Below are 140905 nucleotides of genomic sequence, written 5' to 3'. Positions count from 1 at the left end.
AGAATGTTAGGGACCCTTCTCCATATCATAGTTACACCTTCTGGAAACATGGCCTCCAAGGGGCAGGGAAAGAGAGAGCAGGCACACTAGCTCCTAACTCCATTGGCCTGGAAGCCACACACTTCACTCTGCTCACTGCCCATTGGCCACATGACCCACACGTTACTGCAAGGGAAGCTGGGAAATGAAGAGGAAGCTGTAGATACGTGTGACTGTTAACATCTTGGCCACACCCAGCCTCTAGCCCAGTGCCTGGCACATCTATCACAGCCATTGGAGAAATAATTGATGAATGTATTTATAAGCTTTAATTTTCATGCATAAACTCTTCTGAAACTGTGACTTGTTTTCTACCCAACACTTTGGTAATTCTTGAGGATTTGCCATTCTCCTGAGCTGAGGGCAGTTCTGAAATAAGTCTCCAGGTGTGATTTTCTAAGTCATGACTGCAGATTTAGTGTGAGTTCCTGCATGCCTGAACTCATGAATGAATCAACAAAAAGTGCTCTTGGTATTTTCCCCTGCAACTTTAAGTTCAGTGTATTAAACCATCACATCAGGACAGAACTATACGTCTGGGAGTCATTAGGATTCTAACGGGTTGGATCTCTCAGAGCCCTGGAACTATAAAGCCTTTAATCTGAGGAAGTCGCTGAGTAAAATACCTTTATTCCACAGCCTAAAATTTTCTGTTTTGCTCCAACTTCTTTCCTTTGCTCCTTAAATTTGGTTTTAGTAAAGGCCCTAGCCAGAAACCAGCTGATTATCTTGATTTTGTCTACCACGCTGCAATCAGTCTGAGCAGCGAATCTCTCAGTGTATCTTTCCAGATGAATTTTCCCATGAATGCTAGGAACACCAACTTGATCTTATGATTTATTTGAAATTATTATTATTTCACCCTTTTAAAGTGTACTGATGGGCTTTAGCATATTAGTTGTGCACACATGATCATTTGAAATCTCCATGTCCCTTTAGTTTTTTGGGTTAGTCGCATCCTGTGATGGGCTGTGAGTCATTACGGTAAGTTTAATATACTTGGTGTGTGGGTACACACATTCATACACACACACATATGCACAGGAGTTTAGTGCCTGACATTCTAAGCACCTTGGAAATTACGTCTACTCTGCATTTGTAACTAGGGGAGAAGGCTGGCTGCTCAATATGGGCAGCAAGGAAGTGTGTAATGGAAGAAAAGGAGCAGCGACATATTGTCCTCCTAGATGCGCTATGTCTGGTCTTGATGTCAAGAAGTTTAGCAAGTGGTAAGAGCCAATTCCAGAATTCCCCTGCTTCCTAGGTCTAGCTAATGGCTGACTTTACATCCTTTCCTGCTGGCAACTGGAGGAACACGTGCATCACAGACATGAACTGAGCAGCATTTATAAGGCTGGGCCACTTTATGGGCAAAGGACCTGAAGAGACATTTTTCCAAGGAAGACATACTGATGGCCAACAGGTGCATGAAAAGACGCTCAACATAACTAATCATCAGGGAATGCAAATCAACACCACAATGAGATATCACTTCACACCTGTTAAATGGCTATCGTCAAAAAGATAAGACATAAATGTTGGTGACGGTGTGGAGAAAAGGGAATGCTCATGCACTGTTGGTAGAAATGTAAATTGGTGTGGCCGCTTTGGAAAACAGTATGGAGGTTCCTCCAACAACTAAAAATAGAGCTACCATATGATCCAGCAATTCCACTGTTGAGTGCATTTCTAAGGAAATGAAATCAGTATCTCAAAAGGATATCTGTGCTCCCATGTCCATTGCAGCAGTATGCACAATAACCAAGATATGGAAACAACCTAAGTGAGTGTTGACAGGTAAATGATAAAGAAAATGGAATATATGTGAATGTATAGATAAACCTGTAACCAACTTACATGAGAGAGAAATTTTGTCATTAAGTCACTGCAATTGTGGAGGTTGTTTGTTGCTGAAGCATAACCTAATCTATTCTGACTAATACAGTATGACATTGATAATTTTCTGGAGCCACCTCATGCTACAGCTTGGTTCTTCTTGTCACTATAGAATTCCTGTTATTAAAAATGTCATTTTAATTAAAATAATAAACCTCTTATTTACCTGGAAGTTGTCAGGGTTATTACTTTGGCTTTCAGCAAACCAAAAATAGGAATAATGATTCCTTATGTTTGATGTAAGACTAGACCCTAAGCCTTATTAATTCATTCATGGACGTATGATTTCAACTTTTACATTTTAAGATAAAACCTCTCAAAATTATTGTACCTGCAGGTGAGATGGTTCTATTTTCCTGTGTGATGGCTTCTTAGGTAATTAATTCTTTTTCCATAGACTCTCAGGCACATCACACTTGGGGTTAGATGGCCTCTATAAAAGTTGTATAGGATCTATTTTAACAACTCCCCAAGTGAGGCTGATTGTAAAGTGTCTGGACCATGAACAAATATTTGGGAACAGCTAATGTAGGTGATATGTCTGGAAAAGTGAAGTGAGGGCTGGCTCAAATGTCAAATGGTTGATTCCTGATTTATGCTCCAATCTGTCGACCTTCCATCTCCCTCCGTGACAACTCTTCTTCCTTTCTGCCTTCCCTATTCCTGTGAACAAGGCCACTGACATTCATCAGCTCACCCCTACACAGTTCTTATGTGTACGTCATAGTATGTTAATCATTGGCCCAAGCTGACTCTTGAGAAACACTCTAAGTTACGTAGCTGCCATTGCTCCATCAGTTTTCTCAACTATTTTACAAGTACCAAGTCAGAGCCTTGCAAACCGACATCCACATCTGGACATCTGCTTGTGAACAGTGGACACTGCTTTCTAGCAGTGACGACCCTTGGCTGAATCTTCCTGAAGGTATTAGCCTCCCAGTTGCAGTCTGAGCCGTGGCGGTTAAGTAACTCAGTTTGTAGATGTGCACAGAAAACACATCATGGCTGGAACTGAGCTGCACTGGTTGATAAATAACCAAGACAGACTTCTCAAGGTCGACCAGCAAAATCTATGTCTCAAACACAAGTGAGGCTTGAAGAGCACTGCAGTGCTTAGATCCCAGCAGCCAGGGACCTTACTCAGTGACTCTGGGTAACAACTGTCATGAAGTAACTGCAAACAGTGTTTGACTCCAAGTCCTGCCCTGAGGAATGGCTGGAATTCCAAAGATCCCTACTCAGTGGCTGACCTTCTATCTTTCCGTTGGCAGTGAGCTAGGTGATTGGCACATTGTTCCTGGAAGCTATGAACCCCCTAGTGAGAATCAATGCCTCTCTTCTCTGCTTTAAGTTATGGTGATGCCTCTTTGGCATGCTCTCATGTCCTGGTCTAATGCTACCTCTTTCGTGTTTCCTCATCTAGAAGAGATCACACCAGTCTCTGAAATCTTAGTAGTTTCATTCTGAGTTGTTTTATGAGTAACCTGAGTTCAGGGACTAGATGAGATACCAATCCCTTAGCAGATTACCAACATTAGCCCCACCTCTTCCAGGGACCTCGGGTCCCTGTTCTGTGTGTTTGCACCCTGGGTCCCTGGATGCCAACCCCTTCCCCATGGGATGAGATTGGTTCCCTATTTAGCTGAGCAGGCTCACTCTTCCTACAAGGCGCCTCCATTTTCTGAGGGAATGATGGCCAGAAGAGACCAGAGTGAAATTACTCAAAACTTTTCCAGTATGTCTTGTGTGTTCCAATGTTGTGTTGCACACATTGAGCTCCCAACTCCACTTCCCATCACCCCACGGAGAGAACAGAGATTCCCTTTGTCTCATATCACAAACCACATTATCATTACATAAGGGAAAGGATGACTTCAGGAACCTGCTTATTCACCTTTGTGCATCCCAGGGTACCTGCTGCAGAGTTTGGCAGGAAGATGTCATGTTTGTTAGCCGAGGGGCATGATCAAGTGGAGAGGGAAACATTGATGGCGCAGGAGTGAGAGGAGAGAATTGCTGGAGCGTGGTCCTTGGATTGGTTAAGGAGTTGGGTCTGGTACACAAGTAGAGGTGTTGGCCTTGGCTGGGAGCATGGATACTTCATCCACAGTTATACTATGGGGAAGGAAGAGTTTAAGGACATATCTGTAAGAAAGTAGAAGAGTGTTGAGCTGGAATCTTGTAGAAGTTCTCTTTTGATTGTTTCAATTTTCTCAATGCAGCAAGAAATAAAGTCATCAGCCTAGAACCACAATGGGGAGATTGTTTTAGAAATCTTAGGAGAGAGGTGAAAGTATGAAATAGTCACAGGAAATGGGAAAGAATGGATTAGAGATACATAGTGTAATTTCTGAGTGGTGTTAAGGGTCCCTTGTGTTTATAGAGTGTAAAGTGGAGGAATGGCCAGTCGCTATGACCATGTGTGTTTTTTTCCATCTCCTTCAGTTGTACAGCTGCACACAAGAAGTAGACGAAGGGCAGGATTTGATTTTGCTAGTATGGCAAAGAGAGAAAGGAGTGTGTTAGTTGAGTGATTATAATGAAGATCACACAGTCATTGGTAAATACGAGATGAAGAGCATGGCCATGGGAGTGTGTGTCTTAGACAGAAGGGAGGGAAACATCATTGTAGGAGAAGAGAAGGTCCAGGGACTGGAAAGTTCAGCTTATGCGGATATTGAAATTGTCAAGAATTTAAAAAGGAGGAGTGTTGGAGTGACAATGAACCAGTAGTTAAAAAATATGTAAGAAAGATAAACAGATAAGATAAATGTTATGTCATGAAGGAAATTAACAAGGGACTAAAATGGACAGTAAGGGTGTGTATGGGAATCCACTTTTGGTCAGGTGTTCAGGGAATCATTTATGAAACAGTGAAATCGAGTCAATACCTATGGGATAAAGACTGAAGGTGAAATAAGCAAAGGACAGGGTAGCAAGTGTAAAGGCCCTGAGGCAGGACAGAGGTTATGCCAGGACTTACAGGAAAACTTTTGTGGCTGGAGCATAATTGCAAGTGGGAATATGGTGGGAGATACTTGTTGGAGAGACGAAAAGCAGAGAATAGCAGTACACATTGTGAACCCCATACTCCAATATGGATTTCTTTAAACTCACCAAAAAAAGCCTAACAAGCGCTGGGCCTTCTTTTTCATGGTAGGCGGTTCAGGGTGCAGCAACTTGTCTTTGCCTTGGAGAGGGTATCGTGACATGGGCCAGACCACTGAGAGCCCAGAGGCTCCTATGTGGTGGCAGGCCTCTGACTGCCTGTAGTATGCATATGTATTACTCAGGCAGCTAAAATACTTGCTATTTCCTGCTCATTGGATGCAGTCAGCATGGTGTCATCAATGTTATGAATCAGGGTGATTATGTTTACAGTACTCCAGAGTCATTCTCCGACATCCATTTGACTTCTGCACAGGCCAAACTGGGGAGGAACTGGGTCTGGAGTCAGAAAACAAGCATCCCAGTTGAGCTCTGACACTCGTTCCATGGGTAACCTTAGCAGGGTGCTTCCCCAGACTGGACTTCAGTGTAGAATTGGGTGAGTCTTCAGTGGTGACTCCCACTTTGCCTACATGGAAGAGCATCCCCTGCTGGAGGGATGAGGGAAACAGAAAGGAAATATTGCAGGAATTTGGCTGGGCAGGGACCAAGGTATCTGGATAAGACAAGGAAAGGGCCTGAGAGACAGCCTGCACCTACCCTTGGTCACCCGTTTCATTTGGATGGTGACAAAAGCTTTCCAATAGAGATCAACGCAGGAACTCTTCTGAGTCAGAAATGAGTTCAAGTCTCAGCTCCAAACACTAACAAACTCGGAGATCTTGTTGAGTTTTGAAACCTCCCTGGACCTCATTTTTCTCCTTGGGAAAATGAGATGACAATAATACTTACCTCTTAGGGTTGTGTGAGGGTTAACCAGGAGATCACGCAGGTAAAACATCTAGCGGGGCGCAAATTGTCAACTCTTAACACATGGTGACTATGGTGGTTGTGGTCTCCCTGCCTCCCACTTAACCTTCCTTTCAATCCATCCCCCACCCTGAGGTCAGAGATCTTTCGAGAATGGGTACTGCTCATTTACCACTACCACTGTCACCCCACCACTTCAAATCTCCAATGATTTCATTTAGTCAGAAGAATCAAGTCCAAAATTCTCAGCGTCAGCAGCCTTGCTGGCAGGACTTCTGGTTCTGACCGTGATGGAGGAGCTGGCATTACATTTACCCTTCCCCCCATAACAAAAGCACGATAAACATCTATGTAGAAAAAGAAGCAACTAATCACTGCAGGTCTACAATCTTTATAACCCTAAGAGATGGGAGGCAAACGACACGAGCCCACAGTCACTCCAGTTTTCTCCCCAACACTATTTTCCAAATTATTATGCAGGAAACAGCCCAAGGAGTGATGGTTTCCCTCCATGGACAACACAGAAATTTGGATCAAGGGTTGCCAGGTTGGCTGGGGCTTTTGGCTCAGAGTTAATATTGCACAAATTCAAGTAAAAATGCAGAAACTTTGCCCTTGAATAGGTCCATTCCCCCTCATCCTCACACACATCATGCTGTTATAGTCATTGTAATATAGTCATTATATGTCATCCATTATATTCTACCTACACCAACCCCTACAAGAAAATGTTAGAATTTTAGCTTTAAATAGGCATAGCTATTTTGAAGAAATTCAGAGGAAAAAATAAGTTCTTCTGTTACCTATTTATTTACAAGTTTAGAAGATTTGTTCCTGAAGATCCAGTTTCCCTCGGGTATCATCCTGAAGAATTCCCTGTAGTTTCTGGTGGCAATGAACTCTTTTAGTTTTTCTTTATCTGCAAATTTCATCATTTTGCCTTTATTCTTGAAGGATGTTTTCTCTCTATCTACAATTCTGGGTCAACGATCCTTTTCTTTTAAAGGTTGTCTTAAAATCCTTTCCACTGTCTTCTTGCCTCCCTGGTTCTGATGAGATGTCTGTGAAAATTCATGTTGTCATGATGTATCATTTTGTTTCTGGCCACTTTCAAGGTTTTCTCTCTAATTTTGGTCTTCAGCAGTTGGACTGTTATGTGCCTAGGCATGATTTATTTATTTTTGATTCTTACTCATCCCATTTGAAGTTCATGGAGATTCTTGACTCTGTACATTCATGACTTCCACCAAATTTTGGAAATTTGGGCCACTATATATTTTCTGTTCTATTCTCTCTCTTTCTCATGCTTCTGGTACTCTAATTTTTGATATCTTAAATCTTTTGATATTGTAACAAAGGTTCTTAAGACTCTGATCATTTTAAAAATCTCTTTTCTTTCTCTTCATCAGATTGGATAATTTTTACTGATATATTTATTTTCAAGTTATATATGGCTTATTCCTCTGTCATTTCCGTTCTGCTATTAAGGTCATTTGGTGAATTTTAATTTTAGATAGTGCATTTTTCAGTACAAAAATTTTCATTTTGTTACTTCTTACTCTCTCTCTCTTTCCTGAAATTTCCTATTTTTCATTCCAATTGTCATTTTCCTCTGTGAGCATCATTATACTAGCTGCTTTAAAGTCATTGGCTCTTTGTGTTTTGAGTAATTTTGGATTGTATCCCAGACATCGTGAATGTTATGGTGTGAAGACATTGGATTTTGTTATAGTTCTCTGAGAAGTGTTGTGGTTTTGTTTTAGTAGGCAGTTAACTTTGTCAGACCTATGATACCATAGGTGAATCTCACATATATAATATTGAGTGAAAGAAGCTTGACACAAAATGTTATGTATTGTGTTATTCCATTTATATAATGTTCAAAGCTGGTCTAAGTAATCTGTGCTTGGAAGTCAGGATGCTTGTTAGCTTTGAGGGAGAATTAATGATTTGAATGGAGCACAATGGGGTGGGGTGGGAGTATCTGGAGTGCTGGTCATATTCCATTTCTTTTTAAACAGATTTATTGAGATAAAATGGACATATAGTAGCTGTATATCTTGAAAGTATACAATTTGATAAGTTTTGACATATGTTTTTGACTCATGAAATCATAACCACAATCAATAAATATGAACATAACCCACCCCTCCAATGGTCCTGGTGTAACTCCACTTCCATCCCTGTCTTCTACATGCCCAGGTAGTAACTGACTTGTCCTCCATCACTACAGATTAATTTGCATCTGCTAGGATTTTTATAAATGGAATTGTACATGATGTACTCTTTTTTGCCTGATTTCTTTCATTCAGCATCTGTGTATCTTCTTTGGTGAAATGCCTGTTCAAATTCTTTTGCCCATATTTTTAATTGAGATTTTTGTTTTGTTTTGTTTTCTCATTTTTCAGTGTTGAGAGTTCTTATATGTTCAGGAGAAAAGTCCTTTATAGATATGTGATTTATAAATATTTTCCCCAAATGGCATCTTTTCTTTCATTCTGTTATTTTCCCCAAATGGCATCTTGTCTTTCATTCTGTTAACAGTATTGTTCAAGGAGAGAAGTTCTTAATTTTGATGAACTTCCATTGAATTCATTTATTCTCTTATGGACTGTGCTTTTGGGGTCGTATCAAAAAAATTTTTACCTGATCCAAGGGTACAAAGTTTTTCTATGTTTTCTCTTGGAAGTTAGTGGTTTAAAGTTTTAGATTTAATTCTATAATACATTTGAGTTAATTTTTGTATAAAGTGTAGATATAGATCAAAGGTTTATTTTTGTCAAATTGTTTCAGCACCGTTACTTGAAAAAAAATCCTTTTGACCATTGACTTGCCATTGTAATTTTGCCAAAACTCAATTGAACTTATATTTGTGGGTCTATTTCTACACTTTCTATTCTGCTCCTTTGATCTATTTGTTTATATTTGTGCTCTGTGCTCACACCACATTGTAGTTTTACAATGTCTTGAAATCAGGTAATAGAAGCTTTCCAACTTTGTTCTTTTTTTTTCAGTTGTTTTATCTATCCAAGTTCCTATGCTTTTCCATACGAATTTTAGAATAAGCTTTTCAGTTTATTCATTAAAGCATGGTGGCATTTTTTTTTGCAATTGCATTGATTCTATAAATCAATTTGGTGGAATTGACATCATAACAATGATGAGTCTTCTGATATAATATATGCAGTCCCTTCTGCGACAGAAAGAAATAGAATGACATGAAAAGACATGAATCACAGTGTGGGTTTCCTGAGTGGCTTCAAGCATGTCACTTCCCCACTCTGAGCCTGTTTCCTTTTCTATAACTGAGCGAGAATGATGCTCTGGGTGATCAAGGCAGATAATGATAGAACAGCTGGCAGCATTTCAAGGATAATAAAGCACTTTTTACATACTGAGCGTTATTGTTATACACCTTGTGGGTTTGTCAAAATGAATGTCCAGTATAGAGGACATATTTGGGTATATTTTATCCTCGTCTTCCTCATCATTACCATCACAGAAACTATCACCATCACCCAGTGCTAAGCCTTCCAGGCGGGTTTCCACGTACTAATGAAGTCAGCCATTAGTCTCATTTTGTGATCACCCTAATTTGATGTTCATTAAATGACATTCACAACATCTCCTCTCTCATTTGAAATGTTCACTGTAGTTCCAGTCTAATTCATAAGTCTTTCAATTTCCTTTTACATGCTGTCTATTTTTCTGACTGGTTCTACGGACTCTGGTTTCTATTTTCTTCCACCTTCCCTGGTCATGTCTCTTTTACTAACCTGATGATTCATTTTTAGCTGCCACGTGGTCTGGCCCCAATGCTAGTTTTCTCTTCACTACCGTGGGTTTTGTGCCATCTAGTGGTTACTGGGACCGGGGGTTCTACGAACAAGAGGTTCTGGCCACTGCCTGTGACCAAGCCCTGGCCGGGTCCTAGCACCTGTCTCAGCATGGATTCTCTCTCCTTGTACACCTCAGCCGGCACCAGCTGCAGCTGTGAAATCAACTTGCTCCAGGCGCTGACTTCGGAAGATCTGGTAAAACATTCTCGGTTCCCTCTCCATCACCATCTGGGCTTAGGACTCAGATCCCACATGTGCCAAGACTCATCCCTATTCTACTTACATTGAGTGGAATACTGTTATATTAGGATTTAAATTTACCATTTTCTAGGTGCTTTCTATTTTTTTTTCTATTCAACAGTCCTTTTTCTCTCCTTTCTTGCCCTATTTATGATTAATATTTTAATTATTTCACTATTCCTTGCTCCATTGGAAGATAAACACTTTTATTATTCTCTTAGTGCTTATCCTACAAAGTGAGCATGCATTCTTTGATTTATCAAGGTACAATGCTAACTAGCACGTTGACCCTCCTCCTGGATAAGATGAGGACTTTAGGACACCTTAATTTCACATACTTCTCTCCTAACACACAAGCTGTTGTTGTCCATTTTAGATTCCATATAAATATTATGCAATTATGTTATGACTGTTGTATAGCGTCAACTTTAGGTATACCTGCATGTTCTTCCTTTAGACTTTCCCTTAGTGAGGTCTGCTGTTGGCAAATTCTCTCAGCTTTTTCTCATCTGAAAACATTTGATTTCACCTTCATCCTAGAAGGATATTTTTAGGTTGTAGAATTCTAACTTTCTTCACTGGCAGTTATTTTCATTTCCTACTTTATCTATTCCCATTGTCTTCTGATCTTGCTTAGTTGTCCTTGAAACATCAGAGGTCACTCTCCTGCTCTTTTGAAGATAATGCATCCCCACCACCTGGGCTGCTTGAAAAAGTATCTGTCTTTGATTTTTTGCAGTTAAAAATGATGCTGCACCTCTGTTTTAATTTCTTTTCTTTTTAAAAGTATTAATTTGCCTTGGGATTTATTAGGTATCCTGAATTTTGAAAGTGATGTCTTTCATCAGTTCTGGAAAGTTCTTAGCCATTATTAAAACTTGCTTCTGCCCATTCTCTCTTTTCTGTCTTTTTGGAGATTTCAGTTATGTGTGTCTTAGAATTTCTCATGTTACTATTCATGTCCACTGAACCCTCTTAGTATCTTTCATCCTTTGATATCTTCATCCCGTATTCTGGAGGGTTTTTTCTGAGCTATTTCCAGTTCACTTACTTCTCTCCTTTTTTCAGTGTGATGAAATTAATTTAGTATTTTCTGCCAAGATTGAATACATAGTGAAAATGGGAATAAAGTAGTATCTCCTATAATCTCAAGTGAAAAGTATCAAAGTCTGCTAGTTAAACTTTCTTTAGATCATCCTCTCAAGCCCCTGTCTGAAAAAGAGCAGGGATGCTTTTACAAGGCGATGTTTGTGGAAGGATCTAGGATTCATTAGGTGAATTTGTGCTTAGCTGGCCAGGTCATATACTGTATTACTCATATTTTAAAACTGGTTCTTCCACAGAAAATTTTTTTTTGAAATATCATACTACCTCCAAATATTCACAGGAAAAAAATGACTTTCTCCTGTCACCACGATGGTGAGTTTTTTCCCAGCAGGGGACAAGGCTTTCTGCTTTTGCAACATGATTCTTTATGTGATCTGCATGATGATTCATACCTAACTTCTAGTTTTAAATAAAGAAGGGAGTTTGTGTGTTTTGGCAAATGTTTCCAATTCCTGAATATTTTACATGTTTTATTATCCAAAATTTTCTCTTTTGTCCATGATTTAGTCAGATTGTGTTCTTGAAAACTTACCACAGTTCCATGGTTATTATGTGATAAATAATCATAGTGTATATTGTCCAGAGCTTTCTTCCAAAACTGTAACCATAGCAGCCCAGTCATTTGCTCAGAGAATGTGCCTTAGGCCAAATCAGCTTTGTGTTAAGGCTTGTCTTAGTTCATTCGGACTGCTGTAAGTACCATAGACTGGGTGGCTTATAAACAACAGAAATTTATTTCTTATAGTCTGGAGGCTGGAAGTTCAAGATTAGGGTGCCAGCATGGTTAGGCTCTGGAGAGAGCTCTCTTTAAGATGGCAGACTTCTCATGTCTTCACATGGTGGAAAGAGGGCAAGAGAGCTCTCTGGGTCTCTTTTATAAGGGCACTAATCCCATTCATGAGGGCTCCACCCTCATTACCTGATCACCTCCCTAAAACCCTACCTCCTAAGTATCATTTTGGGGGTTTGGGTTTCAACATATTAATTTTGGGGAGACATATTCCATCCATGGCAAAGGCCCTTGGTGCCACAATAAGGCTTTGGTATCCTGCAGGTGAGAGTAATAGGGAGCATAAATATCCTTCATCATCACATTTTTTCTCTCTTTTTCCTACTATGCTGTAAGTTCTATCATGAAAGGGGATTTATTACATTTACTGAGTACCCATGGGTTTAGAACATTGCCTGGAACATATTAGGCATTTAAAAAGTATTTGTTCCTAGTAAATAACATTTGCTGACCAACTATGTGACACTCTTTTGCTGTCAAACTCACCCATCGAGTTCTCAATTTATTTTCAGTTCTAGAATTTATTTCTCCCAAATCTGCAGTGTCACTTTTTATATTTTCTAGTTCCCTATGAAATTTAAAAGGATTATTTTAATCTTCAGAAACATAGTTGGTTTGTTTTTTGTTTGGTAATTCTGGACTTCTTTTCTTGCCTGTTACTTATATTTATTTTTGTGTATGTTGTATTATCTCTTCATATTTCAGCTTAGTTATCTTTGATTCTGTGTGTTACATTGTATTTGAAGGAATAATCTAGGATAATGGTATCTTCCCCAAGACAGGATTTTTTTGTTTCGACCAGGTGTCCGGGATTTGATCCAGATGTAATTTCAAGACCTAAGTTGCATTAAGGTGATCCCAGATCACAGGTACTCCCGACTCCTGCTGAGGTTGTCAAAAATGCCGAAATGTGATCTTTCCATTTGCTGGCTTCCTCTTCTTCTCGTTCCCCTCCCCCATCACCACCAGGATAACACTCTATCTTTCCTTGTCTTGCTGTCCTGGAGCAGTGACTTCCTCTTCTGTCACAGAGCCCCACTCCTGCTCCTCTGCCTCTGTGCAGAGGCCCAATCTTCAGGCCTAGCCCAGAGCTCATTCTCAGCAGAGACTGAAGGAATTTGTTTGCCCCTGGATAGACCGAAAATGTCATGGCGACCTCAAGAGGTGGTGCTCTAACTACCTTACCATGGGAGAGACCCTATAGCTAGCTCTAGGGAGTAAACACTTGGGCAACCTCGTAGTCATGGAGCTGCCTAAATCTGGAATAAATCGCACTCAAGACATACTCATTTAATTGACTCTTTGCCACGCTTTCCTAGAAGAGGATTTAGCAAACACCACTCTGGTTTGTAATCTTCCTGCAAAAGTGACAGTGGCAAGACTTGAAGCATCTGATGGCCTTTATTTCTGAAAGACTCATAGGAACAACCACTCAAGCACAAGACCTTTGGCTCTCCATGGAAGGAATGTCGGGGATTCTCCTAGTCTGTCAAATCCAACCTACTTTCAGTGCCCTTGCTAGAATCTGCCTGTCTTCTCCTTGGTGTCTAGTAGCGTCTGAATTTTTCTACTTGGTTTTCCATTCAATTTCAAGTTCTACCCTATTTGGTATTTGTTTTCCTATTGAAAATAGCTCAAACCAGGCATGGAAGCCAGAAGTGAAAATGTCACAAATCACAGATAAGGGAACACAGGTGCTTTTGTGACTTTCTCTGCCAAGGTAGGGCTGTGTTTCTGGTTTACGTCTTTGGAGATGCAGCAACTTCCAGGCAATGTTTCTCACTCAAGTGCAGCACAGTTTACTTTTATTTAACTAACACTTATGGGAACTATACTCAATATTTAAAAAATATTTATTTAAAATAATAAATAAATATTTTATTAGTCTTAGTTGCAGCACACGAGATCTAGTTCCCTGACCAGGGATCAAACCCCGGCCCCCTGCATTGGGAACGCGGAGTCTTAACCACTGGACCACCAGGGAAGTCCCAATATTTTGTAATAACCTATAAGGGAAAGGATTCTGAAAAAGAACACACACATATATATATATATATAAATACATATATAACTGAATCACTTTGCTGTACACCTGAAACTAACACAACATTGTAAATCAACTATACTTCAATTTAAAAAAAATCCTAACACTTATATAGCACTTACTATGTGCCAGGCACTTTAACTGCATTATTCCCTCGTTGAGGGAGCAGTGAGTCGTAGATGAATTTAGGAGAAAAGTCCAGGGCACAGTTGTCTCCGTTTGCTGAAAGCCAGATGCAGCAGATGAAGGAAGCTTTGTATGGTCAAGGTGCTGACTTGGGAATCAAGGTTGTGGAGGTCAGACCACGAGGCTGGTGCCTCTAAGGTGGCTGCAGGACACTGAGCTGGGAACTCTCCCGACTTGCATAGGGGATGCTTGCAAAGCCACATCGCATGTCAGGTTCGCGTGTCAGGATTCTGGGTGGGGTCCTAGGAATGGGGAGTCAAGAAAAGCCTCCAGTCCAGCTCAGAGACCTGGTCGCGCCATCCAAGGGACCCAGGATCTGGGAAGGAAGAAGGGGCTGGGTGGGAGGTGAAGAGCCTTCAGGAAAATCCAGTTTCAGCCTTGGATCAATAGGACCAAAGCTATTTTGGGGTACAAATACTGGGAACATTATTTTAGAACCTCTTTTCGCAAATTCTGTAAGTTAAAATAGCATTCCAGGACATTGTTTTCTATTTTTATTTTATTTTATTTTGTTTTATTTTATTTTATTTTATTTTTATTGAAGTATAGTTGATTTACAACATTGTACCAACAGGACATTGCCTAGGAATAAAACATAATATTCAAATTAAAAAAACGTAATTTATATACAGTATCAAACTTCTTGAAAATTGTAAGTAATAAATTTTATCTGAGAGTTTGAAGTCAGTGGGCAACTTTCCTTTTCTCCTGGGTCTGATATGAGGCCAGCCAATTACACTGTGGACATAAGGATGGGGAAATGCCAGGAGAAGAAGAAGCAGCGCCTTGTTATCTATTAGTATCTAGCTTCAAGCACCTAACTGGCAAATCTACCAGCCATTCTCACCAATGTTCCAGAAACAGCTTTGGTCCTGCTGACCTTCCCTGACTGTTCAGCATGCAGGGAGCCTGCTTTCTCTTGCTGCCTGTGAATCTGGGCTCAGGAAAGACAAGCTAGTCAGGTTTTTAGGCCCCGTCAAGTGTTGTCTTAGATTACATTCTAAAGGCAAACGAACACTGCTGGTGGGTTATCAGTAGATGGAGGGACAATCATTGGAAAGGGATATCATTTTGGTTGGCTGGCAGGTTTTTGCTTTAGATTTAGTTTTCTTTTGTTTTAACAATAGAGTCTGTCCACGTGTTTTACTTTGCTAGGGCTGCCATACAAAATGCCACAGAATAGGTGGCTTAAACAACAGAAATTTATTTTTCGTAGTTCTAGAAGCTGGAAGTCCAAGATCAAGGTGCCAGCAGGGTTGGTTTCCTCTGAGGCCTGAGTCCTTGGCTTGCAGACGGCTACCTTCTTACTGTGTCCTCACATGGTCTTTCCTCTGCGCATGTGCACCCCTGGTGTCTCTTTATGTGTACAAATTTCCTCTTCTTATAAGGACACTAGTCATATTGGATTAGGGCTCACTTTAAGGGCCTTATTTTAACTTAATTACCTCTTCAAAGGCCCTATCTCCAAATACAGTCACGTTCTGCGGTACTGGGGGTTAGGATTTTAACACATTAATTTGGGGGGACACAATTCAGACCATCACACCATGTTTCTGATTTATTGGACGACTGTTCTATGATGATGCTTTTTGAATTTCCTTGCACAGTTATCAGTACATTGCCTCTCACCTCCACATTCACCTTCCAATCCAAGCTCTGTGACAACGGGATCATGAGCATGATTCCTGTAGGCGTTTCTCCTTTGCAGTGTTAAGCTTTCTCAGTAGGGGGCGCTGGAGAGGCACTGCAGGAGGAAGAGGGCTTCTACCCGGCCTCCTCCGGCAGCTGCCCCTGCAGGTCGTGGTGTTGGTGGGAGGTCAGTGGGAGGACCACAGTGTGGGTGTGAGACCATCCAGTGATGCTTTGTCCCAGAACACGCCAGGAATGGGCAATCCTTCAGCCACCTCCCAGCCGGAGCCCAGCACGGTGGTTGCCACCAGTCGCTCCACACCAACTCCAGGCCTCCCGTCCACACTGGTGCCCTCACTGCCTCTGCTTGCCTTCCCCTCTGGAGTTGTGTCTCCTGTGGCCCTCCTGATGCTGCGGTCCGCCCGACACGGACGCCACGTGACCTCCTGTCTGCACCAGCGCCTGCAATCCCGCTGCATGCCTGCACAACCAGCCACCGACGGTGGCCTGTCTGCGCCTTGGAGGGGCTGCTTCCTGCTTTCCCAGTGACTGCAGACCAGCTCTGGCCTGGGCAAACCAGTGACCTTCTCTGACACCCGTGGGATGCACAGGCACCTTCTCCCCTTGGGGCGGGGACCCTCCCTTCCAAGTTTGTCCTTCCTTGGGTATTCTCTGTCAGTCCTACAGAATCTTCTAGAGTTCATGTACATCTTATAGTTACTCTTTTATAATGGCTTCATAATTCTTTATATTAAATTGCCCTGTTTAAATCACAAGGTGGTTTCTGTCTCCTCACTGGACCCAGATTGACCAGAAATCAACACGTAATTAGCACTTACAATGGTCCATGAAGTTTACATATGCTATTTCACTTAATGCACTTAATTTCACTCAGTGTGGTGTAGGATAGTGGATGAAAGCATGGACTTGGGTACCAAGTAGGTGTGTATGACAATTCTAGCTCCGCCACTTACCATCTCTGTCATGTTTGGGTAGAGGATGCTGTGATGCCCCACCCAGATCTCCCTTCAGGACCCAGGTTCTCATGCATTCAGCTGCCAACAATGTCGGCTGCTAACAGCTCATGGCTCTGTTTTGCCCTGAAATTCAGTTTCTACTGAAGGAAGCTACCACGCCCAAAGTGACAACCCCTCTGGGGAGACATCCACACCAGTGGCTGGTTGATATGGGGCTACCAACGCCTGGTCTCCCATGCCTTTATTAAGCCCATCTCCATATCGGAGTGTCCTGTGATCTGAGGTTGCTGTTGCAAGCGCATCGAAGATCCCCCTCTGTCCAAACCTGCTTCCCTTGCTCCCTCACAGGGATGGTTCCTGAGAGCATTCCCCAGTAAAACTCCTGCATGCACATTTCAGAGTCTCAGAGTGTTTTTCAGGAACCCGAATGGAAACAGGAAGTTATTGGACTCCTCTGAGCTTCTGTTCTTTCACTTATAAAAGAGAGATGATAATTGCAAATACATCAGAAATAACTGTGGGGATTAAATGAGATAATGCATGCAAATTGTGTGGCAAATTACTTGACACACACTTAGCACTCAAAGGAACTCGTTTTTAAGATCATTAATAAAATGAACACATGATTATCCCCATTTCATACATGGGGAAACTGAGGTTGGGAAAGTTTAAGTAACTTTCCAAAGTCACATAGTAAAGAACGATGACCTAGAGGGGTGGGATAGGGAGGATGGGAGGGAGGCTCAAGAGGGAGGGGATATGGGGACGTGTGTATGCATATGGCTGATGCGCTTTGTTGTGCAACAGAAACTAACACAGTATTGTGAAGCAAAAAAAAAAAAAAAAAAAAAAGAGTGGAGCTGCGATTTCAGCCTATATATAGTCTTTTTCTGCTACCACTTTACGTTGTCTCTGGTTCTTTGGAGCTAACGTGTAAGTTTTGATAGAAGTTTTGATTAGAATAAAAAGTTTGTGGAGGAAGTTGAGAGGGGCAGGTAGAAGGTTGTCTTGGAGGCTTATGGAAAATGTGTGACCATCAGCTTCAAAGAGGCAGAAAGGGGACCCAGGGAACAGATCTGTGCAAAGTCTTGTATGGGAATTGTATGAAAGAACGATAAAACACTGGAATTAAATAAAACACCCCAAGCAATTGTTTGGACTGCCATTCATAATGCAGAAAGGGAAAAGTCGAAGCTATGTTCCTCCCAGAAGCTTTAATGGTTTTCAGAGTTATTTTTAACTACTGGCCAAGTTCTTAGAACTGGAGGAAAAAGCTGTTTGACGTTTGGCTCTTTACACAATTTGCACAATCCACAGGCGGTTTTACTTTTCCTTTTTCCACTCCGGGATAATGGAAATAGCAATTCTCTTTGTAAAGGATTCTCCTGAGCACCTCTGGTTGAGAGTAGAAGAAATATAAAATGAAAAGAAAAATGAATAGGAAGCCCTTGCTGTAGGATTGGGAACCAGCAGGAAACAGCAGGCAAAGAGACAACATTTAAAACATCGGTGTGTCAGTTGTCAACATCCACTCCTCTGGGCGTTATTGTCCCCAAGACACTTCCTGTGGGCTGAGATCTCACTATTGGTTTGGGACAGTGCAAGATCCAAGAGGGAATCTGTGAAAACCTCTTGCTCTTTCACCTCTGCCTGCTCTGTCCTGGACCCCACAGACCACTTAAAGAAAGCAAACTTCACATAGATGGAGCACGTGAGTGGAAACATCATTAGCTGCCCCAAGACACAGCCTAGAAGCAGGAGAGGCTGGACAGTGCAATGGAGTGCAGATCGGCATCCTCCAGCTGGGAGAGAAGGACATTCTCTCAGGCTGAATCAGGGGGACTTAGAGACTACTAGAGTTCATGTGATAGGTAACAGAAAGGAACTTCTAACCAGGAGCTGTCGTGTGCACCAAGTCACACTTGTTTACAGATGCAGTTGGATCATGGCCTCTACAGGTAAAGAATTAGAAGCTTTGGGCAGGGAGAGTAAAAATCCAGTTTTAGAGAACTTTCCACCCAAGGCCACCTTTGGCTAAGGATAAGTGCTAAACTGTCACCCCATCCTGCTTGCAGATCCAAATTTCAAGATTCTCCCTTCCATCTCTGGCCCTGAGTGGAATAAATCATTTTGAGGAAACAGAATAATCATTTTATGCAAATGACCTGTGTTACAGTGCTAGAAAAGCCAAGAGAAAAAACCTGAAAATTATTAGACACGATTAACACATTCAAAATATTCATTAAGGTGGTCAGTTAAGACATGAGTCTGTAGTTTTCATATATATGGTAGAAAAGGCAGCCAGCAAATGGAAGGAAAAATCTTACGCACAAGAGTAACAAGATGTGTAATACACTGGTGAATGACAGTAACAAGAGATGTGCCGGATCTTTAGGAAAAAAGAAAAAGGAAAACTTGGTAAGGGCCACATACAGATGAGTAAGAGGAGAGATTCATCTTGTTCTTTGATGGCAAGACTCTACAATTTATAAGAGATTCATCTTGTTCTTTGATGGCAAGACTCTACAATTTATAAGACTCCTCTACAATTTATAAGACTCTGACAAAAGGATCCCAAAATTCATCTAGAAGACTCATTTTTTTAAAAAGTCCTGGAAAAATCTTTAAAAAAATAAGAATAATGTGGAGAACTTGTTCCATACAATGATACTACAGTATTAACACACGAAGTACCGGGTACAAAAACGCAGACAGTTCACTCCAGCTGAGAGAGAATCAAGAAATAGATTCATGTGTATAGGAGAATTTGATTTACAAAAGATCACAATTCAAATCAACTCTGGCTACCCAGATACAACTATTTGGGGAAGATAACCTGAAAAAAAAGGCTTCAATATCCTATAATTTGTATCTCCTTTGAGTGAACAATTTTAATTGCACAGATATATTCCAAGGATATGCATCTTTTTGTTCTTAAAATTAAAAAAAACCTTAAAACCTGTTAAAAGAGAATTTTAAACTAAAAACTTATGTATGGCACACCTAAAAATGCAGTATTATGCAGTCATTAAAATAATATGTTGTTATGTCCAAATAAAATTTTAAAAGCAGTATGTATGGTAGGATCTCATTTTGGGGGGTGTGTGTGTGTGTGTGTGTGTGTGTGTGTGCCTATTTATTTTAGCAATGTATATATTATAAGAAAAGAATATGGCAAAGGCTAATAAGACTCATTCTGGGTGGTGGGTGACTAAATTTTATTTTTCATACTACATCCATGGATCTTATGAAGTGCACACAGTGATCATGTGTGGCTCAGGGAAGTAAACATTAATAATAAAGGAAGCTCGTGCAGGGGAGACTCAAAACCCTCATTGCTAGAGTAGGTCAGTCTAGTTTGCTGAATCATGCAATTAATGACATCACCGTGTGTCCTACTTGTCCAGCCATGGGACGTATATGCTAAGGGGAAGCACTCTCAGGGAGCAGCAGCGTCTTGGCAGACAGTGAAGAATCTGAACCCCCGTTTAATTTCCTATTTGTCTCACCTGAAAGCTGAGCTTCAACTTCAAAGCCCATTTGTTCAGATTGTCTTGTGTAGTTCAGCCAAGGCGGACATCGTGGCATCTTCTTGACCTTTCTTGCTGATTGCAGGCATCAGTCATTTGAACAATGCTTCTGTGCCTCTTAAAATCAGAGCAGGAAGAATTGCGCTAATACAAAGACCAACTGGAGCTGGATTCCAGGAAGAAAAAAAAATAAGTGTTTTTATGCCCACAAACCTCTATGCTCTCCCTTGCCACTAAACGCTATGCAGCTGATACATTTCCTTTTGCTTCAAAAGCCAAGAACTTATATCTAAATTCAGTGTACATGTATAGACAATATAAATGATAGACAACTTCTATTTCTGCATTTTTTCATACTTTTAAAATGGGCTTTTTTGCATTTTTTTAAAATCTTGAGTTATGTTCTTTCATATTATTTAGTTCCATAAATAGCTTGAAATCCTTTTGGAAGAAATTTAGATTTGGGAGCCCTTCCCAGGGAGGCTGAGAACAGAAACTGACCTTCAGAGATACGTATAGTCGGCCTGGCTTGTAAGGAGGCACAGTGACGGTTACAGAGCCAGTGCCGCAAGATCGAAACTCAGTTCCACAGCAGTAGTAGGGGGTGTCCTCCTAGCGACAACACTGGCAGGTGCAGTGGGGTCTGTCTGATCTTCTCTCACTTGTAAGGCCATGAAAGGGAGCACTCTTAGCCCTGAAGACTCAGGCCTCAGCCTCCAGGGGTGTTGAAGCCAGAGGACAGGGAGCCTGCAGTGGGTGCAGGCATCTGAGCCAAGGATGGTGTCTCTTCTAGCACATGGAGGGCTGCAGGCACTGACAGTGAGGACCAGTGGTGGTGGCTATGGTTGCAGTGGGGATGTTCACTCCATCACTCAGTGACAGGGAGCCCTTTGTGTTATGAAGTTCCTACTGCTCGCTGCTCAACAGGCCAATAAATTGAGCCACTAGTTGTTGAGATAAGGAATAGCAACTTTATTTGGAAAGCCAGCAGATGGAGAAGATGGTGGACTCATGTCCCAAAGAACCATCTTCCTCAAGTTAGAATTAGGCTTCTTTTATACTAAAAGGGGAGAGCATGTGGCTGGTTGTTGCAATCTTCTTGGTGTAGGAATCCTTTGTTCTTGTAGCTGTGCATTTAGGTCTTGTCACAATGTTCCTATAAGCCTCCAACAAGACAAATATTATTCTCTGTTCTGCAACTTTTTATCTCTATATGAGTGGAAAAGGGTTATACCTTTAAGGATCAGAGCCTTGAGAATGGGGTATCATTGTTTATATTTCAGGCTGTAGGCAACATTCTTTTACAAAGCCGCAGAGCCAGCATGACTAAGCACAGGCAACAAGAGTTAGAGCTAAGGAATAGATCCAGTATGGAGTCAGGTTTGTTCTTCTCTGTTACATTTGTTCTTCTCTGTTGTTATATTTGTTCTTATCTGTAACAATCTCTGGCTCCAGGGCTTCTGATACTTCATCAGTGCCCCAGACACTCATGGACGATCTGCCAATTCATTCAGCCTACTCTGACTCGACAGACCCATACCCCTGTGGTCCAGCCTCTGCCTACCAGGTGCAGAGAGTTATCCAGGGGTGTATGCACAGGTGTCCAAGTGCAGAGATGAACAGCTGGGAACTTGTTGCTGAAACTTGGCCTCCGTTCACCAGTGCCTAATAGAAACATGGAGACAGAGTTTGGGGTGAAGTAGAAAAGAGTAGCTCTTATTATTTTGCCAGGCAAAGGGGGCCACAGTTGGCTCATGCCCTCAAGACTGTGTCCTGCCCTGGAGGGGGTAGTGAGGAGTCACAGTGTTCAAGGAGCAGGGCATGATCAGCTTGTGGATGTTCTTCTGACTGTTTGGTGGTGAGGTAACGGGGAGTCAGCATCATCAACCTTCTGTTTCCAGCCAGTCTGGGGTCTATGCTCTTAAGGTCAGCAGTTTTCATCTGGTGGGAATGTGTCTCGGGCCTTTATCTCTATCTTTCAGGGAACTGTGAGTTTGGTGATTCTGCTATGTGGCGGACTTATAGTCTAAATTGTTACCAGTTCCCCAGCCCAACAGCTATTCTTCGTTTTTACATTTTCTCATTTCCCAGTCATTAACTCTTGAGTCAGCCTTTTACTTCAAAAGACAAGGACACAGGGGCTCGTACACGGTTTCTAGTTCTCCTCCCAGGGAAGTCTCACTCTGGTCTTACCTGTCTTTCAATCAGAGGGTTTATCTGTGGCCTGCCTCTCAACCCCCATAATATCTCACACCAGTGCCTGTCACAATGCCCAGTGGTGATAGTTGCTGTTCTTGGTTTTTTTCTTCTTTCTTGTATAAATAGTATAAATAATGTTGCCTAATATTCTATGCTGGAAGGGCACCCTGGTCTTAGCCCAACTTTGCCCCTAAAAAACTGGGTGACCTTGGGCAGGACAACAACCTCTTTAGGCCTCAGGAGCTTCCTAAGAAAAGGAAAATAAAAAAGAAAGAAGAAAGAACAATAGATAACATCATGCAGACCACAGAGCACTTTTCCTTAAAGTGGGTCACACAGAACACCAAATCTGTGGGATGTTAGTAAGTGCTATGAGACAAAAATATTTCTGTGATCAAATGACCTTGATAAACACTGGATTAAATGAAGCAAGGTGATCTGGCATTGAGACAGAGCCCAAGCAGGAGAGAAGGTGAGAGAGAGAGGTTATCCTGTCTGATGACTCTGCAGTTTCCACTTTTCTGCAAATGCTTATATGGCTTGCAGAGGGTTCTTTGATGGCCCTATATCCTTACAATGGATACCTCTCTTCTCATACCAGCCTGAGTAGTTTTCTGCTCCCTAGGCCCAAACAATCACCAACAAATCCCTTCACCAGTGCTGAAAATGAGAAGAGCCATTCTCTCGCCCATCTCTCTGCCACTGTGTCTCTCTGTGCATGTGCTCCCTTCACTTCTAAACAACATCCTCTGCTTCTCCATTTCACAAGTGGCCTTTAAAGGCTGACCCACGACCTTTCAGCTCTGGCGTCACAGTACTTTCACAAATTGCCAGGAAAGGTCTTGATTGGCCCAGCTCATCTTTTTGAGCTCGGCCACAACTCATGGGCAGTCAAACAATGGATGGGTTACCCTTGAATCAAGTCCCATCCCTCACTCAGCTGGCCCTGTTTAAGGGCCTTCAGGGACGGCAGATTCCTTGAGATGGGGACATGAGCAGGTACCTCAAAACCTGCCACTTCAGTCCTTGGGGAGGGGGTGGGGAGGACCTAGAGAACTTGGGCACTCAGGCACCACAACTCATCATATTGTCTTCTTGGTCTGGAATTCCCAAGGTCCATCCCCACGCCCATTCTCCCCTTTGTATCAGTTACCTATACTTCATAACAAACCACTCCAGAAGTTAGCTCATAAATCTTTAGGTCAGCTGAGCAGTTCTGGCCCGGACCAGCCTTGGCTGATCTTGGCTGGGCTTGCTCAGCATCTGTGGTCAGCTGGCAGGTCAGCTGTGCCAATGGTTTAGGATGGCCTCACTCACGGTTTTGCAAGAGATTGGATGTCAGCCATGGTGATGGAGGATCCTGAGCCATGTGTCTCTTATCCTTCAGCAGGCCAGCCTGGATTTGCTCACATGCAAGGGTCTGGAGCTGGCTCTGCCTCACAGATGTCTCTTCTGAGTTCTCTTTTAACCCAATTCACTGCTCTTTCTGCACTGATGCCCAAGCCAGCCTGCCCTACAGCTTGATTGACCTTTCTTTTCTTCTGACCCCCCCTCACAAATATTGACCATTTACACCCCTCCCTGGGTTGCCAGATTTAGCCAATAAAAATATGACAATATTAATTTGAATATTGTATAAACAACAACCACCTTTTTTTTTTTTTTTAAAGTATAAATGTGTCCCAAACATAGCATGGGATATACTTAAACTAAAAGTTTACTTGTTGAAATTTAAGTTTAATTGGGTGTTCTTATTTTGTCTGGCAACTCTTCCCTCCCACAAGTCCTCCTTGGCCCAGCCTCAAGGGAGAGGAGAGGGTGCTGGGCTGCTTCTAGGATGCATCAGTGATCCTCTATAACCAGCAGGGGGCAGGGCTAGCCTTCGATAATAGGGCAGTGGGTATGGGATCAACATCTTTTCTTCTCATTCTCTCTCTCCTCGTAAATGGTGGCTGATAAAATGTAGGCTGAGGGTACCCAATATTTGAGAGATCCCAATTACTTTGAGAATCATTTCCCTCTCAAACATGAAGCTGATCAAGGCATCACCATAGATACACAAGATTTGGTGTTGCCTCATTAATCTTACTCTATTTGGTGCTGAAGTCCATGGACTTCTGGGCCCAGGCTATCCTGATATTATTTAAACATTTAGCAACCTGGATGCTTTATAGGTATTTCAAACTGTTGACCCACAAGCTGAATTCAGGATTTGGATTTGGGCCCATGGGTGCAGACCCAATCTTATGTCCGGCCCTCTCTCCACATAGGAGAAGGCTCCGCTATGACACTCACTTTCTAACATCTCTGTATAACTACAGTAGTCAGTCCAGGCCAGAGCCCTTCAGGCAGGCTTTCAAGAGGGTCATCTTTTCCTCTAACTTTGGGGGGAGGGCTTTCTTTCTTGAATGGACCCCCTCCCCCATCACACTTGCAGCATGAGGCATTGGGGCAAACGTATCCCCTCTCGGTCTGCTCTTTGAGTACATTCTCATCCCACACTCCCTCATCCCTCCATCTACCACAGGCTTTCTATCTTAAACCATCTTAATGTTAGGATTCCAGATTTGGGTTTGGGCTTTGGAGGAAACAGTTCTTGTGGGTCTGAGGCAGATGTCACTGGGTCCAGCTCAGCTGACCAGGGTTTTGTGGATGATATTGGTTCAAAGCCATTGCCAACAGTAAAACAAACCTTGGATTTCCATTTGCCTTTTGCATCTTGTTCAAACATCACTATCAGGAAACTCTCGGAGAGGTGGGACTGTGAATTGGATTGGACCATGGGCGTTTCCAGATCCCTGCCCTTTTACAATTTTAATAGCACACTGGTTTCTAACACATTAGTGAACAAAATAAATACAAACCCTCTTCTACAATGTTGAGAGATCCAGAGAAGAGGTGACAAGATTTCTCATTACCAAGGGTCTTCTCACCCAGTGGAGTTGCCATTGGATATTGCAGATGAGTGTGGGGTGGTGTGGTCAAGGTTCCCTAGAGACAAAAGAATTTGAAAAAGAATAGCCACATGTATATGTATAACTGAATCACTTTGTTGTACACCTGAAACGAACACCATATTGTTAATAAACTATATGCCAATATAAAATAAAAAGTCAAAAAAATTTAAAACCAGTAAAAAAAAAAATGAAAAAAATGAAAAAAATGCCTAGATACAATTGGGTCTATTATATGTTTTATGTACTGGTTCATTGATCTGTCTCTTTTGGCATCAGCGCTATTTTGCTTTAATTAATAAAATAAGATCAAGTTAAAAATCAATCAGTCAATCAGTAAATAGTCTGTATATAACACTGCTACTGTGTTTTTGGCAAATACAAGTTTATTACTATTCTTTTCCATAAAGGATTGCATTTTATTCTTGTTTATTATTACACAATGGTTTTTTCTAAAAAAAAAAAAAAAATTCCCTAGAGAGAACCAATAAGAGAGATTATCTCTATGTATGTATGTATGTATGTATGTCTCTATCTATCTATCTATCTATCTACCATCTTTATTTATTGGAATTGGCTCAAGAGACTATGGAGGCTGGCAAGTCCTAAATCTGCAGAGCTGATGTCCTAGTGTGAGGGCCATCAGGCAAGTGAATTCTCCCTTCCTCAGGGGAGGGTCAGTTTTTTGTTCTATTCAGGCCATCAATGAATTGAATGAGGCCCACTCACATTATGGAGGACAATCTGCTTTACTTAGTTTATTGATTTAAATGTTAATCTCACCCAGAAAACACACAAACACTCAGAATAATGTCTGGACACCAAATGTCTGGGCACTCCACAGACCAGCCAAGTTGACACCTAATATGAGGTTAATGCAGTGGGCATGGAATCATAGCATGGGCTCCTCTTTGTAAGAATACATCTGGGGCTTCCCTGGTGGCGCAGTGGTTGAGAATCTGCCTGCCAATGCAGGGGACACGGGTTCGAGCCCTGGTCTGGGAAGATCCCACATGCCGCGGAGCAACTGGGCCCGTGAGCCACAACTACTGAGCCTGCGCGCCTGGAGCCTGTGCTCCGCAACAAGAGAGGCCGCGACAGTGAGAGGCCCATGCCCCGCGATGAAGAGTGGCCCCCGCTCGCCGCAACTAGAGAAAGCCCTCGCACAGAAACGAAGACCCAACACAGCCAAAAATAAATAAATAAATAAATAAATTAATTAAAAATAATTAAGAATACATCTGGCTTCTGACTATGGGAGAGAGTCTAATATCAGACTCATCCTTCCTCAAAAAAACTATAAATGCTGAATAAAATAAAAAATATAGATGGTTAAAGGTACTGGAGAACAATGGAGAAGGATGAGATAAGGATGGGGAGAAGATTCCAGAGAGAAAGGAAATGTGTTATAGTGAAGCTAACGTTTGCTGCTGCCTTTTCCCTCTGGGACTTTTGCTGATTTGCAATCTGGGGCACAGAGGTGGGCAGGACACAGTGGCCTAGAGTCACTAGGCTGGGGAAACAAAAATGGGAGTTCAGAAGCAACAAGAAGTTAGGACTCGAGGGACCAAGTTCCTAGAGAATAGAGAACCACAAGGAAGTGAATCCAATGTTCTGCATACAATTTCCCTTCAAAGAATTTCCTGACTCCTGCGTGGTGAATGTGTGGGATGAGATGCTGAATAATCATGAGAAAGTCACCGGCTAAAATAACAGAGATTTTAATAGGCTCATAGTACTCAGGAAACAAAAATTGGTGTATGAACATGTGAAGGGGCCAGGACTCTGGAAAACAGCCCACACTTTCAGTGGATACCTCCTCACTGCTACATTATGGGGGAGGCCAAATAAACCAGACCTCAAAAGAGACTGAAACCCAGTCTGTACTCTATCTGCCTGAGAGAAGAAAATCAAATCTCCTCTTGAGGAAGAAAATAGTCACAGCTACATAATTTTTGATATACATTGTTTGGCATCTAATAAAAAAGGACCAGGCATAACAAATAACAGAAAAAATAACCAAAAATGATAAGTAGAGAATAAATACTCACAGGTATCTAGATATTGGAGTCAAAACACAGACTTTAACCATGATTATTCTGTATAATAAAATAGAAAATTTCACAGAGAAGTGGAATCCATAAAAAGAATCAAAATTCTAGTACTAAAAAATTAAAATGTCTGCAATTAAGAATAAAATAGCAGAGGTATTTAATAGCAGATCAAACAGCAAAAGAGAGCAGAAGTGAGAGATGGGCAAGTAGAAAATATCCAGATTAAGCTCAGAGAGGAAAAAGAATAGAAAATGCAGAAAAGCACATAAGAGACATATGGGACATGACTGGAACATCTAATATATGCATAACTCTGGTCCCAGAAAAAGAAAAAAATTGGAATAGAAGCAATTTTTAAAGAGACAGTTTCTGAGAATTTTTCAAAACAGACATCAAATTGCATTTTCAAGACGTTATATGAACCCCAAGCAGGATTAATACATGAAAAACTGTACCTAGGGACATCATTTTAAAACAGTTGAAAGACCAAAAAAAATGAGAGGAGAGAGAGAATGTAAAGTAGCCAGAGGGGGAAAAATTCATTACCTTCAAAGGATTATAAAAATTATAGATAACTTTTCGACCAAAAATGTGAAAGTCAAATATAATGGAATGACATATTTCCAGCACTGAAAGAAAACAGCTGCCTACTTAAAGTTCCATACCCAGTAAAATTATCCTTCAAGAATGAAAGCAAAACAAAGGTGTTTTTATCTGAATCTGTCTGGTTCCTTGAACAGGAAAACAGAGGTACTGCAAGTAGTTTTTGTAATAAAGCGTTTTATTATAGGAACTGGGGATCCCATGAGTGTGGGTGGATTGGGGCAGGTATGAAGTTCTGGAAGGCTGCAGCTGGGGGAACAGAGAAAGTCACCAACTACTTTAGTCTGAACTACTGGAGTGGACAGGATGGCGAACAAACATTGAAAGCAAAACAAATTAAAACAAGCTAACAAGGACTTCTGAAAAACAAAGCTGGAGGGCTTGACTTAATATCAGGACTTACAGAGCTGCGATAATTAAGATGGTGTAGTACTGACGCAAGAAAAGACAAATAGTTCAACAGAAGAGTAAATAGGAGTCTAGAAAACACCCTCTCATACTTGGACAACTTTAAAGCTCTCAGCTCTGTTCCTGGCTGGAATGAAGGGAGAAGAACATTTATGCCCATTTTCGTGGACTCTGTGATACTCATGGAAACTTGAGGCAGGGTGACTGTGGCTTTAATGCTATTTTCCCCACAGGGTCCTGTGTATTCGTGTAGGTTGTACCTGGCCAGGGGCTTAGTTCCAACATTCAAAGCCTATTTACCTGCAACCCAGGGGCGAAATAAGTGTAGCTGGGACTCTATGGCATGGCAGAAATCATTCAAGACCCACCAAAGAGAACACCACAAGATCTTAAAAAACATACATTTTAGGTAGCTGTTGACTTACCTTGAAAATGATCAGGTTCTTCACGAACTTAGGTTACCAGGGAAGAAGTGTTGGTGGGGGGGATAGATTGGGAGTTTGGGATTGACATGTATACACTGCTATACCTAAAATAGATAACCAATAAGGACCTACTGTATAGCACAGGGAACTCTGCTCAATATTCTGTAATAACCAAAATGGGAAAAGAATTCGAAAAGGAATAGATACATGTATATGTATAACTGAATCACTTTGCTGTACACCTGAAACTAACACTACATTTTTAATCAATTATACTCCAATATAAAATGAAAATTAAAAAAAGAAAATGATCGGGTTCTTCTAGATGGTTAAAAGTTCAGTTCGAAGTATAAATACATATGGAATCTCCACTTGGGGAGAAATTTACTCAATTCACAGATGACTGAAAGTGACAGCTTAAGATGGGAAGGAAGAACCAACCCAGTGAATGATCACTAACAATAATGTTTCTAGAGAAAACCTGCAGGCTGTCATCCATGTGTGCCTCTGCAGTCTCAGCCCTGATCCCTGGGCCAGCGGCTCCCTCTGGGCGCCACAGTGCTGTCACAGTGAATGTCCCTGTCACAGCAAATGTCCCTGCAGCAAGAGCAGTCTTGCCCTCCAGATGGAATCTTTCATGCCCGGGCAAAGTCCCTGAAGGCTCTCCACCTACACCTTTGGGTTCTGAGGATGTGCTACCTATATGGTTTCACTGGGAGGGTTCGCATCTGGCACCTGGACCAGTGGCCACTTGGGGGATTTGGACATTCCCTAGAGCTGAGCTACGCTCCATGAGAATAAAGGACAGCCTTGAGGGCTGCGGCAGCCAAAAGTATAGGGTGGAGATAAGCAAATGTTCATTGAGCACCTACTGTTTACCAGGTGCTTAATGCTTCACACTCATGACCTCATTTGATTTTCACAATTCTGTAACATAGGTTTTATGTTTTCCATTCTTCAGAAGAGACTGAGGCACAGAGGGATCAAGCGTCATGTCCAAGGTTGGCTGACCAGTGGGAGGTGGCAAGAATTCACTAGTGTCCGGAAGTCTGCCTCAACGCTGGCATCCAAAGCCTCCAACCCTTTACCTCCGAATCCCTCTCCAGCATGACCTTCCACTGTGACCCTACATGAACTTTCTGTTGCTGCAAAACTGGTTTTCTCTTCTTAGAACACACATTTTTCTTTCTTTTCCCCGGTGGCTTTTGCCCATATTGTGTCTCTTCCACCCTCTCCGGGACTATCTTACCCTCTTTCCCTTTATTTAAGGCTTCCCTGGTTTTCAAGACCCAACTCGAGTCTTGCCTCCTTTGGGTGGGCGTGGGGGAGTTCTACCACTTGCGATTTTTGGTACAGCTTCTTCCTAGACATGTACCACGCACAGCCACCCTCTAGGTCTCGACACTGACTTCACTGTGGGGACGTATTGTCACATGTATGGTACATACATGCAGCTAAGTTGGCATTTCTGAGTTTCCCCACCACTTCCAGATTGATGCCTTTTTAAGACTGGGGGACACACTTGTGGGAGTGGGACTTCTGACCTCTAAACAATGCATCATTCCCTCTGAACAGTGCCCCCGAATTCATCCCACTGACCAAGATTGTGCCTTAAGCCCACTGTCTCACCAGGCCATGTCAACCCTTCCACTTTCTTTGATCTGGGGGTTGTCCTTGGGCATTTGACCTCCGTTTCTGGATTGGCCCATTATTGCATTGGCTTATCCTCACATCCCCTTCTTTTCATAGAAGATGTCTTAGAGCCCCTGCCCCGGCTTCAATCTCCCCTCAAGGTGAACTAACTCCTGACATCGAGGCAATGACGTTTCAGGACGACCTCACTTTGCTGCATAGCCAAGATCGGCCACCATGAAGTGAGAGACTCGCTTATTCCTCCTGATATCCTTTGTGCCTTTTCCTAGGACCCAAAAGACACTCAGGAAAGATCAGCAGTGGTGGCAGCAGTGGTGGAAGTCTCTGAGGAGGACATAATCGGAGGCTGTTCTCACCTCCAAATTTCTAACCACAATTGACACTGGATTGGAGGAAATTGTAGAGTGAATGACTGACCGCTGTTCTGCGTGCTCACCACCCCCCACCCATTGTAAGCATCGCCCCTCACTGTTCACAAAACCCAAGGCCAACTTTATTAGCATCTTTGCACACTGATTAAATGGTCCTCAGAGCAGCCCTGAGATGCAGGCTGGTGCTGGCTTTCCTGTTTTTTAGGGAGGGGACAGGACACCCCCTGGCCTCCTACCACTGTCACCCCACAGCTGGGTTGACGACTTTTCCCAGGAAGAGTAGGCTCTGGGTGGTCACCTCCCAAAGGAGCACCAGGAAAGGTCGGTTGAAATGGGCGTGTGGGGCCGACGTCGCGTTCAGAGACTGGGGCTGGGAGAGGAGGCCGGAGGCCACACCTGCCTCTGTTCCCCTCTCACTCACGTCCACTGCCGCCTTGTGTGACACCTAGAAGGAGAGAAGAGGGGCAGAGACAGCATTGGGGCAGGGCATTTCCAGGGGCCGATGCCACCTCGTGCGGCACGAGGGAGATGGAGGTGGAGTCACCCTGCTCAGGTCCCGCCTTCCCAGGCAGCACTCCAACCTTTATTTCATTTCCTGCCCCATCCCGGTTTCTCCGCCTCCATCATTTCCTGGGGAGTCACCCTGACCGTGCTGTTTGTTCTTTGAAGGGGAGACAGATGGGCCTGAACAGGGCTGAGGGCTACCTGAGCATGCACCAGGCTGCAAAAACCCAACAGCGACTTTTAGGAGCACTTCCCAAGCACCTGGGTGCACGTGGCACAGACCCAAGTGTCATTTTCTGCTACGAGCTGCATTTGCCCTCTCTCAGCCTCAGTTTTCTCATCTTTAAAATAGCTTGCTCATCTAATTGACTTTACTTATTTATTTATTTTTTATTAGAGTATAGTTGCTTTACAATATTGTGTTAGTTTATACCATACAGCAAAGTGAATCAGCCATATGTATACATATATCCCAATTAGATTAGGAGCTCCAAAACAAAAAGCACTCACATTTTAGAGACATGATGAAAGGTACTCCCATCTTAAAAAATATTTGCATTTTAGAATGTTGAAATTGATGGATCAAGGTCCTGATTTGATAGGGCAAGTATGATTATAAATTAAAGAAACTTTTAAAAAATGGTTCTGACGAGCCTAGGGGCAGGACAGGAATAAAGACACAGACGTAGAGAATGGACTTGAGGACACGGGGAGGGGGAAGGGTAAGCTGGGACGAAGTAAGAGAGTGGCATGGACATATATACACTACCAAACGTGAAATAGATAGCTAGTGGGAAGCAGCTGCATAGCACAGGGAGATCAGCTCAGTGCCTTGTGACCACTTAGAGGGGTGGGATGGGGAGGGTGGGAGGGAGACGCAAAAGGGAGGAGATATGGGGATGTATGTATATGTATAGCTGATTCACTTTGTTACACAGCAGAAACTAACACACCATTGTAAAGCAATTATACTCCAATAAAGATGTTAAAAAATAAAATTAAAAAAAAAGAACCTTTTTCTAAGAAACATGAAAAGAAAAATGGATTGCTCAGCCTGAGTCAACGGTTTTCAAAATGAGCTCAGTGAAACCAGGTTGTCTGATGTGCCGAGCCCTCCACTGGGCTCCGTGAAAAGAATTCTGTTTTTTTAAAACCTCATTTTCACACCACTCCTTAGGAAGGATTCTGAGGCTTTAACTAAAAAATGTTGAAAAACATTGGTGTTGACCATCTCTTACATTTCCAAAAAAGTCTATGAAGAGATAAATCTGACATCTGAGGTCACTGTGGAAGAAATTCTGTAAAAAACTAAATTATTTCTTTTCCTTTTTGTTCACCTTCTCCACAGTGGGTGCACGCGCGCATACACACACACACACACACACACACACACACACACACACACACAAGACCACATCCTTGTTCCTTGGTTTCACATTCCAAATCTCAGCTGGTCTTTCCCAAATAAAAGAGAGTAAACTTTCCTTATGAAATTTCTAATAAAGACTCAACTGATAATGACTCTATCTTAGGAAGATGATGGAAGTACAGAGAAGGGTCGTTTTTTGCCTTCCCTCCTGTGGAAAATTGCATTATTCTTCTCAAGTGTGAACTCTCCCTTCCTGTAGGATGTCATCAACCCTCGCCCATGCCCTGTGGCTTACAGGACCTCCTGCAGGAGAACATGAGCCCACCCCATTGATGGTGGTCTTGACCGTGGGACTTGCTTTAGCCAATGACTTGTGAGTGGCCTTGACAGAGACCACACGTGAGGAGAAGTGTTAAGAGACATAGCACATTATCTCTGCTTTTTTCCCACTGCTATAAGAAGGGTATGTCCCAAATAGGAGCTTCTCCTTTGACCTACATTCTAGAAGGAAGAAAACATGAGAAGTAGATCTGTAGCCAGATGGTAGTGACACACCTCTGACATGTCATATGGCCAGGTAATAAATCTCTGTGATGATAAGGCACTGAGATTTGGGGATCATTTTTTATTGCAGCAAACTGATGGATATACTTCCTGTTCATGCCCACTACTCTCTACAACTAAAACAAAGGCAGATAGAGTCTCACCACCTGCCCTCGGAGGAAGTTTAAGGGATAAAAACAAGGCTAGTCCCACACCTGGGGAAACTCTGGCTCTGTGGATGACCCTGAATGTGTGTCTACTCTATTCAAGACTCCGTCCCTGCTTTGAAGAATATAAAGGTCTAGAAGAAGGGGGTGGGGATGGAAAGGGAGATGCTTGTGAAAAGAAGTCTTAAAGATTGTGATATTAAAAAGCCAGAATAGAAAAAAGGGGGAACTTGACTTTCAAATGCACCTCATGTCAGAGGAGAAAAGGCACCCCGCCTCTGACAACACACGTCCACGCTTACCACCTTACCCTGGAGATAGTTCTGTTGAGCTGCCCAGTGATTCCTGAGAAGTCAGCTTCTAAGTTGAATAAGCCGGTGAGACCAATATGGGGGAGTATCTCTTCCAGGTTATATGTTCCAGAAATGGAAAACCTTGGCAAATGCAAATCCAGCAGGCTGAGGAGAGAATCAGACGGAGAAGCGCTGCTGTCTCATTATCTGTGCTGCTTTTGACCTGTCTGGGGGCAGCCTGAGCTTTGGGAAGGAGATGTGCTTCTCAGAGTGTGGGAACCAGTCTTCTCATGACACTACCTGCTATGCCAGGACATTCCACAACCCAGAGCTTCCTTCTCTTCAGACCTCACAGAGAGTCTGTGTCTGGATCTGAGAAGACTCCTGGCATAGCCATAGGTCTTCATCTTTGTCACATTTCTGGAGGGCTTTCTAGGTGCCAGACATTGGATTACAAGGCTTCACTGATTGAAGCCATGTAATAACCATGGAAGTTAAGTACTGTTAACATTATCCCACTTCCATATCCAATTCATCAGCAAGCTCTGTTGGCTCAGATTCTGAACTATATCCTAAATCCATCTACTGACAACCCCCTAATAGAAGGTACACCATTTCTCACCTGTCTGAGCTTCACGGCCTGTTGAAGATCTGATGAGAGATCCTGCATGTACAGTGTGGGCACAAATCAATGGAATAACTCTCCCTCCTGTTATTGTCATGCCTTTGCCATCAGATTGCCATATTCCTTGTGTTACATTCACGAGTTTCTTGTGACCCATAGAAAAGCTGTCCCTTTCTTCCTGGGATTATTCTCCTCTGGAATTATTGTCTGACAGTTGCCATGACACCTGCAAGCTTGCTTAGTTAATAGCCAGCTTGCAAACTTCTGCCTCGAATGAATTCAGATTAGAGATGCTAATTCAGGTTGGAGTATCTTTACTGGTTTAACTCCTGGGCCAATATGAGGGTCCAGGTGTCTAACTGAAGTGGAAGGTAGTAGGAAGTCAGGGGTTGAATGGTGAAAAAAAGGAAACAAATGTGGACAACAGAAAACAGGGCTTACTTGACATAATTTTTTCACAGGTAGAACTTGGAGAGTAGGCCCTACCATGGGGGGGCTTTTAGTACAGTCTAGCTGAGGGGTGTCTGTTAGAGAGCCCAACACAGAGTAGGTGTTCAATCAGTGTAAATGAAGAAATGGAGTTACCAAGAAGCATGATTCCTCTGAAAAAACTAACCTTTCTCACAGCTGAATGGAGGGAAACCTGGCAGCCTGAATTTTCCATGTCTGAAAGCCCATTCAAATGCTGCCATGATATTATAACTCTCTGGCACAAGAAATGGTATCAGGGAGCATCTGAGGTTTAGAAAAATAACTTGGATTGGTTTTGATTTTTGAAGGTCTAAGTGGGAGGTCAAAAGAGACCCTTCCTAAGGGAAAACCTACTGGTCTAGAAGATCCTATAGTATTTCCTCTTGTGATGGGGGAAGGGGCAGGTTCACTCCAAGGGAGCTTAGGAATATGGGGCTGGAATCAGAAACTGACCAGAGCTATGTAGATTCATAGACAACAGGAATAATACTTTAAATCCTGGCTTCTGTTCTTGACCTGTATCTCTTTCATTTGGTACTTGAATCTCTACCCCAAAACAAAACATGCTTTCTCTATCCTTGATACCTCAATGTCACTGGGGAGCTGAGAGAAGGCTCCCGTGGACATGCAGGTGACTGATGCCTACCAGTTGGTGATGGTGGATTAAAGATGGCCATCAAGATGTTTAGTCTATATGCCCCCCATCCCTTGAATCTGGTGGGTTCTGTGAATGATCTGACCAATAGAATATGGCAGAAATGACACTGGCAAATTTCCGAGCCCAGGCCTTAAGAGAGCGGGAGCCTTCACTTCCTGCCTTTTAGAACGCTCCTTCTTGGAGCCCTGAGCTGTCATATAACAATATCAACTGTGCTGAGCTGCTGTGCAGAAGCCCAAGCTAGCCTCATGGACATGCTGCATGGAGAGAGAGAGAGGTGCCTGCTTGGCCCTTAGCTCAGCCAGCCGGCCAGCCCAGCCTCCCGACATCTGAGTGGAGGCGTCTTCCATGTTCCACCCCTGGCCACCATCTGACTCCATCCTTGAGAGCCCCAAGTGAGAACCACCCAGCTGAGCCCAGTCCACCAAAGAATTGAGAGAGATGCCAGATGGGTTTTTTTTCAAGCCATTCCATTTTGGGGTGGTTTGCTATCCAGCAAGAGGTAATTAGAACTTGAGGCCAGATTTCATCCCAGAGTGCCCCATAAAGGAAGATACACTTCAAGAATGGGTAGCTGGAGTATGGGGTCTAGGGAAACCAGAAAAGGCTAAAACCACTGTGAGAAAAACCACAGACCAAAAAGCAAGTGAGATGGAAGGGGGTAGGTAGAGATTCACCCAAACTGGCAATCGGCATTCTGATTTTTACAGTGTTCTTCTTGGTATTTAATTTTTTAAAGAAATGTTTTCATTAAAACAGAGGCACTCTTAAGAAATACCCACTGTTCTGTGGGGGTCATAATTATTCTTAATAATTGTCCTTGATCTGATTTGTTGCCTACACTTAACTACCTTCTGGTAGTAAATTATTATTTGGAGAAAAAGAGAAGAGCAAAGGCAGAAAGATGTCTGGAAGGGGATAAGAATGATTAATGCCTGGTGAGCACTTCTCCTGCACCAGGTACCACTTTCATATTCTATACATATTAACTCGATTAATCCTCCAACCAACCAATGTGGTGGTTATTATGGCCCCATTTTACATGTGAGGAAATTCAAGGCCCGAAGAGCAAGAATTGCCCAAGACCACACAGTTGGTTAACTGGTAGGGCAGTGAGCCAAGCCAGGGCTTAGGGTCTTGCAACTGGAGTTGATCAAGGCCTGCTCGAGTTCTTGAACAACGTCCTTGCACTCTGGCACTTACCTGGGGAGGAGCAGTTGATCCCATTTCCTCAGGGTCTCTGGCTGCAGGGCTTCCTCCACCTGAGCCATCTTTCCCGGGTCAGGGAGGATCAGCAGGGCCAGGGCGTTTCCGCTGTATTCCATCTGGAGGACGGTGCAGGCTACCTCCTGGTCATAGAGGAACCTGTGCATTTCCTTTTGGTGCATCATGGGGATGCGGAGAGAGGTCCTCTCATCCACAAAGAAGCTCTCTTGCTTTTGGGTCTGGTAGCAATTAAAAGGATGCTTCCACTTGGCTTAGGACACAAAACCCATAAAACCATGAGAACACACTCTAAGAGAGCACGTCTAGGCAGACATGCACTAAGCCACACTGGTTAGAGATGCAGAATCTGTCACAGTCTTGTCCCCGTGTGTAGTATCTCATCTCTTTCTACTTATAATCTCCACTGACAACCACCTCCTGACTTGACCTCCTGAAAGCACCGATCTTGGTGACAGGGAGTGGGGGCTGGCTCATCCTGTCCCTCATGCCCACTTCCAAGTGACCAAGTATTGCTGATTCTGTCTCCAAAGCCACACCTTTATTTGAGGCCACCGTCTTACTTTGAACCATCTCACTAACCTAACTTGTCTCTGTTCTTCCACTCTTATTCTCCTCCAACCATTTCCCAAATTGTAGCCCGACTGAACTTTCTACAACAGGTATGTCACTGCACTGCTTCGAACTTTTTGGTGATTTTGGGATCCTAAGATAAAGTCTAGGGTTCTCAACACAGCCCCTGATTACTTTTTTTATTACAACTCTCAGCACTCCCACCTAGGCGTTCCACTATTGTGTTCTATGCTCCAGTCCAACTAAATTTGTTTGTTTCTTGAAAGTCAATGGTAGCTCTTTTCCTTGGACTTTTCCTCACCTTTGGAGAATCAAAGATGGTTCAGACTCAGACCCTAATGGTTGAACCCATGGATGTGAGGGATACACACCAACCCTAAGATAGCGGTTGACTCTGGGGAGGGATGGAAGGAGGAAAATGGGACCAAGGAATGATTAAAAAGGAATTGAACTGTAACTGCAATATTACATTTTTAAAAAAAATAAAAATCTGAAGTAAATAGTAAAAATGTTAATATTTGCTAATTCTTGGTGGGGGGGAGTGCATGGTGGATTCTATATCGTTCTCTGCATATTTCTGTAGGTTTGAAATAGGCTATAATATAAAAAATAAAATATTTCTCTAAAAAATGAAATATTAATAGAAAAGTGAGATTGAGTGCCAGTGGTATTAAAAATCAGGATAAAAGTAGAATAGAAAAAACATGGCAAGAGAAATCAAATATTGATAAATTAAGAAGTAGTCCTATAAGAACACTACTTAAATATACAGAGGTAACTTTCAGAAGAAACAGCTACAGGCTTCTAGACAGGTGCCTTTTAGGGGCAGGGCTGGAGATGGAGGAGCCGGAGCCAGCCCTCACCTTTGAAGAACATGTAATTCAAGAGAACCATGAGCGTGTCTTGGGTGAACTCCTCCAGGCAGTCCACGACCTGCCCGTACGTTTGCTTCCTCACGTAGTCATTTATCTGCCTCCTAGTCGTATTGGAGTCCGTGAAATTGACCGAAAAAGCGAAAGCCCGGTACAGCTCCCTGATGTTGTCCAAAAAGTGCTGCTGAGGCTTCAGCTGTTTGTCCAGGAACAGGGAGTTGCCTACTTTCAGTTCAAGTTTGGGGCTGGGCAGGTCAAGGGTGTGGATGAGGCTCTGGAAGCCCCGGTGGATGTCAGCTTCTGGGGTCTCCGTGAGGTTGAAGCCGAGGCCTTCCAGGATCTGAGCTGGAGTTTCAGCTTGTGCCCCCAGAGAGAGCAGGGCCAGGGTGCTGGAGATGCTCACCGGGGAGAAGAAGATGTTTCCTGGGGTTTCTGCTGCCAGCTGCTTATACAGACGCAAAGCGAAGTTGGTAATGGTGGGTGTGATTTTGCGGTAGGCGGGGAGGGCTTCCGAGAGCTGACCACGGGGAGCTTCAGGGACCCCCAGGCTCTTATCTCCGCGGGCAGGAAAGGGCTGACAGTAGACAGAGGCCAGGATCCCCGCTCCCAGCAGCCACTGCCACGCTGGCCCCATCCTCTAAAAACAAGATGGTGAACACGTCATTCTCCTTCATAAATAGCTTCACAGTGCTTCACGTTTACACGGTAAAACTCCCATCCAAACTGGATCCCACAGAGGTGCGGGGCATTGTAGAGCAGGGATTCCCCAACCCCTGGGCCGCACAGCAAGAGGGGAGCGGTGGACAAGCAAGCAAAGCTTCATCTGCCGCTCCCCATTGCCTGCATTACCGCCTGGACCATAGCTCCGCAACTCCGTCCATGGAAAAATTGTCTTCCATGAAACCGGTACCTGGTGCCAAAAAGTTTGGGGACCGCTGCTATGGAGGGTGAGGCGGGGATGAGCCAGCGGGCTCCAGACGTTTTCCCCCAGGCTAGAGTCAGAGCAGCGGCCTCTTGTCTGCTTTACATATTGACTTGCCTATAAGATTTTGCTGAGAAAAGGACTCTGGGCTATTAAAAAAAGAACTTCCGTGGTCTTTTCTGCCTGCCTTCCTCCCTGCATCTATCTTTCCTCCCTCTCTTCCTTCCTTCCTTCCTTCCTTCTTTACTTCCTTCCTTCCTTCTTTTTCTTTTATCTTTCTCCTTTCCAGTCATTCTTTCAATCACTCATTAACTTTCAAAGACTGGGGCAACCCTCAGTACTATGGAACAAATGGTCAGGACACTGTGACATGAGTGATGTTGGGCTTCCCCTGCACCTAGGTGTTGCCAGTAACTAGAATCTTGCTGACTGGAGGGGAGAGGACGATGTGTGGCACTCCTGGGCCAGGCTCTCCCAGAAAGAGGAGTGCCCTCTACTTTTCTGGTCTCCATTCACTGGAGTGTGGATGTGACGATCAGCCTTGGGGACCTTGCGGGTGGGCACAGCTCATGAGGATGAGGGGTGGCAAAGCCGCAGGATGGATGGAGCCTGAGGGTGGGGGAGAGACGAGAAAGATCTACTCTGTCTCCATCAGACCTGCTATTTCGAGTACCTCTTGTCACATGCAAGGGCTGAAACCTGTATCTTAGTTGATGGAGGGTTTAAGGAAAGATAGCTGTTAAATTGTATCCCCCGTCCCACAAATTCATATGTTGAAGTCCTAATCTCCAGCATGTCAGAATGTGATCTTGTTTGGAAATAGTGCCATTGAGATGTAACTAGTTAACATGAGGTTAATATGGGCCCTAATCTAATATGACTGGTGTTTTTATAAAAAGGGGAAATTGGACACAGACATACACACAGGCAGAAGGAGATGTAAAGATGAAGGCAGAAATCAATCAGGGTGAAGCTCTACAAGCCAAGGAACACCAAAGATTGCCAGCAAACCCCCAGAAGCAAAGAGAGAGGCCTGGAACAGACTGTCCCTCAGAGCCTTGGAAGGAACCAGCCCTGCCAACGCCTTGATCTTGGAATTCTAGTCCTCAGAACTGTGAGAATCAGTTTCTGTTGTTTAAGCTGGGTGGAAGTTTGTGGAAGTTTGTTATGGCAGCCCTAGGAAACAAATGCAATAACTCCTGTGCTTTAAGTTATAAAATGTGCCAGAAGAGCCTTCGTGCCACCTGAGCGGGTCAAAGTGCTTCAGGGTTGGGAGCGAAGCTGCAGCTCGAGGTGAAGCTGCAGTGTAGACAATGCGCTTGTCACACACACATCCCCACGTGCACACACTCGAACCCCCCCATCCCCCACCTTGCTGTCCTCCGTAAGGAGTCTTGTCCCCTCGCTCCCTTCAAAACTGACCCTTCTGTTGTCCCATGCCACAGCGGCTGCCCACAGCTTACTACCCCATCCTTGTTGTTCATCTGTCCTGATAAATTTTGTGTCTGAATCAGCACCTTTAATACCTTTTGCCCAAACCAATGATCTCTGGGTCGCTTACATATTTTTGTAGATGATTTATAGCGCCTGGTGCTCTAAATACCCAACCAAACCCCCAAGGCCAGTTGTCAGGGGGGATGAATCTAGCCGCATTATCGATTACGTTGAAACACGTTTGCTGGTCAAAGTACTGCAGGCAGTTTCTCAATGCCACGTCCTAACCCCTCCAGCACAGCTTGCTGTAGGCCCGCTTAATTTCTGTTCATATTGGGAAGCAGAACAATTTAAAAATTGGTCTGCTCCTGGGGAAAATTAAAAGTACAGCTGTAATAAAACTATTTCCAGTTTATTCTTTTTATCCCAATGAACTCACGACCATTTTCTTCTTACTGAACCCCCAGGATACCCAAACTTGCAGAGGATCTATTTCCCAGAGGACTGAATTGTAAGTCAGGGGGTCCGGGTTTGAATCAAGGCTCTGCAGTTAAATCACTGGGTGATACTATGGAAAGGAAGCTCTCTGAACTGCAGTGTGTTATTTGCAAGATGCAAATGACAATGCTTACCTCCTGGGGGTGGGGTTGCTTGTGGATTATAAGACGTAATATCATGTATATAGCACGTGGCACATAGGAAGTATGCAGTGTTAATTTTCACTCCTTTCTACTGAGGCTGGATATAGTTACATCCAATTTATTCCTTTATTCCTTTTCCAGAAAGATCCCAGAGGAAAATTAAGAACTCCATGAATTAATTATAATATCCCTATTTATTATTTCTTTTATGGTGGGGATATTAGCTATATTGTATCATTGGTTCCCAGCCAGATTTGTTCTCAAATGCAGGGGGAGGGATGTGTGTGAAGGGGGGATAGTATTTGGATCATCTCAAAGTCTGGAGAAGGAGGTGCTGTTATTGGAGCTTAATGGGAGAGAGAAAACTCTCGAAATGCTAAAATAGTCACAGGCAAAGAAGAAGGGTCCATCCCAAATGCTAGCAGTGCCCCAGTGGAGAAAAACTTGCTTAATTTCTTTAAACTGAATCCTTATGAGAACCTTAAGACCTTGGTAATATTATCCCTGGAGAGAAACACCTATTAAGGAGAGAAACACCTATTAAGGAGAGAAACACCTATTAAGTGGCAGGGGTATGATTCAAATTCCAGACCAGGCCCCTGAATCATCACTCTTTCATATAACAGAGTTTCCAGTAAAGTTGCTGCAACAATTTTATCATTTTGTTTTGGGTTGTATTGTTCCGTTTTCTTGTCTAACTTCGAGGAATACTGGGAGTTTCTTTCTCAAAAAATTTAAAGGCCAAGTTATCCATAAAATGTTATTTAAAACCTGAAGTTCCTACTTCAGGCCTTAGAAGGAGTACATCATCATGTTTTTCCTTTAGGGGACTCAGTTCTCCCATTTATTCTGCCAAAGTGAGAGAGAGAGAGAGCTGCCACCCCCGCCTTCATTTCAGACGCAAGCGTGGTACTCACAGCAAGGTCCCTGGGCTGGGGGCCCCAGGTCTTCAGCACTGCAGCACCTCCTACCCACAGGAAAATAGTGTTTGAAGATCATGGCAGCCTAGTCAATATTTGTCAGGTCAATTCCTGGAACCGGTATGAAAACAGGAAGTGACCTTTTCTTCAAAGTTTCTGCCCTGCCGGCCTGTCCTACAAAGTGACTTGTGATTCTGGACCCAGCTTGGTTTGAGGATATTCTCATGTTGGAGATGGCAGCAGGGGGTGGTGACGCGTTGGCTGCTGGTCCATTACCTGCGTTTTGTGTGTTCCAGGTAGTTTTCTTTATGACTCACTCTCACAATAGTAATGTGAGATGTTAACTAAACCTACTGTGGTGATCATTTCACAGTATCTGTAAATCGTACCATCATGCTGTATACCTTTAACTTATACAGTGATGGATGTCAATTATTTCTCAATAAAACTGGGAAAAAAAAGAATGAGAGAGGCATGATTCTCTCTACTTTACAAATGGGAAGCTGAGGCCCCGTGAGGTCAATAACTCGTTTGCTCGCTAAGTGGGTGGTGGGACCATCCTCAGAAGACAGATCTGACCCCCCAGCTGAGGCCTTCACTACAACACTAAACCATTCCAGTATTTTACTGATGCTTTAAATGAATGTGATCCATGTACAGGAAAAAAAAGACTGGAAGGAAATTCAGAGAATAGAGCAAAATTTTCTCTCCCGCCATATCAAAAGCTTTGTAAAGTGGGATCATTGATTTTTGTTTACCTAAGATCTAGAACCAAGCGTGGAACTAAATGAATTTTTTTAAAAAATTAATTAATTAATTTTTGGCTGTGTTGGGTCTTCGTTTCTGTGTGAGGGCTTTTCTCTAGTTGCGGCAAGCAGAGGCCACTTTTCATCGCGGTGCACGGGCCTCTCACTATCGCAGCCTCTCTTGTTGTGGAGCACAGGCTCCAGACGCGCAGGCTCAGTAGTTGTGGCTCACGGGCCTAGTTGCTCCGCGACATGTGGGATCTTCCCAGATCAGAGCTCGAACCCGTGTCCCCTGCACTGGCAGGCAGATTCTCAACCACTGTGCCACCAGGGAAGCCCATGAATAATTTTTTATGAGTGAGTCTTTTGGTGATGGAATTGGGTAACTTTTATGTTCTTTGTAGATTTTTGTCTTCTCTTAATTTCTCAAAAAAGAGCATGTATTTTATTTATAACAAAAAACAATAAAACATTGTTAAAAAGTAGAATTATTTAATTGTACACATAAAGCAAAATAAAAGCTCATTCAGGTTGGCACAGTGGTTCCAATCAAAAGCCACTTTTAAGACATAAAGGCTCCTAGGATACTGAACCTGATGCTATGATAGGGTGGGGCTGGAGGTGCCTCTGGCCTGTCGGGTGTGTTAAAGCCCCAGATGGAGAGCAGAAGGTACTCACAGTAGGACCCATCTGCTGTGTGCTGGAAAGGTGAAAGCCAAGGACACTGTGGCCAGGCACTGATGGGGTCTGCTACACCCACTGATGTTTGAGACCCTACCCCTGGGTCTAGAACAGTGCTGAGAACTTTCTGGGTGTTTTATAAAGGCACATTTGCAGTATGAATAAACAAAAAAATTGAAGTACACGGCCAGAGTTCCTTTCTCACCTAAGAGGAATCCAGTACACTCTTGGCTTGCACGTAAATTACTTGGCTCTTTACGATCATGTGTCACATGCTAGGGAAGAAGAAACAATCCCGGGAGACTCACATTTTGGAATCTATTACAGACCCCGCCACAGTAGAGACCCTCACAGAGCTGTGGTGGGGATGAAACGTTTGTACATGGGCAACGTTTATGCAGTGCCTGGCCCAGAGCAAGAGAGAGAGAGAGAGAGAGAGAGAGAGAGAGAGAGAGAGAGAGAGAGAGAGAGAGGGATTTTAAGGAATTGGTTCATGCACGTGATTATGGAGGATGGCAAGTCCAAAATCTGCAGAGTAGCCTATCAGCCTGGAGACCCAAGAAGAGTGGACATTGCAGGTCAAGTCCGAAGGCTGCCTGGTGGTAGAATTCCTTCTTGCTCAGGGGAGGTCAGTCTTTGTTCTATTAAGGCCTTCAACTTATGGAAGGCAGTCTGTTTTACCCAAAGTCCACCAATTTCAATGTTAATCATCCCCCAAAACACCTTCACCAAAACATCCAGAAGAATGTTCGACCACATATGTGGGCACTGTGGCCCAGGCAAGTTGACACATAAAATTAACTCTCACACATGTCATGTGTTAGTAGGAAAGAGGATTGAGCACCACCTCCTTGGGTTGCTTGGTTTCCTTCCTGGAGTGCAAACCTTTGACCTTGGTGCACAGACACCTCACCTGTGTGTCCAATCTCAGAGTCAAAGGGCAGGAAAATGTGCCCTTACACACATGAAAGTAAACTCCTCTCACCATCAACCTTGGAATCACACCAGCTCACTGCTGCAGTCATAAAAAAAGCCTACCCTGGCCTCTAGTGAAGGCACCACATTTGTGGCACCAAAGTTTGTGAGATGGCACAGCTCGCCATGAGCTTGGGCAGATGGGTTTGGTTAAGTCTGCAGAGTTGACCTGGGTGCCTACTGCTTCTCAGTCGTTTCCCGGGCTTTTTCCTATGTGTGTCAATAATCTTCTTGTTTCACGTGTCACTGCCTACCTCCCTTTAGCAAGTGGGACACTGGACCCTCAATATCCTCCATGGATACCCTCTACTAAATGGGTCCAGGCCCCCAACATCCTCACGAGCACCTTCCCCCTCTGCTTCTGCCGTAGATCTGCTTGGAGATAAGCCATACACAAGCATGGATCTCTAGCCCTTCCTCCCTCTGGTTATGCTGTTGACTCACTTCCTGCACATTTTCTAGAACAATCCACTTTACTGTTAGCTTCCTTATTGAGCTACTTCTCCAAGCTGCTCTTGCGGCCCATCCCCAGGCCTCTCCTCTCTTGGAGCTTGGGTTGTAAGTGGTGATGCAAGTGACATGCTTTTTTCTTGGGCGTTTGAGCATCCTTGTTAAAGGAATGAAAGTTCTAGCCCTGAAGTGACTCCTTTGGTAGTGGACGGATTTCCTTCAGGGTCACATCATTCCCAGAAAAGAACACTTGAGTTGTGTCCTAAACCCCACCACAGAGGGACTTCTGTGGTTTGGGGTGACCAGCCCTCTCTCATCCAGTCCAAGGCTCCTGGGTCTAATTGTGACCCCCAGGTAGCTCTGGCTTGGTCATGTCATCGCATGGCTCTGCAGTCAGTCCCGCCTCCCCCATTTTTGGCCTCCAATCTCATTCTTGGCCTTGTGTTTTCAGCACTGAGCCTGGGCTCTCTACCAGAAGAGTTTTATTTCACCCTCTGTCCTAGTCTGCTCCAGTTGCTGCTCTGAACTAGCCCACCCAGGCAAGGTCCCGCCTCTTGGGTATCACTCTTGGGTCAGCCTGTTTGGCCAATGTCTTTGCCAGCTGTGCCCATGGCCTCTGGATCTGACTTCCCTTGTCAAATGTCTGGTTTCCATCAGACTCCATGATCCCTCCCATATGTCCAAGGCAAGTCATGGCCAGCCAGCTAGTTCCCAAGTCCCAGTCTCTCAAACACACACACACACACACACACACACACACACACACACACACACACACAATCCTGTTTTCCCCTCATCAATTTTACTTCCTTTCCAGTAGGGGGCAATAATAACTCCCTCATAGAAGGTTGTTGTAAAGATGAAAAGAGACTAGAGCATGGGGCAGAGAAGATGCTGCCAACATATCTGGGATCCTCTGCTTCTCCGGGTATTCCCATTTCCCCTTGGAGCTGGGTGAACACATGGAAGCCCACCGAGGTGTCTGTGGGTACTGACCCTCTTCCCAGCCTCCTCTCTGCTGTGGGACCTGCCTCTGCCCCGGGGCTGTATGGGGCAGTTAGTACAGATCCTCTGTACAGATGAGACGACAGGCTCTGACTGCCAGCTGGACAGGAAGCAAGGCTGATGAGACCACCACCGACGGAAACAGCTCCCCTGCACCTGCTCACCCCCTTCAGAACTGCTTCCCTGCCTATGTCAGCCTTCTTCCAGGACAGAAGGCGCCCCAGCCAAATGTCTCTGGCAGGCCCCTAACCTGCTTCTTATCCTGCTCTGTTCTTGGACAGAAGACCAGCAATGACCCTCCCCACTCCATTCCCAGACCACACTTCTCAGTCTCAGCATTTTGACACAGGGTGGTGAGTTGTATTCATTTTATTCATGACCAGCTAAGTTCCTGCGCAGCACAGCCTGGCCCCTCTACTCAGTTTTGGGGTTTAAGACTTTGCCCACAAAGAGGTCTCTTTGAGTCATCTGATCCTCCACAAACAGCAAGAAGGGTCTATTGAACTTCACGACCACAGGGACCTCCTTCGTGTCCACGGGGACCTTCCACACGTCCGCGTCCTTGGCTGCATCCGTGATTAAGCCATGCTCGCTCACCTCTATCTCAGCTTGATGCACGGCCTGGGAGAGACAGTTTCCCTCTCAGCTCTGGGAGTGAACTCACCTGGCTGGCCGGAGAACAAGTCGGGGCGGTGTGCCCAACAATCTCCTGTGGTCAAGATCAGGGAGGCAGCTTCCCTCCATGGCCGATGGCAGGTGGAGGAAAGCTGACTTCCATTCCTAGAAAACCACCCTCAGCTCCCAGCAGCTGGGTTCACCACTGAAGGCCAGATGTCCCCAAGTGGGGTTGATACTAGGGTTGGTAATTGTTGAGTTCTGACTTTTTCAGCGCGGGGCAGGCGACTCAAGGTGTTAACATGTTTAAAAGGGAGGAAAGGGGAATAAAACACAGAGGAAGGCTGGGTGGTCTGTAGGCTTAGAAAAAAATCCCATAGAACGACTGAGAGATAGTCATTTCCAGCACTTTCAAGAAGGATGTGATAAAAACTACTAGGGGGCTAGTTGTTCTTGTCTCCATCCACGCAAGGACAATTTAACCTCCGTGCGAAAGTGCTTGTGCCAGAACATGCATGTTGGCCTCCCTGATCTGCAAGAGGCCCTGCTGGGGGACTTGGCCATGACATTGCTTGCATTACTGGTGATGGATTCAACATCTCTCAAACCCAGCCCAACAACCAGCACTCAGTGCACACCTGCCGGGTGGGTTCTGTTTGAATTGGACACGGTAAGTAGTGCTTACACCCACTGGGCCACGGGAAGCACAGCATCCTCTCGGGGTCCCAACCCTGGGAATTCCATCCAATGTCTGTGAGTGACAGGTTCATGATCTCCCAATTAAAGAACAGGACCCCTGCCCTGTCCCGACCCCCAAGGTCATTGGGAGACTCGAGCAAGAGAAACCATGAAAAAGTGCTTTGTAATTTGTCAGGTGCTGTATTACGGGGAGGGATTGTGCTTGCTATTTATGTCCTGGGCAAAGTCCTCAAAGTATCCTGGCCCCTATGGCGGTCACAAAGCAGCCAGCCAGTTAGTGACCTTGGTGGAGTCATTGGAGGGCAGCCCCTGTGCCCACCAGGATGGGTAAAATTATCTCATAAATAAATGTTCCCCGGCATCTGGATGTCTAACTGGCATCTGAAGTTTAGAGAGCCAGTCTCTGTCTGCTCCCCCAAACCACTCCTCCTCCATCTTTCCTGCCTCAGGCATTGGCTCCATCGTTTCCCAGGCTCCAGCTTACAAACCCGGCTCTTCCCTCCCTGCTCCCCTGCTCTGTCTTCAAAAGGCACACAGAGCCTTCTCACCACAGCTAACCCTCCCTCGGAGGCCCCGTCCATCCTCCATTACCTCTCACCTGGGTTACCCGCCAAACTTCCTAATGGGTGCCCCTCTTCCTCCAGGGCCATTGCCTGTTCTCCGCACGGCAAGAAGTGGTCTTTTGTAAAACATATGTCAGCTCATGTCAGCCTCGGTGGTCTCCCATGTCAGTCAGAATAAACCCCCGTCCTGTCCAGGGCCTGGGACACCTACATGACCTGCCCCTGCCTGACTTCTGCCCTCACCTCCTACCAGGCTCCGTCTTACTCAGCACTGTAACTGCCTGGGCCTTCTTGGGGTTCCTCAAAAATTTCAAGTTCACATTCCCTTAGGATACACTTGCTCTCTGGTCTGGAACACACGTCCCCAGGTATGTGCCCCATTCTCTCTCCTGCCCTTCATTCAGACCTTGGCATAAAGGCCAACCCAGTCCTTCTCAAGCCTGCTCACTCCACCCCAGTGTGCTGTTCCCAGTTTCTCTGCTTTCCTTTCTTCACAGGAAGTATCACTGGTGGACATAATACATATCTGTCTGTTGGCGTGCTCACTGGCTACCCCGTCAATAGAATGGAACGGCTATGAGAGTAAGATGTTGTCTGGCTGGCTCACCACTTCACCCCCAGTGCCTCCAGTGTTTGATGCAATTACTTTTGAGTGAGTGAATGACGAAGGAACCCCCAAAGCCCAGGGACCCAGTCAGATAAGAGCTATAACTGCTGTATAAAAAAAAGCTTTTCAATCAGGACTGTGGTGGATAAAACAGAGACTCTAGAATTTGCCCCACTCACCTCCAAAATAGATAGAGAAGCCTTCTTTGTGATGCTCTGGGTGACCGCTGTTGTAGTAGGCATATCTTTGATGTCAATCTTGGGAAGCAGATGTTTTAAGTTTATCTTGGAGGAGATCTTGAACTTGGGCAAAACTAAGTGCACCAATCTGTTGAGAATGAAAATGACAAGGAAGCTGAACAATGTCCCTCTCCTGGGGTCTAGGGGAAGCACTTTGCCTTAGGCTGAAAGACCTCTTCCAAGTGAAAAGGTAACAGAAGTGTTTGTTCTGAAGTGCTGGCTTGGGGGGAGATTAAAGGTGCTGGGGTATGAGCTGCAATGTTGAATTTCCAAGCAAACCACTTACTCAAAATATACCTTGCTATTCAAATGATTCCCTTCACAGGCTCTCTATGCAAGAGAAGATGAGGGTCAGACCAAGAGCATCCAGCCCTGAGTCCCTCCAACCCTTCTTCTGGAAGCAGGGGTTTAAATTGGGCAGTGACCCTAAATGTGGTGAGGGAGATGGAGGGCATGAGGTCCCCGTGCTGCAGGTAGAGCAGAGGGAGTTTTCACAGGAGAGGAAGCTCCAGCCTGGATGATAAGCTTTCGAACAGAGAGGAGGACTCTTCCCTCTATAGATCAGCAACTCTATGACTAAGGGAGAGTATCAGAATGCGTAGCGCCAGCCCTCCCACCCAACATTTTTGGTTGCTCACCAACCAATCCATTTTAGACTATGTCAGTGCGGTGTTGAGCTTCTGATTGGCTAGCAACCCGTTCAGTTGGGTCTCTCTACTGCTGTACCCGCTCTGTCCCAACCAGGATCACTGTGGTAGGCACAACCGTGGCAGAAGATGGCAGACCCCCTCTGCTGTGGCCCTCAACTGTAGGAGTAAATGCTGTTGAGAGATTTCTTCCCAATCTACACATTTATTGCCTGAAGACTGTCCCCTCACCCCTGCCGCTCAGATCAGTGGGCCATTGAAAATCATGATTTCACTATTTAATTTATCCACATTTGATAGGACCTTGGTGAATATCATACCCAAGCTGGGTTAGTTCAATGCTCCCTTCCAGGAATATGTAGCGGGAATCAAAAGATACTCAGTTTAGTGTGGGGTGGAGCACCTGATTGAATGAAAGAGAGCCATGCCTGTCTACAGTGGTCTCAGCTTGCAATTTACCTCCTTAGGCTCCTTCCCTGACCGTCATAACTAATTAAGAGCCCTAATTAATACTCCACAACTGAATTCGCTGATGTCACCCTACTCATTATCTCCTTAGCTTTTACTACAATTCGAAATTGTGTATTTGTTAGTTGACTTTCTACCTCTTTCACCAGACTGAAAATTCCACGGTAGTAGGGGAATGTTTGGCTAACCATTATATTCCCAGCACCAAGCAGTTTCTGGCATACAGTAGGTGCTCAGAAAATAGTTTTTGGGTGAGTGGATCGCGGGCTAACGTGTGTGTGAAAAGCTGGTTTGCTGAGCTAGAGAGGTTAGAAGCAAGGACTAGTGACACCAAGAGAGATGGGGTTCTGGGTGCCCTTGCTGTCCCTTGTTCCAATCCCTCATGAGACCTGGCTGTGTTTATTCCCTGGGGTTCAGTGAAATTCCCATGTATCTTTCCAATAAATTCCTCTCTTTACCCATCCTGAGCTTGTATGAAGTGGGTTTCTGATGCTGTACATGTGACAAAAAGAACCATAATTAACAGTTTAAGGGGCTTCTGGCTGGTAAGGGAACTCAGGCTGCTATTCTTTCTGTTTGGTTTGTTTCATTTTCTACAAATATGCTAGGAAATAACCAGATACCAAACTCCCCCCCCCCACCCCCAATGAGGCTTTTACATAGAGGAAGTGAGGGCTGAGCAAAAATGCAATGGGAATCTAGAATGTTCCTCCAGAATAGGATACCTGAAGTCACTGGCTTTCTGAAGTCTAGCTCGCTTAGCAGTTATCTCTCTTAGAGCAAAGTGGAATTGTCCTACATCTGGGAGCACAAGAATGATGGACACATTTCCTTTGTAAGGCATCTTAACCATCGTAGCAAGAAGCTCCTCTGAGTGGCTGTAAATCATCCGTTCTGTCTTCCTCATCATGTCCACCTGCACTTTGGTGTTTTCATTCACAAAGAAGTCCTCCTTCTGCGTGAGGTTGGTCTGAAAAGCTCTTTCCCAAATGCCTGGGGGAATCAGGAAGGAAAAAGTCTAAGAGTGATCTGGCGGAAAATCATCACCACCCCCAGGTTTGGGGACCCCAGAGGTCATCAGCTTGGGAAGGAAGCAGTCTATTTTCGGTGATACCTTGACCATAGTGAACAGAATATTTAAAATTCTAGACTGGTGCAAAGGAAAGAAAAGCTAACACATGATTTTCAAAGATATTCACCATAGAATTTCTTTAAATCTGTATTTCTCAAAGGATGTTTACCAAAATACCTGCCTCTGGAACTATAACACCAAGAAAGGATTCTGTCATCAAATAATTTAGGAAACATTGACCACAGCAACACTTCTTTGAAAATTCCCACTGCATTTGAGTGTATTAAGAGTTCAAAGAAGTCCTATGGTAAAGAAATCTGTTTAAAATTTATGTAACTTATTCAAGGAGGGAAACTTTTCATCAGAAAGACACACACCTGCGCACACATGCACACCCCTGCGTGAAATCCTACTTTAAATAATGCACTTCCCCAGTGGATTTAAAAAAAGATTCAAGGTACACACCAGTTAAAAAATGCATCTGTCACCCAGAGTGATGGCCATCTAGTTTGGTCTGGAAAATCTCTGCAAGTGTTAGCCTTGCTTCTGATTCTATAGCCAGGCTTACAGTCCTCTCTGTTCTGTTTTTACTACTTGCCTTCTAAAGTGTGATATAGATAAAGCTTTTGGGAAGCTTTAAGAGGGAATCATGCCCGAGAGTTCTCTAAAGCATCCAGAGACATGATCCCTCCAAGATCACTTGTGGAGCACTTTCTATGTCCTAGGCACCTAGTTTGGAACTGTGAGTGCAAATATGAATAATGGTCCCAGTAGCCTGAGCAAGCATCCTGTGATGGGAAGCATTGTTTTATGAGCATTTCCTTCACTTGTCATGTAAAGAACAAAGAATCTTCATGTCCTGGTAGGAACCCTGTTTAATCCACAACAGTTTATCCGTTAATTGACTCCTTCAAATCTGAAATTTCTTGAGCTCAAAAAATGTGCCAGGTACCATACTAAGTACTGAGGTTATAGCAGTGAATAAAACAGAGGGCCTGTGTCCTCATGGAGTTTACTTTCTAAGGGGGATACAGAGAGAAAAGCAATCCACCACTGTAAATGGTTAAAAGTGTGATGAGCATTAGGAAAGATGCAAGTAAGGAGCTGAGTGCTAGCATGGAAGCACTTCCTCTGGAAGGCCAGGGAAGGCCTTCTTGAGGAGGGAGCATTGAGGCTGAGGCTTAAAAGAAGAGGGTTCTCCATCTGGCAAAGAAGGGGAGGAAGAACATTCCTAGGGAAGGAACATCACGGACTAAGACGGGAAAAAGCAGGATGCATTTAAGGAAGAAGGGAAGGTCTTTGTGGGCAAAGCATAACAATGAGAGGCATAGTGATGGGGAGACACTGGAGGCATCAGCAGGGCTCAAAGCACACAGGCTGGGTCTGGGTGGGATTGCATTCCAAGTGCAACAGGACGCTCTGGAAGGGCTTTAGAATGGGGGGATGATGTGATTTATGTTTTAAGAAAATTGTTCTGATCTTTTAATGGAGAAGGGAGTGGAGGCAGGCACGAATGGAAACATAGTAATTAGACAGCTGGGGCAAGTCATCTAGGCAAGAGAGAGTGGTGGCCTTGGCTACAAATGTGGTAGACCAGATGTTGAGAGGCGAACACATTCCAGATCAGCTCTGCAGGCAGAATCCATAGGACTTACTGTGTTCTTGAATCTGGAGGCTGGAGGGGAGGTTTTGTCAGGAGAAGGTGGGTGAATGGCATTGTGATTCTCTGAGGCGAGCAGATGCTGGGCGTGGTTGGGGGGATTGTGTTCGAGGGTCTGTGAAACATCCCCAAAGAGATGTCAGTAGGCAGATGAGTATTAGAGTCTGGATCTCAGAAGAGGTGGTCCAGGCTGCATCTAGAGTGTGGGGCATAGTCAGAGTACAGATGGTGTTTGAGGTCGTGAGCTCAGGTGAGGCAGGAGACAGTTTTAGAAGTCAGAAGAGGAGAAACCAGCAAAGGAGACAAAAGAGGCATGAGCTACGGGGTAAGAGGAAAGTGGAGGGAGTCCTTGGGCAGGGAAGACGGAAGAGGACCTGCCTTGAAGAAGGGGAGGGGACAAGCGCTCCTTCACTGTGACCAGAGGGGAGAGTGAGAAGAGAGGTGTGTGAGCCTTGGGCAGCACATGGAGGACATCCTGTCAGAACTGCTTTCTTGTCCCCATTCGGGCAGGAGGCAAGGCCACTGGCTGAGAGTCCATGGAGGAAGGAGACTGGTAATGCTAAGTGGAGGAAGAGGGTATAAATAGATGCCAATGAGCAGTAACTCTGAGCCCACCTGAAGAAACAAGGGCAACATCGAGATCTGTGACCAGGAATTTAAACTGATATTTTAGACACCTGGTGTGTGATCCTGAATTCAACAATGGACACAACTTCGAAAAGCATCTCATCTCACGCTGATCTGACCTTACAAAACAAGTGAATTAGCCAATGCTCATGCCTCTGCAAAAAGATTTCTTTTTCCCTTTTTTACCAGCAAGAGTCATTGCCTTTTTACTCCAAAATATCTTAAGCACGGCAAACAAGATGACTGAGAGGATTAAGAGGAGAAATACTGAAAAATGCTAGACAACACAATGATATTAAAGTCAATTTAAAAAGTTTTATATCTGCTGGTTTCTGGGAAAATGGGACATACTGACAACATTTTTTTTTTTCTGACTTAAATCTTTTAGGAAACACAAGGGCAAAGTTTACCCCAAATGGGAATTCATGCATTTAATAAACCTCACCTTTGAAGAAAACATAGTTGACAAGACATAGGACAGTCTGAGGGTCCAGGCGGGTGATTAAGTCTTTGATTTTCTTATGTACCTTTTCAGCCACATACTGGTTGATGGCCTTCTTGGTTTTTTCTGTATCTTTAAAGTCAATCGTCTGGATGTCCACTTCATGTACTCTGTCTATCTCCTGCAGAAACATCTGGTTGATCTTCCTGTTGTTATCGATAAAGAGAATGTCCTTGTGCTTCAGTTGCTCTTGCTTCACTAGCTCATGCCACGTCTGGACAAGATGCTGGTCCTTGTCCAACACTTGGATTTTTCTGAGGTCAAGTCCCAGGTCCTCAACGAGGTTGGTGCTCATTGTGGATTTGATCCCCAGGGAAAGGGTGGCCAGGGCGATGGAGATGGCCACAGGGGAGAAGATGATATTCTTTCTGGGATCCTCAATTATCAAAGACCTGAACAATTCTTGGGCAAACGCCTTATAGCCAGCTTCCGTCTTCTGGGAGAGAGATGGAATTTTCTTTAATAAGACTAGGTTGATATTCTGTTGGGAGTCTTGTTGCTTTTCACAGAAGATGTTATTAAAAAGACCACAGAGGATGAGGACCAGAGACAGTGCCAGATGTATTTTCCTGTGGGACATTTCTGCAACAATCCAGAGCTGTTATTGGAAGGAAGAGGTATACGGGTGAATATTCTATGGAACGTGTTCTCAATGCTGAGGGGATTGAAAAAGGCTCATTCTTATCTGGGTGCAGTTCACCTGGGTGGGGTGAACTAAGTCTAACAAGGAAAGTCTAATGAGTATTCTGGAACATGACTTCAGACAAATTAAAGGTAAGTGACCTGATTAACAGGGATTCAATTCTGCCCCTAGCCTACGCTGCAAGTGGGTCTTCTCCATCCACACTGGGGTTTATTTTATCTTTTTCGCTTGCTCTTCTTTTTTTTTTTTTTTTAATACAGGGCTCATGACAAAAATCCTGAAAAGTGTGGAAAGGAAAGAAACAAGAGGAGAGAGAGAGCACAGATTGCAGATTCAAACACCTGCAGAGATCTGGCCAGAAATACCCACGTGGAAAGACAGCAAGTGTAATGCAATAAAGTGTGCTGGGGACTGTGGAAAATGGGTCATCGTGGCCAGGCTGAAGAGGCAGGTGTCACTCAGCTCCAGCTGTGATTAGTGGCAGTGCTGGGTCAGTGGTGCCGGATTTTTTTTTGTGTCTGAAGCATCTAGAAATCCAGATTTTTACATGAAAATTCAATCTTGCCAAAAGCAACTTCCCAGCAGCAGCTGGCCCAGATGCAGCCCAGCCAGATCTGGCTTTAGAGCTGCCAGCGTGATTTCTAAAGTAAAGCCCAGGTGGTGCTCAGGCGACTTGGACATCAGCTGAATCAAGGGCCTGGCAAAGATCATCACAGGAAATCCTGCACCTTGCTTAAGCCCTCCCTGTGCTCACAGCTATGGTCCCTCACCCACTGTCAGGGCAAAATCCCTCTCTGCCCCCATAAGTGCCCCCCATAATTGACTGAGACCAAAAGTCAGGCCTTGCATCTGAAGGGGGCACCAATGGTGGACTTCTGGCCCCACTGATGGGAAAGGAGAAGATGAGAACCATGACCTGAGTTTGTGTTCAAGTTTCACTTCTTTAGGGCAGGGCCATGTCCCCCCTTCCTTATTTTCCTACCGTAACCAGCTCAGCTCTGGGTACAGGGTCCACTTCTCTGCATCATCACTGCCACCACTGGGGACCTTTTTCATGGCTGCTGAAAGAGCATCTGCTGTGGACTAAGGCAGATGCTACTTGAACCATAGCAAAAGAGCAATAAAATGCCTACCCATGTGGACCCTCACTGTCCCCAAGAGGAGAAAGATGACTTACCCTCCAGGGGAGCCTGCCGTTGTCTACTGCTGTTGTGCTCTGCATCCATCAGTGACTTATTTATACTGCCACTGGTGTAATGAAATGGATAAACCTGAATTAATATTAACTTGGCCAAAAGATTGTGTTCAAATATTGTCCAGAACAAACAAGAGATGAATCATTTCAGTTCCCAGTGAAACAATAAACAAATTAGTGGATTGTTGTGCCGTTTGAGCTACTGTTCATTAAATTACTCCTGTGTTATTTCAGCAAACACTGACTTAGCTCCTACTAAGAGCCACGCTCTGGGCTAGGGACTGGGGGAACACAAGGCTTAAGGCCTGACCTCCACCCTTGAGGAGACTTCACCCTTGAATTCAAGGAGATCTTGGTTTTGAGGAAGAAACAAACATGTAAAAGGACTGTGGGCTACATTTTGACTAGTTCATGGAGAGTCCGCATTACCAGTAAGGGACTGTGCATGGAAAGAGAAGGGCACAGTTAATAATCTAGGACAATTAGGAGAGATTGAGTAACATTTCCTCTAAGTCTTAAAAAAATACACAAGAGTTAATGTATTGTCAAGGAAGCCTGAAGAGGGAATTCTGGATGCTGGGCTGGGGTGAAGTTCCCTGGGGGAGTGGTGGTCAAGGCTGTGTGTGCAGGATTTTTCCAAGTCTAGGAGCAATTCACTTCTGGCATGGTGGAGTGAGGTGAATGCCAAATCTTCTCTTCAATAGCAACTAAAGATGTGGACAAAATTGTCAGAAACAACTGTTTCGGTGCTATAGAAAATCCACCAAAGGCCCACAACAAACAGATAAGTGTTCATTCATGAAAAGTACTGAACTCTGTAAGAACAGAGTGAGCCTGTGGCATGCTTGTCTGGGGCTGCTTCCACCCTAATCCAGCTCTGCTGGTGGGTGGTCTAACCAGAGTGGGGTTGCTGCCGCCAGAGCAGACTCACTTGACTTGGAGCATTGCCAGTTAAAGTGATGACATCAGTGGCAAGCAAAGTGTGTGCGAGTGTGGGTGGGGGCAGTGGTTCTGTTAGCCTGGAGTTGTGTTTGGAGCAATAAAGGGACTAATGGATTAGCAGGGGATTAAACAGGGAGTCCCAAGAGGTGTGACAGCTATTGGGGTTTTGATAAGCTCTCTGCATATCCCAAGTTGAAAGGAGGTTCTGCACATGTGCAAACAGAGACTGGAGCAGACCCAAGCTACCCACGCCTCCCTGGCCCTTGGGGAAGCAAGAGAGAAAGGTGGAAAGTAAACTATGATCGTACTTGAGGTTTGAACAGGTTCATCAGCCTACACACAGATCCATCAGCAGAAAGTAGAACCTTTATTGGCTCGAGGTGTTTGAAAAACAATTTCTGGCCAATATGAGGCTGAACAATAAGCAATACAGACACAGGGGTGACCTCTAGGAGGCAGGTTTTAAAATAAAGAAAGACAGAGAAGAAACATCATTGGTCATAAATTGCAGGGGAAACACACTTCACAGATTCAGTCCAAGCAAATTACTAAACAAACAAACAAAAAACTCTCAAGAGGGAAGAGTCAGAATCCCGTTACTGCTATATGTTATCTAAAATGTCCAGCATTCAACCAAAAAAATTGTGAGAAATGAAAAGAAATAAGAAAGTGTGACCCATACTCAGGAAAAAAGAAGCCAGTAGAAGTGGTCTCTGAGTGTCCCTAGATGTCGGATTTAGCTGCCAAAGACTTCATAGCAGCTGTAATAAACATGTCAAAAGAACTAAAGGAAACCAGTTTAAAGAATGAAAGAAAAAAATGAAGACATTGATACAACAGATAGGGAAACTCAATAAAGAGATAGAAATTATTTTTTAACGGGAATTCCGGATTTGTAAGTACAGTAACTGAAATAAAAATTCACTAAAGGGCTCAACAGTAGATCTGAGACGGTGGAAGAGAGAATCAGTGAACTTGAAGCTAGACCAATAGAAATGCTCCAGTATGAACAGAGAAAGGAAAATTTAAAAATTGAAAAATAAATGAACAGAGCCTCATTGACCAGTGACACAACATCAGGCATACTAACATAACTGTAATGGGAGTCCCAGAGGAGAGGAGAAATAGAAAAGGGCAGAAAAAATATTTGAAGAAATACTGATGGAAAGCTCCTCAAATTTGGTGGAAAAACATTAATCTACAAATCCAAGAAGCTCAAAGAGATCCACACCTAGGCACCATAATTAAATTATTGAAAGGCAAAGACAAAGGGAAAATCATGAAAGCAGCAAGAGAAAAAATAACTTATCACATGCAAGGGAATAACAAAACAATTAGTGGCTGACTTCTAGTTAGAAACAATAGAGGGAGGAATGCAGTTGGATGACATAGTTAAAGTGCTGAATGAAAGAAAAACCTGTCAACAAAGAATTCTATCCAGCAAAACTGGATAGAAAAATGAAGGTGAAATAATAACATTTACAGGTAAACAAATACACAGAGAATAGTTGCTAGAGAACCTCCTTTACAATAAATACTAAAGCAAGTCCTTCAGACTGAAAGGAAATGACACCAGATGGTAACTTGAATCTACAGGAGGAAATAAACAATGATAAAAATGGTAAATATGTAGGTAAATATAGAGACTCTAAATATGTTTTCTCATTATTCTCTTAACTTCTCTAAAATACATAAGATTGTGTAAAGCAATAAATACAACAATGTGTTGTTGCATTTATAACATATATACACACAATATATATACAATAATAGTAAAAAGGAGGAGGAGGACATGAAGCTATATTGGTCTCAAGTTTTTATATTTTACTGAAATTAATACTATTTTGAAGTAGCTTGTGATAAGTTAAGGTGTATATTGTAATCCCTAGAGCCAACAAAAAGAAAAAAAATTTTCAGAGGAATTAAAGTGATACACTAAAATTTTTTATTTACCCCCAAAGAAGGCAATAAAGGAGGAACAGAAAAGCAAAAAAGTCAGGAGGCTGGCAAAATGTGAGACATAATTCAAATACATCAATAAATACATTAGATATGAATGCACTAAACGTTGCATTTAAGTGAAACAAACTGTCAGGCTGAATAAAAAAGCAAAACCCACCTATATGCTGTCTACAAGAGACACAGCTTATATTAAAAGACATAAATAGGTTAAAATGATGGGAAATGTTATTCAGGATAGTATATAGTCTGGTCAACAAAACAGGTCTAACAATAAATTGAAAAGGCAGAAATTATAAGAAGTATGGTGTCTGACTATGACACGTTTACAACAGAAAGAAATCTGAGAAAGCCATAAATATTTGGAAAACAAACAAAGCACTTCTACATAACTCATGGTTCAAAGAAAATATCACAGGGGAAAGTAAAAATATTTTAAACTGAATGAAACAAAAAAAATCAACGTTTCAGAATTTATGGAATGCAGCTAAAGCAGCTGTTAGAGGGAAAATTATAACTTTAAATACCTATATCAGAAAAGAAGGTGTCAAGATAATTAAATGGGGAGAGGATTAGTCTTTTCAACGAATGGTGCTTGGAAAATTGAGTATTCATCTGCAAAAGTAAAACCAAAAAGCTTATAGCCTTACCACTCAACAGATACCAAATTCAACTCAAATGGTCCATAGATTTAAGTTTATGTTAAAATCATTACATTTCTAGAAGAAAACAGAGGAAATTATCTTCGTGAACTTGGTTTAAGCAAAGTCTTCTTAGATCTGACACCAAAAGCATGAGTCATACAAGAATAAAAAAATTGATAAATTAGACTTCATTAAAACTTTGGTGCTTTGGACATAATGAAAATGAAATATCTAGGCACAGACTGGGAGAAAAGTTTTGCAAAACGTATATCTAATTAGGGACTTGTATCCTGAATATGCAAATAACTCTTATAACTCAATAATAAAAAGAATAACAACCCAATTTAAAAATGGGCTAAAGGGACTTCCCTGGTGGCACAGTGGTTAAGAATCCGCCTGCCAATTCAGGGGACACGGGTTCAATCCCTGGTCTGGGAAGATCCCACATGTCGCAGAGCAACTAAGCCCATGCACCACAGCTACTGAGCCTGTGCTCTAGAGCCCTAGAGCCACAACTACTGAAGCTCGCATGCCTAGAGCCTGTGCTCCGCAACAAGAGAAGCCACTGCAATGAGAAGCCTGTGCACCACAACAAAGAGTAGCCACCGCTCGCCGCAACTAGAGAAAGCCTGCGTGCATCAATGAAGATCCAACGCAGCCAAAAATAAATACATAAATAAATTTAAAAAATAAAAAAAATAAAAAATAAAAATGGGCAAAAGACTCTACAGACATTTTACCAAGGAAGACATACGAATAGCTAATAAGCACGTGAAAATGTGTTCAGCATCATTAGTCATTAGGGAAATGCAAATTTAACACATGATGAGATAACATTACACTCCCATCAGAGTAACTATTATAAAAAAGAAAATATCAATTGTTGATAAGGATGTGGAGAACCTGGAACCCTCATATTAATACATTATTGCAGGTTGGAGTGTAAACTACTGATACCTGCTACAACATCAATCTAAAAGTCTAAAAGCATTATAGTCTAGTGAAAGAGGCCAGACTCAAAAGACTATGTAAGATACAACTTATATAAGAAATCCAGAAAAGGTAAATTTTTAGAAAGAGAAAGCAGATTAGTGGTGGCCTGTAGCTGAGAATGAGTACTAGGATAGGCTGAAAATGGGCTTGAGGACATTTTTTGGTAGTTAAAATGTTCTAAAACTGGATAGAGGTGATGCTGCAGAACGTTATGAATGAATGAGAAATCATTGAATTATACATGTACAATGAGTGAATTTTTCTGTATGCAAATTATGAACTCAAAGCTATTTTAAAAAATAGAAAGATGGGCAGTGGCGGCAGGCTTTGTGGGAAAGATAATGGGCTGGGGTCACATGGGCCTGAAAGTGAATACCAGAGCCCTGACTGTCGTCTGCGGGGCCACCTTGAGCAAGTTATTCATCTCTCTGAGCCTTAGCTTCCTCCTCTGTAATGGAGGAAATATTATCTATTTTGTAGCTTGTTCTGAGAGCTTGATGACTTAATGTATGTACACAGTAGGCACCCAATACATGATGCTCTCCTGGCTGACACCTGACATTCTATGGGGTTCTGAGTGCCCTCAGAGCCAGGCACTGTTCCTCCTGCCTTGGAACCCTGTCTCCACTCCTCCTCCTTCTCAGGCTAACTCAGCTCCTACCCACTCTTCAGGATTCAGCTCAGATCTCTCCTTGAGAAAGCGTTTCCTGACAGCTACCCTTCTCTCCTTCCACCTGGGCCGAGTTAGGCTCTGTGAGCTCCCGTAATACTCCGTGCTCACCTCTCATCACGCTGGCTCACAAAATACTTGGATTCATTTCCTCGAGTCTGTGAAATCTTTGTTGGAACAATCTGTATGTAATTCATGATTCTCTCCTTTGTGCTGGCACACAGTAGGTGTACAAACATTCCGTAAATGAACAAATGAGTACATTATATTCCTCTGTGGGACCCTGTCTTCACAGAGAAGCCCCCATTCCCTCCCAAAGGCCATCCCTCTCTGCCCATATGAGGTGGGTACCTTGGGGCATTTCTGAGCTAGAGGAGGTGGGGCTGCCAGCCCTCATTCTGCCTAGACCACTGTGTACGTTGAATAGCAACAGTGGTCACCCCTGTGCCGAACGGCACCTAGTGCCACACCTGATCTGCAGTATCTCATTTAACCCTCACAACAATCGCACCAAGGCAGGTAGTATTATTACTGTTCCTATTTTAGAGCTGTGGATCCAGGCTCAGAGAGGTTCAGTAACTCACCCACAGTCACACAGCTAGCAGGGGACAAAGCTGGGATTCACACCCACGTCTACCTGACACCACAGCTGTGCTCCTAACCCAGTCATCTCCTGGCCAGTCATCTCCTCTTTTGGTAGCAGATCCTGGACTAAAGGGTAGCGAGCAAACTTTCAGAGATAAGGGCTTTTAAAAATTCTTTAAATGCTTCCTCTCGTCTTCAGTAATGACATGATTTCTCAAGGACGGCAACATCAGCCTCCTTTCTTAAGTAAATTTTATGTAAGTTCCTTGGTACAGAGAGATTTTAATTTTTGGCTTCAACTAATAAATAAGCCCCCTAGTATTTCATTTTAAAGCTGGGCCTCTGAACACATTTTCTGTGGGATCTGCTGGGCCGGGGGGAGTGAGGGTATATTAGTACCAGAGATCAGCCCCACACCGGGGAATGAAAAGGGACCCTTTGGGTTGTAGATGGTCCTGAGGTCTGAGTGGGACAGAGGATGCTGGGCACACCGTGAGGGATGCTCTGGGGCACAACATTCTGCACAAATGCTTGCCTTTTCTTCTCAACTCCCAGCTGGGAAAGGAGCAAGAAAGAGACGTCTTTGTTGTTTTAATATGTTCCTGGTATGGAAACAGTAAGAACAATGACATTAATGGGTAGCCTTCACTGGACGCGGACAGTTTGCAAGGCATTGTCCTGAGGACTTTCTGTGTTGACTCACATGACCACCCAGTGATGCAGGAGCCCTGGGTTTCCGACCGTGACTGGGAGCTGGAACTGGAGGCTTTTGAAATCCTTTTTCCTGAGCTTCGTTGTCCCTTTTGTCCCCGTGCTGTGTAACTGTCCTGCACAGGGGTGGAGCTGGGTGGGGGGGTTGGGGTCACGGATGCCACATCCCCAGGCCCAGCTTCTGCCTGCCTCGGCACATGGGTGGCCGCCGTTCCCCAGGGAGCAGTGGTACCACTTGAGGTGACTGTGCTGCACTCGGGGGGCTTTCTCAGTGCTTGTGCCCAAGTGGATGCTTTCGAGTCACATCAGTAACTCCAGATTCTTGTCCTAAAGTTTCGTGAAGGGCCGTATTGAACCATCACTTACGGTATCTCCCCCTCCTCCACTCCGGATTGTAAACCCCACGAGGCAGGATTAGTTCCTTGTTGTAGCCTCAGCCTCAGTGCTGTGTCTGGTCCACAGAATGCGCTCAGCTCACCTCAATGGCTGCACGTGGATCCACTGGGCAGGTGACTGGGCAGGTGGAGAAGCAACACCCACCTAGAAGAGCCAGATGTTCCAATGTCCTGAGTGACCATGTTTCTATGATGTCCTTTAAAACACTCCAGCACAGACGTGAGGGAGGTAGCAATTGTTTTTATTTGCATTCTAGGGATGGTTAGTTAACAACCGAGGAATCCCGCTAGCAATAGACACCGCAGGGGGGGTTAGCTTTCAAGAGCGGTGCTGCCATGCTCTGGCTATCCAGCATCAGCACTAGGCTGATCTGGACGTTGGATCAATTAGAACGTAGATCTCAGTTCCCCCACCAGGGCTCAAACCCACACCCCTGCAGTGGAAGCGTGGAGACTTAACCACTGGACCGCCAGGAAAGTCCCCGTCTCTTTCTGTGTAAAGAACTTGGAAAAGACAACGTGAGGCCCCCTAGCACATCTGAGGTGGTGTGGGACACTGGTGCCCTCAGAATCTGAAAAGGAAGGAGCCAGAGAAGCCTGTCTGCAGAGGGATTTGGGGTGGGGGAGGAGGGAGGTTGATGGAGCGGTCTCTGCCTGACGCCTGCGGCCCTTGCACCCTCTGCAACCCTGGTCCTGAGGAATCAGAGTAAGGCAGCCAGGCCAACGTCACTACCAACCCAGCAGGGAGGGGGACGAACGCAAGGGCTGTGTGTACGTGTGTGACAGCGTCAGAGCCAGGAAGGCAGCAGCCCTGATGATGGAAAACCATTGCACAGCCCATACCTTAACCCTTCATTTTCCGGTTTGAGAAACTCACCTGGTTTAATGCCCTCTCCCCACACACCCAGACTCCTTTCCCTAGCCAATAACACCCTACGTGGTCTGACCTCCCATTACCTCTCTGACCTTGGTTCTACCATTCCAGCCACAAGGGCATCCTGCTGTCCCTCCAATGCACCTGCTCGCCCCGGACTCAGCTTTTGTGCTCAAAGAAACACCCCTCGCCATCTCGTTTCCTTCAAACCATCCTATTCCATACCTTCACAGCACTGATCGTAACCTGCAACAGTCACGTTTATTTATAGGTTTGGTTTTACAGTTGCGGTGGTGGCCGTCTGTTGCCCCCATGTAGGCCCAATTGGCCAGGGACTTGTCTGTCTGGTTGACTCCTAGCACATAGTAGGTGCTCAATAAGTTTTTGTTGAATGAATGGATGAATGAGTTCATGCAGCCCCTGAGATGTCACATATTAACAACCCAGCCACTGCCAGTTAGCAAGATGGACCATCTTCAGGTGAAGACCCTGGAGGCGTGTGGGAATACTGTTGCTGGCTGAATTCACATTTTGGGTTTATTGAACTTATTATTGTAATTCTGCAATAAAGGTGACTGACCTATATGTCACCCTTCCCAGGGGCTCCGAGGACTGGAAATACACCAACCCAGAATTGTTCCGTGACGCTAGTCACCTGGGAGAATTTGTGGAAAAGAAACTGGAGGTTGATGGGCTTTGGCTTGTGCCTGGGATCTCTGCTGCCTTTGATGACTGAGTTGAATGCGGCTCTGCCGGGGTCAGGTGGAACCTTAGAACAGAAGGCGGCACGCCTCCACATCAGGGGCGTCAGGCAGCGTGGGTGATCATTTTCTGTGCGTGTCAGTGTGTCTTCAGATGACAGGGCTTTTTCCACCTAGAACTTAGTGGGGTTCCCAAATTTCCCAAGGAAGAGCATGATCTGTGCGGCTTTGTTTATAATCAGCAGCATGAAGGACCTATTGAAACAGATGGTGGAGTAAGAAGGGCCATGGACTGGACTGAGTTTGGTGATGGTGGCTGCTGCAGCCTGGGTCCCCTCCTCTCTGACGTCCAGCACAGCCTCGTGAGCCACCTGCCAAGGGAAAACAAACAGCAGCAGTTCGCATGCGGACACCTTCATTTACTGAGTTTTGGTGTTTCGCCTAGGAAGGGGGATACCCCCCGAGAGGCTCCAAGGTGATACCTGGCGTTAGGTTTGCTCAACTAACTACAGCTCTTGTGGTTACTGGTCAGTTGGCCCTTAAGCACAGAGTTAAATGAGTCCCAGTTCTGCCACTTACTGTTGCAAAACTTACTTATTTGGGTGCTGTGTGCTTCACTTTTCAATTCTGTAAAAGGGTGATCATAACTGCATGCCTCCCACAAGTTTATCCAGTGAGTTAAAGATCCTACAGAGCAAGTGCTCATGAACTTGCTAGCAATTGTAATTGCTACAGTTGTTGCACAGGAGACCTAGGTTAGGGATTACTAAATGGTGGATCCCTGCTTGGTCTTCTAGGGAAGTAATTAATGAACTCCCAAACTGCAGGGGGCTGGAGAACTACCGACAATTACAATCATTGTTTTTCTTTTTCTTTCTTTAAATTTTAATTTTAGTCACTGTTTTTCATATGTGCAGAAAAGCATCTCATGGGAAAGGTTCATTATGGTCATCATATTCCAGTGGGATCTCTCTGCATTCTTTCCCTGAACACCAGTGATGAAAGATCCCCTTCTGTGGCCCAGGACCACTTCTGACCATTATAATCTGTTATAAAAATAAATTTTTAGGTTGGGGATCAGAAACTCATATGTGGACAGGGGTTGGGCAGGTAATCCCCATGAGATGATGGGATGTCTTGTAAGAGCAGGGGGCACATGGGGAACCTGGAGGGCTCCCTTGGGCTGACTGTTTGGGCTCACTGTTGCCATGTGGGAATTGGGCTTGGCACATAGTAAATGCTCAATAAAGAGAATCAGAATCTAAATTTTTAGGTCTAGTATGTTACATTTTAGAAGCCAGCTCCCTTTCCTCCCTTCTTCCCTCCTTCCCTCCTTCTTTTCTTTCCTTCCTTCCTCCTTCCCTCCCTCTCTTTTTTTCTTTTTCTTCCTCCCTTTCTTCTTCTCCTTCTTCCTTTCTTTTGACTGCAGACCAAACACAACACATCTACAGGGTACTCATGGCCTATGAGCAGCCACATTATCACCTTGGTGTGAGCACCTAGGCTTTAGGGAGGTGAGGTCAAACGCCAGGGGACATCTACTCATCTGCAGTGGGTTTGGGGCAGCAGAGCTGCCTGCCAAGTAGAGGTCTGATTCTCAGAGCACTGTAGTTGGACCTTAGGAACATTTATTTGAAGAGGGATAAAAGATGCCTGTGTATCAGTGGTATGACTGCCATAAAGCCACAGGCCTGGCAGCCGTGAGATCCAGCCCTCCTGTTACAGAGAAGTCACTTTGCCTCTTGGGGCCTCTGGCTGCTAATCAGTGAGATGAGGGTGCCCCGCAAGCCAGTCTCTACAGGCCCTTCCAACTCATGCCTTCATGCAAATACGCTAATCAACCAACTCACTTTGGAAACTTGAAGGAAGTCTTTCTTTGTGATTCCAGAAAAATCAGCATTTTTGTCAAGGGCATCCCAGATGCCCATCTTTGGGAGGATGTTTCCAGGTTATAGGAGGAGGAAATGGAAAATTTTGGAATGAACACCTCTAAGCACCTGTGGAAAAGAAGAAAGAACAAGATGTGATCACGAGCCCATGGTGACCATTCTAGGTGACATTTCAGGAGACTCCGCTCTTCCTCCAGGCACTGGTTGCTGCTAGAGGGATCAATACGTCCCAGACCACCAACCCAGCTTGCTCTGGAAGTAAGCCTCCTGGATGAGCAAGTCCAGCTTTGGAGATATACGAGATGAAAAATGGGCCCCCTAGTGAAGTAGGGGGCAGAGCTGAGAAGGGGGACAAGCAAAGGTGACTATAGCAGAGGCCCAGGGGAGGCACTGGGCAGCGATGGAAGTGTGTCTGCCATCCCTGGCCCAGAGTGTGCCTCTCACCACCCTTCCCGAGACAAACCCTGCTAATCCCTGAGAGCAGCAAAGTCCAGAAGAACTTTCTTCAAAGTTAGAAATATTCTCCACCTGTGCTGTTCAATATGGTAGTCACTAGCCAGCCCCATGTGCCGATTAAGCAACTTAAACGTGGATAGTGCCAAGAAGTAAATTTAAAATTTTACTTAATTTTAAGTAATTTAAATTTAGATTATAACATGTGGCTGGTGGCTCCTATATTGAACAGCATAGGCCTAGAGTTTGGTACATTTTTTCTTTCTCTGCGATGGTTTTTTCTGAACCAAGAGTGAATAGCTCACATTTATTGAGCATTTACTATGTGCCAGGCATTGTCCCAGACACATTCATCAACATTATCTCCATTTTAAAGATGGTAAATCTTAGTTTTAGTGCTTTTCCCAAGGCCATGTACTCAGTCACAGAAGTGAAAGCACAAAAGTGTTGGATGAACACTTAAATTCCTCATTGGGGGCTTCTTGGGACATCTAGAACAATGGACAGCTCTCACGCCCCTGTTACTGTCTCCTGCACTGGCTTGGCCATCTCCACCTTCTTCCTGCTCTGTCTGCTGCTCTTTAGAGACGCTCCCCCACCCCAGTCTCCGTGCTGCTTCCCCTTTCTCTATCCATCCCTGGTTGCAGTCTGAGAAAAGAAGGAAACTCTGAAACATTCGACAGTGTCCCTTGATCCCCACTTTGCCTTTGTGAGTGCCGTCTCCTTTACCAAAATGCCCTTCCCAAGCCCCTATGTCCTTTTCATACCTGTGGCTCAAATGTGCCACCTCACTGAGGCCTTCCCTCAATCCCAGCTTCAGCTGTGATCTCTCTTTGCTCAGAAGTGCCTCAGAACTCTGCCCACCCATTGACCTTTGTCTTTCTTGAATTACAGTTATCCCTAAAACTATCTTTTCTCTCCTCCTAGACTATGAGCACCTGGGAATGATGCTAACGATACCAAGAAAATATTGCTAAGAGACTGTGCATAAGACTTTGACATGCCTTTTTATCTTATGATTAACATCCTTTTGATACTCTCCATAATAACTACAGAACTAGTAAGAATATTACTACTGACTAACATTTATTGAACACTTACCATCCCTCAGACATTCTTCTAAGTGCTTTAAAAATAGTAACTTATTCTATCCTTTCAACAACCTGTGAGTTTGATAATATTATTATCCTCATAGGTGAATAGCAATGTTTTGTGTGTGTGTGTTTATGCAATAATTCTACAGAATTCAATATCGAATTGACTGATACAGTGAGCTCTGCTAGCACAGAATAGCTACCGTGACATAATACTTTTGCAGTGATCTATTAGCTACATGACCTGGGGCAATTCACTTCTCCTTTTGGAGTTTCTATTTCCTTATCTGTGAAGGGGGGTGGTAACACTTCTCATCTGTCAGGTATTCGTGAAGTTCAAGGGAGAACATGTCTGCAGTCCCAAACTCACTGTCCAGCATGTAGGTGGCGCTCAATTTGCAGGAGTGATTATTCAACAGCTGTAATCATGACCTTTTCCTCATCCTTGGGTGTGCACCATCACCTGCCTCAGGCCACAGCAAATTGGCATACATACCCACCTCTTCTGGAGTGAGCGGCTCCACTTCCTCAGTGTCCTGGCTGACAAGGCGTGTTCCAGCTGCCTCATCTTGCCCTCACCAGGGAGGACAAAGAAGGCCACAGTGTCTCTGCTGTAGCCCATCTGCAGCACAGAGTAGTTCAGCTCTGGATCCACCCCAAAAGCAAATTGTTCCACCTGGTGCATCATTGGAACACAGTGGTCCTCTTGCTCACCAGGAATGGGAAGCTTTTACTTGTATATGCAGGGTTAAAGGGCTTCTCCTACTTGGCTAGCACAAAGAGAGAAGAGACGTCTTTATGTCAAAGTACAATTAGTGAGGTGAAGACAGCAAGAATGGTGAAGTAAGGACCTCTGAAAACTCTTTCCTCCATAAAAACAATGAGAAAACTGCCAACAGTGGTCAGAATTAACTTTTTTAGAACTCTGGAAATTAACCAAGTGCTTTCAGAAAATCAGCGAACAATTTATTAAAGAAAAACAACGAAATCTTGGTAAGAACAGTGAGCTTTGTGGTGTTTTAACTTGCCCTAGTTCCATTCTCCACTTCCCAGCTCTTTTGTAGCCTGAAAAAACAATGGTCTGAATTTGCAGTGAGATATAGCAGCCTGGCAGTCACTGAAGGGAAAAAATAGGGCTGGAATCCTAGAACAAAGTGAGAGGACTGACACTAGCCAACTTCAATACATACTATAAAGCTGCAGTAATCAAGACAGTGTGTTATTGATAAAAGAACAGACAAATAGATCAATGGAACAGAATAGGGAGCCCCCAAATTGACCCACATGAATACAGTCAACTGATCTTTGACAAAGGAGCAAAGGTAATACAATGGAGCAAAAAGTCTTTTCGACAAATGGTGCTGGAACAACAGACATCGATATGCAAAAAAAAAAAAAAAAAAAAAAAAGAATCTAGACATAGACACAGACATTATACCCTTCACAAAAATTAACTTGAAAAGAATCACAGACCCAAATTTAAAATACGAAACTATAAAACACCTAGAAGATAATATAGAAGAAAACCTAGATGATCTCGGGTACGGCAATAACTTTTTAGATACAACACCAAAAGCATTATACATGACAGAAATAATTGATAAGCTGAACTTCATTAAAATTAAAAGCTTCTGCTCTGTGAAACACAATGACAAGTGAATGAGAAGACAAGCCAGACTGGGAGAAAATATTTGCAAAAGACACATCTGATAAAGGACTGTTATCCAAAATATACAAAGAACTCCTAAAACTTAACAATAGGAAAACAAACAACTGGATTAAAAAAATGGCCCAAAGACCCTGACAGATACTGCATCAGAGAAGATATACAGATGGCAAATAAACATATGAAAAGATGCTTCACATCATATGTCATCATGGAAATGCAAATTAAAACAACAGTGAGATACCATTACACACCTATTCAAATGGCCAAAATCTGGAACGCTGACCACTCCAAATGCTAGCTAGGATGTGGAGCTATGAATTCTAATACATTGCTGGTAGAAATGTAAAATGGTACAGCCACTTGGGGAGACAGTTTGGTGGATTCTTTCACAAACAAATATACTCTTGCCATATGATCCCACAACCATGTTCTTTGATATTTATTCAAAGAAATAAAAAATTATGTCCACACAAAAACCTGCACATGTATTTTTACATCATTTATTCATAATTGCCAAAACTTGGAAACAACAAAGTTGTCCTTTAGTAGGTGAATGGATGAAAAAACTATGGTACAAGCAGGCAATGCAATATTATTCAGAGATAAAAATAAATGAGCTTTCAAGCCATGAAAAGACAAATAGGAACCTTAAATGCATATTACTAAGTGAAAGAAGCCAATCTGAAAAGGCTACATACAGTATGATTCCAACAGTATGATATTCTGGAAAAGCCAAAACTTTGGAGACAGTAAAAAGATCAGTGGTGGGAGGCAGAGCACAGATGTTTTTAGGGCAGTGAAAACACTCTGTATGATACCATGATAATGGATACATATTATTATACATTTGTTCAAATCCGAAGAATGTAAAACTCTAAGAGTGAAAATAAACTACGGACTTTGGGTGATTATGATGTGTAGGTTCATCAACTGCAACAAACAGACTTCTCTGGTGAGGGATGTTTGTAATGGAGGGGGCTCTGCATGTTGGGGGGTAGATGGGAAATCTGCACTTTCCCTCAGTGTTTCTGTGAAACTACAACTGCTCTTAAAAAATAAAGTCAACTTAAAAAGGCAATCAGGGCTTCCCTGGTGGCACAGTGGTTAAGAATCCGCCTGCCAATTCAGGGGACATGGGTTCCAGCCCTGGTCCGGGAAGATCCCACGTGCTGTGGAGCAACTAAGCCCGTGCACCACAGCTACCGAGCCTGCGCTCTGGAGCCCACGAGCCACAACTACTGAGCCGGTGAGCCACAACTATGGAGCCTGCATGCTTAGAGCCCGTGCTCCACAATAAGAGAAGCCACTGCAATGAGAAGCCCGTGCACTGCAATGAAGAGTAGCCCCTGCTCGCTGCAACTAGAGAAAGCCCGTGCGCAGCAGTGAAGACCCAACGCAGCCAAAAAAAAAAAAAAAAAAGACAATCAATAGAAATTTTCCTGAGGAAGTTCAGACAAAGACTTTAAATCAGCTATTTTAAACATGTTCAAACAACTAAAAGAAACCATGTTTAAATAACTAAAGGCAAGTATGAGAATGATGTCTCACCCAATAAAGAGCATGAATAATAAGATAGAAATTATTTTTGAAAAGAAACAAATAGAAATCCTGGAGTTGAAAAGCACAGTAACTGAAATAAAAAATTCTCTAGAGGACTTACCTGGTGGTCCAGTGGCTAAGACTCCGCGTTCCCAATGCAGGGGACCCGGGTTCAATCCCTGGTCAGGGAACTAGGTCCTGCATGCTGCAGCTAAAGATCCCACGTGCCGAACTAAGACCCAGTGCAGCCAAATAAATAAATATTTTAAAAAATTCTCTAGAGAAGCTCAATGGCAGATTAGACCAGGCAGAAGGGAAAAAAATCCCCAAAACTGGTGAACCAGAAGATAGAGCAATTGAGATTGCATAGTCAGAGGAACAGAGAGAAAAAAGAATGAAGACAAATGAATAGAGCCTCAGTGACCTGTGACAGTTTGTAACGCATACCAATATAGACATAAGGGGATCCCAAAAAGAGAAGAGAGAAAAAAGGGAGAAAGATTATGGGAAGAAATAATGTCCAAAAACTTCTGAATTTGATGAAAAACATTCATGTACAGCATTCAAAAATCTCAACAGTATCTGATCCACAACCTAGACACATCATAATCAAACACATCATAATCACACATCATAATCAAACTGTCAAAAGCAAAGGCTAAAGAAAGAATCTTGAAAACAGCAAGAGAAAAATGATTCATCATGTACAAGATATCCTCAGTAAGATTCACAGCTGATTTCTCATCAGAAACCAGGGAGGCCAGAAGGTAGTTGGAATGCATCTTCAAAGCACCAAAAGAAAAAAAATCCCGTCAACCAGGGGAATTCTACATTTGGCAAAACTACCCTTCAAAAGTTAAGGAGAGGTCAGGACATTTTCCAATAATAAACAAAAACAGAGATTTTGTCACTAGCACACCTGCCCTATAAGAATACTAAAATTCCTGCTCCCTCCACAGGCCTCATTCAACAAGGCTGGCACCAGGAGGGTTTTAGACTAAGTGACCCGACAGCAGTTGGAAACTCCAGCAGTTTTGGAGTAAGTCAGTGCTGAGCTTGTATCAACTCTGACGTTCATGATGGGCAAGTTTTTAACCTCTCTGGACTTCAGTTTTCTTTCTCCGCTCTGTGACATAGGGATAATTACCTGTACCCTGTAGAGTTGTTCAGAGGATGGAGAGCAACAGGGCGCTTGCCTGTGTCAGGCCAGTCCTAACGTGATAGCCACATTCCCAACAGCCTCTTTGTTGAAACTAAATTTATGTAAATTGGATAACACTTTATCGTACCAAATATGACTAAAATTAGAGGAAAGTATACAAGGAATCTTTTTGCTGAATGAGTAATTCCTTTAGGAAACTGCAAATTTCTCACCATGTCCATTTATTTGATTCACCAATTTTTTGTTTTGTAGCTTTGTGTCTGTTTGACTAGAGTTGAGTTTTCTCTCTAAGCTGGGCTCACATAGACCCACCCACCTACTGGACTCTTTATCCACACATTCCAAGCTGAGCCCCTAAGCCATCCCCACCCTGGGCCCGGTGGGCATAGATCAAAGCCGCCTCTCCTTCATGGCTTTGGTGCTTTTGCATTCTTCACTTGGGAGTGGGCTGGAGAGACGGGCTTGTTGCTGGATCTTTGTGACTGTGAGAGGGGGAGAGGTTGTAGGCCGAGAGTGTCAGCCAGGCCCAGAGGGAAGGGAGTTGCTGCCAGGTTCAGGGATGGGGCACCAGGGAGCACCGGGCCATCCTACCAGGGGCCAGAGTCCCATCCTGGAGAGCTCTTGGTGGGGTGGGGCACCCGTTAACACCCTGTGCCTCCCCGGGAGCCCACATCCCCATCAGCAGACATGGCCTTGCTGGAGGACTTCGGACTCCATGACCCCAGTCCTGCTGAGTGGGGATCTGGGCTGAGCAGGGGGCACCCTCTGAACTAGTAACCTCTCAGGGGTGTTGGCTGGTAGGAGTCCTGGCCCCGTCAATGGCGCTGGCCTCCACGTGACCTTAGGCAAGTTGCTGCTTCTCTCCGGGCCTCAGGGAGGAGGCCTCAAAGGGCTCCTTACTTGACAGCCTGGGGTCCACGTCCACAGGCCTCAAGAGGCAGGTCCTTATGCTCTTGGGGGAAAAGCTCCAGGAAAAAAGCTCATTCTGTCGGCTCATAAAATCCAACCTCCTGGGACTTCCCTGGAGGTCCAGTGGTTAAGACTTGGCACTTCCACTGCAGGGGGCGTGTGTTCGATCCCTGGTCAGGGAACTAAGATCCCACATGCCTCACAGTGCAGCCAAAAAAACAAAAAATCCAACCTCCTTCCCCGCTTGGCCTCTCTCCTCCCAAACTCCTGTCCACCCGAGGCCACTCCTTCTCTCTCCCAGCCCCACGAAGACCCTCGCCCCTCTCTCTGTGGTGACGACTGTGGCCTGGAGGTATGTGTGCGTCCTGCTGGGGGTGACAGGGACACTCCGTCCTCTCTGTGCTCGCCCCATCTGGGGTCCTCCTTCCCAGACCCCACTGCCTTCATCTCACCCTCCACCGGCTCACACCCCCTCAGTCCCTCACAGTCTTCCAGCCCCGGTCACTAACCACACTGCAGACAGCCTGAGCTTCCCCCAGATGCAAATCTCGGGGGTCACCCACCTGCTCAGATCTCTCCATGGCTCCCCACCAACCTGGGGAGGGATGCCCAACTCCTGGCATTCAAGGTCCTTCTCCATTGTACCCCAACTTACCTGCCGCCCCAGCTTTATCCTGGAGCACACAGCTGGTCCTGTTTCCTGGAAAGCTGGTCCCATTTCCCTTAGTCCACACACCCTCTCCTGTCTTCGTTTGCCTCCTTATCTAGCTTGGCTGTCAAAGAGCTTCATTTCATTCCCAAACCCTATGCTCCCCGGGGCCACTGTGTCTGTGACACTCACTTTTGGTGAGTCCCCAAACCTGGAATGAGCCACGTCTCTGCTCTTTCTCTGCCAGTGCTGCGGGGAAGGAGGCTCAGCAAGGCAGGCTGGTCCACTGTGAATTCCCAACCAGCCACCTCTATCTGCCTGGCAACAGAGCTCTTATCAACCCACTCACGCACGGACTTTGGGGAATCTCTCAACCTTTTCCTTTTCCTTGAGATGGACTCCTCACCCTGCCACAAACGCATGTACCCAGGCATGCATGCACACACATACACACACCAGACAACCTTGCCTCCTACCTCCCATTAAAGAGAGACCCTCAGAAAAGGAACTGCCTCCCCTCCCCCATCAGACATACCCCTGCTTTCCCCAGCACTCCTCCCCTCCCCCATTACTTCTAAGGTCCACCTCCCTCTCCAAACTCTAGAAACCTTCCTTTATCTCCATCGCAGGACCCTCTTCTGTGTTTAAACACTACTCAACTGGATTCTTGCCACTGTCTTTTTAAAATAATTAATTAATTATCTTTTATTGAAGTATAGTTAATTTACAACTAAACTTGAGTTAGTTTCAGGTGTACAGCAAAGTGACTCAGTTATACATACATATTTATCTATTCTTTTTCATATTCTTTTCCTTTACAGGTTATTACAAGATACTGAGTATAGTTCCTGTGCTATACAGTAGGTCCTTGCTGGTTATCTATTTTATGTATGGTAGTGTGTATATGTTAATCCCAAACTCTTGATTTATCCCCCCCCCCTCCGCTTTGGTACCCTTAAGTTTGTTTTTATTTATTTATAAATACGTTCAAGTCTTGTCCATTAAGACAAACCACCACCACCACCAACACATTCCCTTCTAGCTATTGCTCTATCTCCATCCTCCCCATCATGGCCCAAATCTGAAAGAGCTGTGTATTCATGGACTCACCTTCCACTCACCCCCTGGCCCACTCTAGCCTGGCTTCTGGGTCCACAGAACCAGGAACAGCCCATGAACATGTCTAAGTTCTCATCTCACCTGACTTCTCAGGAGCCTCTGACACTGGAGACCACACTCAGCCCTTAAGCATTCCCTCCCCTTGGCTCTGGGACACCGCGTTCTCCTAGATTTATCCTATCTCTCTGCTCCTCCTCCTGTCTCCTCTGCTGGTTCCTCTTCTCCTCCCAGTCCTCACGTGTTGCCGAGCCCGCCAGCATCTGTATTTGGCTGTGTTGCCCTCTTCACTTCAGTCTCTCCTTTCTCTCCAGCTGACCTCATCACGCCCACGGTTTCATTACTAAGAGATGCAAATCATTCATTACTTTCAATCTCCAGCCCAGACCTTTCTTCTGAACTTCGTGTATTTAACCACCTACTTGATATCGCCTTCTGATGTCGCAAATGAACCTTAAGCTCAATGTGACCCAAATGGGACTGAGACTCTTTCCCAAGCACCATCTCCCAACCAAAGTTACAACTGAAACTTCCTTTCAACATCTCCATCCACGGCACCACCACTCACCTAGTTATTCAAACCTAGGACTCATCCTTGCACCTCCTTCTTCCTCATTCCCCTTGTCAGCATATCACTTACGTAGTTTAAATATTCCAACAGCCTCCTATTTCCCAGAGTGGGCACTGATCTTTAATCCAACCCACAGAGCCTGTGCTCTGCTGGCCCCTCTAACTTCATCACACATCTCAAAGCCAATGCTCAGACTGCTATGTCCAGCCATTCTGCCCATTTTCATGATCCTCACAGGTGATGCTTGTTGGACCCTACTCCTAGAGTGTTACCCACACTCCCCTCACTGACCTTCCCCCTAATTAATTCATATTCATTGTTTAGATCTTAGCTCATGTTGCTTCCTCAAGAAAGATCTCTTTGACTACCCAGATAAGAAAAATTCCTCCTATTAAATGTTTTTATAGCACCATTAACCTCTTAGTGAAATACCTATCATTGTCATAATTTTGCTTTTATTTGTGTGGCTGAAAATTTAATGAATCAGGGAAGTTGTCTATATTGTTCTCCCTGTACATCATTGTTTGGCCAATAATAAGTGCTCAATAATTGAAATAAAATTAAATGAGCAATTTATCTCTGAGGGGTGTTACTGACTGGAAACGAGCAAAAGAGACTTTTTTAGGGTATTAATTAGGATGATTATTCCACAGGTATATACGTATATAAAATTTGAATTGACTTACACTTCTGACCAAGATAAGTCTGACATTGGACTTGCAGTTAGAAAACTGGACAAAATATATGAAACAATTGAGACACAAAAAATATGAAACAATTCAGACACTGAACAACAGGCAGAGAATGGAAACAAATGAGGTAAGTCCTATGATTGTTTCAATTTTCTGCCTATTGGCACTTTCTGTACACAGGGAGGGGAGCCCAAGGAGAACATGGTAGGTTTGCTTAGAAGGCAGGCATCAGAGTTTGGGAAAGCTGAAGAAGCTACAATTTGTGCAGCAAAAATGTACATTAGCTTAAATCCAAAGCTAAGTGCTCAGCTCTGCATGCACAAAGTGAAATTCCACAAAGTTGGTCAAAAACAAAAACAAACAAACAAAAAACACCCTGCTGTTAAGATGTAAGCAGAACAATTCCTAGGATTCACATAGCATGGGGAGATATTTAGGTTATAACCAGCCAGAGTGAAGAGACATCATGGAACACCTGGGGCATTCAGTAGAGACCCTGGAAGTTTTGCATCTTGACATTAGGCTAAACTAACTTTGGTCTAAAGATGCTCTAGGCACCCTAACAAAATCTGAAAATATGCATTGACAGAATAAAGCAGTTTTGTAGGTAATTTAGTTCATTGTCAAAACCAATGTCAACACACCATAGAGGAAGACAACAAAACCCAGATCAAAAAATTGTAATGCCACAATGTCCAGTATCCAATCAAAAATTGTTAAATATTCTAAGAAATGGGAACATGTGATCCATGTCCAGAAGAAAAAAATCAGTCAGTGGAAACAGACACAGACATGACTGAAATTATGGAATTAACAGACAAGGACTTTAAAATAGCTATTTAAATATGCTTAAACAATAAAACATTGCTATAATGTGAAAAAAATCACATGTATAAAAAAGAACCAAATTGACCTTTTAGAGATGAAAAATTCAGTATCCAAAATGAAAAATTCAGTGGTTAGGCTAATGAGAAAATTTAAATTGTAGAAGAGGTCAGTAAGCTTGAAAACAGAGCAGTAGGAGCTATCCAAACTGAAGAGAGCAAACTGGGGGAAAAAAATAACAGTGTCCCAGTGACCTGTGGGACAAAATCAAGTGGCCTAACATATGTATAATTGTAGTCTAGGCAAAAAGTGGGTAGGGGAGGACAGAAGAAGATTTGAAGAAAAAATGGCCAGAAATATTTGTGTAATTTACACTATATAAACTATACCTAAGTAAAATAGACTAACTAAAATAAAATGAAATGAATGCAGCCCTGCCATTTCTTTCCCTATGCGGTATGATCACACATGATTTTCAGTCTGTCTAGATTGCCCTCACCACTCTCTCACCTGACAAACTCCTTTCCGTCTGCCAGCTCCAGTTCCAAATCACCCACTCATCAAGTATTCCTGGATCCCATAAAAAGTCTGTCCCTCCCTTTACAAACACCTGGAGCAAACCAGAGCAATTTACATTCCACGTGTCTGTCTTCCTGGTCAGACGGTCTGGACCTTGTGTGGCTTCCTCCAGGACAGGGGCTATGGTCAGGGAGTGATGGGGAGAAGAATAAAGGGAAATATAAAGATGGTGGAGGCAGTGGGAGGGCAGTGGGAGGAAAGGTGGGAGCCCCGAGGGCCAGGCTTTGCTGATTCACCCACGCCCAGGGACTTTTGTAAAGACCTACAGTTGGCGAAACACAAGTTGGCAACCTAAAGGAGTATGGGGTTTTCCAAGCTTGGCTAATTGTCAGGAGAGCCTGTAGTCTTGTAAAAATTCAGATTCCCAGGCCCAACCTGGAACTGCAGAGTCAGACTTTCCAGGGAAATATGAGAAGGCTTGGGAGTGGAGAAAGCTGGGCGCTCCCTCCCCACACAGCTTGTGCCCTGGCCCTAGAGAGAAACTCTCCAAGATTACTTTTGGCTCTGAGCTCCTCAGCTGCTGAGGTCTCGGACCTCCTGGAAAGCAAAGGCCTGTTTCTCCCCAGATCATAAGACCAGTCTGGCTGGATCAGCAACAAAGCAGGAACGGACCCGCATCCACAGTCCCATCAAGATGGAATCTTTCTCCCAAGTCCATCCTCCAACATGGAGCCTCTCCTGCTGTGTCCGGGCCACTCTAGACTCTTCCTTTCTGGGCTATAGGATCTCCTGCCTGCCTCACATATCTTTATGCTTTGGTCCCATTCCTGGTTTACGAAGATCTTCATATCACTTCATATACTTTTCTCTTTATATGTATATATTTAATGTATTTTTGCTATTAACTGTGGAGCAGATTGGGTGCCTCAAGGCTGACCTTGCAATGCCATCTTAACCAGAAGTGACCCTTCAGAGCCTCCCAACAAGGACTCAACATTACCCACTGTGGACCTGTGCACCTGTCTCAAGGGGAAGGGCTCCCCAGAGCTCCTGGCAACCTCTTTTGCTGCAACATTGCTCATTTCTTAGCCTGCCTGGATGATCACCTGACTTTTAGGAATCTGAGTCAAGCTGAGGGTGGAGATGTGGAAGGGGGGTAGATCTAGACAGATGCCCAAGCCCTGAGGAGTTTTTTTTTTTTTTTTCTGACTGTTCATCTGTTTCTGGTTGGTTTTGGAAAGGAGGTCTCTATTTCAACATTATGAAACACACAGGTTTCCCTCTCCAGAAGGGATCTTTCTCCTGGGGGGCCCCTTTCCCCAGCCTATGCCAGGAATCTGTGAGTCTTTTGTTTACATCATGCCAAGAAAAACAACAGCCAAAATGTTACCTGTGCTGGAAGGACAAGCGGCTTTCATGGAAGCACACACAGTACACTTCCCTCCCCAGCCTGGATGCCTTTAACAGGCATCACAGATATGGATGGACGTTTACCAGGTGCAAAGTAGATTCACATGCATTACATCATGTAAGCCCCCTCAAATACTCTGTGAGACGTCTCTGACGATCCCCACTTCACAGAGAGGAAAAACTAAGGATTGGGCCCAACTGAGTGCCTCGCCTAATGTCACAAACCAAACGCAAGACAGAGCTGGAATTTGAAGTTCAGCCTATCTGACGCCAGGGCCTCCTGCCAACCTCCAGCGCCTTGAAGCCCCTGCCAAAGTCCTTAAAGTGAAAGGCCATTAAATGCAACACAGTATCTTGGGTTTGAGCCTGGAACAGACAAAAGGATATTAGTGAAAAAAAAACTGTTGAAATCCAAATAAAGTTCAGTTAATAGTAATGTACCAACATTAGTTCCTTGATTGTGTCGGATGCCTCATGGTTATGTAAGATGCCAACGTTGAGGAAATTGGGGCCAGGGGAAGCAGAAACTCTGTACTATCTTCACAACTTTTCTGTAAATCTAAAGTTATTCAAAAGCTTAAAATTTATTTTGAGAAAGAAGAATGGCCACTCAGGCACATAAATCATGAACACTTTCCAACCTTGGCCTGAGACTACGGGGCAGGGGATGGGGGAGGTGACTTCCATGAAACAACCTCAAGTGCTTTCTGCCTGTGACATGGACCCATGCAGTAGCAATATCCTTCCTTTACCAGCTCTCCTTCCTGATCTCCTCAAGGAGAAAGTCTCTCCTTGGTGCCAGCATGTCTTTACAGCCATTGGGTGGCTGTTGACTTTCCTTTTTAACAAAGTAGAGCAGGCTTCAGGTTCAGAGGCTGCAGGAGAAAACGGTCTCGGTGGAATATAATCACCACCTTGGTTGTGTTGTATATTTTTACAATTAACTTTTATTTGTGTCAAGTTTTAATTTTTTGTTTTACATATTTGGTTGTGATATTAATTTTTCTGCTTAAGCTTTTTTTTGCTTTTTTTTTTTAAACGTGCATTGATTTAAAGATCAATTTAGGTAAATAATGGAATGAAAGAGATGGGGGTTCAGCCACAATCATAAAAGTGGTTCAGGAGTGGATGAAAGTTGGGAAATTAAGTGGAAATGGAAAGCACGTTTCACAAAGAAAAAGGGTGCCTTGGCCTTGGACTCTTATTGTCACACCTGATCACTGACGTGGTGACCCAGGAGGGTGGGAAACGCTCTCTTGGCTAGGCCTGAGCCAGAGGAAGCCGGCCACGGGACCCTAAGCTCTTGCCTGGCTTTCCCACACTGGCACCCTGTCTGGCACAGACTCAAATGCTCAAAAAATATTTGTTGACTCAGTGAATGCTTGGAAAAATGAACATGCAGATAAAACTCTGGAGTCAGTTCTGTCATTTCCAATATGAGTGTCAAAGTATTTTCTGAGATAGAAGGACCTTGGGGGACCATCCAGGGCCACCCCATTATGGCACAAATGGGAAATGGAGGCCTGGGAAGAAGAAGGTGTTTGCCCGAGCCACACAGTTTGCAGGAAAAGCAGGGCCAGGGAGGAGGGCTTCTCACCTGTGATTATCCTCGCCAGCATACCAGCCTGTCGCTTCTGGTGTGTGACCACACGAGTGACCTCAGCCCAGGCAGACAGGAAACCAGCCTCCTGGCACCCTGCGTGTGCTTGAAAAGCCATCTGCTCGGAAGCCACATAAAGGCTTTCTGCATTACTGGAAGGTCAAGTTGGATCACATCCCAGGGGCCTTCCTACCCTGGGATTGTGATGTTGGGCACTTCGTCCTTGGCTGAGGCTAGCCTCTCTCCTCTCATCAGGTACATCAATTCGTGGCCATCTCCTGGGCCAGAAGTCTCCAGACACTGATCATACCTCAGAGACCATGGAAAGCAGAATCTCAGGGATGCCACCTTCCCAAAGAGGTCGACCTGACCACCACCAGTCCCTCCAATCACCCTGACCTGCTCTATGCAATGTTCTTATTTATTTATCACTCCTGTTGTTTGTTATCTGCCTCTGACTCCCAGCCTGGAAGCCCCACAAGGGCAAGGAGTTTGATATATTTTGTTTACTGATGTGTCTCAGCCCCTGGAACAGTCCCTGGCACAGAGTGGACACTCGGCAAATATTTGTTGGATGGATGGATGGATTAATGTTCCAGAGTCCTAGCTCTGTGGCTTTCTAGCTGTGGGGATTTGGGCAAATTAAGCGATCTTCTTGAGCCTCAGTTTTCTCATCTGTAGAATGGAATGGCCACACTACCTTGAAGGGTTGGGGTGTCAGGGGTTTGGGGAAAGGCCCTATGAAGTGCCGGGCTCCTGAGAGGCATATAGTCAGTGTTGGTTACATCAAAGTCAAAACACATTCATTCACTCATGAGGTCTGTCAGTCCCCAAACATGTGGCCTGGTAAGGTTTCTTAGAAGAAGTAGGAGTCAGCCTTTTCTGGACGGATGAGTAACACGTTGAAAAGAACTGATGGGAGGGGGAGAGTATGGGGAACAAGGGGAGCATCCGGGCGGGGTGGGACGGCAGGAGCAGAGACAGGGAGGTGGCGATGCAGAGGGTGTGTTGAAGAAGCAGGCATGGCTGAGCCCCACGGCAGGCCTGCCAGGCAAAGGCACGTGGCCTTCCCTCCCTGAGGAGAGGAGAGCTCTGGATGGGGCTGGCTGTGTCCGGAACATGGGTGATTTCTGGGACAGTCTTTCTTTTCAGCAAACACGTACTGAGCATGTTCTCCATGAGGTGCCCTGGCTCTGGGCCCTGGGGACACAGGGACACCCAGTCTGCAGCCATCGGGACACTTAACACACGAGTTTGTCTGGGTCACCCTCCAACTAAATGCCTGCTAAAGCTGTCCACAGTCCTTCAGTTAAAGACCAGCATTCTCCCTGTGGCCTCCGAGGCCCCAGCCTACCTCTCCAGCCTCACCGCCCACTTCCTCCTGCCTTATTTTGTTGCTCTGGCATGTTCATCTCATTTCAGTTTTTTTTCCACACCAGCAGCCCACCTAAGGGCCTTTGCACATACTGTTCCCTCTGCTTGGTACAGTTTCCCTCTGCTCCTCATCCCAGCTGCTTCCCCCTCTTTTTTGCTCAGGTGGAATTTATTTCTGTAGTGAAGAATGAAAACATGGCTGTGAAAGTAGGAAATCATATAGAAAAATATTGAAGAAGTGTAACAGTCCTTTTTAGAATAAAGTTAGTTAAAAGAAAGATGAATAAAGCACCAGATATTAAGCTTCATTTCCATTTGAACGACCAACCAGGGTTTTACATATTATTAACTACGTGAGGAAAAATACACCCATATGCAGTTTTAATTAATAGTTATGGTTCAAAAACAGATATGCTCCCAGCATTCAGAGCGTTTCCCAATTGTCATGTTCCCAGGGTCTGATCCCCCAGACTGGGTCAGACCCTCCTATTACAAACTCTCAAAGCACCTCATGACTGCCTTTCATCATGTTCACTAGAGCTCATGATCATACATTTATGTGTTGTTACTCGATTCATGGCTGTTTCTTTCACTGGATAGTAACTCCATGAAGGCAGGGGCCAGGTCTGTTTGTATCAGCTTCTAGCCCAGGGATTGCTGCCTCATAAGTCATTGTTTCATGCAGGATTTGATTGTAGCCCACATGGGGGTGGAGGGAAAATTCAGACCCAGGAGCCATCACAATGCGTGGAGGTGAGTACTTTATTGAAGGGCTTCTTGGTAGAGAAAATTCCATAAAGAGGTCATAATGGTTTGGGCATTGAAGGATGAGTAGGAGCTCATTAGGCAGGAGGTGAGCATGCCCAGTAGAGGGAATAGCACCTTTCAACAAAGGAGGGGGTGCTGAGTCTCAGAGGCTTTAAATGACACGCCCAAGTCACCCAGCTACTAAGTGGCTTACCTTCCTGTCCCATGTCCCCAGTGGCATACGTCATGGACCTGAGACGACTCCTGAGGGTTCTGGTGTTCATCTGGGGTCCTCCTACCTCCATCCCCAGGCTGGTGCCAGGGAAATGGTGACTGTCAGCAAAGTACTCCACGGGGGTCCTTTTGCTCCCACATCTGTGTCCTGGGTGCAGGATCTCAACCTTCTTGCCCTCCACACCCTCTCAAAGAGAGGTGCTTACTCTGGTGCTCCCCAATCTTGGCACTTAACACCCTAAACCAGCTCTATCCCTCTCCAGGCTGCCTTCCTTACCATCTTTTGCGGGGGGTGGATCTCCAGGGCCCTGCAGGTACCCAGGACAGAGGAGAAGGTGCTTATTGAATACACACACGTGTACACGCGCACACACACACACACACACACACAGACACACACACACACTTGCTAACCGGGACGGGGCAGCTCTCTTACCTTGGACTGGAGCTGAGGAATGACTAGCCGGACCCCCAGGTCTATGGGGAACCCCTCCTTTCCTGCCCAAACCAGATGTCACAGATGTTTGCTGCCTGTGGCTAACCACAAGGACAAAGGGAAGTCACTTCACCTCTCTGAGCCTCACTTTCCACACCTGGCCTATGAATGTCCATTCTGACTGCTGGAGGGGTAGCTGAGACCAGAACACAATAGGCACGCGAGCTGTGAATTGCTAGGGGTTGGCAACTGCTGCCAGCTCAGGCTCCTTAGTGTCAAGCCAGTGAGGATCCCCTCCTCCCAAAACACCTTCCGCGTTGGCTTTGGGAATTCACAGCAGGAAACAAAGGAATCAAGTGCTTAAAGAAACCTCATACTCATATTCTTAGCCCTGTGAACACTGGTGCCTCCTAGTGGTCATATGCAGACACTGCAGGGGCATGCTTTCCAGGGGCGGTGCATGGACCCCATTCATTCTTCAGCTGAGCTTGCTGACAGGTTCAAACCCCAGGGCTCTTCACTTTGTGCCGAAATAGTGGCTCTGGAGTCAGACACACCTGGCATTGAGTCCTGACTGCTGCTACTCTAGGTTGCATGTACTCTAATGCTGGACCAGCCCCACTCCTGTTTTGCTGGGCTGAGTCCAGAGCTCCCATGTGGACCCTGTTGGGGAGATATCTGTGTAGCTCACATGCCAGACACTCAAAGCCAAGGGCTCTCAAAGGGGAATTAACTTCTCTGAAGCAGTGTGCTAGTCTCCTCAGAGCCCTAGAGCGGATTATCATTGGTCCTCAATCATTGTCTATTTCTATAGGGAAACAGGGGCACAGAGAGGGTATGGCTTTCCCAAAGACACTTTGTTTCTAAGATCAGAACCCGGGTCTCGCTCATTCCGAACCCCAGGTACTCTTCTTGGCTCACAGCTTCCCCATATTATCCACCAACAGTCAGCAGACCTTGGGGGTGTTGTTTATTAAATCACAAAACCCCTCCACCTGCCAGGGGGGGAGAAGATCACTGTCAAGTGGATGTGGGTGGGGCGTCTAATCCTGACATTTGAAGGGGGAGAAAACTGATGGCCAGAAGTCAATGGTGCTGCCTGTTTGGACAGTGGTTTGGGGAGCTCATGATAGTGTGAGATTAGATGAGAAAGTCCCTGTGGTCTCAATCCCAGGGAGACAAAACGTACTCAACCCCAGAACATAGTTGGGGTCTGTAGCAAGTCGGATTTCCCCCTTATCTCCCAGAAGGATTAACAATCTTTCCAAGGAAGAGCAGGTTATTCATTCCATTCTCCCTAATCATCAGCAGAAAGCGTTTGTTTATCTTGACCTTAAACGGTGTCTACATGGGCAGTGTCTGTGCTCCGGAGCCCGCGGCCCCCTCTGTGCCCTTCTCATCCATCTTCAGGGTAGCCTTGTGCACCACCTGAGGGAAACAGGAGCGAAGTCAGTGCTTGCGAAGCCACTTGAAGGTCCTGGATGGGCAAAGGCCAGCAAGAGGCCCAGAGAGGGAGAAGCCTCTGCCAGAGTCACCCAGCACAGCAGTAACTTGGCCGGTGCCAGCTGCCCCAGGGCTCCTGGCTTTTCTGCTGTCATCACTTAAGGATGCTCAACAAGTAGATGCAGCATGAAGGAAAAAAATGATGCAGGGGGAGCATCAGCTACAGGGAGGGGGACAGAGTGGGGTTTGCTATGTTTCTCATGACTTACAGGGAAGCATCAGTGGTACTAATGGCAGAAAGGCTATCCCGAACTTTAGCTAGATGGAAGGGAGATGGTGGCATCCCTGGCCCAAAGCCTCCAGCCCACTTCACACTCCTTTCATCCTCCTGGTGGAATGTTAAGAAGGAGTCAGATTCCAGGGTCTGATGACTCAGACCCCAGATCCACCTAAAAGGCATCAACATCTGTGACTAAGTAATTGACACTGGGAAATTGATGGGCTTCTGTGAAATACTGATACATTTCATTCCATTCTACAAAATGCTAACAATTTTACTGGCAAGCCAAGAGCTGATGTTTCCATGTAGAATCGCAGCTATCAACACATCTGACTGCGGGAAAGAAAAGGGCCATTGAACTCAATAAAGGCCTATAGGAAAGGGGCAGGTGGCATTGAATGTTTATGCAAAGTCTGCAGCAGGAAAACTTTTAAAAGCAATAAAATTCTATTAACTGTCTTTCTTCCTGTTGCAAGCTAGAAAATACAGCTGAGTGAGCCACCTACTGTCAGCTCATCTCGGCAACTCAGATCCTTCCTAGACTGGCTTGAATTTAGCCCCAGCCAATCCCCACCCACTTGGGCTCCACACCTTCCCACTTCCTATCCTTAGGCCATGTTGCTCCCCCTACAGGAAGATCTTGCCCGCACCCTTCTCTGCTTGCTGAAATCTTCCCCCTTCTCAGTGCCCTTTAAGCCTAAAAGTAGGGTTGCCACATAAAACACAGGATGTCCAGTTAAATTTGGATTTCAGATAAACGATGAAATTTTTATCACTAGTATATCCCATGCAATATTCAGGATATACTTATACTAAAAACAATCATTCATCACTTATCTGAATTTGAATTTCACTGGTGCCCTGTGTTCTATCTGCTAAATCTGGGCACCCTACCCCGAGTGGTCCTCTCTGACTGCCGCCAATAGGCAGGTGCTCAGCCTTGCTGGAGACCACGGAGTCCTTTGCTTGCTTATCTCTACACTACGTAGAACATGTTCACGACTTAATCCTTACAAGCCTGGGTCAGTTCTAGGCCTGATGAATGTTCCAAGCCTCCATCCATTGTTTGTTGCCTTGAATCAACTTCCAAAGTAGGACCAGGAGATTGATGGTTCAGATTTTAAAGACTAGAAACACGAGGCTTGGGAGGTTATGTGATTTGGTCAGGATCAAACGGCTGGTTAGAGGCAGAGCTGGATTCGAGCCCTGCCTGACTGGTGGGTGAACTCTTGGCTCGTACAGCTGCTGTGACAGTGGCTCTGGCCTGGGGCTGTATGAACGCTCCCTGTGCTGCAGGGGGCAGCGTCGTGCCAGGCAGGCTTACCTCACCCACTTTCAGGCTTCGACGAGGGGAGATTCTGGTGAGATCACCGTGTTCCGCAGAGATTTTGGTGATACCCAGGTAGGAAAGAGTCTTCTTCAGGTCGTGGTTTCCGGTGATGAACAACCGGGGCACAAACACATCTGTGACCCTAGGGAGTAGAAAGTGACACAGATGAGCAGCAGGACCCTGCCGTTTTTCCAGACAGGCTTTAGGAGAGATGATGATGAGGCATTTGTCCTCCCAGCCCCTGAGGTCTCAGAACTGCTCTCTATCCACAGAATGAGGAGAGGCTCCTTAAGCCTGGGAGGGGGTTTTAAAACATCCATGCTGTCTGAACTGTGTTCCTATTTCCTATCAAAAGTGCCCGTGCCCTCATCCACGGAAATGTCCTCGAGTCCCCATGTCTCAGGACGCCTTCAGCGCAGCCATTGAGGGTCTACCCACTGCAGCCTCAGCCACGCCCAAGCCCTGAGCCAATCGTGACCCCAGCAATCTGGTGCTGGAAGCAGCAGGGCCCTGAGATCGGAAGCCAGGCAGAACTGAGTTCAAATCCACTCTGCCTTCCATGAGCTCTGTGACTTGGAGCAAATGATTTCACCTCTCTAAGCCACTTGTATGAAAGTGATGATGGTAGCACCCACGGGACCAGAAGAGGGCTAAAGCGAATATGTGGAAGGCTCTCAGCAGTGTCAGTGATCGGCAAGTTGTTCTCCCTTTGGCCTTCACATCCTCCGTGGGTGGGACCTGGGTTGGCCTCCCTGCCCTGGGCCTGGGGTCAGATGTCCTGAGGCACCTGTGGACCCTGGATTCCTGTCCACCTGGTCGTGGACCCCATTTCTTCTTGCCTCTCCAAGGATCTCATTCCTGCCTTCGTTTCCTTTTTCTCCTGCACCGGCCATAAATGACATCCACTGGATCACCCTCCGGGGCAGACTGCAGGCTCTAACAACCCCCATCCTCAAATCAAAAGCAAAAACATGTCCCTTGGCCCCTAGTCATGCCTCCAGCTTCCGGCCCGTGTCTTTTCTTTCTTTCAGGGCGGAAGCTGTCTCTACCTCTATCTCCACGTTCTCCCATTATTGCCTCAACCCATTTCTCCAGAGTTGCCGCTGACCTTGCCTTGCTAGAGCCAGCAGCCAAATCTCAGAAAGCGGCACTAGACAGTCAATCCTTTGTTCCATTTCGAAGCGTTCCCACCCAAGTCCATGCCCTCTGCTCTCCCCTCCTTCACCGGCCACCCCCTCTCTCGTCCTCTGCGGCTCCGCCTCCTTGCCTATCTCTCATCACCATAGTGCTCTAGCCTCCCCACTGCTTCTCTTCTCTTTTATATCTTTTCTTCCTCCTGAGGGATCTCATTCCGTGCCGTGGATTTAAACACCAGCAATAGGCCCGGTGACTCTCAAACTTACCTTTCCACTCATCCATTCATTCAACACATATTTATTAAGTGCCTACTGAGTACCAGGCTCTGTTCTACATGCTTAGATGCATCTAGAACAGGCAAAAATCCATGCTCTTGAACTTGTGCTCTACTAGGGAGAGGGGCAATAAAACTATCACAACAAAAGTGAGACATAGGCCTAGATACATGGAGTGGTAGTCTCAGTAAGTGCTATGGAAGAAAAATACAGATTGATTTAGGGGGATCAGGAATGCTGGAGTAAAGGGAAGATTTGAGCAAGCTTTCAAGGGGGCAAAGGAGTTCCACAAGTTATATTTTTTTCTTTTGTTTTTTTGGTGGATTTTTTTTTTTATGAGTGAAATGGGGAGCCATAGTAAGGTTTTGAACCGATGAGTGACATGGTCTTGATGTGGGTTTAAAATGATCATTTTGTCTGCTCTATTAATCATATACTCTTGGTGGTGGGGATGGGGATGGGAGTTGATGCCAGGAGACCATGTGGAAGCTAGTGAGTGCCGTGGTCAGATGCTGGGAGTCATAGAGATGGCGGGCAGAGGCCAGACTCCAGCTATATCTTAAAGTAGGGCTACTGGGATTCCCTGGTGGCCTGAATGAGGGGCTGAGAGGGTGATCAAGGAGGACCCCAGGGTTTTTAGCTTGAGCACCTGAAAGGATGGAGTGGCCATTGAATAAGATCAGAAGCTTGAGGGGTTTCCATGGGGGGAGATCAGGATGTTCATTCTGGACGTGTTGAGACTAAGATCTCATCAGGCATCGGGAGAGATCCTGGATGAGCAGGTGGATATGCGACTCTGGAGTTTGGGAGAGAGATCTGAGGCTAGGGATAGAATGATGTGGAAGTCGTGGTCATACAGGTGGTGCTGAAAGATCTGAGGCTGATGCACACACTCAGGGGTGAGTATCAGTGAAAGAGAGGCACTCAGTTCTGAGACCTGGAGGAGAACGGGGGCAGTGAGGGAGACTGAGCAGGAGAGAGGTGAGAGGAGCCAAGAGACTGTGGGATCCTGGAAGCCGAGGGAAGAACACCTCTTAAGAAGGAGGGTTGGCCAGCTGGGTTGAATGCCGCTGACAGATTGAGAAGGAAGGTCTGAAACTGGTCCAGGATTCAGCCACATGGATGCCCTTGGTAACCTTGGTGATGGAGGTCTCCATGGAGAGGCGAGTGCAAAGGCTGACTGCAGTGGGTCTGAGAGAAGACAGGAGGGGAGGAGTTGGGTACGGTGAGCAGAGGCAACTGCTTGAAGGTATTTACCTGCAAAGGGGAACAAAGAAACAGAGCAACAATGGGGGAAGTAAGGTCAAGAGAAGATTGTTTTTTGATGGGAGAAATGAGAGCATCTTCCTATCCGATGGAAATGATTCAGTGGAGAGCAAAAACATTTGCTGATGTAGGAGAAAAGGGAGTTTCTAGGGTGATATTTTTGAGTAGTGAGGGGAGATAGGGCATAAATGGGGAGGTTGGGCATAAATGGGGAGGTTGACTTTAGTTCATGCCAAAGTGGGAAGGCAGATGCTGGAAGGCAGATACACATCCCAGTAAACATGTATACGTGTGATGGGGTACCTAGGCTGGGAATGGACCCTCAAAATTTGTACCGAGAAAATGGATATATCAGCAGTTTGGTGTCGCCTATAGGTAGAGCTTTCTATTTGCTTTTGAGAAAACTGAGCCTTTCCTCTGGGGAACCCACCATGACAGGCCTCTATGCAAAAATCAAAGCAGATGTCTTTCTTCTGAACAGGCAAGAGTCCAGGCTGTAGTCACCCACAGCCTAAATTCCCAGGTGTCCTGCACAGACAGGTAATTGGGGTGTGTCATTTAGGTGTGTGTCTGTTGACTTGGTCACTTCTCCTGGGGAAAAGGTGAGTTTTCTCTTCAGCCTCTCCTAGAACACATGCAAGAGTCCATCCCCCTGCCCTCGCCCAGAGAGGACCGATGCAGGGGTCTGGACTTGACAACTTGTCCTTCAGACCCAGTGAGCTCAGAGGGTAGGAACGTTGGCCCCTCATTCAGATGAAACACAATTTCCTCCTTGGGAGCCATGGGCGAGACCACTGCCCTGCATGGTGATGCAGAGTTTCCCGTGTAGGGGTGGACTTTACTGCTCTCAGTCATCCTGGGGCCAGAAGTGACTGGGGAGACAGGACCTCAGCTGGGGTGAGAAGAACACTCCTCTCCACGGTGCTCCTGGCTGGGACGCCTGGCTTCTAGGCACGGAGATGCTGGGAGCAGTCCTAGCATGGTCGGGGGGAGGCAGACCAGGAGCTAGCTGGGAGGGCGCTCTGGAAGGGACCCTGAGAGCAGCCTGTGCCTGGACTCCATGAGAGACCACCTCCATGCACTGTAGGTATCCCTGGGCCCAGACTTGCTGGCCTGCAGGAGATCTCAAAGGGCTTACCACACACTTGGGTGGAGGAGCAAAGGAAGGAGGGTGGGCCCCTATCCTGAAACCAGAGAGATGGCGACAGTCCCCCAGGAACATCTGTATGTGGTTAGTAGTGGCCTCGTGGTGGTGTCAGATCCAGGGGCTTCAGAGGGGCTTGGTGAGGGGAGCATGAAGCACCAAATATTGGCACCAGAGCTTCAGCCCATGGAAAATTGTCAGAAATGACTGGGAGAAGGAGATGGGGGCTCTAAGGATGCGAGTCCCAGTGATACAACTGCCAGGTCTCAAGCCACCATGATTTGAACAATAAAGGACATGGGATCTTCTGAAGTCCACGTCTCATGAGGCCAGGACTTCTGCGTGAAATGGGGATGGGGGTACTGGAGTCCTTCCACCTTCCACCTTCCTTTCCCCTTACGTATCCCTCAACCCCTTAGAGAGGTCCCCAGGACTTCTCTGTGAACCTAAAATTCTGTAGAGCTCAGGCTGGACACCATCAGTCTCGCTGAGGGCATGCCCGTGTTAAGGGAGCCCACGCCTTCACCTTCACCCAATGAGCTGACTTCCTGGGGTTCTCACCTGAGGGTAGGAGGACCAGGTTTGCAGGACACCTGTCATTCAACAAGCCAGAGGTTCAACAGATCTGAGAACCTTGCAACTCTGCCTCTTCAACCCGTTAGAAGGGGAGGAAGAAAGGGTCTTACTCTCGTGGCATGCCCTCTGAGGGGCAGCGCTGTGCTCAGGCGCGTTTAATTCTCTCAAGAGTCTTATGAAGTCGGCATCGTATGGACACATCATAGATGAGAAAACTGGGTCTCAACTAAGGTTGGAACCCAGACTCTTGTTTCTGTCTCAGGCGCCAGACTTTGCCAACCTGAGGCCCCTGGTTTGCAGCAGGAAGGATCGGGGGTGTTGTGTAGAACCCAAGGTGCAATAACCCTCTTGGGACCAGCCATTTACCTGCTGCTTTTCCCTACCCTCTCCAAACACTGACTTTATCTAAAGCATTCAGAACTAGAATTTCTCTCCCATGAGCTTGCAACGAAATCTAGATATCTGAAATGCATTCTGCAGTTCCTCCGAGGGTGTGTTCCCATGTGAAGGAAGCTGCATTAGTTCAGTTACCACCCATGGGCAGCCCAGCTCAGTCCTAGCATTGTCTCTGCCTCTCTTAGAACCCTCCTCAGCTCCTGACAGCACGTTGGGCGTGGCCGAGGTTCTCAATAAACACCTTTTGGATGGAGAGTGATGGTGGGGTCAGGTGGAAGAGAGAGAAAAGGACCAAGGAGGAGGACTTCCTGATACCGTTTCTACCCAAGTGGAAGTTGCCCTTTCCACCTCATAGACCCACTGATATGGAGCAGGGCCTTATGGTCCTCAGCCCCCATGTCCTCAGCCTGCCTTTTGTCTGTGGAAAATCTTTAGCCAAAGAATAAGTTTAATCAGAGAAGTGAGAAAATGCAGAACCAAAAGAAAACAGTCAAATGAGACCAAATAATAATAGTTTAGTCATTAAAGCAAAGTCAAGGAGCTTTAGTTCCCCAAGGACTATGGATAATATTCTGAATCATACTTGTTGAGCTGCCTTATAGACACTGACACCCGCACCAGGTGGCGGACGTTAACTACATGATGACCAGTCTGTAGCCATGACATAAGTTGTCACAATTCTGAGAACTGGCCTCAAAGGAATGAGAACAAACTGACCCTGGAACTAAAGACTAACTGTACTTAAAACAATGAAGATGACACAGATCAGACCACTGCAGGACCAATTTCAAGGTGACTGTCAGAGCTGACTATGCTGTTTCTGCATGTAGCTCCGTCCCTCCATCTATAAAAGCTCTTGCCCACTGATTTGGGTGGGGGGGAGTCGGCCTTCGGTCAGGAGTCTGCCCTTCCCCCTGCCCCCTCCCCCGCCCCATTGCTGGCATCTGACATAAAGCAAACTTTCCTTTCCATCAACTTGCCTCTATTTTGGCTTTTGAGCGGTGAGCAGCTGGACCCTCACTTTTGGTGCCACAGACCTTGTCCTCGCCCAGCAACTTTCGAGATACCTTGAAGGTCTACACTGACATCAAGCCCCCAAGCCTTAACTCTAATGCTAGCTCTCACCTTTCCTGAGAAAAGCTATTAGGAGGCAAGTGCCTGGGAGGGATTCTGGAGGCTTACCTTAAATCTGTTCTAACTTTATGTTTTAAAAGAAAATTATTTACTCACTTTGGTTCTTCAACTATTATTAGTATAACTTACTTGGGGCACACTTCACTGGTTTTATCATGACCCCACAGTTGAAAGCAGTCTATGTACAATGTGCAGCTCACAGCTCCCTTTGACACTCCAAGTGCCTGTGCTCACAGTTTCCCTCTGCCTATGATTCCGTCACTCCTATCCCTTCCATACGTACCGCTATTCAGCCTTGAAGACGGCACCAATGTCACCTACGCCGTGAAGCCTTCTCTGACCACCACTGCCCATCAAGTTTTTGCTTCATCCTCTGCACTCTCATAATGTTTAAGCATCTATATTTTTATGACTTGTTTTCCAGTCTACCTCCTACCAAAATATGTTCATCATGGAGCCCAGAACAGGGCTTATCCATGGGGTAAGAGCTCAGTAAATCTGGGATAGAAGAAGCAAAGACAGTGGGAGGAGATGGAGGAAGAAGGAAGACACTGCATATGTCAGGCACTCTCTTTACCTTCGTATGAGTAATTTTTTCCATCTGGCAAAAGTGTTCATCCCCAAGGCTTCCTCCACGTGCTTCATTTTGCCCTCATCAGGAAGAATGAAGACCGCCGTCATGTTGCCCTGGTAGGGCATTTCCAGGACAGTACAGGAAAGCTGGTCATCATGACCAACTTCGTACATGCCCATGTGGAACATCATGGGCACCTTCACTGCCTTGTTTCCATCCAGAATGAAATCTTCCTCTTTAGTTGCCTTTGGATCAAACTCATGTTGCCACCTGGCCTAAGACTGAAGAAGAACAAAGTGACACGAGTGTCCTGAGGGAGAAGAGGTTACTGGATCCAGTTAACCCCTGGGTCTCTGTCCATATGGACTTAAGGAAGGGGTTTGGATAATCCGGGATATCAGAGTAGGTCCACAGGAACCCCTGACCTCATGCCACGCCCTAAAGACTTCTGGTGAGGTGAGCTTGGCCCCAGTGATCAGTTCCCAATGAAGCCAAGACTAGTGTTGCTGACTGAGAGGGGAGCTTCAGACTGTCCTAAGCCCAGGTGCTCCTGAGGCTGAGAAAGCCTGTGGATTCTGTTACAGAAGCAGGAACTGGATTACACTTAGTGGGGGCTATTTGGGTCTGATATGAGTGAAAATTCTCAAGTCTATTCAAAGTCAGCCCTGGAGGAGCCACTTGCATGTGGGACTAAGAAAACTAAATTAACGGGCTGCCCTTGGGAGCGTGCTGAAGAGCAGCGAACTCCTAAAGCTGGGTGTTTTGACCCCTACTTTTTGACCCTAAGGACCCTTTGATGTCATAAACTCAGACCTGGGTCTTTTCACACTTGCTACTCTCAGAGCCCCCAATACAAGGCCCTTAGGCCCAAGTCACTGAGTTCAAATTTCTGGCTTTATTGCTCTAGAAGGATGACCTTGGACAAGTATCTCAATCTCCCTGGGCTTCAGTGTCCTTATCTGCCAAATGGGGCTATTGATGGGAATCTCATAGGGCTGCTGTGAGACTTAGTAGGGAAAGGCAGCACAGCTCAGTGACTGTGTGTAGTGAGTGCTGAGTGGATGCCAGTCATCATCAGCATCATTGTCGTTGTTCTCGTTGTAATCTAGGGGATGTAGGGACTTTGGGAAATTCTTGATTCTCCTTTCTTCCCTGCTTTGGGCAGACTGAGATTTCAGTCTACTATTATCACTCCTTTTTTTTTTTCTATAGCCATCAATCTCCTTGTGGATTTTGGGAGAGCTGAACTTCCATATTCAGGACCATGTGGCTGACAGCCCAGTAGTGATCTTGCCTGGCCTGACGGTTATTGGCCTCTCATTCTCACCTATGTTGGCCAACATTTGTGTGTGTGTGTGATGTGTGAGTGCGTGTGTATGGTGGTGGTGGATGAAGCTTGGATTGGGGAATATTTTTCCATCTTCTTTTTCAGTACCTTATCCTCAGACTTGAAGAGTCTATAACATGTGGTAAGAAGACAAAGGCACCTACCAATGTGATCATGATCACCACCATCAACACCATCACCATCCTGGGCATCTACTTGGAGCTATGGAAAGCACAGCCCTCAGGTCAAGAGAAGTGGATTCTAGTCCTGACTTTCATTGGCTGGCTTTGTAGCTTTGAGTAAGTCAATTAATCTCTCTCTGAATTTCACTCTTCTGATCTAAGAAATGGGGAAAAGAATGTCACTCCAACCTCTACAACCAATGTTGTGTTAGGATAATCAGTAATAATAAAAATGCACATTTGGAGAATAGACTTCAAAGAATTCATTTCTCATACATTTTCACTTTGAATTCCAATAACCACCCTATGAGCTATGTATTGAGCTACTCCTTTTTCAGATAGGAGAAATAGGATTCAGAGACTAATTACATGTGAATTCAGGGTTACAGAGCAAGCAAGTGGACCACCCATGTATTTAATTCAAGTCTACTGGTCATCCTATCCTTTTCACGTCAACATGCCCTAAGCCTTACCTTGAAAGAAAACATGATTGATAAGAAGCATCACAGTGTCAGGGTCTATCTTCTTGATTAGGTTGTTGATTCTCCACTGGGTTTTCACGCTGACATAGTCATTGATCTGTTCTGAGCATTTTCCGAGTTCTGGAAGTTGGTGGGGACAGTGTCTGCCTTGTATAGGTTCTTGACATCTGTCAGAAAATTCTTCTGTGGCTTTAGCTTCTGGTTGATAAACGAGGCATTCCCGAGTCTCATCTTACTGTCCTGGTTCGCCTGGTTCAGCCTGTGGATGAGGTAATGGAAGCCTTCATGAAGGTCTTTCTTGGGTATATTCCTGAAATTGAAGGCTTCCTTGGTCTCAGCCAGGGTGGAGTCCTGGGCACCCAGACACAGCATGGCAAAGGCCATAGAGATGCTCCCGGGGGAGAACAAGATATTATTGTCAGGGCTGTTGAAGGACAGCTTCTTGAACAGCTTGAGGCCAAAGTCTGTGTTTCGCTTTGCAAGCTCCTGAGCTGTCGTCCTTCCCTTCCCTGCTTGGGCCTGACTCACAGCTTCATGATTCTCTGGAGAGAAGTTGGGCTTCAGAAGACCTTCCACGGTGAGGAGGCCAGCCAGAAGCAGGCCCGGGACCAGCATGGGGTTCATTTTCCTTGGAGATTGTCCTGTTGAGTAGTAGACCCGAGGTTAGCAGAAAAGAGAACAAAAGAACCCCATTACCCCTGTCTTATCCAGAAGGAAGACCAATGAAAGAAGTGATACAGTGACCAGGGTGTGCTGTGCATAGCAGTTCATAAGTGTTTTGACATCCATTACAGCATGTAGCCTTTGCAGTCACCTCAGGGAATAGAAATGATTGCATAAATGAGAAGTCTGAGTGTAGAGGAGTCTTATAGTAAGAGGATCTCAGTTCCTTTAAGGAATTGCTTCCTCCTCTCCATTGGATCACAATAAGAATACCCCATGGTGTGGGCATCTGATGCAGGCTAAGCCATCATAACACTGTATTCCCCTGCCACACTGATTAGTTAAGAAATGAGAGGGTGACAAAAATCAGATAAATCAGTGTCTTTCTTTGAGAATGCAAAGTCCTCTTAACTCTGGGGTGACTGGCTTAATGGTAAAGCCTTGGACCTGAATGTGGACATGACATCCACATATAGAAGGAAAGATGAGAGAGAGAGAGAGAGAGATGGAAAGAGAGAAATAAGAAGACATATTTGGTGACATATTTGGAGTTCCTGGATTGAGCTTTACCTGAAGCCACCCACTTCCATTTTTCAAAGTTATAAGAGCCAGTAAATATCCCTTTCAGAGCCGGCTGGCTTGAGTTGGAGTATTTTTCCTTACAACCAGAGATAAAGTCCTTTGTCTAAGATCACATGATAAGTGGTAGATAACCACCCCAGGAGAACCCAGGTCTCTAGGAAACTTCCTTCCCTAGACCTTTTCCAGGGAAGAAAAGAGGGCAGTGTTATGGAGAGAAAAGGCCAAATCTGCCTGGCTCCAGGACTGCTGCTTCTTTCACCACCTCTCAGCTTTGACATCTCCCCATAAGACTGTGAGCTTTGGGGGGAGAAAAATTTCATTTTCTGTTTTCCTTTCGTCTTTAGCCCTTATGCTGCCAAAATACAGTATGCCAAAAAGTGTGTTCATTTCAGTAGTTGGACATGTTGGTGATTTTTTAGACCAACTTATATGTCAAATAAAGGCAGATTTCTTTGCTTGGTCCTCTGTTACCACTTCCTATGTTTTTTCCTGTAATTTACATCTTTACATACTGGTAATCTGTGGGAAATATTGAGCTGCTCAACAATAAAGGCTATTCTTGGTGGTTTTAGATTGGGTTCCTGAGAAGCAGAGCCTGAGACAAGGGTTCAGGTATATATTGTATAATGGGGGAATGACCTTAGGATGAGCCCCTCAGGAAGTGAGGAAAGCAGGGCTGGAAAGCGAAGGAGCTCAGTGAGGATGTGGCCTCAGATAACATCTAGTCTGGACCGGATCCACAGGGCATGTCCATGCCCTGGAGCACGGACACCCTGGCAGCATTGACCTTCTGAGGCAAGAGGACTGACTTTTCAGAGGGAATTAGTCAGTGGCTGTGGTCTGCCCCTCAGGATGTAAGGCTTAGGGCATCACTTTCTGTGTCAATTAGCTCCAATCAGCCAAGGGAAGTTTTCTGGAGAGGAAAGGGCAGCTGTGAGCTGGTAGCAGCCAACTTTCACAGCATCACCAGCCCCGGGGACCTGGGCCCAGCAGAGTAGAGTCCACTGTGGCTAAATCCCTAGTGCCTGGCACCAAGTAGGTTCTTTCCAATTGATTGAAGGAGGGGACCAATGAAGAGCAGCACAAGGCCTGCACCTAGAAGTGCCCCCAAATCCCCACGTTCTTTGTGCCCCCAAAACCTCTATGCCCGGTCCTGTGGATATGGCCATCATCACAGCAGACATGAGTCTTCAGGGAGCTTGTGGCCCAGTGTTTGATACTGTACTACCATTGCTTCCCATGATCCCTTCTGTCTTCCTAAGGAAACTTCACTTTTTTTTTTTTCAGGTGTCTACCTCAGGCAGCTCACGTGCTCAGGGACAGGGACCCCCTCCCCAGCTCTAAGGGTAGCCCTGAATGAGTCAGGGTAACCTCCACTCCCCTGCTAGTGATTGGTCCCCAAGCCAGGCCTAATCCAATCAGTGCACAGTGAGTTTCTGCCCTGACAGTTGTTCAAGGAGGGCCACGGGACTTAAGTGATCCAGTGAGGGTGTATTTCAGGGCTCTTTGTTGGAATGTTGGGTGCTGCCCTCTCTCTTCCTCTGGATGTCCAGACAGGGAGATGTAGATGCCAGGGGCTGCCTTAGCCCTTTGTCCCAAGAGGGGAGTGACTCTAGGACAAAGCCAGAACACAAAGAGGGTGCATACAAAGACTTTGCCAAGAAACTGGGGCAGGGGCCCCAGAGTAAGTTCACCTGGAGCCCATCCTACCCCTAGACTTCCGGTGATGTTAGTGTGAGTTACGTGGTCAGTTACTTCAAGGTGAAAGTATCCTAACAAATACCAGTTTTTTAATTTTTACTTATTTTTTATTTTTTGTGCTGGGACTACCTACCAGGCAGACAGGAGTCCTGGCTCTGATCTTGCACCTCATAGCTGTGTGAAACTGTGGAAGGGCCTTCCCCTCTCTGAGCCTAGGTGATCTCTAAATACCTTTCACTCCTAATGACTCATTGTTTAGTAAAAATTAAAAACAGCTGGTGATGAACCAGGGCTCTAGGGGCTGTCTGAAAATAGATTATAGAGGTGAAGATCAATAAAATCCCTGAGGTTGTTTCAGATAAAGGAAAGAAAACAAAATGGAAAGGACTCAATCTCTCAGGTTAGTGGGCTGGACCATAAAAAGTCTGCCTGATTAAAAATAGAAACTTCTCCTATTCAGAGTAGCTGGCCGCCTTTGTGTTCATTATTTCCCAATGACTGGAAATGACGAAGTTAAGACATGGCCGTCAAGGAGCTGAGAGAACATTCTAGCAGCAGGGTGACCAGCCAGGTGAGGTGTGAAGCAGTTTGAGCAGGTTGCCCCAGGAGCCGAGTATGGATCAGGGCAGGACAGGGCTAGAACTCAGAGCAGAGAAGGGAAACTGCAGGAAACTCCATCCTAGAAGCATTTTCTGGCACAGACAGCTCACATACGCAGTTCTACAGTGATGCCTGATCAGTGACCCCTAAAAGTTTTTTCCTACTTCACCGAGTTTCAGAAGTAAGAACTGATTATGGAATTAGAAGACTGAATCCTGGTCTTCTCCAGCTTATGCGTTTGTTCAGTGGCTCCCAATAAGCCTCTTTACCCTCCAGAAACTTAATATCTTCATCTATTAAATGGGGAGGAGGTGATACCTTGGCCTTTTCCCCACTAGATGCTGCTAATCAGCTTGCCGCCCACACCCTTATGACACAGCCCACACCCTGCCAGGCCTCAGCTTCCCCATCCTCTAGAAGTCTGTGTCACAGTGGTCCCCACTGGGGACCCTGCTCAGGCCCACTGGGTGCTAACAGCCTGGCCTTTCTCCCCTCCAAGCAGCCCACACTAGCCCCATTTCTGGGTCCTTCCGTCTGTCACCACAGGCCCTACACTGACCCAAACTTGTCAGATGGATACTAGTCCCAGATGCCCAAGTAGGCTAATTTTGATCCCATCAATTAAAATACCCAAGGGACTGGTTATTTCCCAGTAAACTGATAGATTGCCCAAGTTGAGCAATTCTTTGTTCATTTTTATTAGGGACTGTGTTTATTTGGTTTTATTTACTCGAAATAAAATAAGTAAATAAAATAAAGAAGGAAAAGAACAGGATAGAAACCGAACTCTGTGGAGTACACATGGGGCAGATAAAGCTGTAATCAGAATTTCAACTCTTCTCTGACTATCCTGGTTCCACATTCCCTAGTAATTTGGGAAAATATTTTTCTTCTCTTAAGAGTAGTAGAACTAGCATGACATGGACTCAGGACTCATTGATCCTAAAGACAGATCCAAACCAGGTATATTCCAGGTATAAACAAGAAGCCCTTTGGACGAGTGGTTCAGGTGCCTGAAGTCTACACACGGGGTGGGCGCGGGGTTACCCACAGGGGGCGGGGCAGCCAGCGCTGCTTTGATGCCCCACACCATCCTCAAGCCCAGTAATTGGAATACCCTCATTACAGTGCCTAAGGGATGGGAGCAGCGAGATATGATAACACTTTTAACAATAATAATATTTGTAATTTTACAAAGTACTTTCATACTTGTTATCTCCAGTAGTTTGAGGAAATAACACACCAACAAATGGAGCACACACAGGGTACAGAAGAATTACTCCACGCATGGCGCTTTGACTTCATGGCGAAAAGACCTCCCCCAACCCTCCCCAGGTCACCTGTCTCCTGACCGTCTGCTATCCTATTTCTCTTCTCTGTGATGAAACTGAGCGAAAAGGAAAAGTTTAGTGGTGTCCGTCCTCAAGCCAATGAGACTAAAAAGTTTAGGGTGCTTGGGACGAGCTCCCATCCCCAATCACTTGAGCCCTAATGAGCGAGTGTCCACTAGCCAGAGGGCCCCTGCTCAGTGAGGGGGTCTCTGCCTGCACAGGCTGGACCCAGGTGTCCTGCCCCACCCTGGAACCCCAGGACCTCCAAGACCCCAGCTTTCCTCCAGCCCTTTCTGAAGTTCTCCACAGAGTGCACAGTACTTGGATAAACTCGGAAGGGAGCTGAGGGACCCCTCCTAAATATGTGCCTTGGCATCCCAAAAGACCAGCACAAAAGCCCCACACCCGAGGAGATGTCCCAAGAATGCTGTGTGGTCCAACCTGCTTTAAGGGATTGATATTGTTATAAGAAATCACTCTAGCCATATTCGAAGTTATTATTTTTCAAAGCAAGTTTAGAACTAAGTGGTGGTGAGACACATAATCTTTCCCCCGTTGCGAGTGAGAGAAGACCGACCCATGAAAGAACTCCAGTGACTATGGCAATAGACTTTATCCTCTTTCCTGGGAAGCAAAGAGGATGGAACACAGGTCCAACATCTCACCTCTGAATTTGCCCTGGAGATCTCTGCCTTCATCCTTTAAAGAACTATTTTGAGCTCTCGCTATGTGCCAGGCACTGGGACGCTGGAGCAATGCCCAAGGGATGGTCTGTGCCGATGCTGCTGACTGGCCCACAGTTTCCTTTGAAACCCAAGCAAGGAGCCCTCTCTCCTGAGAGGTGATGCCCACAGCCAGCCCCGCAGACTTCTCCAAATCCTCAAGCACTTTCCAGCTCTTTGCCTGGCCTGTTCCTCCTGCCTCCAGTGACTTCAGGGTAGGATGAGGGACTATGTGGGTTGCAAAGTTTGAGTGACCATCAACTTTGGGCCACTTGTGCTATAAAGGGAAAACCGAGCCCCAGAGTGGACAAAGGAGCTATCCGAGGTCAAAACGTGCATTTTGATGGATCAGAACGGGAAATCCATTAAGGAAATCCTGCAAAAATGTATGAAATGGGCTGCTTGGCCTCACTTTCTCCGTGGAATAGTAAATCGATGGATACAGCCTCTGTCCTTGGGGAGAGATAAAGATAAACAAACAGCTCACAGACAGACTGACCATGGCCAGAACTATATGGCAGGGGCAGACCTGATTTGGAGGGGCCTCCTTATCTCCCTAGATAACCCCCATCCCCACACCCACCAAGGTTTTTCCTCTGGAAAAGCACAAGAGATAGACATCCATGAAAATAATCATGGTCTCACCAGAGATGCCCAGTGCACTCTTCCAAAGAGGGGTTTCCAAGATCTGGCACTCCTCCAGAATTTTCTTCTAGACACCCGTCCTGGGACTTTACTGTACCCTCCTGCAATCTAAAACAAACTTTGTGTGGAATAAACAAGAAGCACTTGACCCTTTCAAAGGAAACACTTGACCTTTACAAAGGGAAGATATCATACTCACAGTACATTCAGAAGAAATCTACAGAGCCAGCCAATGGATCTGCTTTTCTTGCTTTATTACTTATACTTCCATGGCCTCTTGGAAAAGTAGACAGTAGACCAATAAAATTAGCTGGCCTGATTGGGCAGGTGATGGAGGTTCTGGAGCAATGTGCACACCTCTTCCTCGGGGGTTTCTCCCCATCCCCGGAGGCAGCTGCATGATATTTAGACCCCACCCACTGGGGTGTGGCTTCCCTAATGAAGTCCATTCATATCTTTTGCAACTACTATATTTCCCAATCACACTGGCTCTGGAACCTGGAGTATTCTACAGGTAGATCAGCCTGTAGTTCTGATGTTAAATATTCGACCCAAATATCACTACTGTCATCAGTGGGAAGAAGTTGATAGCTGGGTTTTCTGGGGTCATTCTCTTTATTCCCTATTTCTTTCTTTTGCTAATTTTTTCAGGTACTTTATAGTTGTCAGTTCTATCAGCTTAGTTCACATGGAGTCCTTTGAGGGAAGAGAACTCAGAGAGAGATGAACAGACAAATACATAGTTTCTGTTAGGGGGTAACAGGAATCAAAAATTCACGTCGAAATTTGTGATCATTCAAGAACATTACAAATTGTTTTCTGAGTGCATATTTGTTGTGCTGGAGTAATGAGGCTAGGGTCGTTTTCTCCCCTCTGGCTTTTCTGTATTTTCAAAGTTGTCCTTCAGGAACAGGTATTACTTTAGAAATCATTCTTAGAAGATTTAAAATAAGATGGGATTCTTATCTTCAGGTTTATCAGAGGGCAGTGATGATGTCTGAGAAAGTTTCAGACCCACTGATCCCTGAATGGAAAAGCAATGGGTCCAATGGACATATTTTCAATTCTGCTTTCACTAATGAACACTAATGAGGAGAAAAATCATTCAAATATTCCTTCCCCATTTCGAGATGTTTCATAATAGGTATTGTATGACCATAGCACCAAGAGTTGTGGGCAGTGTTCTTCTTCCTTTGGGATGCTACCTTTAGCAGACATGACTCTCATCCCCACCAACGTATGGAGCAGATAACCCAGAGATGCATTCTAGACAAGAGGTGACACTGGCCCTTTCCTGGGCTTGGTTCAGCCCGGGATGCACTCACAGGCCAGACCAACCAGGCCATGGGGATGTTGGGTCTGGAGCTGCCAGAATCAGGAAGAGCCCCCGAAGGGGGCCCTGAGCTGCCACCTTGCCTCACCCAGGGAGGCGGGCCTGTCTGTCGGAATGCATCTTGGTCAGGTCCATGGCCGATGAGGTGAGAGGCCACCCTCTATGGCTCTGTTCACTGAGCCCCTTACAGAAGGACGGGCTGAGGTGAGAGCAGTAGTCCCACCGTGATGGAGGCTGACAGCAGACCAGGCAGACACTGACCCAGAATCTGGGTCAGGAAGGAAAGAGCCCTGCCTGCTAATGACAGGGTGAGGCCTTTGGGAGCCTGCGAGCCACACCTGCCTGTCACTCCAGACAGGTTCTGCTTCAGGGCAAACTCCCACGGGGATTCGTGGGAGAGGCTGGGAGGGACAGTACTCGGGGGGGGGGGGGGGGCGGTGGGGATGCCTGCTGAGCCATGCGGGGCTGCACCGGGGATGCCTGAGCGCAGACAGTGCCCAGAGGCCAGTAGTCACAGTGGAGGGTAGCCAAGCGGGCTGGAGGCCAGGCCAGGCACTAAGTCTCGGTGAGGAGCCACACACGCCTGCAGGGAGAAGAGCGCTTGGAGTCCTCCATCAGCCAAGGTAGCCTTGCAGGGGTGGGAGTCAGTGGGGAGCATCAGGGAGATGGCTAAGGGAGGACCAGCCCTTGCCAACAACATCAAGGGACCACCGTCTAGACTTGAGGCTGCCCCGATCACCTGTGGATAATGGGATTTGAGCCTAGTGTCCATCAAGGGCTGGGAGGGTAAAGATGACAGTCCAGTCTGGGGGCATTGCGGTGAGCCAACGGATAGGAGGCAGTGGCCCGAGGCCGGGCAGTGGCCTGAATATGTTTTTACAGCATGGTCATGGGGAGGGGTGAGGGGGGAGCAAGGAGTTTCCAGTTTCACCCTTGCTTTTTGGTTCTCCCAGATGCTGGGCCTGTGAGAGGTCTAGGAAAATATTAATGACCATGCCATGCCCAGACTCCAAGAGCCTGAGTCTGGTGGGAACACAGGAGAGCACAGAGATACAGACAAGCTTGGTAAAGGCTGAGGTAGAGGTAGCTCTGGGAGGTGAGTGCATTCAAGAGGCACCTGATCCCTCCTGAAGTGCTTGGGACGGTTTCATAGATGGGGCAATCTTGAACTGGGTTCTGAAGGATGAATAGGAGTTCTCCAGGTGAAAACTGAGGGCAAGAGTAGCACAACAAAGATCTTGCCGCCTAGAGAAAGTGAGTAAATGATCTAATGCCGCCAGAAAATGTGACCTTGGGCTTCTGCTTCCCTTTCTGAAAAATGGGAATATCCTACCTCTGAAGTAGTCATCTCAGGCCTGGGAGCACATTAGAATTATCTGGGACCTTTAAGAATATTCATTCCCTGAATATCCCTCCTGGGATTCTGATTTAGTTGGTTTGGGATAAAGGCAGCGTGAGGGTGCTTTTAAGAACCTCTCCTGGGGACTATAATAAACCTCCAAGGTTGAGATGCTCTGCACTAAAGCAAATAATTCCCACCTGATGATTGTGGGAAGCTTCTGGGACATCTCTGAAAACACTGAGCTTCCTTACACAACCAGATATCAATCATTGCTGTAAAGCTCTAGCAATTAAGACAGTGAAGTATTGGCACAGAGACACACTACTCGACAAATGGAACAGACTAGAGAATCCAGGTCAGACACACCCAAGAAGAGTCACCTGCTATGTGACAAAGGAACCACTGCAATTCACTGGGAAAGGATGGTCCTTTCAACAAATAGTGCTGGAAAGTCTGAACAGCCACATGGAGAAAAATGAACTTTGACCGTGTCTCACTCCACATTCAAAACTAATTTAAGAAATCATAAACCCAAATGTGAAAGGTACTAGAATGAACCATATGAACTGCTGATATTCAATGATATTTTTAGCTTAAAAACTACAATGGTCAAAATAATTAGTCTTCTAGAAGAAAATATAATAGAATATCTTTATGACCTTGAGATAGGCAAAGGCTTCTTAAACAGCACACAAAAAAGTATTAACCATAAGAAAATGATGAATTGCTCTTTGTGAATATTAAGAATTTCTGTTCACCAAGTCACCTAAGAGTGTGAAAAGGCAAGTCACAGCCTGGGAGATGGTACTTACAAGACGTATGTCTGATAAAGGACTAATACTACCTGATTTTTAAAATTTCTACAAATTAATAAGGAAAAGACAACTTAAAATGTAGGCAAAGACTTGAACAGATACTTCATCAAAGAGGATATACAAATGGCCAAGAAGCATCTGAAAGGGTGCTCAACGTCATCAGCCATCAGTAATACACAAAAAAAACCCCAAAACAGAAAAACAAGATACCACTACCTACCCACAAAAATAGCTGAAATTAACAGGATTGACAACTCCTGGGTGTGGAAAGTGGAACTCTCTTACACGGCTGGTGGGTGTGTAAACTGGTACATGCACTGTGGAAAATTGCTTGGCGGGACCCATTAAGCTAAACCTAAGCTTACCCTTTGACCCATTAATATATCTCGTGTGTATATCCAACAGAAATGAGTGCTTGTGGGTTCATAAAACACAGGTACTGGAATGTCCATAGCAGCTTTATGTGATAGTCCCAAAGTGTACACCCAAATGTACATTAACAGTGAATGAAAAAAACAAAAAAAGATTTCAGCCACTGTCCCAGATGATAATTTCCATTTCCATGGGTGAGCCTACAATTCTCTGTTATTCGCAGGATCCCCAATAGACACGGGTGACAGATCAAGAGTGTGAAACACAACAGGGCCCAAATCACATTAGAACATATTCAAGTGGACCTCTAAGTGATAAAGGAAGGAATGAGTTAATAAACACACAACTTTATTCTTTAAATTAAGCTCTAATGGGAGTGTCAGAGGTGACTGATTTTTTTTAAAAATGAACATTTATTTTTAAAGCAATTTCCAATAAGATTCTAGGTCACCCCAAAGAGGTTTCAGTACAAAATGTTGAAAGTCTTTCCTAAAAAAAAAAAACCTAGGCAGGTAAGAAAAAAAAAAAAAAAAGAAGAAGAAGAGAAGTATAAACACAAGTCATAAGAAATTTAGGAAGTATTCTGTAAATAGCAAAAATCGTTGCATCCAAGATGGCATTTTGAAACAATGGAGACAAGGTAATCAATTCTACAAATATTGGGAAATGAACACATCATTTAAAAATTAAATTAAATTAAAATTAAAAATACTGAAGGAAAATCTGTTAGAGTGAAGAACTTCCTAAGCACTATACATACAAAAGCCAGAAACCATGAAAGGAAAGATGGATATAAAGTAATATAATGTTTTAAAACTGCACAGCATACATAAAATAAGGACCAATCACAAACAGGAGCATGTGTGCATTGTAGAGACCTAATGGTCTTCACAATGGAGACTTCTTATGCATCAGGAATAACCATATATGCTCCTTAATGGGCAGGTAAGGAATGTGGGGAAATATGCGTTGAAGCATTGTGAATGGGGTCTGGCTTTGCTTTTCTTCATCTCATTCTCTTTATCTTACTTTCTTCTTTACCCTTATCTCTGCAGAACAAGGCGCTTTCATACATACTGTTGACAAAAATTCAATTAACTTTCAAGTTAAGAAGAAAAAAAGGAAATTTCATTCAAACCAAACTGAGGATTATCACCCAGGAAGCAGATTCTCAGAAAGCTCTGAGAACTGTTCCACCTGTTAGAAGTCAAGGGCACAGTCACATACATTTTCAAGACAAAGGATCATACATCAAAATAATACACGGATATTTTACATAGAGATCACCAAGGATCAACAGTCCACGTATGCACGTGTACAAAGCAAGCAGCGAGTCACCGTGATCCCCTAAAGAGCTGAGAAAGAACACTGTTCCTTTAAGAAGTTACATTGCTAGCATCAGAAGAAAGAAAAAAAACTGATCTTTACGGCGTGGAGCAGGGCACTCCCATCTTTGAGGAGCTCTGGTGAATGTGTAATGCAGATGCGCACTGAACATTAAGGAGGGAGGGACGAGGCCCAAACACATGAAGAGAATTTTATGTTTAATTTTTCCTGTCCTGCCTTAAAAGATAAATTTTATTTCATCAACCTTATTAGTAGATACATTGACTGATAGGTATTGCATATTTTTTCATGTCAACTTTGTCAGTTAGATGCTGTTAGACCCATTTTACAAACTGAGGTTCTTATAGCCAGATAATGAACAGACCCAGGACTCAAAAATCAAATCTTCTGGTTCCAAAGCCCTTGTTCTAGGGACATCTCTGGAAGGCCATAAATGAAGTCGACAGCCACAGTATTTTGGCAGCCAGCACTGATCCCTGAAGCCCCTGTCCAGAATGGTGCTCTAGCCCCTACAGCAAGGCATGGGGAAGGATGCAGGATGCTTATTTGAGTTGTCACCTTGGCCCTTGGCTCTCTCCCCTAAGACAGACAGACACACACACACACACATACACACACACTCTTGGGTTAACCTCGCAGCCCCTCCTTTTCCTTGGTCAGTCTTTTGTGGCCTTCCTCAGGTCTTGCTGCTCCCAGCCACCTGGCCCTTTCTCTCCGGTTCTGCATCCTCCCAGCCCCTCAAGCTTCATCTACAGATTGGCTAGGCCTCCGCCCAGGACCTGCCGAGCCTGCCTCTACCACTCCTATCCCTTCCTCTGGGTCAACCTGGCCAGAGGGCCCTGCAAGCATTCACGCCAAGAGAGCGACAAGTCTGGTTCCCTTTCTCAGCCCTCAGAACAGCTCAGGCCTGCTTTTCCTTCCCCTTCCCAAATAGCACCTAGCACTGTGCTAGGCACACCCATGGGGGCTTGGCAGATGGCACCACTGGGGCCTGGCTTGCTAGGACCGAGTGTCTGACACCCAGTAAACCTCAGAGAGAAAGGGGAGTAGAACCATCCTTCCCAGATTCCTCCCCTGGGGCAGAAGAACGGGGTGTTGGTGACCTAGCGCTGTTGTAGGGTACCAGTCACATGACACGGATGTTTACTTGGCTCCTGCCCCACTTCGAAGGTGCAGGCTGGAAGCAGGCAGTCTGGGAGGTCTAGACACACGAGCTTGGGCCTGTGTTCTGGGTTCCAGACATAGGTGACCCATAATGTACTGGGTGACTGGGGAAGCCATCCCTTGTCCTGGCTCTCAGTTTATCCACGTGTTCAGTGGGGGCCAGGAGGATGCACTGGATCTATGGTTACCTGAGGGGGCCAATCTCTTGGCCCTAGCATCAGGACGATGCTAGTCATCCTGAAACCATGCCTCACAGGCACAGAAGCTGGTGACTTAACAGCAATCCTTGAGTGTGCAGGACTGAGTGTTCTGTGCTGTTACAGAACAGCAGACAAGGGAACAGTTTGTTAAAAACCCCTCTGCCTGTAACCCGCCTTTACTGATTAAGCTGCTTTCTTTTTTTTCCCTTAAATTGCATACCCTTTAAGCTTCATGTAGCCAAGGTAACATATCACAAGACTTCTTAACCACCGCTATAGATAACACCTCTGATGTTTGGGTCACTAAAGCAATGGGGGACTTTAGTTGTTTTCCAGAAACTTGGAGTCAGCACCTGCCCAGTTCAAGCTGGCCAAGACTGGGTGGGACCACTGACCTCCAGACTGGGCCAGCACAGGTGTCTGATGGATGACCTTTTGATGTTGGAGGGCTGAAAACTCCGCCCTCATATCATACTAAGCCCTTCCATTTTTGAACATGTATCCCATGAAGAAGCACGTAACCCGGATATGCCTGTGAAGAACACTGATTCCCTCACTTTCTCCCTCCTGCCAATCCGCTTTCCCCACACCTAAGACCACCCTGCTTATTTATCCTATAAATATCTCAAGTCTCTCGCCTTTGGTGGTGTGGATCTGAGGTTCCTTCTTCTGTTTCCTCACTTGGCTGCTTTGTCAATAAACTTTCTCTGCTGCAGACCTCGGCATCTCAGCGTATGGCTTGCTGTGCATCAGGCATACAAGCCTGGTTTGGTAACAATGTTGTCAATCAATTCCACTTTAAATAACACAGACCCAAGTCTAGCCAGGACCAGAGTCTAGTGCAACAGCAGAACAACAGAAGATATAGGAACAGAACGTTTCAGAGAAATCTTCATGGGAGGAACATTGTAAATTGCAGCCCCTCTCCCCCTACCCTGCCCCAGAAAAGCCCCTAATTTAAGGTTTTATTACCCTTTAGGATAAGCCCACTAAAAGTGTCCAGATCCCAATTCTAATGGGGGTGGGGTGGGTAGTTTACCACCACCCCCCAAGCAATTCTCTGGATACCAACTGAGTGTCCCACAATTCAGCTCCATTCTGACACTATCTACCCAGAGATCGCATCAGATTCCACAGGTTAAGGGTTCAGCGGCCCCTCTCCCCCAACTTCAGATGCCGGTCACAAGTCCAGGTTGTTACCTGTGCTTCTGACCAACTGACTACAAATCAGAGGTTCCCAAGACACCGCTTTGGGTTTGATTAATTTGCTAGAGTGGCTCACAGAACTCAGGAAAGCCATTCACTCACTAGATTACTGGTTTATTATAAAAGGATATAACTCAGGAACAGCCAGAGGGAAGAGATGCATAGGGCAAGGTAGGGGGAAAGGTCATGGAACTTCCGTGCCCTCTCCAAGCCCCACTCTCCCCAAATCTCCCTGTGTTCACCAACTCACAAGCTCTTTGAAACCTGTCCTTTTGTGTTTTCACGGAGACTTTATTACATATTCGTGATTGATTAAATCATTGGCCTTTGGCAGCCGATTCACCCTCCAGCCTCTCTCCTCTCCCCAGAGGACAGAAGGGTGGGATGGAAAGTTTCAGTCCTCTAATCACACGGTTGGTTCTCCTGGCAACCAGCCCCTCATCCTTAGGTTACCTAAGGGCTTTCCAAAAGTCACCTCATTAACATAACAAAAGACATCTTTATTGATCTCATCACAGGAAATTCCAAGGGTTTTTGGAGCTCAATGTTGGAAATTGAGGAAAAAAACCAAACACATATTTCTTATTATATCACAGTACTACACTGGCCAATTTGATTTCGGCAGTGTGTGCACATGCACACACACATATACACACACAGAAACACACACACACACATATAAATTTAATTCTTTCAAGTCTATGAGGGAAGGGCTGCTATAACTCCCACTATACAGATTAGAAAATTGAGGTTCTGGATAGTGAACAATCTGTCGAATATCATACTGTTACTAAGTGGATGTACATCCTCCTAAGAATATCTTGATATAAAAGAAAGAAACCAATTAAATGTAGAAACTATTAGTGGAAAAAGTTTGGGAGAAGTTGAGGAAAAACTGGGACTCTCTCCACAGCTCCACATAAAGTCATTGCTATTAAGTGCTGAGCTCTTGGGGACAGTTTGCAGCATATTTGTCAAACTCTCCCATCATGCTGGGCTCGGGGACAGAGAGAAGAGAAAGGCAGGGGTGAGCAGGCTAGGAGAAGGGAAGCGGGCAGACAGGACGAGGCAGGAGATAGATGGGCCCCAGGTTGAGCAGCTGGAATTTGTCCCCTGAGGACAGACACTTCAAGATAAATATAATGGCAGGAGCAGAGAGGAGCTGAGCCTTGCTTGGGTAAAAAGATAAGGAGGCTACATATTCCTCATTCTTGAGGTCAAGGAGACCTCCCAAACTACGCCTTCGCAGAAAGGTTCCTCAGGGGTCAGAGAAGGGAGAGGTCACTAGCCCATAATATGTCCTGCTGACATCCCAGAGACCCTCGCACTGGAATCCTTCTTGGTCAAAAGATGCCATGCACATCTGGAAGGGCCCTGAGTCAGACCAAATATGGACACGGAGCCAGACAAAGCAAGATGTTTGGCCAGAGGGAACCTGGAAAACTGCCCCCGTATAAATGTTTAAACCACCCCAAAAGCGGGCGACACCCTCTGAACCCACCCGTGTGTCTTTCTGCACATACTTTGCTTCTAATAAATGCTCTATCTGCTTTACAAATTTCCATCTCTTTGCTGAAATTCTTTCTCTGAAGAAGGCAAGAGCCAGGGCCCTGCTTCTAGCCACTAGAAGTGGCTCAGTGGTCCAGTGGTTAGGATTCAGCACTTGTACCGCCGCGGCCTGGTTTGATTCCCAGTCAGGGAACCGAGATCCTCCTTCAAGCCGCAGCACACTGTGGCCACCCCAAGTCAAGGACAGGCAGAGACTTGGGTGGGGTGGGCTCACTGTTGCATGCACCCATCACAGGTGCACACTGAATGAAGTCAAGGCCTCCAAACAAAACCCAGCAGCACCTGGCTTCCCTCATCCACTCTCAGCCCCACTCTCAGGGAGGCATTGTGACACCGAGGTGCAGCACAGGTCCTAAAGCCAGGGAGACCTGCGTTCTAATCCCGGTCAATCACGCATTAGCTGGGCCACCTGGCCCAGGTCGCCTCACCTCTCTCTGCCTCACTGTTTCCATCTGTCCAATGGGATCACAGAAGTACCTGCTTTGCCCACTCCACCAAGATGTTAGCAATGCTATCAAATGCAGCAGGCAATGTGAAGGTGGCAATTTAATAATAATTAGTAATAATAGCAGTAATTAATAATAATAGTAGTAGTAGTAATGGACATGAGGAACAGCTGATTCTGGTCTTCCAAGTCACGTACTGCTCATCATTTTCATCCTCTGGAATCTGGAGAGAGTGTGTTGGGGGCTTAATGCTGCTGGAGGCCCAGGAGCAGGGCAATTCTTCCCCGTCAAATGGAAAATGCTATAATAATGGATCAGGCAGTGAGAATAGAGTTTTAAGGAAGGCTGAGGTCTGTAGGTAATTTAGTTAGCACAGGAAAAGAAGTCCATCTTTGGGTAACTACTGGGTGTTTTATGTGCTACAGTGCAGTCAAGGATGGGAAATACTCATTTCTGAGTTTTTAGAAATTGAGGAAAACAGAATGGCTGTCTACCTGAGACCAAGGAAAGGGCCAAGGGCTGGGGAAGCCGAGCTATGTGGGTGAAGAAGTGATGTGGAAACCCCCAAGGCTATATATCATTTTCCAGCAATGCTCCACGCAGTCCCACGTGGGGTCCAGGACCACACAAACCACAAGTGCAGAAATGGGGAATGACAGAGCTCTGGAAGCTGATATCACAGGCTTACCCTGCGGATGGAAGGAGGCACCAGGCATATCAGGAAAATGGGAAGGGAGGCTCCTTTCATTCATCCATGTTTCCAGCACTCCTTCCAAGATGAAAGAAAGCAGTCTGGCGAAAACCATGCATGGGCTGGTAAGAAGGTGCCCTTTACTTGCAAGGGTATGCTCTCGGCTGGCATCGCCTGTTTGCTGTTACCAGATTGTCCTTTTACAGAGGACTGGCTCTACAATTCAGAATAAAATGAAGGACAATTGCTTTTGGAGAAAGAATATATTGATTGAGACTTATTCATACTAAGATGTAAATGACTGCTATCTGATACCATTAATGGGGGCAAGGAAAGAAACAGCAGAGCCCTGGGGATCTGAAGCAGGGGAGAAAGATCTCTGAGGTGGGAGAGATCAGAGAACAGAGAAACAGAAGGGTGGGGGTTGGAGGATTCAATCTGGAGTCAGAAAATCTGGGTCTGGGCTCCATATCTGCCACTGTCCAACTGCACAACCTCCTCAAGATACTTCATCTCTCATGATCTTGATTTCCTCACCCATAAAATTGGGGAGGAATGCTTGAGAAATCCACTGGGAGGATTCATTGAACTAGTGCCTGTAATAGGGGTGGTATAAACCATCACCACCTCTGTATAAACTGTTCCATGACTTTGGAATTTTGCAGGGGTCCCTCAGGGCCAGACCAGTAGCTTTCATACTCTTCCCTTCAGAGATAAATAAAAAAAAATATTGCGTGCCTAGCTCGAAATCTGTGTGGTGTTAGGATTAAAACCTACACATCACACAACCACCAACAGTCTCCAGGCAGGTTTCTAAACACCAGAAAAACCTGACCAGTCAGCTCCTGTGTCGCTTCCAAGGCCAGAAATGATTTCCCTCCTCAAATGACCAGCCAAGTCATTCTGGTTGTTTCCTGGGGGTTCATAGCCTGAGAAGAGGTGTGGGTCTGGAAAAGGTCAGATTCCTTGTGCCTCCTCAAATCTTACCATGTCTCTGTGCCTCAACTTGTTCACCTGTAAAATGGGCATAATCCTATCTACCTCCTCTCTGTTGAGATAATCCATGCAAAGCCCTTGAGCTGTGTCTGACACATGGAGGCACTCTGTGGGAGCTGGTCTTATTGTTTAATCATTATCATTATTATGTACCATTTAAATTATTATTTTATGGTGACACTGGTTGTGAAGATGGAGCCACAGAAGGCAGAGCATCTCCACAGATACGTCCACATCTCGCCACACCCACCCTGTCCCCCAAACGCAGCTGTCTCCCATCTGGCCCACTCTGGCGGCCTTGGGTGCGCCGGGCTGGGCAGGAGGCTTGTGCCACAGATGTGTGGGCGGGGCTGGATGCCGGAACCAGGAGGCAGGTGCTCTCAGCCAGCTCTTGGCGGCTATGACTCACCTCTCAGGTACAGCTGGCGGAGGTGGGGAGCAATGCTCTGAATTCAGTGCCAGGTTGGGGGGATGAGGGAGACTGGGCAGAGCTGGGGCAGGGCGGGGTCCTGAGTGGGTCTTTGGAGATAGCTCTGAAGTCTAATTTGGACATGGTTGTTGACCTTGGGGTGGGATGCAATTTGGGTCCACGTAGGCATTCGGGAGGAGGCCTGCAGGTGGGCCCAGATGTTCTCTGGACCAGTGTGTCTGATCCCAGGGACTTGATCTAGGCCAGTGTAGGCACTTAGGGGGCCCATGGGAAGTGCAGGGCCCAGGGGCTTCTGAGGTGGCGGCAGCGGGTGGCTGGAGACAGGCAGGGGGTGGAGCTTTGAGTCCACGGTCATTTGAGTTGGGGCTTCAGTAGCCACGGGCAAAGGGGAGTGGAGTCCAGTCCACGGGGGGTAGGAGTGGGCAGGGGGACAAGAGGCTGGGTGCAGGACAGGGAGAAGAAGCAATAAATCAAGACCTGGAAGACTGCTCTGATAGCCTAGCACTTTCCCTGGAGCTCTTCTTTGCCACGAAGACTGTTTTCTCCCACGTTCTCACTCTGGCGGGGAGGGCGGGGGGCAGTTTCTGACCTTGCCGTTCTCTCTGTGCTGTGGTCTCTGACGCATCTCCCCGAGCCTAAAGCGCATCCCCCTAGCTTATTTTATTCATAGCCTTCAGCACTTCTGAAATGGTCTTCTTTCATCTGCCTGCCTACTTCGGCATGGCTGGCCTTCGAGCGTTTGGATACCAGCTCCTTGAGTACAGAACCTGGCACTGACCACAGCTGCACCCCCAGCTCCTGGAACAGACTAGGTGTGTGCTCAGGGCACAGACCCATGGGGTGTTGGGAAACCTGAGTGAGGCCAAGTACTTGAGTCAGACACTGGACGGGGGACTCGTGAGATGGCAGCGTGGCAGGGACATGCTGTGGGTTTTGAGTCAAACAGACCTGGTTTGAATAACTGTCTCAGCTACTAGCTAGTTACCTCAGTCCTGGCAAATTCCCGCACCTCCCAAAGCCTCTGTTTCCTCAACTGCATAATTCAGGAGAAATGTAGGAAATGTCTCAGCTCACAGCATCTGAGTCAGTGGGAGATACTGGGTTTCAAGAAGGCCTGGGTTGTGAGAGCTGTGATGTGAAGCTGCCAGAAGCTTCCACCTGCTCCAACCTTTGCACTGGTTTGTGTGTCAGCTTTATTCTCTCTCTTTCTGCAAACTGGCTTCTGCTGGGATCAGCTGGGCTTCTGTCAGGGCAGCAAAACCAAGGTGAATGATGGGATATAAGGGATTACTCCAGGGATGAGTTTCCCCAGGGTTCTGGGAGCTGGTGAGAAGTCTGTGGAAGGTCCCTGCATCCGGTGGCCAGCCATCTGGTGGTGATAGTGATAGCGGTGCTGGTGGTGATGGTGGTAGTAGTGACAGTGGCGGAGGCAGTGCAGACAGTCTACAAATCCTTATCCTAATAAATATTTAATTACAATTTCTGGCTGACAGAAAAAGTGTTGTTATATCCCTTTTTCTTGAAATATGTTTTAATCTTCAAGCCCCTCAGCTTTGACGTGTTTTCGGTCATCTATCCCTAAATGGGAATAAAGGTTCTGAAGGGATCCAGGTAGCCTTTGACAGACAGGTGGGAGAAATAGCAGAGGGTTCCCAGAGTGGGACAGGGGGTGCCCAAGATGCAATTCCCACTCTCAGCCTGCCCTCCACTACCATTCATTCATTCATCCAAGTCTTCACTGGCTGTTTCTCTGGGCCTAGCACTGCGGTAGCCTCCGGGGATACAATGCTAAAATATTCCCCCAGGTTGCCACAAATGTAGGTTTTCCCTAGAAAAATACAATGGCTCCCTCTCCTTTTATCTGGAATCCAGTGGGAGAAAGGTCTAAAAATTCATCTCTACGTTTGCTATGTCAAAGTCTGCTGATCTAGATAATTAAGTCCCCAAACCTGGATATTTAATAAAAGGAATAAAAATACAGGCATATAACCCGTGAACTCCGTGCTTGAGTGGCAAAGGAATTGAGGTGACAATCAGGGTGGCCAGAGTCTTGGGAATTTTGGGGGCTTCAGGATTCGCCTGGGAGGAAGTGAGAAGTAGGGGAGAAGGAGGCCAAGGGGTCCAGGTGGGCAGAAGCTCCTCTGGACCTGGAATGCAGCCTGGGGAGAGCCCCCTGCAGTGCGGACAGGAGGCACTGAGCATGATCACGTGATCTCCAGGTTGGCACGTGCCACCCGATGGCTTTTCTCCCCACTCTGTCTCTAATCAAAGTGATAAAGTGTGCCAGCAGCTCTCATCTCCCACCTGGACGGTGACAGCCACAGCCATAGGGGTTTCTTTGGATGATGAAAGCTCCACTCTGCCTCTAGAGGATTGTGGTAGAAAACAGCTTTCTCTGTCACTTCTTGAGCTGCTTGTGATCCTGTTTCCTTTCTGTCCTTCTCAGCAGTTTCTAAAGAGATGCCCTAAGCCAACATTCCCTTGAACTTCTCTTTTAACAGTACTTTGATTCTGGAGCCGTTGCATAACGTCACTTTCTAAGGGGGCCCAACCTTCCACCATCAGTCTGCCTGGCTGACCTGCTCCTGTTTCCGAAGCAGCCCCCACAGGAGTCTGGTTCTCTGCTGCGGTGCTGGGTCTTCAAAGAGAAAGCAAGGGCATCTTCCATTTCCGGGTAAGTGTTTGTCCTCACAGCTGAGCTTTTTGCAGTTCATCACTCCTCCATGCGTTGGCCTCTACCCACCTTTCCAGAAGCATTCCTGCTAGCCCTTCACATGTCCACACTGCAGCTAACGCTGCACGTCCCTTCTCCCAAACATCCGGGGGCTGCACTGCCTCTTGGAAACTTCCTCCCATCCAGCTCCCTATAGCTGCAGACAAATGGACCCGTCAAGTCAAATTCCACCACCTCCGGAGAGCCTCCGGGGCTGTTTGCAGTTAGAAGAGGCCACACCCTTCTCTTCCCCACTGTACCTGACCTGCACGTTTCCTAGGGCACGGCTCATGGGTTGTTTGCTGCTTGTCATTTGCTCACTGCCCTGGTTTCAACACTACCTTCACCAATAGCACCCATGACCCTATGAACCTGTGTGTCCAGCCCGAGTCTGGTGGACGTGGAGGCCCACTGCCTTCAGCCACGGGGGTGTGGCCAGCAGACAGAGCTCAGCTCTCGCTCCTTCAACCGAGCAAGATGGGGATGTAAAAGTCCAGCCAATTCAGCCCAAGATGGACAACTCTACTGAACAATGTTCCCTCTTGGCCAAAGCTTTGTGGGGCTGGTAATGCAGTTCCACTTTCCCGTCTGCCCCATCCTGCCTCCCCTCACTTCCGTTCACAGGTGTTGATCCCCGCCAAGCATCTTCTACCCAAACTCCAACTCAGCCAGCAGCGCTGGGCCTTCTCCTGGGCTTCTTCGTTTGTTCTTTCATTCAGCAAATCTTGATCCAGCCCTGGCCACGTGCAGACACCCTTCTGAGCAATTGAAATTTGGCAGCAAACAATGTGGGACTTAAAGACTTGTGGGGAGAGAGACTAGAAACAAGCAAATAAACGAACAAGATACTGTAAATGCTGTGAGAATGGACAGGTAATGGATCAGAGAGTGACTTGGAGGTAACCACCCTGGATGGAGGGGGAGTCTGGAAAAGCTTCTCTGAAGAGGAGATGTTTGATCCGAGTGCTGAAGGTTGAGAAGGAGCCAGCCATGGGAAATGCTGTCCTATCTGATTATTTTTGTCTAACTGCACTGGACATCTCACCAAATGCTCCCAGGCCCCAAGTGGCCTCCCCTGTCCCCAATCCTTACTACACTCCTCTGCCTGTGTTCATGACCTCAGGGGATGCCACCCCTGTCCACCAGGCACTCAGCCCAGATCCTTGCAGTCCCCCTGCCCCTTCCCTGTCCCTCATCACCAGGTCCTGGTGCCACCAATCTTCTGGGGCGACCACATCCCCAAGCCAACTGCAGGCTGCCAGCACCTGTCATCAGCTGTTGCAATACTCACCTGACAGGTTGCCCTTCTCCATCTTTCACCATCCTTCTTGCTCTTCTTCTTCTTTTTTTTTTTTTTTTGATACACATGTTCTTTTTTTAAAAAATTAGAAAAAAATTTATATTTTGGCTGCATTGGGTCTTTGTTGCTGCACGCGGGCTTTCTCTAGTAGTGGCGAGCAGGGGCTACCCTTCAATGTGGTGCGCGGGCTTCTCACTGCAGTGCCTTCTCTTTGCTGTGGAGCACGGATTCTAGGTGCATGGGCTTCAGTAGTTGTGGCACATGGGCTCAGTAGTTGTGGCTCGCGGGCTCTAGAGCGCAGGCTCAGTAGTTGTGGCGTGCAGGCTTAGTTGCTCTGCGTCATGTGGGATCTTCCCGGACCAGGGATTGAACCCGTGTTCCCTGCATTGGCAGGCAGATTCTTAATCACTGTGCCACCAGGGAAGTCCCGAGATCAGTTATTTATTGCCACAATAATGCAAACAACCATAAAACTTCAGTGGTGTATAATCAGCTCTGGTGGTGTGTATGAATGGAGTCAGCTAGGGGACTGGCTGCTGTTGATATTTTTCTGGGCTTTGCTGGCATGTCTGGAAGTTGGCTGACTGCCACCTAACCTAAGCTGGCTTCCCCCAGGATGCTGGAGTGACTCAGCTCTGTTCCATATATCTCTCATTCTCCCTTAGACCAGCCTGGGTATCTTCTTCTCCTGGTGATGACAGAGGCAAAAGAACTCAAGTGGAAATATGCAAGGCCAGGGCTGAGAACTAGTAACCTTGATCTGTTGGCCAAAGTAAGTCTTGTGGTCGAACCCAGGATCCGAGCGGAGGGCACTACACATCAATGTGCAAAGCGAATGTGTGCAGGAAGGGGTGATGTTTGTAATCTACACCAGGGATGCTTAAGATCATGAACACATATAAAAATGAAGACTTTAATGGTCCCTATTCTTGGTGTGAGAGCGCTCAGTAAATGTAAGCTAATGTTATAATCCTTATCATGCCTGTGAAGTACATTTTACAGACCCCAATACCCAGTAAAAGGGGTCAAAACTAGTATTTTCACTGCTCCAGATAAACTTGCAGGAACTCACGGACCTTCACTCTGTCAGTCTCACAGTTCCGAGCGCTCCCCTCCACTGCCAACTGCAAACCCACTTCAGATGCATCTCATTTCTCCTCTGCTCTGGTTGGGGAGATTGCGCTATTCATCTCTATGAGTGAGAGCTCCTGCCTGGTCTCCGCTGACTCACAACCCTTCCCAGACTGCTCAGGGCCTCCAGTCACCATCTGTTCTCCAGTCGCATTTGTTCTGCTTTTCAGTATGGTCCCGACCTGCTCTTCTGACCTCATCTCTTCTTTTTCTGCCATTTTTACCCTGCGGTTCAGTCAGATGGGATCATTACCCATCCCCTGCCATGTTTGCCAGGCCCCATGCTCCATGTCAGTCACGGGTTGGCTGCTGGTCTGCTCCAAATCATCTTCACTCTGGAACCCAGATTCCTTCCCAGACACTGCCAGCCTCGGTGGAGGTGGGAAAAGAGCAGGGTGGGCTGCGCTTTCTCGTAAAGCCTGTTCCCAGAAGGGACATGCATCACTTCTGCACTTACTTGAATGTCCAGAGTCAACACATCAACTTTTCCTAGGGAGGGGGCAGCAGTCTACTCCAGGTTCAGAATCCCTGAAACTCTTTGTTGGGAAAAAAAATTAAATAGATTGGAAAATTTTGTTGCCAAGTGTTTTCAAGTTTACAGATATGAGGATATTTGCAGGTGACACCTTTACATGGCTTTCAACAGCAACATTGCATAACGATAGAAATGTTTCCATACATCTGTTTTCAAGAGATTTTCAAAGCATGAGGCTGCTTTTTATTTGTTTGTCTTTTGAAAACTGTTACTTTCTCACTCATTATTAAAACCTCTTTTATATCAAAGAGACAGATTGTTTTTTGGAAATAAATCCACTTGGAAATGAGACCCATTTTTAATTGCAGAGGAAAAAGTCGACAAATTTGAAACACCTATCCTGTGTAAAAGAAAAAAAAAGTGCAACTCATCTTTAAGAATCATACTTTCAAGTACCTTACATAAGATAAGCAGAAAATTTCTGTGTGGTATCAAAGCTTTCAATATAAATAATTCCTTATCTTATGATTCCTAAAGATTCAATCTGAGATATTTATTTTATAAAACTCATTATATTGACAATATCTTTCAACTAAAGACTTTGAAAGTGACTGTCTTACTATATAAAGTGTGTTTTGATAATGTAACACACATTGATAATATAGTTTGCTTTCACTTATATAAGGAGTTTCACATGTGGTGCTACTTGTATAAACATATCCCTGAATTCTTTGTATCTTCTAGTCTAAACAAATACTGCATCTGTGCCTACACTCTTTCCCCATAAAAATATTGTTTTGACTTAAGAAATAACATAGTGTTGAAAAAAATATATTCTCCAGTAACCTTTCCTTTAGTGTTTCACCAAAAAATAATAGTTTTTAAGGCATATTTCACTGCTGAAACAGAATCTAAGACTCTAGCAAACATCCTAATTTGAGACATAGTCTCAGTACTGTCATCTAACTATAGAGCAAACCACCCATATGAGGAATTTGTTTGATTCAAATCCCTGTTTCGGATCTTCAGCAACGCTTTCTCTGGTTCATTAAACAGTATTTGCTAACAAATGAATTCATTTTAGTTTGTTGCCATATTATTTTCCATGCACTAGTTCAGTCATTTTTCTAAGACCAACAGTATGTGACCTTTTGTTTTCATTATTAAGAAAGATATCTAAAAAGAGGCTTCTCCTGAGAAACTGGTCACGTTATCTTTCTTGATCTGGAGCCTGGCTATTTGGATGGGTTCAGTTCGTGAATAATTAATGAGCTGTACACTTATAATACGTGCTTGTTTCTGAATGTGAAGTGTATTACACTTCAATAAAACATATTTAAAGAGATTTCTAAAATGTGTTATTAAAATGAATAGCATTTTGTAATGTGACAGATTGAATACATGAGTTTACACAATGCTGAAAAAATCTAGAGATTGGTCTTAGTTTTTAAATAGCTGGCTAATTGTGATGATTCCACATGATCAGAGCTAATATTTCAGGGAATAACATCTGCTGAGGAGTCAACCTTCTGGAACTGTGTTCAGCTGCAAGTAACACAAGACTTGACCAAATAACAGCTTAAACAAATTAGAAGGTTTTTTCATACAACAGAAAGATGACAGTTCTTGACATTGTTTCAGCAGCTCACAGACGTCAGGACTAGTCTTTACCACTGTTTTGTCATTTCTCTCAAGATCACAACAGAGCTGCCACACCTCTAGACATCACATCTGCATTACAGAAAGGAGGAAGGAGGAAGCCACAAGGAGGAAGGGTATTACCTACGTTAGAAAAAGAAAATTCTCCCGAAAGCCTTAGAAGATGTCCCATTATTTCTCTTTAGCCAGATTTCTGCTCAATTATCATCTTTAGTAGCAAGGGAAACTAGGAAATGGAGCTTTTTTGTAGGGCACATGGCTACTCTGTATAAAACTGGGGTTCTGCTAGCAAGAAAGAGAGGCTGGCTGTTGAAGAAGAATTGAGCAGGGTCACAAGGCGAGGCCCGGAGTGGTTACGCTCATGGGTGTAAACCCGTATTTCACATGGTCTTTGAGGCCTTTGGAGTACTTTGGCTGATGCCTTATGAGATGTGGTTTGACCTTCAGAGCACCTTGTGCTGGGGCTGATGGGAAGCCAGTACTCGGAGCAGGAGTGGGCCAGAGCAGCCTTTGAGCAGATGGGGAAAAGGCATTCTGTCTAGATGGACACAGCCCCGCACTTGGGAGGAAGGACTGGCCAGTGGAGTATAGATGGATTTCAGCCCCCACTTGCTTCCTGCCTGAGTGCCCTTGTGCAGTTCACAACCTGCACAACTGTGTGCAGCAGCAACACATGTCAGTTCCGCCATTTCCTGTTTGTACAGTTCTCTTTGCATAATTGGTTTTATTATCCATAATCCGTAGCTGCTTTGTAGGAATCTCTTTAAGTGGGTAATTCATGTTGTGAGCGTTAGTTTAATTAACCCCTAGGTAATATAGTCTGTATACTCTGTCAGAGCGCTGAGCCAGAAACTGCAATGTGAACCAATCGTCAGAAGTTGAATCAAGGACCAAGGACAATACTGCCCCTTGCACACCGTGGGGTGCTCCCCCCACCAACATAACTTGGACTCTGCACGTGGAGTTGCCTAGGTGACAGGTAACTGAGTAAGAGAGCCAGTGCTAACCACGTATTACAAACTAGCAGAGCTTCATTTCTTTTTTATTAAAACAATAAAAGGTAAACAAAGTTCTAATATTTTCTTCCATGTTTTCTAGGATGCTCTAAATGCATCTTGATGTTTGTTTATCTGTTTTACAGTGAATCAGTTCAGAGGACTTATGATTTTTAAGAAAAGTCCTCTTGAATGGAATCTTTTCCTCCCAGTCTTCTGATCATCTATTCTAGGATAAGCAAAACGGCTCTGAATTTCTGATTATCTGATTCTGCACTCATAGCAGACATGACTAGTCGATCCTAGGACTCTTACCTGCTGAGCCCAGCACTTCTCAACCCCGTGCTCTGGGCAGCTGTTAACATCTGATCAGGAGGCAGTGCCAAAATGCACCTATAGCTATTGCCCATCTTCAGACGTGGAGGGGCCGATTCAATCCAGTTCAGTCAACTTTTCCTGAGCACTTCTGCTGGATGCAGGGAGAGAGACAAAGAAATCAGACCCTCCGCCCTCAAGCATAGGTACTTATAAACCCTCATCACAGAGTTTTCATCTCATCTTACCACTACATCCTATAACCATACTGGGAAGCCACCATACAATTAAGCTCTCCCTCTGTGTCCTCTGTTTATCCATATATAAACAGGGGTTTCTCAACCTCGGCACAATTGACATTCTGGGCTGGATCATTCCTGGTGCTGGAGGCTGTCCTGTGGACCATAGGGCATTCAGCCTCGTCTCTGGTCTCTATCCATTCGATGGCAGTAGCAATCCCTCCCCCAACGATGACAATCCAAAATGTCTCCAGACATCACCAGAGGTTCCCTGGGGGGCAAAATCCACCCCACCCCAAGTTGAGGGCGGGTGCACTAAAGTCCCTTTCAGCACCAGATTCTCAGACTAACTCAGGACCCAGAGAAGAAATTAGCATCCACAGAGGCCTGGGAAGGATTTCTGCTCCATCTGCTGGCGACTCGAAGTCTTGTCCTTGCCGAGCCTGGTGAACTGCCCTGCAATCAGCCAGATGGAAACACCCCTGGGAGATGGATGCTCTGAGGCTCAGCCTGGGGAAAGGGCTGGAAAAAAAAATGGAGACTGTAAGACTCGTGTTTGTGCTTTGTATAAGATTCACACATTAGAGCAGAAACCAAGGCTGACGGGGTCCTTGGTGAAGAGCTGCGGTCTTCTCTACCCCTGTGTTTCTCAATGGGGTGACTTTGCCTCTCAGGGGACATTTGGCAATGTCTGGAGAGGTTTGGGGTCGTCACAAGTGGGTGGTGGCGGGGGCTACTGGCACCTAGTGGGTAGAGACCAGGTATGCTGCTAAACATCCTTCATTGCACAGGACAGCACCCACCCCCCGTCCCAAATGCCAAGAGTGTCAGGTTGAGACACTCTGCTCTAAACCAAGCAATGAGCTTCCCAGAGTGTTCCTTGCCTCCTGGGGCAGACCCTGGGCCTGGGTGCACACTTATACACTCTGACACACACGCGAGGGGCCTGGAGAAGTGTCCCAGACTTCATGGGAAACGCGTTTGGAATAATGCAGGATCAGAGGGGGCTTGGAACCCAGCCAGCAGGGTTGTTTTCCCTCCTTGTGAAGCAAACAACCCACCAGCAGCACATTTACGTGATGATTCCTGCAGACCCAGCCCTGCGCTGAGTGGACAAGCGAGTTGATTGCTGCTACCGGCGTTTCTGAGGAATGCAGAATATGGAGTTAGAAAGACCAGACTTGAACATTGGCTCTGCCACTTTCTTCCTGGGTGAGCTGGGGAAAGTAGTTGACCTCTCAGGACCTCAGTTTCCTCATCTGTAAAATGGGCGCAATACCAGCAGTACTAAGCTTACACAGTAGTTGAGCTTATTTGGAGGAAGTAAGGGGGGGAGAGGGAGGGGCTGGGCAGCCACACTGTCAGCTCACACGCAAGGCTGGAACCACCCTTGGGCGCAATCAGCTCAGCTGCCAGGCTCTCAGGAGGGGGCGAATGTCACTGTCCTGAAGGTGACTCAGCTCCTCCCTACCTTTGCCGCCTCTGTTCCTGTATCTGCCTCTGCCTCTGCCTCCCCAATTCCTCTGCAGCTTCGGGGCTCCTGAACCTCACCACCCCACGCTAATGCACTCTGTGCCGTGCCTCCCTGAGAGAGGGGCCCTCAGTGGTCAACCAGTCATTGGCCGCGCTTGGGGCCAGATCAGGGGCACTTCCCGTGGCCCCCAAGGTCCCTAGTCCCCGTGGGAGGGGGAACGAGCTGTGGGTGAGACCCCCAGCCGAAACCATGGCAGGGAACTCAATGACACACAGTAGGGTCACTCTCAGGGGGCTGAGGGAGTGGCAGGTGCGGGTGGGGGAGGGAGGCGGCACATTCAGGAGTATGCGGCCACGTATGTGCCGTCAAGGGCTGGAGGACACAGTCAGTGAAAGGAGAACCCGGTGAGGGGTACAGCGGTGGCTTCTGGAAAAGAAGGAGGTGCACCGGGACATGGCCTGTCCACTGAAGTGAGGAGGCTGACCGGGCGTCTGAGACCACGTCCGTGTGTTTGGCCAGACCTTGGAGGTTCACAAAGCTCTTTTCGGCCTCCTCTTCCAGCTGATCCTCAGAAACCCCTCTGTGGTTGGAAGGACGTCCTTATTTTCCAGATGTGGAAATTGAGGCCCAGCTGGGGAAATCGCTACCCCCTGGACGTGCAAACAGCAAGGGCCAAGGCCAGGCCCGACGGCAGGTGTAACAGCAAGCTTTGTACAGCACGGCTGCCTGGAGACAGGGCCACTTGGGAGAGCGTATGGAGGCTTCCCCTCCATGGTCTGGAATGTCTCCTTCATGGCCCGGAGCCCCGGCGCATCAGCACTTGGGGGGCGTGGGCTGCTACCTTGCTGAGGCATCATCCCCTCGGCGGCCTCTGAATCAAGAGCGCCGGCAGCTTTGTGGGATGGGGGGTCGGGGGCGTGCAGCACTCCTCGCTCCTTGGCACAACGGCAGGAGTAAATCCCCCCAGTGAAATACTGGAGCCCGTTAAAGCCCTGCTCCCTCTCCCAGCAGAGGACGTGGGGACTCCAGTCTCAGCAGGTCCAGGGTATCTGCTCAGAGCCCCCCAGTTTAAGGCCTGACAAGACAGAAATCGCATTTGGTTCTGGAAAGTTCTTCCTGGAGAACAGTGGCCTTCTCATGGCCCTCTCTCCCAGTGGGGGGCTTCCCCCCTGTCTCTGCCAGGAATCCTGTCAAGTGAGGCTGTGTTTTGGAGGCTGAGGGGGCGGGGGGGGGGAGGGAAGGGACTGCTGCTTCTGTCAGCTGTTGCTGCCTAGCTGGCCGTAGATTGCAGGCCTGCATGTGTGGACACCAGTGACGCGCCACGTGCGTCTGCACGGCTCTGAGTGAGTGCAGTGCCACCGCCACCCCTCATCAGGCCTGCATTAAAAGCCTCAGCCCTAAGTCTGGCCACATCCCTCTGAGGCCCGTTTCCCTGACGGTTTCCTGTAGGAGGAAAACCCAATGATGGTAGCACCTAGGGGTTCTGCTCCAACGAAATCGTAAGTTCTCCCTCCTCTCTCCTTCTCTGCCTGTGGGAGTGTGTGCACGAGCTCACACATGTTGTATAGAACTCTCATTACAGAATAGAATGTAAATCATCCGTGTCTATAAAAAGAAATCTATATAGAACTCTCATTATGGAATAGAATATAGAACATGTCATATAGAACTCTCCTTAATGAATAGAATGTAAATCATCCGTGTCTATAGAGAGAACTCTATATCGAACTCTCATTATAGAACAGAATATAGAACATGTCGTATAGAACTCTCATTATAGAATAGAATATAGAACATGTCGTATAGAACTCTCATTATAGAATAGAATGTAAATCATCCGTGTCTATAGAGAGAACTCTATATAGAACCCTCATTATAGAACTGAATATAGAATATGTTGTATAGAACTCTCATTATAGAATAGAATATAGAACATGTCATATAGAACTCTCATTATAGAATAGAATGTAAATCATCCGTGTCTATAGAGAGAACTCTATATGGAACTCTCATTAGAGAACAGAATATAGAACATGTCGTATAGCACTCTCATTATAAAACAGAGCATAGAATATGTCGTATAGAACTCTCATTATAGAATAGAATGAAAATCATCCTTGTCTATAGAGAGAACTCCATATAGAACTCTCATTATAGAATAGAATATAGAACATGTCGTATACAACTCTCATTATAGAATAGAACGTAAATCATCCGTGTCAGTAGAGAGAACTCTATATAGAACTCTCATTATAGAAAAGAATATAGAACATGTCGTATAGAACTCTCATTTTAGAATAGAATGTAAATCATCCGTGTCTATAGAGAGAACTCTATGTAGAACTCTCATTATAGAATAGAATATAGAACGTGTCGTATAGAACTCTCATTATGGAATAGAATGTAAATCATCTGTGTCTGTAGAGAAAAATCCATATACAACACTCATTATAGAACAGAATATACAACATGTCATATAGAACTCTCATTATAGAACAGAATATAGAACATGTCGTTTAGAACTCTCATTTTAGAATAGAATGTAAATCATCCGTGCCTGTAGAGAGAACTCTATGTAGAACTCTCATTATAGAATAGAATATAGAACATGTCGTATAGAACTCCCATTATAGAACAGAACATAGAACATGTCGTATAGAACTCTTATTATAGAATAGAATGTAAATCATCCGGGGTTAAAGAGAGAACTCCATATAGAACACTGAATATAGAACAGAATATAGAACATCTTGTATAGAACTCTCATTATAGAATAGAATGTAAATCAACTGTGTCTATACAGAGAACTCTAAATAGAACTGTCATTATAGAACAGAATATAGAACATGTCGTATAGAACTCTCATTATAGAATAGAATGTAAATCATCCATGTCTATAGAGAGAACTCTATATAGAACTCTCATTATAGAAGAGAACATAGAACATGTCATATAGAACTTTCATTGTAGAATAGAATATAGAACATGTCGTATAGAACTCTCATTATAGAATAGAATGTATAATCATCCGTGTCTATAGAGGGAACTCTGTATAGAACTCTCATTATAGCATAGAATATAGAACATGTCGTATAGAACTCTCATTTTAGAATAGAATGTAAATCATCCGTGTCTATAGAGAGAACTCCATATAGAACTCTCTTTCTAGAGTAGAATATAGAACACGTCATATAGAACTCTCATTATAGAATAGAATGTAAATCATCCGTGTCTCTAGAAAGAACTCTATATAGAACTCTCATTATAGAATAGAACATAGAACATGTCGTATAAGAATTTCATTATAGAACAGAATATAGAACATGTCATATAGAACTCTCATTATAGAACAGAACATAGAACATGTCGTATCGAACTCTCATTATAGAATAGAATGTAAATCATCCATGTCTATAGAAAGAACTCTATATAGAACTCTCATTATAGAATAGAACATAGAACATGTCGTGTAGAACTTTCATTATAGAATAGCACATAGAACATGTCGTTTAGAACTTTCATTATAGAATAGAACATAGAACATGTTGTACAGAACTCTCATTATAGAATAGAACGTAAATCATCCGTGTCTATAGAGATAACTCCATATAGAACTCTCATTATAGAACGGAACATAGAACATGTCCTATGGAACTCTCATTATGGAACGGAACATAGAACACGTCGTATGGAACTCTCATTATGGAACGGAACAAAGAACACAGCACATGGAACTCTCATTTTGGAACGGAACATAGAACACGGCGGATGGAACTGTCATTAATGGAAGGGAACATAGAACACAGCGGATGGAACTCTCATTATGGAATGGAACATAGAACACGGCGGATGGAACTCTCATTCTGGAATGGAACATAGAACACGGCGGATGGAACTTTCATTAATGGAATGGAACGTGGAAAACAGCGGGCGGAACTCCCATGAATGGTGCAGAACGTGGAACACAGCGGGTGGAATGCCCATGAACAGGGCGGAACGTGGAACATAGCGGCTGGAACGCTCATGAATGGGACGGAACGTGGAACACGGCGGGTGGAACTCCCATGAATGGGGCATAACATGGAACACGGCGGGTGGAACTCCCGTGAATGGGGCTGAACGTGGAACACGGTGGGTGGAACGTGGAACACGGTGGGTGGAACTCCCGTCAATGGGGTGGAACGTGGAACTCCTGTGAATGGGACGGAACTGACACTCGCATGAATGGGGCAGAACGTGGAACATCCATGAATGGGACGGAATGTGGAACTCTCGTGAATGGGACGGAATGTGGAACACGGCGTGTGGAACTCTCATGAATGGGACGGAACGTGGAACACGGCAGGTGGAATGCCCATGAATGCGAAGGAACTTGGGACTCTCATGAATGGGGCGGAACGTGGAACTCCCATGAATGGGGTGGAACATGGAACTCTGATGAATGGGGCGGAACGTGGAACTCTCATGAATGGGAAGAAACATGGAACTCTCATAAATGGGATGGAACGTGGTACACGGTGGGTTTAACGCCCATGAATGGGGCAGAACGTGGAACACAGTGGGTGCAGCTCTCACGAATGGGATGGAACGTGGAACACCTGCAGGTAGAACTCTCATGAATGGGATGGAACCTGGTACATGGCAGCTGGAACTCTTATGAATGGGATGGAACGTGGAACATGGTGGGTGGAGCTCTCATGAATGGGACGGAACGTGGAACACGGTGGGTGGAACTCTCCTGAATGGGATGGAACGTGTAACATGGTGGGTGGAACTCTCATGAATGGGACGGAACGTGGAACTCTCATGAATGGGATGGAACGTGGAACTCTCATGAATGGGACGGAATGTGGAACACGGTGGGTGGAACTCTCATGAATGGGACAGAACGTGGAACACGGCAGGTGGAATGCTCATGAATGGGACGGAATGTAGAAATCTCATGAATGGGACGGAACGAGGAACTCTCATGAATGGGACGGAACATGGAACACGGCGGGTGGAGCTCTCTTTAATGGGACGGAACGTGGTACACAGCGGGTGGAACTCTCATGAATGGGATGGAACGTGGAACGTGGCCGGTGGAACTCTCATGAACGGGACGGAACGTGGAACTCTCATGAATGGGATGGAACGTGTAACATGGCGGGTGGAACTTTCATGAATGGGATGGAACGTGGAACTCTCACGAATGGGACGGAACGTGGAATTCTCATGAATGGGGCAGAACATGGAACATGGCGGGTGGAACTCTCATGAATGTGACGGAATGTGGAACATGGCGGGTGGAACGATCATAAATGGGATGTAACGTGGAGCTCTCATGAATGGGACGGAATGTGGAGCTCTCATGAATGGAATGGAACGTGGAACACAGCGGGTGGAACTCTCATGAACTGGAGGGAATGTGGAACACGGCAGGTGGAACTCTCATGAATGGGACAGAATGTGGAACACGGCGGGTGGAACTCTCATGAATGAGATGGAACGTGGAACTCTCATGAATGGGAAGGAACGTGGAACACAGCGGGTGGAACTCTCACGAATGGGACGGAACGTGGAACACGGCTGGTGGAACTCTCATGAATGGGACAGAACAAGGAACCCTCATGAATGGGATGGAACGTGGAACTCTCATGAATGGGATGGAACGTGGAACACGGCAGGTGGAACTCTCATGAATGGGACAGAACGTGGAACACGGAGGGTGGAACTCTCATGAATGTGACGGAATGTGGAACATGACAGGTGGAGCTCTCATGAATGGGATGGAACGTGGTACACGGTGGGTGGTACTCCCATCAATGGAACGGAACGTGGAACATGGCAGATGGAACGCCCATCAATGTAACAGAACGTGGAACATGGCAGATGGAACTCCCATCAATGGAACGGAACTTGGAACATGGTGGATGGTACTACCATCAATGGAACGGAATGTGGAACACGGCGGATGGAACTCCCATTAATGAGAATAATATACAACATGTCGTATAGAACTCTCATTTTAGAATAGAATGTAAATCATCCGTGTCTATAGAGAAAAATCCATATAAAACTCTCATTACAGAACAGAATATACAACTTGTCGTATAGAACTCTCATTATAGAACAGAAGATAGAACATGTCATATAGAACTCTCATTTTAGAATAGAATGTAAATCATACGTGTCTATAGAGAGAACTCCATATAGAACTCTCATTATAAAATACAATATAGAACATGCCGTATAGAACTCTCATTATACAATATAATGTAAATCATCCGTGTCTGTAGAGAGAACTCTATGTAGAACTCTCATTATAGAACAGAATATAGAACATGTCGTATAGGTCTCTCATTATAGAATAGAATATAGAACATGTATAGAACTCTCATTATAGAATAGAATATAGAACATGTTGTATAGAACTCTCATTATAGAATAGAATGTAAATCATCTGTGTCTATAGAGAGAACTCTGTATAGATTTTCATTATAGAACAGAATATAGAACATGTCGTATAGAACTCTCATTATAGAATAGAATGTAAATCATCCGTGTCTATAGAGAGAACTCTGTATAGATTTTCATTATAGAACAGAATATAGAACATGTATAGAACTCTCATTATAGAATAGAATATAGAACATGTCGTATAGAACTCTCATTATAGAATAGAATGTAAATCATCCGTGTCTATAGGAAGAACTCTATATAGAACTCTCATTATAGAATAGAATATAGAACATGTCATATAGAACTCTCATAATAGAATAGAATGTAAATCATCCGTGTCTATAGAGGGAACTCTATGTAGAACTCTCATTATAGAATAGAATATAGAACATGTTGTATAGAACCCTCATTATAGAATAGAATGTAAATCATCCATGTCTATAGAGAGAAACGGAGATTCTAGAGACAGAGGGTATGCAGATCTCTGCGTAACCAAGTACAGACAACGTGTGTGACACCTACAGAGGAAGGGGTGAGAATGAAAGCCTGAACTGTCTAGGTCTAAATATGGATCAAAATTAAGTTCCCCCCAGAGCCACAGTGCCAGGCTTCTCTTTGTCCAGTCTGCCACTTTGGGAGCAGCTGCGAGGTTTTCTAGAGTCCCGTGGGGCATCCTCTTGTCCTAGGGGCGTTCACTCAGCTGCTTGATGGCTCAGTGGGGCCGCCCCCCTTCCCACTGCTCCAGCAACTCCCAGACCCTGTTGGCATCGCGTTGCCTTGGAGACGGGATTGAACGCACAGATGCCCAGGTCCACCCGGCCTGCTGAGTTGGCACCTTCAGTGCAGGGTCTGGAATCTGTGGGTGATCCTGTAGCGTCAGAATGAGTCTGTCTGGGTGACTCTGGCATGGTGGGGCCGGGCTGGCACGGACTGGAAGGAGCCCTGGCAGCTTATTTGAGGGGAGGCGTGCCGAGAATAAAAGAATTGGGTTCTAAGGTAAAGCAGGCGAGTTAAGAATCACCAGACTCAAGCCCAGTGAGTTGTACTGGCTTCCTCCACCCTCTCAGTTTTCAATTTCAGGGAATATCGACCCAGAGAGGGCTGCCATTGCCCGCCACTTTCCCCACCTCAATGTTGAGCCCGGGCTCTTGTCACCTGTTTCCTGAGGCCAAGACCTCCGGACACCCCATCTGTTTCCCAGGCACCTGGCCGCCTGCTACTGGGCTGCCTTCTCAGGCTGCACTTACAGCCGGGGCCTCCGGGTCTCCACACACCAGGCTGTGAGGTCCCACGTGCTCCCTGGGGGGCCCTGAAGTTGCACGAGCTGCCTTGGATGAAGAGTAACAGGCAGACACCCGCACTGGGCCCCAGCTGGCAAAGCACAGCCTCAGAGCCCCCAATCTCCTCTGACCCACTGAAAACCAGGGACTACTATCCCTGGGTACTGGAGGGGAAACAAGGCTCAGAGAAGCAAAAGGTTTCCCCAAGGCCATTGCAAAAATGTGACAGAAAGGGGCATCCTGGTATGTGTCACTGGTGTGGGAAGTGGGGGAGCTTCTCCATGGAGGGCAATTGGTCAAGGGTATCTGGAGTGGGGTGAATTGTATGTCCTTGTCCTAAGCCCTGGCCCCTGTGAAGCCGACTTTATTTGGAAAAAGAGTCTTTGTAGATATAATTAAGGATCTCAAGATGAAATCATCTTGGATTATCTAGGTGGCCCCAAATCCTGTGACAGGTGTCCTTATAAAAGGAAGGCAGGGTGACATGTGAGACACAAAGAGACATATGGGAGAAGCCACATGAAGACAGAGGCAGAGATTCCAGTGATGCAGCCACAGCCAAAGAACGCATGGCGCCTCCAGAGGCTGGAAGAGTCAAGGAAGGATCCTTCCCTAGAGCCTTTAGAGGGAACTTGGCCCCGTCCACACCTTTTCGGCTTTTTTTTTTAAGGTTTTTATAACACTTTTTTATTTATTTATTTGTTCATTTACTTATTTGTTCATTTACTTATTTGTCTGAGTTTGACTATTTTATTTTATTTTAATTTTTACTGGAATATAGTTGACTTAAGATGTTGTGTTAGTTTCAGGTGTACAGCAAAGTGAATCAGTTCTGCATATACCATATATCCACTCTTTTTTAGATTCGAATGTGGAGTTATGTTTAACATTAGTTGCTGGTACCTGCAGGGACCACATGAAGGTTACCACCATGCTTCTCCCCAGGTGGCTGAAAGCCAATGCCTAAAGAAGGGAAAAACTAAATTGATTACCTTCCTTACCTCGGGGCTGCCTTTTCTGTCTGAGTATCTGACTTCCTGCTTGAACTCACTTCTCCTTTCTTGCCCTTATATGTAGTGCTGTTTTTTGACAAAGGGAAGCTGGCTGTAAAATATCTGGATGTCTATGTTCTTATTCCACATTTTTATTTATTATTATTATTATTATTTTTATTGAAGTATAATTGCCTTACAGTGTTGTGTTAGTTTCTGCTAATTGTATTTTTTGACAGTTTCAATGTGTATTTCACAAAATATTGGTTACATTCCCTGTGTTGTACAATATATCCTTGTAGCTTATTTTATACATGATAGTTTGTTGTAGTTCTTAATAGTTGTACTTCTTAATCCCCTACGCTTATTTTTCCCTTCCCTACTGGTAACCACTAGTTTGTTGTCTATATCTGTGAGTCTGCTGCTTTTTTGTTGGCCCTGTCCACACCTTGAATCTGGATTTTCTTGCCTTCAAAGCTGTGAGAGAATAATATTTCTGTTGGTTAAGCCACTTAGCTTATGGTGCTTTGTTAAGCAGCCCTTGGAGACCAATGTAGGATCACAGCCCAGATCCTGCTTCAAGGTCTCGGTCCTAAGGAAGAGATGGGGAACGGACGTGCATTTAGGTCTAAGGATGTACATCCCCCATAATCTCCTAAGGCTCAAAAGGAATTCAGAAGTAACTGAAATGTCCAGCGGCAGGGGATTGCCTAAATAAATGATGGCAGATCCTGAAGAGGCGATATTTTGGATGTTTGGAAGAATGTTGTAATGTGGGGGATGACAGTCTAATGCTGGGTGGGAAGTGCAGGACACGAAGCTCTGTGTGTTAGATTGAAATATATGAATTGCTGGTGCTCGGCCATTTTTGACCTAAACATCCACAGTGATATGAAGGAGCGTCTAGAAGGAACATCTCTCACTTGGCATTGGGGGCTGAGTGGGAGGATCAGGGAAGGGAGGGACTCCTGATCAGCAGGAGCAGGAGACAGCATCCCAGGTGGGACAACAGCATGAGCTAAGGAAGAGAGCAAACCAACAATGCATCTGCAGCTATGCATCTGCGGCTGTGCATCTCAGGCTGATCCTTATCTGGACACACTGGGCTGGACCTGGAGCAATCTGAAGGCTCCCCTTTTATCATCCTCCCCCAGCCTGGACCTGAGACAGGCCTGAGCCCACAGCTCCTCCTTCTCTCCCAGTGGACCCAAGGGAAGCAACTCCTGAGCTCCTTGCTCTGGCTATCCTGAGAGCCCTTCTCCTCCGCATCCTAGGAAGAGGAAGGGGAGGATGTGTAGCCAGAGAGAGCTGGAGACGTTCCCAAGGGAGAAGTTAGGGGCTGCTTTATGAAGAACCAGCTTCCTTGCCCACATGAGCAGTGAAAACCATGTAAGAGAACGTGACTCTTGTGACTTTGGTCTCTAGGAATCTTAGCGGCAAATAGCCTTGTGAAAACTTCTAGCTCATAAATAGGCACTTTCTTTGACTTTCCAGCTGTGGCATTCTGTTTCTGTTAATTTACTGTGTCTTTGATAATATCTCAAAATCCGGTAGGGTAAGCCGCCCAGGTTTGTTCATTTTAATCACTGCTTTGATCAGCATTCCAACTTAATTTATATTTTTCCTGACAGTGTGTCTGATTTTTCAATTTTTAACTTTTAAGTTTAAATCTGGGGAGGTCCCCTAAGCCAGCCTCAAACCCTTTAACGAATCAAGTGTGACATAAACATTATTTTTTCCTCCCAAGAATGCAGAGCTGGAAAAGGCCTTGAAAATCTGCTAGCACCAAGGTTATTGCAAACTGGCAGCAAACAGGTTGAACCGGTAGAAGCCGTACTGTTTGAAATGGATGGATTTAAAAAAAACTCAAAAAAAAAAACAAACTCATTTAAATTAGGGGCCCATGTTTTAAAATTGGGATAGTTCACATTAAAAAAGAAATCCAGATTTCCAACTCCCTTGGGACAATCAGAAGGTCTCTTGGAGCCATCATTAGATCAGGCAGCAGGTCCATCTAGACCTTCAACGAATTTACTGAGCATCTACTACATGGCAGACGTGGCCCTGGCCACTGATGCGTTCCTGAGGTGCTCCTGTGACTTGCCTCATTATCCTGTTAACAGCCTGGTCCCCGAGAAGGTCCAGTGTGCAGCCCTTACTGGTCCAGCCACTTCCATTTACAAATGGGGAAACTGAGGCCAGAGAGGGAAAGGGACCTGCTGAAGGCCACTCAGAGACCATTGACCATCAAGGAACTGGAATCGGGGCCTCCTGACTCCCGTTCCCAGCTACCCGCCTGCCCTCGCTGCCTTCAGCTGGGGGAGCCTGTTACTTTCACACCTCTCTGCTCAAGTTCATGTTATCAGCACATTCTCAGCAGCACCGGGGGCTCGCAGGCATCTGACTAATCAGAACCCAGGAGGCCTGCCAATTGAGTGACTCTGCAGCCTCTTTCTAGGGTTGTTTTTTTTTTTTTTAACTTACTGTGATCCAGCCATCACCAGGCACATGCAACCCAGCCATCCCTGAACTGAAAGCAGTCATTGCAACTGATGCAGAGTTAATTGTCAGCTAACTGTCTCTGATGCATTTGACTTCTGCCCATACACCTGTGGGACGTTGGTAGGTTGGTCCCCCTCGTCGGTTTCTCCTCTCCCTGCTCCGGTTCCCTCTGGCGGGGTTTCTATGGTGATTGAGGAATGAGGAAGAGGGACTCCACTTTCTTTCTGAGAAAGTGTCTGTGGCAAAGGGAGCTGTGGATTCAGAGCTCCCCTGGGGTCGCTCAGATGCCCCGCCGACACCTGCCTCATTGGTGACATCCTGTTTGATTTGGACATTGCACTTTCCGCTCGGCCTGGACTCCGGCCACACTTGTCTGCATGCTTGTCCTTGTCCCTTCTCTTCATGCAGGTCTTGGCTCAAATGCCACCTCCTCAGGGTGGACTGCCCAGCCCCAGTTGTTACCGAGTCCAAGCTTGCTCTGCTCACTGCACAACAGGCCGATGAATCGGAGACGAGATGTTGAGGCAAAGAATACGACTTTATTCGGAAAGCCTGCAGACCAAGAAAATGGCAGACTATTGTCTCTAAATAACCATCTTATCGGGGTTTGGATGCCAGTTTCTTTTATAGCACAGAGATGGGGAGGAGATGAGAAAGTAAGGTAAAAAGCCCGTAAGTTTTGCAAATATCCCCTGGAATGGCCAGCCTCGGGGAGGGGATGTGTTAATTTCTTCTTTCTTGCAGCCATCCACAGGTGGACAGGGTCCAGGTGTTTCCCTGAACAAAGGCACTTTGGTTTAACATTCAGGCAGAGGGGCGGGGTTCCCCGAGGCAGGCCATTATGTATAGACAGTATCCTTTTAGTGAACGAAATCAATGGGAAGCAAAGGTTAAAGTAAAAGAAACAGATCCAACGTGTAGTCAGATTTGGCTCTTCCCTGTTGCACAATCAGTCTGTATCTCCTCTTCTCCCCATGTTCCTTTTGGCACTGATCTGAAATTCTATTATGTGTTTGTTTCCTGCCCATCACTTGGACTAGGATGTAAGTTCCATGAGGGCGGGGACTTTGTCCTCCCCAAGGCTCAACTCCCAGAGCCTTGCACAGTGCCAGGCATATAGTAGGTTCTCAGTAAATGACTGATGACTCAGTGAATGGACTCGTGCCTCCTCTCAAGCCCCCGCCTTCCTCACCCTTGAGAATATCACCCGACCCGTGTGGTGTCCTGCTACTTAGTGTCTGTCAGATGACCTGTGCTTCAGAGTTCTTCGAAAAGAAAAAGGAAAAAGAACTGCTCTAGGAAAACCCTAAGTCTGGGACTGTTTGGAAGATTCATTATTATGTAACAAACCACCCCAAACCTCAGTGGTTGAAAACAACAATCACTTTCTCACTTTTATCGGGGTTAGATGGGTGGGAAATTCAGGCAGGGTTTGGCCAAGTGGTTCTTCTGCTCTACAGGGTGCTGGCTGGGGTCATTTGCTTGGCTGTGTTCAGACTGTGGTTGGGCTGGGTAAAGAGGTCCCTGGGGGCTTCATCCACATGTCTGCTGCCTCAATGCTCCTTCACGTGACACCTCCCCCCCTTTCTCTCTCTCTCCCACCCCCCACCCCCACCCATTTGGTTAGCTTGGGCTTCCTTACAGCATGGCAGCTCCAGGTCCGCCTCCTTACATGGCAGCTGGCTTCTAAGAAGGAACGTACCACCATGTGAAAGCAGAAGTTGCTGATCTCAAGGCTCAGTCTCAGGAGTTTATACAGCATCACTTCTGCCCCGAAGGATTAAGACAAGTCACAGGGGAAGCCCTGACTCAAAGGGAAGGAGGGGAAATAGACTCCATCTCCTGACGGAAGGAGCAGCACAGACTGTGCAGCCATATTTAAGCCATCACAGGGACTGATCCCTTCCCAGGCCCTGTTTAAAGGACCTGGATAAAGGCATACTCCAGGGCACATGAGCTAGGGCCTCACCCAGTGCCACTAACTTGAGGATTGCAATTATTTACACCACGTCTAAGCCAAATGATGGGCTAATACAAAGGAAGGGTATACTGCTCAGTAAACCCTGTGTAAACTCTTACTAAGGACAAAATTGAGGGAGAATATCAGGTCGACTTAAGAGATCAGCATCTTGTTATTCATTAAAATATGTTAACAATTGTACCAGTTATACTCCTTTTGCTTGCAGACAGTCTTAGGACACTTTGGATTGCTTAGACAAATCAAAAATGAGAATTTAGTGGAAAGATGGTATGGCTGTTGGAGAACTTCATGGAATCCAGCGGAATGTAGAGCAAGTGGACTACGGGAAGGACAAGTCCAGGGCTCAGCCACGTGGGTTTAGGCCTTTCTAGGCTCGGCCAAAACTGCAGCTCACAGTTATGCCACCAGCTCCAGATCGGGGGACAGAGGCAGAGGTCTGGCCATGGCCCTGGGGGCTGTCTACTGTTCCGGGGGCAAATCCTAGAGAGAGGAGTTTGTTGAGAACCAGAGGCAGGATGAAGCCTGTCTTAGTCGGCTCAGCTGCCATAACAAAGTGCCCAGACTAGATAGGTGGCTTAAACAACAGACATTTTTTTGTCTTGTGGTTCTGGAGGCTAAGAGTCTCAGATCAAGGTGTCAACAGGGTTGGTTCCTTCTGAGGGCCATGAAGGATGATTGTGCTCAAGGCCTCCCTCCTGGGCTTATAGCCTGTGTCTTCACATGGTTTTCTGCCTCTGTACGTGTGTGTCCTAACCTCATCTTTTTTTAATTTATTTATTTATTTATTTGGAGTATAGTTGCTTTACAGTGTTGTGTTAGTTTCTGACGTACAGTAAAGTGAATCAGTTATACGTATACATATATCCCCTTTTTTTAGATTTCCTTCCCATTTAGGTCACCACAGATCACTGAGTAGAGTTCCCTGTGCTATAGAGTAGGTTCTCTAATCTCCTCTTCTTATAAGGACACCAGTCATATTGGATTAGGGCCCCACTCTCATGACCTCATATTAACTTAATTACCTCTTTAAGACCTCTGTCTCCAAATATGGTCACATTCTGGGGCACTGGGGGTAGAACCTCAACATATGATTGGGGGGCACATAATTCAGCCCATAATAAACCGCCACCTAAAATTTGTTTTGAATGTCAAGACTGATGACACCACACGAGCCCCCAGAGGACATGGGGAGGTTTATTGTTCACATAATGAGACTATCTGGGGAGGACAAGGCAGGCTCCCAAGCTGGTCCAAAAATGGCCCGAGAAAGCAGGGATGGGAGGCCGGCTTGGGGTTTTTACAGTGGCTGGTGGGAGGGGCTGGGGTGAGGATTCCCGTGCAGTGCGTGGATTGAACTACCAGTGGGTTTTCTCATCAGCTCGCCCAGACATGGGGCAGAAGGGGGAGAAGGAGGTATGCGGCTTAGAAGCGGTCAGCCACCAGGTATCAGAAAGTGGAGTGAGTCTCCATCACGAGAGCCTGCTGCAAATCCTTATATCTGCACAATCTTTCATAAAGCCCCATCTTCCTTTACCTCACTATCCTTAACAGCCCTAAATGCTGAGACCCAGGTGGCTCTGAGCTGAGGGGTGCAGAGGGGCTCAAAGTCTAGATTGTGTGTTCTACCTGCCTTTGGTTAGACCTGCACAGAACCAGCAGTGCTCACAGAAGGGCCTGGTGGGGGCTGGAGCCATGGGAGGGAGGGAGACAGAGTTTGAAAGACTCAGCTGGCCCTTGAAGAGAAGAGATCCTCATCCCCTCCCTTCCCTCTTAGTTCAGAATGACTTTCACCTTCTGGAATCATCTGCTCAGGATCAGGTAGGAAATCCTCATGGCTAAGATGATACCTGCTCTTCACAGTCAGAGAGAGGAGTCTAATGCCCTTGAATCAGACCAAACCAGGATCAACCTAAATGCCCCCTCCTCCATGAAGCCTGCCCTGTCTCTCCCTTCCAATCCCTTGCTCTAAGGCGTATGGCCGTGCCTAGGGGTGCCTCATGCTGTTGCTGTTCTTGGTCACACCTTGTCTCCTGCCCCCTAAGGTCAAGGTGGTGTCTTGTGCACCTGTGTGTCCCGGATGCTGCCTCTCCCATCCTCTCCCACACCCTGTCTTTCATGCCCTGACCCCCAGGCACACTGGGGTCTTTGCACCCATCATTATTCCATGATCGTTCTTCACCAGAACATTTTTTCATGTTGTTCTCCTATCTGGAACACTGTTCCCTGCTCCAACCCCTCTCCTTTAACTTGGGAACTCCTCATCCGTCCCAGCTCTGATGTCCTTTCCCCAGGACACCCTTCCTAACCCCCGTCCCCACCTGCAGCCAGAGTAATTCCCTGTACAGTCAATCCTAACTCCTGAACTTACCCTTCACAACTATATCCTACAGTGTGTGTATCCAGCCAATGAGAATGTAACAATGCCGTTCACCATAGCAGGAGCTCAGCAAGGAGCTGGATGACTGATTGAATGAATGAATGAAGGAAAGAAGGAATTCAGAGATCAGCTGACGTCTTCTCCTCCCTGAGCCATAGGGCCTGAGAATCAGCCAGACATCACCCCTACCTGCAGCCGTCCCAGAATGATCCGAGGGTGCTGAGGCTCCCTGATGACTGGCGGGAGAGCAGCTTCAGCTCCATGATTAGAGAGCAAATGAGCAATTGGATTCCTGGACTAAGGAGGCATCTGTCCCCACCTTTGCTCCTGGGGTGCACCGTCCTTGCAGTCTATGCTGTGACGTCTTAGGGGGTTCCATCCCAGAGCCACGCAGCTATAACGCTGGCAGGCTGCTCAGAAATCACGTAGTCCAGGACCGCACACTGGAAGCCCTGGGCAGGATCTAGCCCCTAGATGGGTCTTGTCTGGCCACAGAGAGCTGATCCCAGTTCTGCGTGCCCACTGTTTCCCACCATGTCACCCCGGAAGCTGCCTTCCCGAGTTCGTGGAGGCGCTGGAGTTCGCTGCCCCTGGTCTGGCCCAACTCTTTATTTGCAGGGGCAGGGATATGGCTGAAATGGTGGTGCGGGGCAACAGAAACCCAGAGAGGGGGATGGTTGTACTTAAGTTCACATGACAATTGAGGGTCAGAGTGGAGACCAGGCCCACTAAGGGGTTCCCTTGAGCCACAGGAAAAGCAAGCATCAGGTGAACCTCAACACATAACACAAACAGGAAGGGGTGAACTCTCTTGGGCCCCCCGGGAGGGAAAGGGGGTTCTCCTGGGAGGAGTGAGCCAACTTGCAGTGAGGTTTCTCTGTATATTGAGACTCCACACTGTACCCATGGGTCAGTTCATTAATAATTACCTAATCAGGGAGGCGGTAGGTGGTGCAGAGAGGTTTCTCCAATCTTCCTGGGCTTGATAAATCCAAGCCACATCTAGAGCTCAGACAGGCACCCAGGGGCCACTCCAGGATTGACTGTGCCGTGAGTAACCCTACGAGGGTCACAGTAGAGACTAAAAGGAGGATGACCAACTGTCCCGGTTTGCCTAGGACTTGGAGTTCTGGGACAAGACTTTCAGTGTTAAAAGTAGGAAAGTCCTGGGCAAACTGGAACAATCGGTCACCCTGATTAGAGGTGACAAAGGCTAGAAAGATCCCTACATATGATTGCACCAACCTCCTTGCTGCACTGGGCAGGGAACTGGTGCTCAGACCCAGAACAGCCTCCCGCAAGGCCACGTACAGCTGGGGACCCAGGTTTTCTGGCTCCAGCTGCTTTTGGAGAGCCCCTGTCAGAGCTTCTGGGTAATCTCACTGCAAAGCCGGAGAGAAGTGTGTGAGGGGGGTGAGGGGCGGTTGTTATAGGTTGGTAGGAAGCCATGTTAGGGGGAGGGGTGTTCTTTGTTATGGTCACTCTCCAGCGAGCACAGCAAAGTTGAGTAGATGTAACAGTGACTGTATGGTCCCCACAGCCAAAGATATTTCCTATCTGGCTCTTTATAGGAAAAGTTTTCTGACCTCTGGTCTGGGTGAAAAATGATGGAGAGTTGAATGAGGGTCAAGAGGGACTGAGAGATTGAATGGGGTGGGATGGATGGAAGGCCAGATGGATGTTAGGGATGACAGCTGGGTTTGGGGGCTGAGAACTAGGTAATGGTAGGGCCATTTGATGGGGCAGAGAAATTTGGTGGAGAAAATCGAGCATCCTGTTTGGGGCAGGTTAAGTTCATTAGGAAAAGGGACCAATTCTATCCCTGAGACTTTGGACAAATCATGTGTTGAGCATCAGTGATCTCATCTGTACAGAGTGGTGAGAAGAATACCAGCTCTATTGACCTCTACCTGGATAAGAGGGTCAAACAAAATGGCATAAAAGAGATTTTGCAAAGTGTAAAGCACACCACGGATGTTTGTGGGGTAGTCGCTAACATAGCCTTTGGCGATGAGCACCTTTGACGCGATGGGTCACTGGGCTAAGAAAATAAACTCAGATGGTGCAAGGCACCGCAGGCTGAGAGTCCGGAGACCTGTGTTCTAGCTCAGGTATTTACTAGTTCGGTGACTTGGTTAAGTCACTTTTGGAGTCTCTGTTTCCCCTTCTCTGTAATGAGAATGGAGTCCAGTGCCATGCAGAGCTCACAGAGATGGGAAAGGAAATGAGATGGTGGAGAGGAGCTGCTTTGTAAATCTGAAGCCCCGCTGCAGAGTGTCGTGGCACCACACACGTGGAGGTACTGGGTGTTCGCTACTCCCCTGCAAGCTCATCTGCAGGAGTTGAGAGTATCACTTAGATCCCTGGGCCCCTGCCTTCTGCCTGGCATCTCAGTGGGGTTGGGCATTCTGCTGGGGAATTTCCTGGGCACATTCTTTCCTCCTGTAGACCTGAGAGCACAGAAGATGCATCTTGCCGACCGCCTGCTCCTCCTTC

At 45.7% G+C, this 140905-nt stretch overlaps 4 protein-coding genes across 4 annotated transcripts in view; 1 reads left to right on the top strand and 3 right to left on the bottom strand.

Moving 5' to 3' along the window:
• Positions 1-30962: 30962 nt before the first annotated feature.
• Positions 30963-42200, bottom strand: LOC137769911 (serpin A11-like). The gene is made up of 5 exons (XM_068552072.1): positions 42076-42200; positions 38153-38798; positions 36696-36969; positions 33756-33903; positions 30963-31307 (listed from the first exon to the last, which is right to left on the bottom strand). The coding sequence occupies exons 2-5, from the start codon at positions 38793-38795 to the stop codon at positions 31104-31106; spliced, it is 1269 nt and encodes a 422-aa protein (XP_068408173.1). The 5' UTR covers positions 38796-38798; positions 42076-42200; the 3' UTR covers positions 30963-31103.
• Positions 42201-46349: 4149 nt separating this feature from the next.
• On the bottom strand, positions 46350-54214 carry LOC137769848 (uterine milk protein-like). The gene is made up of 4 exons (XM_068551938.1): positions 53578-54214; positions 50499-50766; positions 48599-48746; positions 46350-46556 (listed from the first exon to the last, which is right to left on the bottom strand). The coding sequence occupies exons 1-4, from the start codon at positions 54212-54214 to the stop codon at positions 46350-46352; spliced, it is 1260 nt and encodes a 419-aa protein (XP_068408039.1).
• Positions 54215-84070: 29856 nt separating this feature from the next.
• Positions 84071-95004, bottom strand: SERPINA12 (serpin family A member 12). The gene is given in 5 exon segments (XM_068551809.1): positions 84071-84262; positions 85882-86029; positions 92393-92664; positions 94367-94482; positions 94485-95004. Coding segments are annotated over 5 exon segments (1248 nt in total).
• A 45861-nt stretch (positions 95005-140865) lies between these two features.
• The window catches only part of SERPINA4 (serpin family A member 4), a 6593-nt gene continuing 6553 nt past the window's right edge, over positions 140866-140905 (top strand). Inside the window, 1 exon segment of the mRNA XM_068551733.1 lies at positions 140866-140905. This exon segment is cut by the window's right edge and continues 615 nt beyond it. Within this exon segment, the coding sequence (XP_068407834.1) occupies positions 140875-140905 (31 nt within the window). The 5' untranslated portion in view covers positions 140866-140874.

This window comes from Eschrichtius robustus, chromosome 1 (genome assembly GCF_028021215.1).
Source record: "Eschrichtius robustus isolate mEscRob2 chromosome 1, mEscRob2.pri, whole genome shotgun sequence".
Classification (NCBI taxonomy): domain Eukaryota; kingdom Metazoa; phylum Chordata; class Mammalia; order Artiodactyla; family Eschrichtiidae; genus Eschrichtius; species Eschrichtius robustus.
Note: the sequence above shows the minus strand (reverse complement) of the source record. Positions and strands in the feature narration are given on the sequence as shown.

Bases quoted from the DNA above. Each gene is read 5' to 3' on its own strand.
- LOC137769911 (XM_068552072.1), bottom strand. From the start codon at position 38,795: ATGGGGCCAGCGTGGCAGTGGCTGCTGGGAGCGGGGATCCTGGCCTCT. The intron at 33,904-36,695 runs GTAAGTGCCAGA...TTCTCTCCTCAG, and splicing joins GATCAACTGCTCCTCCCCAG to CCTGCTGGATTTGCATTTGC. The intron at 31,308-33,755 runs GTAAGGTGGTAA...CTCTCCTTCTAG, and splicing joins TCAACAGAACTATCTCCAGG to GTGTCACACAAGGCGGCAGT.
- LOC137769848 (XM_068551938.1), bottom strand. From the start codon at position 54,214: ATGTCCCACAGGAAAATACATCTGGCACTGTCTCTGGTCCTCATCCTC. The intron at 48,747-50,498 runs GTATCCTATTCT...CATTCTCAACAG, and splicing joins CAGAAAGCCAGTGACTTCAG to ATTGGTGCACTTAGTTTTGC. The intron at 46,557-48,598 runs GTGAGTGGGGCA...TGTCTCTCCCAG, and splicing joins CTTCTCTATCTATTTTGGAG to GCCGTGCATCAAGCTGAGAT.